This window comes from Cajanus cajan, chromosome 8 (genome assembly GCF_000230855.2).
Source record: "Cajanus cajan strain Asha chromosome 8, NIPB_CcT2T_4, whole genome shotgun sequence".
In the NCBI taxonomy this organism is placed as follows: Eukaryota; Viridiplantae; Streptophyta; class Magnoliopsida; order Fabales; family Fabaceae; genus Cajanus; species Cajanus cajan.
In genome coordinates this window covers 57,175,762-57,293,994 of record NC_138524.1, presented here as the reverse complement: position 1 = coordinate 57,293,994, position 118,233 = coordinate 57,175,762, and the positions used below count along the sequence as shown (strand labels likewise).

The following is a 118,233-nucleotide window of genomic DNA, read 5'->3' as shown; positions in this document are numbered from 1 at the left end:
TGCATTTGACTAGCATTTCAGCCATGTGCACACATGCACATGGTGTGACCTAAATGCAAATCAAATGAGAAGCTAATCACATGCCAAATGACAAGCACATGGGAGGATCCGGACTTGGCTCCCAAAATTTGAATTTGAATTCAAATTTTGGGCGCCTAAGGTTAAGTAACCATACCATGGTTTTACTTAACCTTAGGCTAACCCAAGTAATCCTTTAACCTAATTTTCCCTATATATTTAGATGGCCGAGAGTTTGTAGTTACTTTTGGAAATAATTGAATGAGTTTCTTCTCTCTAGAAAACTCCCTCCGAAAGTCACCTCTCCTAATCTCTACCCTACTTGAGCTCCTCTCTTTGTAGAGTTAGGATTCTCTAATCTTCTCCGGATTTAGCTAGAAGTACTCCTAGGTCACATTGGTTCTTCTTGGAGCTTCCGCCCTTGACATTCTTCCAAGGATCCAAGGAGAATTTGAAGGTGTTCATGAGGATTCACTAGGTGGAACCTCATCAAGTGGTATCAAGAGCTTCGGTCTTCAAGAGATAAGTGCATCATTTTGTCTTTTGAATTTGATCCGTGGTTCATCTTGTTCATTGTGTTCATCTTGAGTTTTTGTCACTTTTGAGTTTACTCCTTCCTAGATCTAATTTTGCCTTAAATTTGATAGATCTAGTTTCTTGTTGCTTGAATGATTCATATATGCGCCTATGTTATATGCTTCCATGAATCATGCTCTCTTCTTGTGCTTAATAGGGATTTTCTGCCTAAGAACGTTTTGGTTTTTCTTGAGTCATATTTGAAATTTTATTCGGTCAATTACATGTTTGAGTCATTTTATTTTGAATCCATGTCTAGTAGTCATGTGTAGTTCATTTCTTGTTAATCATTATTAGCTATGCTTGTTTGAACCTTTTGATTTTGTTTTTTGTGTCTTGAAATAATTTTTTTGTGGATTTGGCCGTGATCCTTATTATATTGGTGTGCTCATAATTTTTGTTTGAATTTGAGTTCATAAACTACTATTAGTTCATTAGTAGTTTTCTTAGAAAAAATTTAGGTTTCCAAAAAAATTCTAAAATGTCTTGAAAATTTCTTAAATCCGTGAGGTTTGATCTTGTATTAGTGGTGTGTGCTGAAATTTGTGTTTTAGTTTCATTTTGAAATTTAAATTTGGAGCCAAAACCGAGCATATGTTAAGCAACCAAACAAGCATCAAAAGCATGTTGCATGTTCATTATATTTTAGCCTAATTTGGTTGATATTTGAAATTCAAATTGAATCCGGTTTTGGTGCTTCAATTAAAGTGTGACCGAGAGTTGTGTGTGTCATTTTGCTTGAAAGAAAAAGGCAACTCCTAAGATAAAAAAATATATATATATATAGAACAAAGTTCAAAAGAATAATGCAAAATAAAATTTGATTAAAAAAAAAAAGGTGCTAAACCTAATTTCCAAAATAAAAAGCCATCAAAGGGAGTTTTGTTTTCAATTTCTTCTTCTCGGTTTGACATTGATCTTTATATACATAATATTTTTCAGCTTACATTTTCCTTGAGTGTTTTGGTTTTGGGAATCAATTCTAGAACCTTTCTTAGGATTGTTCTTCCTTGACCTAGCCTAATCTTGTCTTTTGTCATCTATAGTGTCTTCTCCTACTCTAATCTTGTTTTCTTTTAACTCTTAAATACCTTTGCTGTTTGTATTCATTATGGAACTCAAATGTGACCTATGCTTGACCTAGCCTATCTCCTTAGAAGCTAGTTCTACAAGGGTCATCAAAAGAGGACTAAGAAAAAGAGGAGGAAAGGACAAAGGAGACTCTCGGATTTGGCTATCAAAACAAAGAACAAACACCAAACACTTGTGGCTGGAATTTTGCATTTGCTGGACTTGAATTGCCGAGAAGAATCCTTGGAGTTTCATTTGAAATTGCATTTGAATTTTAAAAAAAAAATACATAAGTATTAGTGACGGATTTTAGAGACCAATTTTCCTTACTAATTTGAAAATTTTGTTGCAAATTTGGTCACTAATCCATCACTAATTCTTGGTGGCTGTTTTTCATACATTACTTTAAGCCACTTGTTCTTGTTGATTAATTTTTGTTTATATTTTGTATTTGGCCATTTCAAGGAGTGTCTTGGGAGTGTCTTTGGTACACAACCATCTCTCCTTAAGTTTACAATTTTCATTAGTACTTGGTGGGAGTGGTCCTTGATTGATCTTTGGTATCTCTCAAGCTCTCACCCTAGGACACGTTTAGGTAGTTTAATTTGTTGCTTAATACTTGTTTTATTTGCTTTCATACGTCTAGTTTATCATAGTTCGCAAAAACATCAAAAACAATTTTCATTGAAAAGAATTTGGTAGAGATTAACTACAAAGGGGATTAGTAATTTTTACTTGAAGAGGCTTGGTTTTTAAGTGGCTCCTAGTAGCTCACCTCCCTCCAAAGTTCAATTTGTATACATAACCCTCTAAGTACTTAGTCTTAACCTTGCATAAAAACAATTGATTTTCAAAGATCATTCTTCAAAAAGCAACTTTCTCCTATAATGGAAGAGTTTTCTACTCCTCAAAGTGATAGTAATTCAAGTGATTACAATGACTTGTCAAAAGTAACACATGAATTAAGATCACTTAAGCTTTGGAAAAGGCAAGAAGCCAAGCAAAAACTAAAAGAAAAACTTGAAAGAGAGGCTCAACTTGCTATCTTAGAGGAAGAGATTCGTTTATTAAAGGAGAAAGAAGAAAAATTACACCACAAGCACCGAAGTAGACATAGCTCCCAACATAGTTCAACCCTAGGAGAGTCAATGAATGATGATAGCCTTGCTTTAGGAGATCATTATCAACCACCTCCTAGAAGGGTGCATAGGACCCCCAAACCAAGGGAATCTAGGATAGATCTCCCTTATTTTCATGGAAAGGATGATGTTGAGGGGTACCTAGATTGGGAAATGAAGGTGGAACAAATCTTCACTTGCCATCAAGTGAGTGAAGAAAGAAAAGTCTCCCTAGCCACTCTAAGTTTTCAAGGTCACGCCATGTATTGGTGGACTTCTCTAGTGAGAGATAGGCGTCTCCATAATGACCCTCCAATTCAATATTGGAATGAATTAAGGAGTGCTTTGAGGAGGAGACATATTCCCTCTTACTACACTAGAGAACTTATCAATAAGCTCCAAAGACTCCATCAAAAAAATATGACTGTGGAAGAGTATAGACAAACGATGGAGTTATACTTAATGAGGGTTGGAATTAGGGAGGAGGAAAACATTACCATTGCTAGGTTTTTAAGTGGTTTGACTTTTGAAATAAGAGATAAAGTAGAGGTTCTCCCTTATAGGGATTTGAATGATTTGGTTCAACTTTGCATCAAGGTTGAACAACAAAATTTGAGAAAAGGTTTTAAAAGCTCATACTCATCATCTTATTCTAAGGTTGACTACAAGAGGGAGGGCAAGAAAAATGATTTTGAAAAAAACACTTTTCCCTCTAAAAACCTAGACAAGGGTAAAGAAAAGGAAAAAGAGAAAAAAACAAACACTTCACACACTAGCACTAAGACTAGTGACATAAAGTGCTTTAAGTGTCTTGGGAGAGGCCACATTGCTTCTCAATGCCCTACTAAGAAAGTTATGATTTTAAGGGGCCAAGACATTTATAGTAGCCAAGATGAAGCTACTGCTTCTTCATCTTCAAGTGAGGATGAAGAAGAAGCAAGTGAAGGAGAATCATGTGAGGTCACTTATCCTTATAATGGGGAACTTCTTATGATGAGAAGGGTCCTCAATAACCAACCTAGTGATACACAATCCCAAAGAGAGAACATCTTTCATACAAGATGTAACATTTCAAACAAAGCTTGTTCTCTCATAGTGGATAGTGGATCTTGGTGCAATTGTTGTAGCACTAGGATGGTTGAAAAGTTGTGTTTGACTACCACTCCCCACCCAAAACCTTATCAACTTCATTGGCTTAATGATGATGGGGATATGGTGGTCAACCAACAAGTGGAAGTAGAGTTTTTTTATAGGGAACTATCAAGATAAAGTTAAATGTGATGTAGTTCCTATGGAGGCTTGTCATATTTTATTGGGTAGACCATGGCAATTTGATAAACAAACTCATCATGATGGTCTAACTAATAAAATAACTTTCACACATAAGGGTAAGAAGTTTGTACTTCATCCTCTATCACCTTCACAAGTGATGGAAGATCAAGTTCAAATGAAGACCAAACGTGAGCAGGAAAACAAAAAAAAAATTAAAAAAAAAAAAGTTCTAAAAAATAGTGGAAAAGAAGATTCTAGAGAGACCAGTGTTCCCTCTCTAGAGATAGTTCAAGAAGAGAGTTTTCAACCAAAACCTTTACACAAAACTTCTCTCTTTATTGAACCATCTTCTCATATCCTCATGTGTAGAGGAACACTAACTTGCACTGCCACATCTTCTTTGGAAACTTCTCTACCTCTTGTGGTTAAAAATCTTTTAAAAGAATTTGATGATATATTTCCCAAGGAAGGACCAATTGGACTTCCTCCTTTTAGGGGAATAGAACATCAAATAGATCTTGTGCCTGGGGCTAGTCTTCCAAATAGACCAGCCTATAGGACTAATCCACAAGAAACCAAGGAGATAGAGAAGCAAGTACAAGAGTTGTTGGAGAAGGGCTGGATTCAAAAGAGTCTAAGTCCTTGTGCTGTACCTGTCATCTTAGTGCCAAAAAAAGATGGAAAATGGAGGATGTGTTGTGACTGTAGAGCCATCAACAACATCACCATAAAATATAGGCACCCAATTCCTAGGCTTGATGACATGCTTGACGAATTGCATGGGTCATCCATATTTTCCAAGGTAGATCTTAAGAGTGGATATCACCAAATTAGAATCAAAGAAGGTGATGAATGGAAAACCGCTTTTAAGACTAAGTTTGGATTATATGAATGGTTAGTAATGCCATTTGGGCTTACTAATGCACCTAGCACATTCATGAGGTTGATGAATCATGCCCTTAGGGATTGCATTGGTAGGTTTGTAGTTGTTTATTTCAATGATATCTTAATCTATAGCAAATGTCTAAGTGATCATGTGGATCACCTAAGGCAAGTCTTTCTTGTCCTTAGAGACAATCACTTGTTTGCCAATGTGGACAAGTGCACTTTTTGTGTAGATAATGTTATTTTTCTAGGGTTTGTGGTAAGTAAAGATGGGGTTCATGTCGACCCCGAGAAAATCAAAGCCATCCAAGAATGGCCTATTCCTACTAATGTAAGTGAAGTTAGGAGCTTCCATGGTTTGGCAAGCTTTTATAGGAGATTTGTTCCTAACTTCTCTACATTAGCTTTACCTCTCAATGAGTTGGTGAAGAAGGATGTGATCTTTGAATGGAAGGAAAAACATAACTTAGCTTTTCAAGATCTAAAGCATAAACTTACTCAAGCACCTGTTCTAGCTTTGCCTGATTTTTCTAAAACCTTTGAGCTAGAATGTGATGCTTCAGGACTTGGCATAGGAGCTGTGTTGTTACAAGGTGGCCACCCCATAGCTTATTTCAGTGAAAAACTTCATGGGGCTGCCTTGAACTACCCTACCTATGACAAAGAGTTATATGCTTTAGTTCGTGCCCTTCAAACTTGGGAACATTATCTTGTGACCAAGGAATTTGTCATACATAGTGATCATGAATCACTTAAATATTTGAAGGGTCAACATAAATTAAATAAGAGGCATGCAAAATGGGTTGAGTATTTAGAACAATTTCCTTATGTCATCAAATATAAAAAAGGCTCTACAAATATAGTAGCTGATGCTTTGTCAAGAAGACATGTTTTATTGAACACCCTAGGTTCTCAAATACTAGGGTTTGATGACATCAAGGAGTTGTATGAGAAAGACCTTGATTTTGCTAAATTTTATTCTTTATGTATTCAAAAACCTTACCAAGGTTACTATATTTCTGAGGGGTTTCTTTTTAAAGAAAACAAACTTTGTATACCCCAAGGATCTATTAGAAAACTTTTGGTTAGGGAGAGCCATGAGGGTGGGCTCATGGGGCATTTTGGAATTGAGAAGACTCTTTCACTTTTGAGAGAGAAATTCTTTTGGCCTCATATGAAGAGAGATGTCCAAAGGTTTTGTAGTAGTTTCATTGCTTGTTTACAAGCAAAGTCTACCACTAAACCTTATGGGCTATATACCCCCTTGCCTATATCCTCTTCTCCTTGGGTAGATATTTCCATGAATTTTATCCTTGGATTGCCTAGAACCCAAAGAGGAAAGGATTCCATATTTGTGGTAGTGGACCGTTTTAGCAAAATGTCACACTTTATTCCATGCCACAAAGTGGATGATGCAAGTCACATTGCTAAATTATTCTTTCAAGAAATTGTGAGACTACATGGGTTACCTAAGACTATAGTCTCAGATAGAGATGTTAAGTTTCTAAGCCACTTTTGGAAAACTCTTTGGGCACGGTTAGGAACTAAACTTCTATTTTCTACCACATGTCATCCCCAAACTGATGGACAAACTGAGGTAGTCAATAGGTCTCTAGGGACTATGTTGAGGGCAATCCTCAAAGGCAATAAAAAGTCATGGGATGACTATCTCCCTCATGTGGAGTTTGCCTATAATAGGGTGGTTCACAAAACCACTAACATGTCTCCTTTTGAGATTGTTTATGGCTTTAATCCTCTTACCCCTTTGGATTTATTAACTCTCCCTGATGTGGCTTCTTTTATTCATAAAGAAGGTACATCTAGGGCTGAGTTTGTTAAGAAGTTACATGAGAGGGTTAGAGATCATATTCAATCCCAAACAGAAAAATACCAAAAATACAATAATAAGGGTAGGAAGGAAGTTATCTTCAAGGAAGGTGACTGGGTTTGGCTACACCTTAGGAAGGATCGGTTTCCTTCCAAAAGAAAGTCAAAGCTTAGTCCTAGAGGAGATGGACCCTTCCAAATCCTTAAGAAAATCAATAACAATGCCTATGTCCTAGATCTCCCTTCTGAGTATGGTGTTAGTTCTAGTTTCAATGTTTCTGATCTCTCTTTGTTTACAGGACTAGCTACCCATGAGGAGGATGCATTGGATTTGAGGACAAATCCTCTTCAAGAGGGAAGGGATGATGGAGGAGGCCCATGGGCTAAGGGCCCAACTACTAGGGCAATGGCAAGAAGGATGCATGAAGAGTGGGCCCAAGCCTAAGAAAGGCCCATCACTTTATTTTGTTGGGCTATAGTTCAATCCCAAGTAGCTTAGGGTAGTATAGGATTTGGGCCTTAGTGCCTTGTATTTTGTTTGGGCCTTGTATTTCCGGCCTTGTAGCATAGGATTTTCATTTAAAGGTCATTAGAATTTAGGGTTAATTAAGGTTGCATGTTCATTGTCATTAGCATGTAATTAGCTTTGCATTTGACTAGCATTTCGGCCATGTGCACACAAGCACATGGTGTGACCTAAATGCAATTCAAATGAGAAGCTAATCACATGCCAAATGACAAGCACATGGGCGGATCCGGACTCGGCTCCCAAAATTTGAATTTGAATTCAAATTTTGGGCGCCTAAGGTTAAGTAACCATACCATGGTTTTACTTAACCTTAGGCTAACCCAAGTAATCCTTTAACCTAATTTTCCCTATATATTTTAGATGGCCGAGAGTTTGTAGTTACTTTTGGAAATAATTGAATGAGTTTCTTCTCTCTAGAAAACTCCCTCCGAAAGTCACCTCTCCTAATCTCTACCCTACTTGAGCTCCTCTCTTTATAGAGTTAGGATTCTCTAATCTTCTCCGGATTTAGCTAGAAGCACTCCTAGGTCACATTGGTTCTTCTTGGAGCTTCCGCCCTTGACATTCTTCCAAGGATCCAAGGAGAATTTGAAGGTGTTCATGAGGATTCACTAGGTGGAACCTCATCAACAACTCAGCCATTATGGCCTACAGCAACTCAACCCTTATGGCCTACAACAACTCAGCCATTATGGCCTACAACAATTCATATCAACATTCAACACAACACAACTTTTACAACTCAACATATCAACTTGCAACACAACACAACTGTACAACTCAACATCAACTTGCAACACAACACAACTTTACAACTCAACATCAACTTGCAATACAACACAACTTTACAACTCAACATCAACTTGCAACACAACACAACTTTACAACTCAACATCAATCAACCAACATCATCTACTAGTCATCACATTTTATTCATCCATTTCAACTCAACTCAGCATAAAACAACATTAACCAGCATATAGTAAAATTTCATCTCCGCGCCCGGCGCCCTCGTGGTTGCGCCCAGCGCGGTACAACCAGAGAGCACCAGGGGGCCAACGCGCCCAACGCAAGCATGCCCGCGCCCAGCGGGACCCAGTCAGAGAGCCCAAGGCTCACTCGCGCCTGGCGCAATACCAATTGCGCTCAGTGCCCACAAGGCAGAGACTCCCAAGGAGTCTCATGCCCAGCGCGACAAGGGCCGCGCTCAGCGCAGCACAACAATATATATATATATATATATATATATATATATATCTATTTACAGCGTAGTATTACATCATTAACAGCATATACAACATACAACATATTCTACACATAATACGGCTCATCCACCTTGTTTACAACTCATCTATCTTGTCAAATTACCCATCCAAACAACACCAATCAACCTAAGCACCTAAAACAATCTTCAACTTAACCAAATCACTAAATGTGAAATGGCAACCTTCACAGAAAATAGCGCATCAGGAGTTACACTACTCCTACTATACTCATCCTTATCTCATATGAAAGATAAGAAGATTTCCTACAATTATCATGAAGACACCAAGACCTAATTCCTTCATCTACCTTGTTAAAAATGATAAAACCCGCAACAGCTATAAACAAAGCTAGCAACTCGACCCCTCTTCACTAAAACAGCCATATCTAGAGTTCTAAAACTCCTTTTTGAGTGATTCCAGCGCCATTGGAAAGCTAAAATCCAAGGCTACAACTTTCACGAAGACTATAAAATCAAATTCTGAAAATAAAATTCACGCCCGGCGCGTAAAACCGCGCCAAGCGCGATTCTCAACCAGAGACCCACAGAGGTCTATTGAGCCCGGCGCAATCAACCTGAGCCCGGCGTGATTCACACAGAGATTCCCCAGTTCGAAAATTTCACCCAAAACCTGAAAAATCAACATCCCAGGCACATGCAATCGGTCCAAAACATCACATTTTCAGCATACAACCCGAAAATACTAGCTTTTTCAACATGCATCCATCAATCATCAAAAACCCCAAATTTTTAATCAAACCCCGAAAACCCATTTTCATCACATACAACCATCAATCTTCAAGGAATCAACCACACCATGAGTTTAAGAACTCATTTCCAACAAAATCTACTAAGAAAACTAGCTTCCCTTACCTCGGTGCGAGAAATCCGAGCTTCGGGAAGAAGAAACGAAGAAGAAGATGAAGAAGAACTCCACACGGCTTCACGAAAGAAGAAGGAGAAGAAGGATCTCCTAGTTGCTCCCGGCTTCAGCTAAAGAGAGAAGGGAATTTGAGAGAGAAAATCAAAGTGAAGGAAGAAAGGAAGTATGAGTTGAGTGATGAGAGGGAGAGAAATGGGAACGGGTCTCAAACGTAACATGCATTAATATAATACTTCATCATGGTCATCACGTGTAGCATGTACACCGTCATTGTCGTCATCTACATTCAACTTAGGCATGCGTGTGGAGAAGGAGGGAGTCTCACAAATGTCAAGTGTTGAATCTTTATGTTCATCAGTATCATGCATGCATGCATGCTTTAAATTTTTTCTTTTTTTTTTTATATAGAACTAACCATTTTTTGTTATCACAATCAGTAGCATAAAACACTTGTTTTGCTTGGTCTGCCATGATGAATGACTGATCTTTAGAACAACTAAGGTGAAACCTAGATCATCGGTCTTGACTCCAGTCTTATGGTAATCGACCAATCATATGCCTTAAATGACACCAAAGTAACATAAAGAGGTTGTAACCAAGTTAGGGTCTTTAAAATTTGGGAAATGTTATGATTCAACACCACCATAACCCCATTATTTTGCATGTTACTTCTTAGATCTTCTTTTTGGGTAAAGAACGTGTAGTTATTAATATCATACCCATTCCAACATATGTCATCAAAGTTATGCTTTGGTGCTAGCTATTTCAATATTTTAGAAGTATTGTCATTCTCAATTTGGTGCTTGAACCACTTTGAGAATGCTATGTTATGCTCATTGATCAACCATTTCTCATACATTTGCAAATGATTGTTTTCCACCAAGTCCCTATGAGCAGTTAGGTAAGGTATAATTTCATCAATGTTATTTAATATATACAAATGTACCTCCAACACTTTTTGTCGTGTGTAACTCACAATCTTTACACTTCTTAAACCCCTACTGGCAAATCTTTTATGTGAATGATATCGGGTTATTGGAATTGAGACACTTTGCATCAAGGACAAAATTAGATAGAGATGTATAGGGGTTACCAATTTTAAACTAAAAAAATAATGTGTATTTGTTATAATTTTTTTTTGTAAAGTATGTATAACATATGCAATTTTTTAAATATATTGCAGGATTAGTTTTTAATGATAATATTGTGTGATAATTTTTTTTATTTGATCTACTAATTTATTTTTTTATTTATAATATTGCATGATAGTTTTTTATATTATAAAGTGAAAATCCAAAACAATAAAAAAATAAAAACAAATTGAGAAATTAATTATTATAACCTCCCTCCCCTTTTCCGCACACAACTCCCATACCACAAATTGCTCTTACTCCCAACCTCTTGCACAGTATTTTCGACATAACTAATATACTAATTATCACGCACAATACTTACATAATTAACGATCAAAACAAAAAAAAAAGTAATTAAAAATTAAATACACATAACGATAAAAAAATTAATTAAAAATAAATATGCATATTATAATATATGTTAAATAAATTTTTTAACTAAATAAAAAATAAGTACTCAAATAACGCAATATAATAGTTAATTTCTCGGTTTGTTTTTCCTATTTTTATTGTTTTGGATTTTCTCTTTATAATATAAAAAACTATCATGCAATATTGTAAATAAAAAATAAATTAGTAGATCAAATAAAAAATTATCACACAATATTATCATTAAAAAATAATCCTGCAATATATCTAAAAAATTTCACATGTTATAGATACTTTTAAAAAAAATTATAACGAATATAAATATTATTTTTTAGCTTAAAAAAATTGATGACATATGCAATTTAGTTACAAAATATTATCCAAAAGATTTCACTGATTACGAGAAGGTTTAATTCACCGAAGGATTCAATTACTACATTATGAACTTGATGTACAAATGCATGTTGAATTTCAAGATATTTTAAAGTTTTTTGATTTATGTAGAAAATTATCATCTTTAAAATATCAACAATTTATCATTTGATAGAGTAATTCGCCTTATATCGACTCTTCTTATTTCAACTACTTCCACAAAACATTCTTTTTCAACAATTTTCAACTACTTCCACAAAATATTCTTTTTCAACAATAAAATTTGTGAAAACAAGTGTTTGTAATAAAATGGAAGACAACCTTCTTGTAAATACTTCAACTATTTATATTGAGAAGGACATTGCAAAGACATTTATTATATAAGAAATTAGAAATGAGTTTTATCAAATTAAGAATAGAAAAATATCATAATCTTGATATCTTGTAAGTTCTTTTTAATGTATTTTTTTAGCATCAAAATTAGTTATATTTACTTTCATGAGATATATAATATTTTATTTTTTATAAAATTAATATTTAATTAGTCAATATTAATTTTATTTATCATGTTATAAAATTTTGCCCTCTAATATTACTTTCTAGTTCTATCCATACTTCGTGTCTTTATGCATTTTATTTAAAAATAATATAAATTAAAAAATAAAAATAATAGAGACTACATAATTTAAATCAAGTAGAATGATATATAATTAGAAAAGAGTAAAATAATCTTAAACAAAATTAGAGGTCAAAAGTATTCTACCCCGAATAATTAAATAAAAGAATATAAATAATTAAGAATTGATCCAACAATAGTGATTCCCGAATCACCTCAATTAGGGAATGTCTATTAAGGTCTATTCAAAGTGGTGTAGCTAGCCATGATAGTCTCTTATTCCTGTTAGATATTTCCCTACCATAACACCCCTAGGCATGGGTAGATGGTCTTTGATATCTCACCTGTATAGATTCACACTATCCAGCGAAACAGAGTTCGGATGTATGGACTCAATACACTCAATACAATATGCATACTCAACTTCTCCAATGTCAGTCCGCAAGACTTATTCATCACATCTCATCATCAATGTTCTCAAAATATACAATAAATCAATTACTCATTTGTCGGTCTGTAGCACTAAACTTATTCATCATATCTCATAGCATTACTTATAGTACTTCAACATATTATACATCTATATAATCTCTAGGGATGAGAATAAGCCAACTTAGACCTGACTTTGAATATATAATCTAAGCTTGTTCTACAAAATTAAAACCTAAACTTGACCTATTATATGTTTTTTTTATAGGTTTGGTCTGACCTTTTTAAAAGTCTAAGTTGACTTATTAGTCTATTTAAAATTCTATTTTTATATTAATAATGTTAGTTAGGTTAATAAAGAATTTTTAAAAAGTCAATAAATTTATTTTTAAATACTATTATTGATAGTTATTTTTTAATTTGCACGCTAAAATATAGTTTACTAAATATTATTAAAATTTAAAATTTAAAATATATACAATGTCATAAAGAGGGAAAAAGTGAATCATTTTCTATTAGTGACAATTTGATAGTCATGTATGTTGGCATACACATACAGACCGTAAGCCTATACATTTATAATGAAAAAGAATAATCATATATATAAAAAATATTTTAAGTATTTGCTACATATAATTTGGTATATTCTAAATAATCGACTTAAATTTTAACAAACTAAAATAGTTATAATAACAATTTACAAACTAAAGAAAAATAATGGTTGTACATGATGTAATCTTAGGGGTACTGAGTACATTTACAATGTTACAAAGAAGGAATAAATGAATTTTTTTTTTGTTAATGGGACAGTTCATGTACATCGATGCTGACATATACTCGCGCACATACTATGATAAAAAGGATATAATCTTATTCAAATAATATATGTATATTAATTTTATTATTATATTATATTATATAGATAAATAGGTTGTCTTATCATACCTAACATACTTTTTATTAGCCTAAACTAGCTCAACCTTTCTAAAAGAATAAACTTTTTGAAAGTCTAAACCTAACATTTTTATTAAATAGGCCAAATCAGACCGATCTTTAAAGAGGCAAAGACACAAATTCTTGTTTAAGGTTTGACTTATTCTCATGTCTAATAACTTCTCATACAACATCTTTACACATCATAACATATATTATACATTATTATTATTATTATTATTATTCATACTATTTATCCACACATATCATAGCATTCATTATCATAACATTTCAATCATAACATAATCATCATCGAACCTCAAACATCATAACATTATACACTATCATTACTCATATCACATATAAGCACTTAAAGAATAAACCAACTCACAAATATAACTCATAAATTATCTCTTCTTATCTTAAGCTTCTATAATGTCCCGTGGTCTAAGTGCTTTATTTAGAAATGTACTTATACTATCAAGTTGATGTTAATTTTATTAAAAAGCTAAGATAATTATATATAACTTGCCTCAAGAGTTAATTTTATCATCTACTACTTTTAAAAATTACAAATCTGTAGTATTTTAGCCTAACTTTGACAGCTTAACCTTTGCTCACTAATTGGATCATAACTTGAGTTCTAAACCTTCTTTTTTGGGTGATTCCAACATAATTGGAAAGCTAATGTAACGACCCGCCAGGTCTCACACTGTCTATAGTGTTTAGATACAAGTATAAAATAAAATTTCACTATTAAACAATTATATATATAACGAGAATACACAACTAAAAATTCCTATAATATATATAACTAAAAGTAGGGAATAATACCCTATACAACAACTAGGTAGTCAAAAGCTACCAATCAACTAAATACAACGTCAGCCCTCCTCCTGAGTCCCAACCAAAAAGAAGCTCACCCAGTCCATCAGAGCACCTAATCCTGATCTGCTCGTATACTAAGGTATGGTCATCGCAGTCCCAACCACATAGGAAAAACATGCTAGGGTAAGCTCACAACAATAATCATAAAAAAATAGCATCAACATATAATAAACAGCAATATAATTCTACTCTCAACTTGCAACTTAAAGAAACAAAACATCTACAACAATAGATATTCAATATCATCTAATAACAACAACATTTTCAACACATCATACGTTATTCAAATTGGCCACTTGTAATCGGTATAGCTAGGCCTGGCCCTTATACCGTGGTCACTTCATACACGTGTGACTCGACCTTGCACACACGGGGGACCAACCAAGTCCTAGAGGAGAACAACACATCATCCACTCCAAGGGACAACATTCCAAGGAGAGTTTTTAAACGAATTGGGCTCTCAGAGTACCACAACTATCTCAATCCACACAATGGGATGAACAACTTTGAAAACTTCTTCTCTAGTCCTAGTGATCAACAACTCATCACAACACAATCACATAGTATTTATCACAATAGCTCAACTATCAACTCATTCATACAACATTATATACAACTTGAATGCAACAACCCATGCAACATCAACTAATGCATCGTCACGCATATACAACTAGGAGATCTCCAACAATTGAGGTTGAGCAGTCTAGGTGGCATAAATCTTACCGAATCCAACGTTTGACCTATCTCAACCAGGTCAGGTATAGGGCATCATTAGTAACTCCGAAGAGAACTAGGTATGGACGACAATAGGCGATTACTCGGGTGTGCCACTTAGACTCGGAGGTCCAGTACTACTGTCAGGATAGAACGGTTTAGGTATGAGCCTACCACGACCTTGGCTAGCATCACCAATCCACATATGGAGTTAGCCCACCCATTATCCTCCAAGTACCACGCACCCTTCAGTACCTAGTCAAAGACTACATCTCTAATTAGATACCTTACTCAAATTGGTCATTCAACCATGACATGGATCGACTACTTCCATGTCGCCCACACAGTACTAAGGGATTCAACTTTAAAACAACTTTCAACTTATCTCCTTAGTACTATGTATCTCAACATAGGACATATATTTTCACCATATGTCCCCAACTTTTCAACTTTACAACAATAGGCAACTTTACAACTTTACGACAATAGACAACTTTGCAACTTTACAACTTTACAACTATAGGCATCATAACAACTTTACAACTATAAGCATCATAACAACTTTACAACAATAGGCATCTTTACAACAATAAGCAACTATAGTCATCAATCTCAACTTTAACAACTTTAAGGTTTCAACTATACAGCAATAGGCATCTTTACTACTTAATTAAACAACTAGAACAACTATAGTCATTACAATATCAACTTAATGCAACTTAACAACTTTAAACAATTTTACAACGATAATCTACTTCAACTTATACATCTCGAATTATTAATAATTCAACAATAGACAACATGTAAACAACTTAGTTTCATCAACCACACAACCTATAAACAACTTAAGCCAACAACTACTCAACTCATCTTCATCAGGCAACTTAACAACTTTACAACTTTATAAACAACTTCAACAATATACAACATATTTGATACAAATTACAAATTAACCAACATATTTAAAGTTCATCTATCATGCCAACTTACACAATGTAAACAACATAAATCAACTTAAGCACCCAACAACTCAACCATTTCAACAAAAAACACAATGCATAAAGCTTCCTTAACCTGAAAATTGGCTCCGAACAACCAAGAATTTGGGAATAAGAAAAAATTTCCTCCGAGCTCGACTCCCAAACTTCAATCCTTCAAAATCAAGCTTCGTAGTGGACCAAAGTCCTTTTCTCTAAACTTCTCTCCCTTCCTTTCCCTCCCTCCTTAACGCCTATTTATAGAGGTCAAGAGTGGCCAGAACGGCCCATTTCGAATAGAAAATGGCTCGTTCTAGGCTCCTTTGTCATGTGTAAAATTCACATGCAGAACGGCCCATTCTAAAACTAGAACGGCCCGTTCTAGCAGTCTAGAATGACCCATTCTTAAACCAGAATGACCCGTTCTGGAGTTGAATTTAACTCACAACAACCACATTTGGAACGACCCGTTCCAGTCTAGGATTTATAGGCTAATTTAGTAGTTTGGAACGATCTGTTTTAGTTTGGAAACAACCCGTTCTAGGCTACTAAATCACCCATGGCCTTCTGAAATACTTACTACATTACAACTAACATCTAAGCCTACAACTCTTATGGTACCACAAAACCTAATTTGGTCATCTAAGGGCCCTCACAATGCTTATAAAGTTTCAAGCATTATATTTTGCCTATAGAATATGAGACCCATCTTATGACTCACATAACTCAATTCTAGACGTTATGTTTCTTTAACATTTTCATATGATTCTTGAGTCTAAACTATAGTTCCAAATGTGTAATTTCTAACCCAACAAATGAAACTCTATTTGGTTAATCATGTAGAAAGAAATTACCTAAATATTGAGATATATTCATACCAGAATTTTCATAATTAAACAAACTATACTAAAAATCTTAAATAATATATAAATCCTACACATCCTTTTATTTCAATTCATCATCCAATCAGTTAATTAAATTATCCACACTCAAATAACAATAATATACTCTCAAATCATGTAACTCATTCAATCCATCAAACTTCTCAAGTTCGTACACAATATATCCTAATCTACAAATACATTAATTTATACCGACATCTCAATCCAACATTAATTAATACTCGAATTCATATAATATAAGAGAATAAAACATCAATTCATTCATAAGCAATCGTATAGATCAAATTCAAAAATCTACGAGACTTAGGGATCATCCCTCTACCCTTATCCCTCATATATGCCCAATAGATTCAACAATCTCATTCCTTCTTATCTGGAGTGACGATCCTGTAGAACAACGCGCTTCCTGTAACTCTGCTTGCTAATCGATGCTTCTTTATGGTCTCCTCTAGATTTTGTCCTACGAGTGCTCTAGGTTTAAGAAAATATGTGCAATAACCTAATCTATTCCTTTTTCTTCTTTTTAATTAACTTTTGGATTGGACCTATAATCTAACTCAAAATCTTCTTTTTAATTATGAATAATCATGTAGTCTTTAATATCTTTATATATATATATATATATATATATGAGGGGGTTATAATTACACCGGTGTAACTTTTACTAAGTATTACACCGCTCAATAACTTTATATTAAATGTGAATTTTTTAAATCCAACCGTTAGATTGAAAGCTCATATCACTTTATGTGTATATCAATTTTTGTTAAAATTGAACAACAATTCGAAGGTGATCAAAGTGTTCATATTTTAGTATATTTTGAAATGAATATATTACGTCAATTTTATTTTATAAAAATGAAGTATCAAATCATCTTAGATTAATATAAAATTTTGTATATATGATCTAAGAGATATAAACTTTCAATCTAATAGTTAGATTTATAAAATTCATATTTAATATAAAGTTATTGAGTGGTGTAATACTTAATAAAAGTTATATATATATATATATATATATATATATATATATATAATTTATTGAGAAGTACTCCTTAATAATTATCACATATTTCGTTGTTACTTTTTTCTTTTTGAATCACATCTCTTCGTTACAAAATATTTTATTATGATTTACTTTTATTACTAAACATGTAAAATAGGATTTTTTTATCAATAAAATTATAATAAAAATACCAAAGTTAGACTCTAACCTTATGCATATTACCTATCTTTCTACTATTAGATTGATCCTAATAAATAATGCATAAAATAGAGTATAAATGCACAAACATATAAATTACTTACATATATTTTATTGTTTTAATTTTATCATAATTTTTTTCTTTTATTAAAATGTTTTTATTTTAATAGTTAAACATCTAAATTTAATTCAAATCGAATTTAACTAGACTCACTATAATATACCATCAATTCAGATATGCAATAAAATTGAATCTAAAGACACAGAAATTTAAAGAAAGAAAACTTCTCTTTCACTTCAACGATTCGAGCGCATAAAAAGACAATTCTCCACTAAGAACACGCACATCATCCAAGACCCAATCTGAATTATTGGAATTAAAAAGAAAAGTCTTATCCTTTGTTTTGCCCTTTCGACAGCTGTGAAAACATAATAAATTTGTGTGAATATATATAATAACAGAAAAACAAAGGACTCCAATAATAATGGTCGCTAACTTCTTCCACAATCATGACAAAATTAGATACTAATGATATAGTTAATAATTTTTTAATAAAATATATAAATAAATAAATAATGAAGTCTTTGATTTGACGTACGTCGAGGCAAACATAGGCCCAACCTGTATATATTTGCCCACTTAAAAGGCTAAGAAAGCACAAGAATGACCAAAAGGAGAGTGTTTAAAACTTTAGTGTAATTTAGTATTTAGTTTATTTTCTAAAAGTAACATAAGAATGCATTTGAATACGTGTTCTCAAACATGTTAGAAAAAGATAATGACAAGAATTATAAATATAAAAAATAAAAATAGAATTTTTTTTTATTGGTGTATTTCAAAGTTTAAATGATAAATTCGTCATATAAAATTCAAACTGTATCTCAATTACAAATTTTAATAATAAATAATTGCTAATTATTAAATAATTATCATCAAATCAATATAAATGAAATTAAATAGATAAATAAAATATAAATATCATCATTTTCTTAAATATAAAAAATTATAATAATTAGTTTAACTTAAAATATAATTTATATTGTTAGTCCTAAGACCAATGTAAGTCTATCATTGGAAGCAAACATGTATTTTGGAGTGTGTTTGGTTTAAAAAGGAAAATAATAAAAAAAGTAAAATTAGAAAATAAGATAATTTTATAAATTGTTTGTCAGGAATAAAAATGAGAAGAAGAAAATTATATACACTTAGAGCATTTTGGTAGCATATGTGACACCCTCTACCTCAACATACATATAGAAAAATTATAAAACATATTTTTGGGTTAAATAATTTTTTTTTAAATTAAAATAACAATTCCAATAACATGAGAGTAGAGAATTCACATTCATCAACTTAAAACATGAGCAAATGCGGAAAAATGAAACATGAGTTCTTCCAACACAAAATACAATAATGAAATCCTAATTACGCCTAGCTATGCCCCAATGTCACATACCCTATCAGAGCATGCCCAACTGAAGCCTAAGCCTCATCACCAACATCCTCATGCTGATGATCACCTGCAACACAATTTTAAACACATACAAAGGATAACAAGGGAGTGAGAAACATCTCACTCGGTTCCAAGTGTAGAAATAACAGTTAGGCAATACACACAAATCATACAAGCACAGTCGTCATAGCTACACATTATTTAAGTACAAATTCCAATTATACATACAATAGTAACACATGCACAGTCATTCATCACGCAATGATCTCATGGACTTGACTCATAAATGCATGTGGCGCCAGTCACGTGTCTCATAATCTCATTTCTAATCATTTCAGCACTGGTGACCCAAGGTACACCTTGTTAGTTTGTTACATCACTTGGTGACATAAGGTACACTTGTTACATCACTTGGTGACACAAGGTACACTTGATTAGCTTGTTACATCACTTGGTGACCAAAAGGTACACCTGATTAGCTTGTTACATCACTTGGTGACCAAAGGTACACCTGATTAGCTTGTTACATCACGTGGTGACCAAAAGGTACACCTGATTAGCTTGTTACATCACTTGGTGACCAAAGGTACACCTGATTAGCTTGTTACATCACGTGGTGACCAAAAGGTACACCTGAATAGCTTGTTACATCACTTGGTGACCAAAAGGTACACCTGATTAGCTTGTTACATCACTTGGTGACAAAGGTACACCTTATTAGCTTGTTACATCACATGGTGACCAAAAGGTACACCTGAATAGCTTGTTACATCACTTGGTGATCAAAGGTACACCTGATTAGCTTGTTACATCACTTGGTGACCAAAAGGTACACCTGAATAGCTTGTTACATCACTTGGTGACCAAAGGTATAACTAATTAGCTTGTTACATCACGTGGTGACCTAAAGGTACACCTGATTAGCTTGTTACATCACTTGGTGACCAAAGGTACACTTGGTTAGCTTGTTACATCACGTGGTGACCCAAGGTACACCTGGTTAGCTCATAAATGCAAATGATGCATGTCATATATTTACGATTTCATTGACTCAACATTTCACATTTCACATCTCATCATATCTCATGTCACATTATTTCACAATGTCATATCACAAATCATATGTTCACCTTTCGCATTCTCATATCATATTCACATAGTCTCATACAAGAAACTTCTCGTAATTGTACACATCAAAATAGTACATAAATCATATCAAGAACTTATCCAAAACATGAAGCCATCATCAACTTTACATATAATGCCTCAAATCATCCACAAATCATATTCCTAATTTTACTTCATAGGGTTTCTCACAAGAATCCATAGAGCACTCTAATTCATATCAAAACTTGTCTATTTTCAAAATTAATCACATATTCATACATCTCATTCAACAAGGAATACAACAAAAGAATTAGAAATCAAAACAGAAAACGTTCATATTTTGTCTATTTCTCATAGGGTTCTCTCAAGAACCTACAAAGCACTCTAATTCATATAAAAACATATTTAATTTTGAAATCAAATACATATTCACACTCTCATCACATAACGAACGCAACAGAACATTCAGAAAGCAAAACAGAAAATATTCATATTTTGCCTATTCCTAGAAGCATGCATCAGGCAAGGGATTGGGGGTCAATTCTACTACCCAACAATTATTCCCACACCCTCGAGCGAGGTTTCTCACTCTCCCCTTACCTAGATAAGCAGAAGACGAAGCTAGAGCGGAATCTGCTTGGTCTCCTTCTCTTGGTTCTCCTAGGTCTTCAAAGAGTGTGTCTAGAAATAGTGCCAGAGTGCTCTATTTATAGATTTCAGGAGTGACCAGAATGACCCGTTTCAAATCCAGAATGACCCTTTTTGGATCCTTTCAGCATGTGTAAACTTGGCATATGGAACGACCCGTTCTAAAACCAAAACGATCCATTCTGGGGTTGTTTTTTAACACACAACGACCATATCTGGAACGGCCTATTTCGAACTAGGGTTATAGGCCATTTTTGTGGTTTGGAACGGTCCGTTCCAGTTTGGGAACGACCCGTTCTGGACTACTAAATATCAAACTTTTTAATAGCTTGAAACGACCCGTTCCAATTTGGGAACGACTCATTCTAGTCTACTAAAACACCCTAAATTAATCTTATGAAAATTATTAAATTACCCTCCATAAAAAGTATGAAAATTGAGGTGTTACAACATATACTTAGTATGAAATCTAAAGAGAAAAAGAAAAAAAAATGAAGTGTTACATAGTATATAGTGGTATGGTGTATTTGGAAAAGGATGAATGTTTCTATATTTAGGAATGAGGTGTTGGGTAAAATAGTTAATCTTTTCTTTTAATTACTCATTTGTGATGAGGTCAATAATTCTTGGAACTTTTTGATTGGATGGAAAAAAGGCATGTTGAAGAGTGTCATTGGTGAGATTTACGTGACCTAAAGACATGCATGTCTTAGTTAGAATTGTTTGTGTAAGTTGATTACTTAGTGATATTTGGTTGATTTGCATATGAATTTTTGGTATCCAAGTACCAATTTAATATATATTGTTATCTTTGTTGTCCAAAATATATATAGATAAACTAAGGAGAGATTCATAATTCAAGAAGTAAGTTTATCTAAACCTACTTCATTCAATAATTTATACTTTACATCAAATTTCAATGATCTAATCGTTGAATTTAAAATTTTTCATATATAGATCGAGTCTACAAATTAATTTTTAAAAAACTTAAAAACTATTTGATATTTCAATATTTCATTAGTTCAAATCAATGTATAAAATATTTTATGATTACTCATTAATTTAAATTAATGAAACGGAATATTAAATAATTTTAAATTTTTTAAAAATTAAATTGCAAATTCGAATCATGCATTAAAAATTTTAAATTTAATGATTGGATTGTTAAAATTTAATATAAAACATAAGTTATTGAATGAAATAAGTCTAGACTTATTATAAATGTCTCTAAAAAAAAACGTAAAGAAAGTTTTTAATTCTTAAGATTAAGAAACACTTTTTTTTTAAATCTAAATTCTCTCTCCCTTTCTCTTCACGTTGGAGAGATTTGTATATATATATGGGTACCATCCACTTTTTGTTCTTTCCTCTCCCATTTAGAAAACAATCAAACAAAGGAAATCTCTTCTGTTCTTTCACTTTTCTAACGTACCAAAGATAACGTTAAGAAAAGAACATATTAGACACCATATGTTAATCTACAGATTAAGAGATGTTCAAATAATAATAGAAAATAATATATATAATAAGATATAACATGAAGAGAGAGAGAGATGTGTGCAAAAGAAAAATATTAATTAAGTATTTATAGGGTTTAAGTGTAAAAAAGATCATTGTATTTTTAAGGAAACCAAAATGTACACGTGAGAATTGAAGTGAGGAGGAAATCTAATATATAAATTACACTGAACATAAAATATCTTCCAATGTTGAGTTATTTTCACATGCATAATATATTTTTAATATTTTACATATTATTAATTTTTTAATAAAATTATTGTAAGAGTTAATAATTTATTGTGCGGGATTTGTAAATAGATAAAATGGTAAAACAATTTTACGTGCACAATTTTTTTTTATCCTAATAGTGAGATGATGAAAATTAGTGGTGCAAAATCAGTCGCCACTACTAGGCTGAACTTGTATTTCAACACCCAATTATGTGAAAATAAAATTTGAAATCATTTTAATTTTTAAATATTCTAGATACATGTCTTATGTTGGAAAAAAAAAATTACTCAGTCATTTAATAATTTGGTTTCTGTTGCAAAACTTCTTTCATTACAATGAACTTTCATTCTTCATTAAAACTTAGAATTTAATTATGATACCAGTTTATACCGTTAACAAATTAAAAAAAAAAATTGGTATAATTTTTAGAGTTCAATATAATACATTTTGAGTGTAAAGTTTTATATATTGCCATTTAATCTGACATATCATATTTGATATAATATTTAAAATAATTATTATAAAAATAAATATATTTCATACATAATGATGATATAATTGCATATATTATTTATTTCAAATTTTAAAGTAATTATTGTAAATATGAATAAATTTACTATTTATTGTAAAAGCATGAATGTAATTGGATAATAGTAATTCCTAAACTAATAAAAAATATAAATTGTAAAACTATTATCCCGATCCCATTTTTTTATCAAAAAAATATAAGGGAAATCGCATTATCTCTTTTGAGATTTATTTAAATAAATGAAATATATTTTTCTCTAATTTTTAAAGTCTCTGTCCCCCTTTAAAATATGGTTACAAGTTAAAGTGAGAGAAGGAGAAAAATAAAAGTTAATTCACATTTTGTTAATTATATACATGTTTATCATTTGTTTTTGAATTATTTTTATAAAATTTATTATTATTATTATTATTATTATTATTTAATGTTAAAATAATAATTTCTTACTCTATTCTTTTCAAATTATTTCTGAAGTTGGTATATTTTTTAAATTATAACACGTCCGATATTTAAAATATAATTTGAGAATTAAAATTGAATAAAGATTAAGTCTTATTTAATTGTTGACACTTATATTAATAATTTGTTTCCTTCTAACAAGTCTAGTCTAAATAATTTTATTTTATATAAAAATTGTATGTATTTTTTAGATAAATAAATATAGAAAATTAATATGCATTTAAAAATTAAAGAAAAGGTGTGTGTGATTTTAGGAGAGATTGGTGTAATTTTTCAAATAAAATTAATACTATATTTTAATCCAAAATTATAAAATATTAAATTAATAAATCTTTCTTATTTATATATTATTACTCAACATATTTAATTTTATTCAAATGAGACTCTCTTTCACACATTAACGGAGAGCATAATAGAGATGATATGAATGACTTGAAGCTAATTTATTTTAAGCGGATAAAACTAAGGAAAATTAAGATAAACAGCTTTAAGACCTTTTTACCAACACAAGAAACCTTAAAGAAACTAAAGCATTGATCATAAATTGCCCTCGTTGTCATAGAGGGACGTTTCCTCGTTTTTCTGTTGATCCATGGTATCAGAAAGAGCCATTCCTATTGTCTCAGGCAAACAGAACAACGCAAAAGTGGAGCAAATTATAACTACTCCAAACACGCCATAAGAGAAAACGTCGTTCTTCCTCCCTGCAGATATCAGAATGTAACAAGTCTCATGTCAGGGAGGTCTCCTCACCAAGGAGTCCTTATAAGGCGGGAGGTTCTCCAACCTCTTGGGCCGGCTTTTGAGGGATGGTTCTCCTCCTTAGTCTTATGCCCATTACAATGGTGCTTTCATTGAGAGCCAGCCAAATCGAGAAGGGCTATCCACGGAGGGTTCCTCCATCGAAGGGTTCTCACTGGCAAGAAGGTCGAGTAAAGTGCCGGTGAGTGAAGTACCGTAGAATGCGTGAGTGAAGTATCGTGGAGTGCGTCCATCGAGGACGCTTATGCTCGTTACATAGAAATGGGCTGAATATGCAACTAAACACCATAGCCTGTTTCGCTAGATAACTTTCTCTTGAAATTTCCCAAGAAATAGGTCACTACGCAAGAGGGTATTTCCATCAAGGCGCTATACACAACGGCCAGGTAAATGTTATAGTCCAAGTTTCCCACTGCTAGTGGCGTGCCATAATACACTAGTCCAATGCCAAAACCAACCACCATAACTCCCACCATTCGTTTAAGAGCCCAACTTGTTTTGAACAACGTTGCTATTGATGAATACAGTTCAGACAATAAAGCCGTTTGTTTAGCAGCTTCCTCTTCTGGTGGAAGGCTTGAAGTTAAATTAGCACCATTTTCTGATAATCCTTTAAGCATTGTCATTGCTTCTTCCACTCGACCTCGTTACCAACAAAAATACAAAAATTAACATATTTATTATCAAAATAATGTAAATAAAACAAAATTTAGTTATTTTTTTATTGTTATAACTTTATCAACTTTATTTTTTAGTTTTTATAATTAAAATTATTTTATTTTAGTTATTAGATATTATTTTTATTTTCATTTATTATCTATAATATCATAAATTTTACTTTTTGTTCTTATAAAAATAGATGATAAAATTTAAAATAAAATATTTTTAATTATAAAGGCTGAGAAAAAATTTATAAAATTATAAAGAGTGAAACAATAATTAAACCTTAAAATAATGAGACTAGTACATAAAAAAGTATGGATTGAAGCATGTAAAGGAGTGTCTTTAGGAAGAAAATATTTACTCTGCTGCTATTTTAATTTGATGGACCATTCTCTCTAAATATATTAATGTGCTACATAAATTATGCAACAAGTCGAACGAAGAGAACACAATTAATGTTCCAAAATAATTTTTGTAGTAGAAGAAAATTCGATAAGTGTTATATTTCTACGTGTATGTTTCTTCAAATAAAAGTAAGATATCTTTGTAACAAACCTTGCATGAGAAGCCACCTTGGAGACTCGGTGACAAAGACATAAGCAATGAGAGAATAACAAATAGCTGGAACCGAGGTCCACACATAAAGATACTTCCATGACAAATGTCTGCTGAGATAAGCTATACCAGGCAAGGACATATATCAATATATAACATATAAACAAATTTCACATTATTATAGTTAAATGCTAAACAAGAATTTATAAGTATATACAAATTTTTTATTAAGATATTGTTATCTAATATTTTTAGGTTCAAATTTTATTTTGTTAAAATAATATTTGACTGATAATAATTATATTTGTAAGTACATATTAATATTTAATTATTAATTTTTTATTATTATATAAATTATATTAATGAATTTTTTTATTAATATATAATTTTTTGGATAATAACTAAAAGTAAGTTGATAAAAATTTAAGTTTAAAATAAATAATATGATATAGATATATAAAGAGTGTGAATTTGCGTATAGTAACATATCATACCCTGACGTGAAGAAGATAAATTTTTTGGCCTAAAATTTTGAGATATGCAAAAACACAATCAATGCTTGGTTTCCATGTCTTTTATTGTAACCCGATAGTTACCCAAACTTCTGGGACTCTACTCTTTGAAAATGAAGGAGTTTTCGAATTTGGCGTGTTGGTATGTTACCCGTCAACCCTCCGTCACCCCCGGCGCCACCGTCACTTTCCATGGCCGCTTTGATGTCCTCTCCCTCTCCGCCACGCTCCTCCTCCATGACTCGCCGGCAATTGCAATCTTTGCCTTCGCCGTCTCGCTTGCCGGCGGCCTACAGGGAAGAAACAGGAAGCCAGAAAGATTCCGAAAAAAAAAAATTTAAAAACGTGAACTTTATATTAACCATTTATTTGACGTGGATGTGAATTTTAAATAATTAAAAAATTATAAATGACTTGGATTTACATGTAGGTGACACATCATCAACAGTATTGGTACCCTTCTTTTATTAAGGTTACCGTAGAAATTCTCGAAGATAAATTCTAGATTCCCCACTGTGAATCTCCACTTTGTGCTCACTTTCTCCGTGATCAACACCAGGACACACGTCGAAATGGAAGAACGGCAAAACCCGATGAGGAATCTCAAGGCCGAGTAGATCCAAACATTGGTGGAGAAGACAATGATCAATGAAATAAGAGACATTGATAAACAAGAGAGAATGGTCATGTTCTTTCTTCCGAGAGATGAATCTGCTAAGGAGGCTAAGAGAAAAGAACCGAGAAGGCAACCAAGGAAGAATGAGGATTGAGGTAAGCCTGTGATGAAGGTGGTGGCGCATTGAAGGCCGAAGTGGGATATGATTGTCTTTGAAGAGGGTTCGTCCCAAGCCCAAGAAGACCTTGAAAGGTTACAGATGTTGGAATTTGTGGTGCATGTGGTGTGGTTGGTGCAGTGCCATGTTGGGTAATCGTCGGTGTAGATGGCTATGAATAATTGCTGTGAATCGAAGTACATTGCCGCTGACACAAGAATGCATTGCAAGAACTGCTTCCACCCAAAATTTCTCAAACCCTTCTCTATCATTTCGTCCCATGATGAAATTATGTCTTCATTAACAGAACTAGATTCTGCTAAATTTTTATCCGAATCTTCCATTTTAATTCTCTGTTTTTTCCTATAAGGGTTTCTAGGATGAGTGTATATTGTCGCCAATCTGTTGTAAATAAGATTTTAAATGAAATTGAGTTAGAGACAATGCTGTATGCTGCTGTATACCACATTTCCACATTTCATATTTTCTCTTTCTTATGTCTCTTTCATATTAATCTTAAAAAAATATATGTATATGCTCAAAGTAATAATTAATATTAATAGAGTATTAGAATTTAATGGTTATTCACTACTTGTATATCCGCAATCAATCACAATATTTATTATTGTTATAACTTTTTTTTTATAATTTTTTTAGTTGTTTATTGTAAAAGACAGTAAACTCATCATATATGATAGTTTTTTTTTATGAATATTATCGTAACCTTAAAAATTTTGATCTTACGGCTAAATCGTTTGGACTTCCGTTTGAAAAATCTCATTAATTAAGGAATGTTCGGATACTAGACTAATCTTTGATTAATAGTTTTGAAAATAGGTTATTGGAGTCGCCACCAATATTTTACTCAAAACATTTGAAAAAGAAAAGGTTTTTAAAAATTCAATAATGGTCTTAACAATCAAAATTAGGTTTGGGGTCCGGTTACGTGTAGGGAACGTATTAAGTACTCTTACAACGCCCTTAATCGGTATCTTATGATAAAGTTAGCATTATAAGAAATAATAATTTAAATATTGAATCCCCTTTTATTGATGACTGTTTACATGCTTAATTTTAAATTTTACCCAATTGATCCTAAGATGTCTACATGATTGCTTTTATTATAACAATATTTATTAAAGATGAGGAGTAAAAGGAAGAGAAGAAAATTGATTGAAATATCTCTTAACAAGCTTTATTAGATCTTTAAATATGAAGACTTTAGGTGCTTGGTGACAATCTTTCACACTAACAAAATCCTCACAGATCTCAAGAAATTCAAGACTTAGGGATCATCCCTCTACCCTTATCCCTCATATATGTCCAATGGATTCAACAATCTCATTCTCTCTTATCTGGAGTGACGATCTTATAGAACAACGCGCTTCGTGTAACTCTGGTGGCTAATTGATATTTCTTGATGGTCTCTTCTAGATTTTGTCATACGAGTACTCTAGGTTTAAAAAAAATATGTGCAATAACCTAATCTCTTCATTTTTCTTCTTTTTAATTAACATTTAGGTTAGAGCTATAATCTAACTCAAAATCTTCTTTTTAATTATGAATAATCATGTAATCTTTAATGTATTTTTCTATTTAATATATATATATATATATTTATTTATTTATTGAGAAGTACTCCCTTAATAATTATAACATATATTTCATTGTTACTTTTTTTTTAATCACATCTCTTTGTTAGAAAAGTTGTTTTTATTATGATCTACTTTTATTACTAAACATGTAAAATAGGATTTTTTTTATCATTAAGATTATAATAAGGATATTAATTATATTATCTATCTTTCTATTACTAGATTGATCGTAATAAATAATGTATAAAATAGGTTACAAATGCATAAACATATAAATCACTTACATATATTTTATTGTTTCAATTTTATCCTAATTTTTTTATTAAAATATTTTTATTTTAATAGTTAAACATCTAAATTTAATTGAAATTGAATTTAACTAAACTCACTATAATATACCATCAATTCAGATATGCAATAAAATTGAATCTAAACTCTAGAATGACTCCAAAAGACATGGAATTTAAAGAAAGAAAACTTCTCTTTCACTTCAACGATTCGAGCGCATATAAAGACAATTCTCCACTAAGAACACGCACATCATCCAAGACGAAATCTGAATTATTGGAATTAAAAAAAAAAAAGTCTTATCCTTTGTTTTGCCCTTTCCACAGCTGTGAAAACATAATAAACTAGTGTGAATATATATAATAACAGAGAAACAAATTGGTTTGGAAGGAGACTCCAATAATAATGGTCGCTAACTTCTTCCACAGTCATGACAAAATTAGATACTAATGATATAGTTAATAATTTTTAATAAAATAAATAAATAAATAATGAAGTCTTTGATTTGACGTACGTCGAGGCAAACATAGGCCCCACCTGTATATATTTGCCCACTTAAAAGCCTAAGAAAGCACAAGAATGACTAAAAGGAGAGTTTTTAAAACTTTTAGTGTAATTTAGTATTTAGTTTATTTTCTAAAAGTAACATAAGAATGCATCTGAATACGTGTTCTCAAACATGTTGGAAAAAGATAATGACAAGAATAATCAATATAAAAAATAAAAATAAATACAATATATAAAAAATAATAATATAAATTTTTTTTATTGGTGTATCTTAAAAGTTTAAATGATAAATTCGTCATATAAAATTCAAACTGTATCTCATTTACAAATTTTAACAATAAATAATTGTTAATTATTAAATAATTATCATCAAATCCATTTTAATGAAATTAAATTGATAAATAAAATATAAATATCATTATTTTCTTAAATATAAAAAATTATAATAATTAGTTTAACTTAAAATATAATTTATATTGTTAGCCCCAAGACCAATGTAGGTTCGTCATTGGAAGCAAACATATATTTTGGAGTGTGTTTGGTTTAAAAAGGAAAATAATAAAAAAAAGTAAAATTAGAAAGTAAGATAATTTTATAAATTGTTTGACAGGAATAAAATTGAGATAGAAGAAAATTATATACACTTAGAGCATTTTTGTAGCATATACTTAGTATGAAATCTGAAGAGAAAAAGAAAAAAAATGAAGTGTTACATAATATATAGTGGTATGGTGTATTTGGAAAAGGATGAATGTTTCTATATTTAGGAATGAGGTGTTGGGTATAATAGTTAATCTTTTCTTTTAATTACTCATTTGTGATGAGGTCAATAATTCTTGGAACTTTTTTATTGGATGGAAAAAAGGCATGTTGAAGAGTGTTATTGGTGAGATTTACGTGACCTAAAGACATGCATGTCTTAATTAGAATTGTTTGTGTAAGTTGATTACTTAGTGATATTTGGTTGATTTGCATATGAATTTTTGGTATCCAAGTACCAATTTAATATATATTATTAATTTTGTTGTCTAAAAGATATATATAAAATGAGGAGGGATCCGTAATTCAAGAAGTAAGTTTATTTATACTTATTTCATTCAATAACTTATATTTTATATCAAATTTCAACAATCCAATCGTTAAATTTAAAATTTTTAATACATAGATCAAGTTTTCAAATTAATTTTTAAAAAATTTAAAAACTATTTGATATTTCATTTTATTAGTTCAAATCAACGTATAAAATATTTTATGATTACCCATTAATTTAAATTAATGAAACAAAGTATTAAATAATTTTTAAATTTTTAAAAATTAATTTACAAATTCGATTTATGCATTAAAAATTTTAAATTCATTAATTAGATTATTAAAATTTGATATAAAATATAAGTTATTAAATAAAATAAGTCTGAGTAAGCTTACTATAAATGTCTCTAAAAAAAAATAAAGAAAGTTTTTAATATTTAAAATTAAGAAACACTTTTTTTTTTAATCTAAATTCTCTCTCCCTTTCTCATGACGTTGGAGAGATTTGTATATACGTGGGTGCCGTCCACTTTTTGTTCTTTCAATATATCTCCCATTGAGAAAACAATCAAACAAAGGAAATCTCTTCCGTTCTTTCACTTTTCTAACGTACCAAAGATAACGTTAAGAAAAGAACATATTAGACACCATATAAGTTAATCTACACATTAAGAGATGTTCAAATAATATATATATATATATATATATATATATATATATATATATATATATATATATATAAAATAAATATATAATATAACATGAAGAGAGAGAGAGATATGTGCAAAAAAAAATATTATAATTAAGTATTTTTAGTGTTTAAGTGTAAAAAAGATCATTATATTTTTTAAGGAAAACAAAATGTATATGTGAGAAGTGAGGAGGAAAATTAATATATCAATTACACCGAACATAAAATATCTTTCAATGTTGAGTTATTTTCACATGCATAATATATTTTTTAATATTTTACATATTATTAACTTTTTAATAAAATTATTGTCAGAGTTAATAATTTATTGTGCGGGATTTGTGTGAGACCCTTTTTCTCTTTTTCTTTTTCTCTCCCCGACACTCCTCTCTCACCCATTCTCTTCCCGCTCTTTCTTTCTTACTCACTTGGCTGATTCTTCTTTTCCCTGGACTGAAGGTGGTGATTCAAGTTAGGTAGAGCTAGCTGATCTGTGTGGAGATTTCTTCCCTCAAGTTTCTTCTTCATCTTCTATTCTCGTTCTTTTCTCGAAGCTCGGAATCTTCTACCGAGGTAAGGGAAGTTAGTAATTTTCTTTCTTTTGTCGTTGTTTTTGGCTGTGGATGAGTTCTAGAAACTCATTAGATGTTTATTGATGGTTGATTCGTGGCTGTGTTGAATGAGAACTTGTTTTTGGGGGGTTTCGGGGTTTTTGAGAAAATTTGGGGAAATCCTTGATTTGTTGTTGCATGTTGAAAAAGGTAGTATTTTTGGGTTCTTGGATGGAAATGTGATAATTTGAACCGATTGCATGTGCTTTGGGAAGTTGATTTTGCAGGTTTTGATGAGATTTTCGAAAGTTTGAGGGTTGCTGCTGGGTAGCACGCCGGACGTAGTTCTTCGCGCCGGGCGCGTGACCATCAGAGACTTCATTTAGGCAAGTATGCCGGGCGCAAATGGTGAATGCGCCGGGCGGGCTTGAGGATGTGAGTCTCTGGATGGCCCTCGTTGGGCGTGGTGGAACCGCGCCGGGCGCGAAATCAGTGGATGACTCAAGTTTTGAGGTTCTGGTGTGGCGCTAGACTTGGCTTTGTCTTGCCGGGCGTGGAGACTCCATGGGAGTCTCTGCCAGAGGTGGCGCTGGGCGCAATTTATATTGCGCTGAGCGTGAGACTTGGAGAAAGTCTCTGCATACCCGGCGCTGGGCGCGGGTTCGCACGCCGGGCGTGTGAGATCTTGTGAGGTCTCTGCCTTCCCTCACGCCGGGCGCAATAGGTATTACGCCGGGCGTGTTGATCCCTGGTGCTCTCTGGTTGTGCTGCGCTGGGCGCAACCACGAGTGCGCCGGGCGCGGAGGTGGAATTTTACTATATGCTAAGTTGAGTTGAAATGAATATGATGGGGTGACTAGTAGATAATGAAGTTGATGATGTTGAGTTGTGTTGTATGTTGACAAGTTAAGTTGTGTTGTATGATGAAGAGTTGAGTTGTGTTGTATGTTGCTGAGTAGTGTTGTGTTGTAAGTTGATATGTTGAGCTGTATTAGTTGTATATTGTTGTAAGTTGATATGCTGAGCTGAACAGTTGTGTTGCACTGTGTGTTGCTTTTGGATGTTGTAGGCCGAAAGGTTGAGGTGTTGTAGGAGATCTCCGAGGTGATATGCGTGATGACGCATTGTGTGCTTATTGCTGATTATACTGTAAAATCGATGAGTTGTATACTGATGATGTGAGATGTTGCTGTTATTGCTGAATGTTGTGGGATTTTAAACTGATTTTGTTAAGTTGATTGATGAGTTGATTTGATGTGTTGATAGGGGTAGCTATTTACTATTCATATATTTATATATATGTATGTTATTTCTTTTCACTAGCTTACCCTTTGTTGTTTCCATGTGGTTTGGACTGCGATGATCATACTATGTATGGGAGCAGAGCAGGGTTAGACTGGTGATAGTGGCAAGTCTGCAGTTGGCAAAGGGAGGAGTCCTGTTTGGCTGATGTCTTGTTGTTGGGCCACTATCTGGCTACTTTGGTTGTATTTTGTTTGTACATTCTAACTCTAGCCGGATTGGGACATTGTATATATTTATATTCTATATCCTATATTTATATACTCGTTCTATTCTGTCTAGTGTTTCGGGTGTGCTGTGGTTGTGAGTGTAGTGACCAGCCGGGTCATTACACTTTAGTGGTATCAGAGCAGGTCGAGTCTAGAGGACACTCTTTGGGGGTGGTCCCTTTAGGCTTTTGTTGTGTTAACTCTGTGTTGTGTGATCCTATTGTGTTGTTTGCTGTGTTGACTGATGTGATGAATTATTGTGTTGTTAATTGTAGTTGGGTTGAATGGTAGTATACTAAAGATGTTGTTCCTTTTTTTTGTAGACGATGACTAGGACCAACGAACAGATAGCCCGTGCCATAGAGATGATGGCTATGGCTATGCAACAGCAAAATGCCTATTTTGCTAGGATGGAGGCTGAGAGAGCTGCAGCTGGTGCAGCAAGACTTACAGGGTCACAGGAAAGCTGGGATCTTGCTGAGTTCCGGAAGTGTAATCCTCCACAGTTTGCAGGAGATGCGGATCCATAGGTAGCTGACCGCTGGATCCGTGAGCTGGAGAAGATCTTTACTGTCCTGGGATGTCCTCCAGAGAGGAGGTTAGCATATGCTGTGTATATGCTTGTGGGAGAGGCCGAGCATTGGTGGGGAAGCACTTATCAGATGCTTGCTACTAGAGGAGTTGCAGTTGACTGGGAGTGCTTCAGGACGGTATTCATGGAGAAGTACTTTTCGGAGAGTGTAAGGCACGCCAAGGAGGCTGAGTTCCTGCGGTTACACCAGAGTGGGTTGTCTGTATCGGAATATGCGATGAGGTTCGAACACTTGGCTTGTTTTTATTCACAGGCTACTTCTGAGGCATGGAAGTGCAGAAGAAATCTTAAAAAAACAAAACATTGATCATAAATAGCCCTCGTTGTCACAGATGGACGTTTCCTTGTTTTTCTGTTGATCCATGGTATCAGAAAGAGCCATTCCTATTGTCTCAGGAAAACAGAACAACACAAAAGTGGAACAAATTATAACGACTCCAAACACGTCATAAGAGAAAACGTGGTTCTTCCTCCCCGCAGATATCAGAAATGGGCTGAATATGCAACCAAACACCATAGCCTGTCTCGCTATCGACATTGCAGTGTTCCTCACACGGGTCGGAAACAGCTCTACAATGTATATAAAAAACACGTTGCGAGCCATGCAAACACAGAAAAACGATGCCACCGCTAACCACACCTTAACAGGTGCCACAACAACACACATTATGCAACACACCCCACTTCCTAGTGAGAGCGCAAAAATGGATAACTTTCTCTTGAAATTTCCCAAGAAATAGGTCACTACGCAAGAGAGTATTTCCATCAAGGCGTTATACACAACGACCAGGTATATGTTACAGTCCAAGTTTCCCACTGCTAGTGGCGTGCCATAATAAACTATTCCAATGCCAAAACCAACCACCATAACTCCCACCATTCGTTTAAGAGCCCAACTTGTTTTGAACAACGTTGCTATTGATGAATACAGTTCAGACAATGAAGCCGTTTGTGTTAGCAGCTTCCACTTCTAGTGGTAGATCACTTGAACATAAATTATCACCATTTTCTGATACTACTTTAAGCATTGTCATTGCTTCTTCCACTCGACCTTGTTAAAAACAAAAATACAAAAATTAATATATTTATTATCAAAATAATGTAAATAAAATCTAAATTAAAACAAAATTTAGTTATTTTTTTTAATCGTTATAACTTTATCAACTTTATTTTTTAATCTTTATAATTAAAAATATTTTATTTTAATCATTATATATTACTTTTATTTTCATTTATTATCTATAATATCATAAATTTTACTTTTTGTTCTTATAAAAATAGATGATAAAAATTAAAAAGGACAAAAAATTGTATTTATTAAAAATTAAAATAAAATATTTTTAATTATAAAGGCTGAGGAAAAATTTATGAAATTATAAAGAGTGAAACAATAATTAAACCTTGAGACTAGTATAAAAAAGTATGGATGGAAGCATGTAAAGGAATGTCTTTAAGAAGAAAAAATTTACCCTGCTGCTATTTTAATTTGATGGACCACTCTCTCTATGTATATTGACGTGCTACATCAATTGTGCAACAAACCGAACGAAGAGAACACAATTTGTAACGACCCTGCTGGTCACTACACTCGGCACAACACACTAGAAACACCACACAGAAAGGAACAAGTGTATACATATAGGGTCTAGAATATATACATATACATGATTCAAATCTGGATAGAGTTAAAGTATACAAAATACATCCAAGGCTACTACACTAAGTAGCTAAAACAACAAAAGATCCTAAAAGACCAGCTCTGTCTGTCAGCTACAGACTCACCATCAGCCACCAACTTATCCCTGTTCTGGTCCCATACATAGTATGATCATTGCAGTCCAAACATCATGGAGACAACAAAGGGTAAGCTAGTGAAAAGAAATCAATATACATATATGGCAATATGATAGAAAACAGCTACAACTATCAGCACACCAGCACAACTTATACTACACCACAGCATTCAACAATATTAGCACTGCTTAGCAGCAATAACAGCACCACAATAGTGGCTAATAACAGCACCGACATAGCGGCTATAACAGCACCACAATAGTGGCTAATAACAACACCGACATAGCAGCTATAACAGCACCGACATAGCGGCTATAACAGCACCACAATAGTGGCTAATAACAGCACCGACATAGCGGCTATAACAGCACCACAATAGTGGCTAATAACAGCACCGACATAACAGCTATAACAGCACCACAATAGTGGCTAATAACAACATCGACATAGCGGCTATAACAGCACCACAATAGTGGCTAATAATCATCATACAGCTTAGCAAACACAGCACAGCAAATCAGCATTTTAAAAATCATCAATTACAGCCCAGCACAGCACAGCAATATACATCTATTTCAGCTTAACATCATATATCAGCATTTTCATCTAAACAGCACAGCATATTCATTGGTTTCAGCTCATCTCAGCATAAAGCAGCATTTTTCAGCAAATTTCAACATATAACACCTCATCCTCATACGCGCTCGGTGCAATTCAGCTTTGCGCCCAGCGCATGTCCAGGCAGAACTCCAAAGAGTCTCACGCGCCCAGCGTGGGTAAGGCAGAGACCTACCAAGGTCTCGCGCCCGACGCAATTCGTATTGCGCCCAGCACCCCTCTGGCAGAGACTCCCAAGGAGCCTCCGCGCCCAGCGAGTCGAAACACGTGCCTAGCGCGGCACCAGAACACCCAAAACATGTCACCATTGATATCGCGCCCGGTGCAGCTCAAGTCACGCCCGGCATGGGCCAACTAGAGGCTCCCATTCTCAAGCTCGCCTGGCGCACACACCCTTACGCCCGGCGGCTTGCCTAAATAGAGCCCCCTGGTGGTCATGCGCCCGACGCGAAGAATAGCGCCCAGCGCGAAGCTCAGCAGCAACTTCCCCAAGTTTGAAAATTTGCCCAAAACCTGCAAAAATCAACAGAAAACCAGCATGCAATCCAGCCAAAAGTCTCCATTTTCATCAAACATCAATAAAAACGTCTCATTTTCAACATGCAAACATAATTCATTAAAAACCCCAAAATTTCTTCAAACCCCAAAATCCCCCAAAATCCCCATTTTCACCAAATCAGCTAAGAACCATCAATCATCAGCAATCACAATGAGATCCTAGACTCATTTCAGCCAAAACGCAGCAAAACTAACTTCCCTTACCTTGGTGAAGAAATCCGAGCTTCCAGGAAGGAGAAATGATGAAGAAGAAGAAGAAGAGAAGCCTTGAAGCAGAAGGAGAAGAACCAGCTCGAGGATTCAGCTTACACCCCACTTGTACCTTCAGTCGCTAAGAATCACCACACGAAAAGGAGGGGAAAAGAGAAGTGAGTGTTTTTAGAGTGAAAGAGAGTTAGAGTAAGTGAGGGAAGGAAAAAAGGGGAAAGGGTTTTACAACCTCCCCAACAATAAGAGTTTTCGTCCCCGAAAACCGACTTACTTGGAAATAGAAACGGAAATTGCTCCCTGCACTGCTGCTCCACCTCCCAAGTAGCCTCACCAGTAGCTGCATCCCACAACACCTTTATTAGAGCAATGGACTTGCCCCTTAACTCCTTCAACTTATGATCGACCACAGCTACTGGCAACTTCTCAAAAGTCAGGTTCTGCTTTACTTGTACATCATCCAGCTCCACCACATGACTCGGGTCATGCACATACTTCCTTAGCTGGGATACATGAAACACATCGTGTAGGTTTGAAAGAGACGGTGGCAAGGCCAACCGGTAAGCAACTGGACCCACACACTATATGATCTGATGGGGACCCACAAACCTCGGTGTCAACTTCCTTGCCTTCAGTGCTCTACCCACACTAGAAGTCGGAGTCACCTTCAGAAATACACGTTCCCCTTCAGCAAACTCCAAAGGCTTACGCCTTTTGTCAGCATATGATTTCTGCCTGCTCTGAGCAGTCTTCATCCTCTCCTGAATCAGCTTCACCTTCTCAGTAGTCTGTAGGACTAACTCCGGTCCCACAACCACTAATTCACCATCTTGATACCAGCATAGAGGAGTCCTACATCTCCTGCCATACAAGGCTTCAAAAGGCGCCATCCCAATACTAGCATGAAAGCTATTATTGTAAGTGAACTCAACCAGCGGTAGGACCTCCTCCTAGCTACCCAAGTGGTCTAACACACAAGCCCTCAGCAAATCCTCCAAGGACTGGATTGTCCTCTCTGACTGACCATCCGTCTGTGGATGATAAGCAGAACTCAGCTTCAGCTTCGTGCCTAGGGCTTGATGTAGACTCTGCCAAAATCTGGAAGTGAACCTCGGATCTCGGTCGAAAATAATACTGGAAGGCACCTCGTGCAACCGTACTATCTCCCTCACATACACCTGTGTCAGCTTCTCCAAGGACCACCTGATGTTGACAGGTAAGAAATGCGCACACTTGGTCAACCGATCAACAATCACCCAGATAGCATCACTATTCCTAGCTGACGTAGGTAACCCCACAATGAAATCCATAGTAATGCTATCCCACTTCAACTCTGGGATCTCCATCTACTGCATCAACTCACTCGACTTATGATGCTCCACCTTCGCCTTCTGACACGTCAGACAGGCCGCCACATATTCAGCTATCTCCCTCTTCATACCTGACCACCAGAAAGTCTTCTTGAGGTCTTGGTACATCTTAGTCATACCTGGATGTATGCTAAGTCTGCTCTTGTGGCCTTCCTCCAATACAGCTCTCTTCAGCTCAGCATCTTGAGGTAGGCAAATTCTGCCCTTGAACCTCAAGATTCCATCTTCTCCCAGCTCAAAACCAACAGCCTTCTCGGTACCTAGCAAACCAAGAAGTTTCACCAGCTCCACATCTTGCAACTGCTTAAGTCCAACCTGCCTCAGGAACTCATTAGTTATGGTAACCATCCCACAACTAATGTGATCCTGAGCTAACTCCACATAGAGGTTCAGATCTCTGAACTCCTCAACCAGCTCCAGCTCCCTCACCATCATACTAGACATGTGGATGGATTTCCTACTCAGCGCATCCGCCACAACATTGGCCTTACCAGGATGATACATCAACTGGAAATCATAATCCTTCAAAAACTCCATCCACCGCCTCTGCCTCATGTTCAGATCCTTCTGATCAAACAAGTACTTCAGACTCTTGTGATCACTGAAGACGCTGAACCGAACACCATACAAGTAATGTCTCTATATCTTCAAGGAAAACACCACAGCTGCCAACTCCAAGTCATGAGTGGGATAATTCCTCTCATGAGTCTTCAATTGCCTTGAAGCATACGCCACCACTTTCCTGTTTTGCATCAGCACGCACCCCAGACCCTGGTGAGAAGCATCGCAGTACACATCAAAGGGCTCACCAGAATCTAGCAACACCAGCACAAGAGAAGTAGTCAACCTCCTCTTCAGCTCATCAAAACTCCGCTCACAGGCATCTGTCCAAATGAACGGCTGCTCCTTCCTCGTCAGTTGGGTTAAAGGCGCCACTATTTTTGAGAATCCCTCTATGAACCTCCTATAGTAACCCGCCAAACCCACAAAACTCCTAATATCAGTGACAGTTCTTGGATGCTCCCACTGCAACACCGACTCCACTTTAGCCGGATCAACAACAATCCCCTCAACTGAGATCACATGCCCCAAGAATTCACCTCGCCCAACCAGAACTCACATTTTGAAAGCTTAGCGTACAGCTGCTTCGCCTTCAAAATCTCCAACACCACCCTCAAGTGCTCTCCATGCTCTTCCCGGGTCCTTGAATAAATCAAGATGTCATCAATGAACACCACAACAAACTTATCCAAGAACGGCCGGAAGATCCTGTTCATGTAATCCATGAACACTGCAGGGGTGTTGGTCACACCAAACGGCATCACAACATACTCGTAGTGACCATACCTAGTCCTGAAAGTAGTCTTCGGTATGTCACCTTCCTTCACCCTAATCTGGTGATAGCCTGACCTCAAGTCAATTTTCGAGAAAACAGATGCTTCCCTCAGTTGATCCATCAAGTCATCTATCCGAGGAAGTGGATATTTATTCTTAATGGTCAACTTGTTCAACTGCCGGTAATCAACACACAGTCGACTACCTCCATCCTTCTTTTTCACCAACAGCACAGGAGCACCCCACGACGATACACTCAGCCGCACAAACTACTTCTCCAGCAGGTCCTCCAATTGACCCTTCAGCTCAACCAGCTCAGCAGGAGCCATCCTATAGGGAGCCACCGACACTAGCCCTGCACCTGGAACCAAGTCAATGCTAAACTCCATCTCCCTAACAGGAGGCAACCCAGGCACCTCATCCGGGAACACCTCAGCAAAATCCCGCACCACATCAATTTCAGCAATGACCTTCTCGGTCTCAACACTCAACGTAGTAAGTAGAAGACAGCACTCTGCTCCATTGCTCAACAATGACTCAACTTGGCCAGCTGAAATCAACAGCTCATCCTCCACCTGAGGAAAAATTAGCCTCCTATTGGCACAATCTATAAGGATGCGATTGGCAGACAACCAATCCATCCCTAAGATTATGTCAATATCCACCAAAGGTAAACAAATCAAGTTCACCTTATACTTCTTCTCATTCACAACAATTGGACAGCCAGCACATAGCTCAGAAGCAACTACCGAAGCAGAAGCGGGCGTCGACACTAACAGTCTCAATCCCAAATCACACACAGGCACACCCAGCATAGCAGCACAAGCATATGATATAAATGAATGAGAAGCACCAGAACATCACATCCTTACCAGTAGCTCTACCCTTCCCCTTCACAAGATCTGAGGAAGTAGAAGCTTCAGCCCCAGTCAAAGCAAAGACTCTACCAGCTGTAGTGGGTCTGTTACCCCTCTGAGTATCACCTCTCTGGGCACCACCCCTCTGAGCATCACCCCTCTCTGGTTTGTCCCTTGCAGGACAGTTGGCCGACTCATGGCCCATCTGATGGCATCGAAAACAACGACTCTCAGTGTGTGGACAATCCCTGACAACGTGGGGTCCAGCACACCTATAACATCTCAGAGTGGCACCTCCACCCTGTCTCCCTCCACCAGCAGCACCAGAAGGTTGTCTAATGACAGGACCCCCTGTTGTGGTTGGGGCCTATCATACGGCTTCCTCTAATTCCTTCCTTTCTTGGACCCAGCTGGTCCTTCAGCAATCTTCACTCCAGGGTTACCACCTTCCAACTGCTCAACAACCTTCGCCTTCTCCACTAAGGCTGGAAACTCAGTGATGGCCATAGGCACCACCACCCTCTTCAGCTCATATTTCAGACCCTCAGCAAACTTCCGGCATTTCCAGGCCTCAACTATACCTTGCGAATAGAAACGAGCCAGGTGCTCGAATCTCATCGCATACTCAGAAACTGTCATCCCTCCTTGGTGTAACCGCATGAACTCAGCTTCCTTGGCATGCCTCACACTCTCAGGGAAATACTTCTCCAAGAACACCCTCCTGAAGCATTCCCAGTCAACAACCACTCCTCTAGCGGTCAGCATGTGATGGGTACCCCTCTACCAATGCTCGGCCTTCCCAACCAGCATGTACACAGCATATGTCAGCCTCCTTTCTTGAGAACATCCCAGCATGATAAAGATTTTCTCCAGCTCACAAATCTAGTGGTCAGCCACTTATGGATCTGCATCTCCCTTGAATTGAGGAGGATGGCACTTCCGGAACTCAGCTAGGTCCCGACTCTCCTGTGACCCCGTGGGCCTTGCTGCACCAGCTGCAGCTCTATCAGCCTCCGCTCTAGCAAAATAGGGATTTTGCTGTTGCATAGCCATAACCATCATCTCCATGGCTCGGGTTATCTGCTCGTTGGTTCTAGTCATTATCTACAAAAGTAACAGCATCTTTAGTATACAATAACTAAACCAAACCACAATCAACAACACAACAAAACATTACAGCAATCAGCATAGCAAACAACACAGCAAGACAACACAACACAGAGCTCAGCACAACAAAGCCTAAAGGAACCACCCCCACAGAGGGTCCACTAGACTCGAACTCACTACAAGAAAAAATGTTATTACCTACGGAATATTACCTACGGAATTTTTTCCGTAGGTAATTTTTAGTTATCTACGGAATATTACCTACGGAAAAAATTCCGTAGGTAATTTTTAATTATCTACAGAGTGTTACCTACGGAATTTTTTCCGTAGGTAAAGTTTCTACGGAAAAAATTCCGTAGGTAACTAAAACAAAAAAAACGCTGCGTTTAACCTACATTGTATTAGGGGTTGCTGAAGACATGAGACGAAACGCTTTGCCAAACGGGTTGCCTACGGTCTTTAGAGGAGCGACGGTCTTTAGAGGAGCGACGGTCCTTGGAGGAGCAACGAAGGTCCTTGGAGGAGCAACAAAACGCACTGGTCCATTCAATCGCTGCAGTGGACGACGCTATATCGGGTTGCGATTTGCCTGCTCCGACGAGACGCACTTTCATATTTCCAGGAGCGACGATTTAGTGGTATCTTCCTCTTTCATACGGCTATCTCTTTTTCTTTTTAGTGGTATCGACGATTTTCGATTTTCTGATTTCTTTTTCTTTTGAGTTGTTCCTTTTGCATCTGTCTTTGTACTGTGATGTTAAGTATACCTACTGAGTGGGCTGTTGAACTGGCTACTGGACCAACTTTGCTGAATGCATTTGCTTCAGCTGTTGCATTTTTTGTGGCTATCTCTTGTTCCAAAACAGCAGCAGCTTGGTCTGACGCAGCAGCAGTTGGAACTACGGCTTTAGTGGCGGCACCGCTTTGTAAATTGTGGCGACACCGCTTGATACATCAGCTGCTACGTGTGCTCCTGTTGCGTGCTTGATGACAGCAGCCTTTTCCACCTCCTCACCGAGTGGAGCAGTAGCTGAAGGCACCTCTTTTGTGCCTTTTCCAGCAACATAATGTTGCTCCTTATTTCCAGCACCAGCTTGTCGTGTCTGATTCAAGACAGCAGCTGTATCCCTCCCTCTTTTTTAATCATTGTTTTTTCTTCATTGATGCGCTTTAATTAATTTTAAAATAAAATAGTAAAATTTTTATTTTAAGTTTTAATGGAGGTGGATTATATAGATATTCAATTTCAGGGGTAGCTACTCGAGCATTATATTTATCCAGGGGAGTGGAGAAACCAAGTGGTCACATATATGGAACACCCTTTTGACTTAAATGAGCATTTGTACCTAGCATGGTCATTCAGATGTAGCTTTCACACAAACATAAATACATAGTGAAAAACTTAGGCCACACCCAACATTTCAATTCTCTTGTAGGCTAAAGAATGGAGATCGCCTTAATGATTTGAAAGGAGGGGCGTATGATATTTCCTATCATAGATTTAAGTGTTCAATTTTCTCTCAATAACTTAAGTACAGTTCTATAGATATGGTTAATGTTATTTTTTTTATTAAAATTAAAGTTTTGTTTTAATAATATATATTTACATATCTCAGTATATATATATTAGTGAGATAAAATTATGATTCTAATTTGAAAATATTGTGAATCGTACATATGAAACTGAAACTAATTTTGCATGTAATTGGGAAGGAAAGAGAATAATTAATATATGTAAGGTAAATGGGGTCCTATATGAGTATAAGAGTGAGGGTCTTAAAGGCAGTTGGTGGGCTTTGTCTTCTTTTGGAGTTGTGAGATGGGTAGGTCTGATATAAGCAGAGAGTAATCAGTGAAGTTTTGGGTTGCAGTGGCAGAAAAACACATGGGCATAAAATGTCGTTTCTCTATTCACTTGAAGGGTTACATAGAATAGGATTATAGAGTGAGTTAGTGAATTAAGGAGGTGATCAAGCTAGCTAGGGATTATTATTCTCCCCTGTTGAGCAATGTTTTTGTGTTAATTTAATGGGAAATCACTATTTTCCAGCAGGTGACTGATTGTAGATTGAAAGGCCTTTGTATTTCACATATATTTAATTGTTATTTTACTCACTGCAGTTTGCAACCTTGGCGCACGGTGGAATTAAGGAAAGCACTGAGCTTGTATTAGCTGGAACTTTATTGGCCGTGTGAGATTCTGCATGCACATGGTAAGCTATTTAATGCAACAAAATATAATATAAATTAAACTATATGAGTTTAATAAGTGTGGTGGCATAGAGCTTTAGACATTCAGTGACTCTTTCATCAATGACATCTCTTATACTGAAGCAAGAAAGCACGTCTCCTTTTGTATGAGGCCACATGGAATTTGCCTTAAAAACACATGCAAATTCTTCATAACCTCATTCATACGGTATTTTGCAAAGAAATTCAATGAAGAACTATTTTAAATATATGTTTGACCTTACATACCAATGGTATTCATAATCAAATCACTATATATAGTCAACCTGCAGAGATCCCCAAATAATTGCGTCAAGCTATTCATAATATATACAGTGCGTATTTGAATTTTTATTTCACATCAAAATGAACGTTACTAGTTATAACTTTTACGTGTTTTACATCAAGAACGTAATTTATTGATTGTTGAAAGTGTTTCCAAACAAAGTAAAGCATAATAGTATTAGCTAATTGATCATAGGAACAATGCATTTTCATTTGTTATATCCTCATTCATTTTGATCATTATATTTAAATGCTGAGTGATAAAGTTGAATTTTATTTTAGGAACTGCATTTAGTCTAGTTGTGTAGGTGGTAGTTATCACTTCAATTGGATTGAAATCACTTGCCACACTCTATCCACATAAATTAAAAATTCACGTGACTTGTTTCCATTCACAGTCCCAATTTTGCTCCTCTCACCTTCCTCCACAACGCCAAGTTACTCAACACCACCACCACCTTAAAAAGATAAAATAAAAATAAAACATAAAACTTAAAAAGCTGGGACGCGAAGTGAATCACGGCCGTGACTGAGAATCACGACCGTGATCTTCTCTGGAGCATATCTATGAAGGGTCAGTGGCGTTCACGGGTGTGATTGGGAATCACGGCCGTGATTTTCTCTGGTGAATCACGGGCGTGATTTAGAATCACGGGCGTGATTTAGAATCACGGCCGTGATTTTCCCTGTAGCTCAGCATTTCCTCTTTAATTCTTAAATATCCAGAAGATGAATTCCATTCCAACACCTTTGTCTCTCCATGTTCTAATATATTTGTTATAAATACACAGAACATGAATTCTATTCCAGCAAGTCGTCGATGGATGTATGATAGAATGTATACAGGGAGAAGAGGTTTAAAGGAATCTTTTGTACACGGGGTTGAAGAGTTTATAACAATAGCTTGTCAACAACAAAGCTATGTTAATGAAGGGAAACTTAGATGTCCATGTGCTAAATGTCAGTCCACAAAGATTGATGGTGTTCATACTGTGAGGCTTCACCTTTTCAAGTATGGGTTCATGTCGAACTACTACATTTGGACTGATCATGGTGAAGAAATGGCGAATGTTGACAACAATCTCATAGGTGGTTCAAGTATTGGTATAAATGCGACTGAATGTGAAACCTCTAACTCAATGCATGATATGGTGTGTGATGCTCTTAGGCAACATGGGGCATTTGACATACTGGAAAATAGTAACGTGGAAGAGCCTCCGAATGAAGAAGCACAAAGATTTTACAATCTTTTATCTGAGGCAAATTGTCCATTGTATGAGGGATCATCAGAGTCTAAGTTATCAATGTGTGTAAGACTTTTAGCATGCAAGTCTAATTGGAATGTTCCTGATGAATGCGTCGATTTTATAACAAAAATGTTGTTGGATGTGACTCCTATGAATAGATGTTTGCCCAAAAATTACTATGACGCTAAAAGATTAGTGTCAAAATTGGGACTGAGTGCTAGAAGGATAGATTGTTGTGTACAAGGTTGCATGTTGTTTTATGACAATGATTATGGAAAAAATGATGGTGCATTATTACAGTGCAAGTTTTGTCATATGCCAAGATATCATGATCGCAACACTGGATCAAGCACAAAGGCAAAATGCTGCAACCATACCTCCTAACACCCAAATTGATACATCCCCATTACCCCAAAGGCAAAATGCTGAACCCATATGCTCCCAACAACAAAATCAATTACCTTCTTCTAGAGCTTCACACTGTGAACCTAGCAACAATGCATCACCAACATCAGTACCCTCCAGGCATGTTGAAATTCCTACTGGAGATGAAGAGCAAGTGTCCAACAATGATACATCACCATTCAACAATGAAGATCCACCAGTTGGGTCTGTTCTTCCAATGATTAAGCCTTGTAATGATGGGTAAAACTTATAATTTTTGCTTTCTAAATCCTATTTTTTCTTCCCCATCATTGAATTGATTTAACAATTTTGTTTTTCCAATTTAATTAGGTTTTATCCAAGCAGAGTAGCATCTAAAGCAATCACATTGACTATCAAGCAACAATTTGTTGAGCCATGGATGACTTGGGGTGCAATGACGGAAGAACAAAAAGATATCTTCTTTCAGCGTTTTAAGGTACACTTTTACATGGATGAAGAGACCACTATATAATATAATTAATTTAGTTTATTGTGTTCAATTGTTGCACTTGGTTTGCTTTAACTACTTGGTTTGCTTTAACTACTTCCTTATTTTGTTCATGCAGAAAAAAGTTTCATGGAGACCTGAACATGAAGAGAAGATAAAAAAGATATTTCACACAAAAGCATCTCATAGGCTTTCTGAAATGTTCAAGGATGCTCGTAAAATAAATAAGAAGCCTGATTGGATGTTTGATACAGTTTGGCAAAGTTTGATTGCCCAGTGGATGGCCCCAGAATTTAAAACAAAGAGTATCCAAGCTCAAAAAAATAGAGCATCTGAGAAAGGTGGAAGTCTGCACACAGGTGGCTCCATCACCCCTCACGAGCATGCTATCCGGATGGTAATTACATTAAACAACTATTATATTTTATTCAACATAATTTTAAAAATATGATGATTAATTAACTATTTATACAATTATAGTCACAAGAGTTGGGTCGCCTTCCACATGTTGATGAGTTGTTCCACCAAACTCATGTACGGAAGGATACAGGCGATTTTGTCGACCACAGATCTAAGCGAACATATGTGAGTTATGTTTTTTGTATTATTGCTTTATTCTTTTTTACTTTTAATCATCTTTGATAAATGTCACTTCTAAACATCTTTATTTATGAAACAGGATCAATTTGAAACTATATTTAATCAAGCTAGGTCTGAGGCCGCATCTTGTACAGGAGGTTCTGAAACGTCTCCTATGGACTCAGTTGAGGAAGAAAGACTCCGCAATAAGAGTTGGATTGCTGCTGCAGGTGGGATTACAGAAAAAAGACGAATTTACGGGGTTGGAAAAGTCACTTCTCCATTGACGGATGTGGATACCTTGATAAATATATCTTCTGGGCGTGCTACTGAAGAGTCAGAGAAAATTATTCAATTGGAAGAGCAAGTCCGTAAGTCTAGGGAGGAGGCTCGTCAATCTAGGGAACAAAATGAACGCTTGCAACGCCAGTTTCAATCCCTGTTCAATGCTGTTCTACCTCTCCTACCTTCTGATACACAACATATTTTGCAACAACAGGTGGATCAACAATCTCATGACAACCACGATGACCAACAACCACCGCCTACTGGACACTATGGGGATGACTATTAGTTTTTTTTATATACATTATGGATCATTTTTATTGATATTTTATTATGTACAATTTTAAAATTATCTTATTTTACACAATGACATGGAAACTAATTATGCATAATTGCTATGGGTATTTTGATCTTAAAGATGTTTTATTTCATATTGTGGTATATTGTGGTTAATTGAATTTGCTTAACTGAAGCATATATATAAGTCTGAAAAGTGATTTTATTTATATTTTTGAGCAGGAATAATGATTGGTATGGAACAATCAATATGCTATAAATCTGTTGAAGATAGTTACCTACGGAAATTTCCGTAGGTAAGTTACCTACGGAAATTTCCGTAGGTAAGTTACCTGCGGAAATTTCTGTAGGTAACTTACCTACGGAAATTTCCGTAGGTAAGTTACCTACAAAAATTTCTGTAGGTAAGTTACCTACGGAAATTTCTGTAGGTAAGTCATCCGTAGGTAACGTTATCTACGACCTTATTACCTACGGATTTTTTTCCGTAGGTAATCCGTAGGTAATTAACAGTTACCTACGGATTTTTAGCATTATCTACGGATTTCTTCCGTAGATAATGCTGATTTTTCTTGTAGTGACTGCTCTGATACCACTAAAGTGTAACGACCCAGCTGGTCACTACACCCGGCACAGCATACTAGAAACACCACACAGAAAGGAACAAGTGTATACATATAGGGACTAGAATATATACATATACATGATCCAAATCTGGATAGAGTTAAAATGTACAAAATACATCCAAGGCTACTACACTAAGTAGCTAAAACAGCAAAAGATCCTAAAAGACCAGCTCCGTTTGTCAGCTACAGACTCACCATCAGCCACCAACCTATCCCTGCTCTGCTCCCATACATAGTATGATCATTGCAGTCCAAACATCATGGAGACAACAAAGGGTAAGCTAGTGAAAAGAAATCAATATACATATATGGCAATATGATAGAAAACAGCTACAGCTATCAGCACACCAGCACAACTTATACTACACAACATCATTCAACAATATCAGCACTGCTTGGCAGCAATAACAACACCACAATAGTGGCTAATAACAGCACCGACATAGCGGCTATAACAGCACCACAATAGTGGCTAATAACAGCACCGACATAGCGACTATAACAGCACCACAATAGTGGCTAATAACAGCACCGACATAGCGACTATAACAGCACCACAATAGTGGCTAATAATCATCATACAGCTCAGCAAACACAGCTCACAACACAGCACAGCAAATCAGCATTTTAAAAATCATCAATTACAGCCCAGCTCAGCACAACAATATACATCTATTTCAGCTTAACATCATATATCAGTATTTTCATCTAAACAGCACAACATATTCATTGGTTTCAGCTCATCTCAGCATAAAGCAACATTTTCAACAAATTTCAGCATATAACACCTCATCCTCATACGCGCTCGGCGCACTCATGGTCGTGCCCGGCGTGGCACGACCAGAGAGCACCAGGGGCCAGCGCGCCCGGCGCAAGAGTGCTCGCGCCCGGCATGACCTAGCCAGAGAGCCCAAGGCTCTCATGCGCCTGGCGCAATTCAGCTTTGCGCCCAGCGCACGTCCAGGCAGAGACTCCAAAAAGTCTCACGCGCCCAGCGTGGCCTAACCCGCGCCCAGCGTGGGTAAGGCAGAGACCTACCAAGGTCTCGCGCCCGGTGCAATTCGTGTTGCGCCCAGCGCCCCTCTGGCAGAGACTCCCAAGGAGCCTCCGCGCCCAGCGAGTCCAAACGCGCGCCTAGCGCGGCACTAGAACACCCAAAACATGTCACCATTGATATCGCGTCCGGCGCAGCTCAAGTCACGCCCGGCATGGGCCAACCAGAGGCTCCCATTCTCAAGCTCGCCCGGCGGGCTTGCCTAAACAGAGCCCCCTGGTGGTCACGCGCCCGGCGCGAAGAACAGCGCCCAGCGCGAAGCTCAGCAGCAACTTCCCCAAGTTTGAAATTTTGCCCAAAACCTGCAAAAATCAATAGAAAACCAGCATGCAATCCAGCCAAAAGTCTCCATTTTCATCAAACATCAATAAAAACGTCTCATTTTCAACATGCAAACACAATTCATTAAAACCCCCAAAATTTCTTCAAACCCCGAAATTCCCTAAAAACCCCATGTTCACCAAATCAACCAAGAACCATCAATCATCAGCAATCACAATGAGATCCTAGACTCATTTCAGCCAAAACGCAGCAAAACTAACTTTCCTTACCTCGGTGAAGAAATCCGAGCTTCCGGGAAGGAGAAATGATGAAGAAGAAGAAGAAGAGAAGCCTTGAAGCGGAAGGAGAAGAACCAGCTCGAGGATTCAGCTTACACCCCACTTGTTCCTTCAGTCGCCAAGAATCACCACACGAAAATGAGGGGAAAAGAGAAGTGAGTGTTTTTAGAGTGAAAGAGAGTTAGAGTAAGTGAGGGAAGAAAAAGAGGGGAAAGGGTTTTACACAATTAATGTTCCAAAATAATTTTTGTAGTAGCAGAAAATTTGGTAAGTGCTATATTTCTACGTGTATGTTTCTTCAAATAAAAATAAGATATCTTTGTAACAAACCTTGCATGAGAAGCCACATTGGAGACCCGGTGACAAAGACATAAGCAATGAGAGGATAACAAATAGCTGGAACCGAGGTCCACACATAAAGATACTTCCATGACAAATGTCTGTTGAGATAAGCTATACCAGGCAACGACATGTAACTATAACATATAAACAAAGTTCCATTATTATAGTTGAGTGCTAAACAAGAATTTATAAGTATATACAAAGTTTTTATTGGGATGTTGATCTAATATTTTTAGATCCGATTCTTGTTTTGTTAAAATAATATTTGATTGATAATAATCACATTTGTAAGTACATATTAATATTTAGTTATTATTATTTTATTATTATATACTTTATATTATATAAATTTTATTTTATCAAAAATTAAATTTTTTTTAAAAATTAATTCATCATTAATGAGTATTCTTTATTATATATAATAATTAATCTCATTTGAAAGTTTGATAAATATTAAATAAATGAACAATTCTTTTAAATTTATATTTTATACATATGATAATTTAAATATATATGTTTATTTTATTATAATATAATTTTTATTTTTAAAAATATATTATTTTTTTGGATATATATATATATATATATATATATATATATATATATATATATATGTGTGTGTGTGCACGTGCGTGTGTAAAATGGTAGTTTAAACATGTGCTCCCACTCTTTTTTGCATGGATCCAATCCTTGCACTTAGGGACTTTTTTTTAATATATTTTTTAATTACAATTATTTGAAAAAAATTAATTTTTTATCTTTGTGCGAGATATTTTTAAGAACTATTTTTTGATGAAAACATTTTAATTTTTTTAACTTTTTATTAATTTAATTTTTTATTTATAAATTAAATTTAATATATTTTTTTAAAATAAACTCTTCTATATACATTAACTATGAATGTCTACCATGTTTAAGAAGTAAGAACATTGAAATTATTTCTTATATATTTAAAGATTTTTACAACTTCTTTTATAATTTATTTTTTTATTTATTTATGAATTAAATTTTAAAATTTTAAAATATATTATCAATAATTAAAAATAGACTTATGTCATAGTATAAATTATTTATTTGAAATATAAGGAAAATTATTTATCTGAAATATAAAATATAATATCAATGTTGAAAAATATCTTTGGACTTTAATTTTAGATATAATTTATATATTCAATATAATATTTATTTATATATAATTTATTATAAATTTTATTTATATATAATGGACATTTGGTCTATAAAATAAACATACTAAAATACCAGTTAAAAGTAAAGATACGTATTTTTAATAAAAAAATAAAAAGTTAAAATGATACAAAATTATAACAAAAATGGAAAGTAGCCGCATAATACATGTGGTAGTATTTTTTATTAAAAATTAATTCCAATATTCTGCTTATTCATTGTGAACCAAAATTTTGTTTGCTAAAGTATTTTAATGGCAAAGCTTCTAACTATTTTTTAAAATTATTTTTTCATTTTTTGAGTGATCGAAGTATGATCTATAAACAAAGATTATTTAAAAATGAATTTTAATATAATTATAGTAATTATTTCAATTACTTTTTTTTATTAAATTTTATTATTAATCTCGATTTATTATGACACTACATCTAATAATAAAGAAAAGATGAAAGAAACGGCATAATACATGTAACCGTATTTATAGCAACACACTCTTTGATATACCTCACTCACATTAATTATATAATTCATTAAAATCTATAAAATTAAGAGAAAAAACGTTAACTACCGTAAGATCCAAAATTTATATTTTACAATAAATTTTAATTAATTATAAAGAATATTTAAAAGAGTGTAAAAATTATGTTGTTGGCAATTTTTTTTTTTAATTATTTGTAGGTGTATAATGAAGACAATAATTTTCTAAAGGAGATATTTCCTACTCCAACTCTACCAATAAACGATTCTATTGTCCTAAAGTATAGAAATATCTCTACGGAGGGTCAAGGTCATAACAATGGCAAGGTCAGTAAGGTCACTATTTTGGGTCCCTTCAATTTCTTTTATATATTATTTTAAAAAATTATTTTTATATAAATTATTAATGCTACTTTTATATATTAAATTTATTTATTTATTTATATAATTAACTTATTTAAATAAATATCAAAATATGAAATCGATTTAAATTTTTTACATCAATCTTAATAAATGAAAATTTAAAAGAAAAATAAATTGAAAAATAAAATATTATATTATATTAATTTAAAATAAATTTAAGTTTTAGTGAGCATTAATTTAGTATTAGTGATATTGATTTGTTTTTAAATTGAAAATATTAAAATAAATACTAAAAAACAAATTAATGCCTTATTTAAAAAATGAAACTATATTAAAATACTTTTTTTTTTTACATGCATGCAATGGTTATAAAATAAGTATTAGAAATATTTGAAATTATAATCATTTTGTCAAAATAACTTTTTAAAATTGAATTAAGATAAAATATATATTTTACAATATAATGACCAAATGAATTATCATTAAATAAACTGTTAAAATTATTTGATTATTAAATCTTAATTTCTAAATTTATATTGTTTAAAAAGTTAGAAAAATAAAATAAATATGATAAATTATATTAAAACATGACTCAGAGTAAAATTAACAAAATGTCACATGATTAATATATAATTTTGTCTCTTAAATATGTGATTAAAAGTTTGATCTTCGATCAATATGTATAAAAAATATTTATTAACAGATATTAATTTCTTAAATGAATTTAGTACCTAGGAGAATTATTCCTCAGCTTTAACTGATAGATATGTCTTTATTTTTTAAAAAAATAACTCGTAAATTTTGCTTATTTCAAATATTTTTTAAACACGCCCTAGTTAGGGTAAGCTATATATACTTGCCAATTTTCAAGTATTCGTGCATCAGAAATGTTATTGATTAGTAGAAATGAGAAAATGTATCCAACAGGATGGCAACCCAATATCAAACCCTATGCATTTTTAATGAAAAAAAAAATGAAAAGACAGGTATAAGATACTTCTTACTTCTGACCTAAACTATTTTAGGTACATAAGCTAAATTTAGAATACTTGAAAGATCCATTCAGGGTATTATATGTTACAATAATTGAGTTAATTCAAATGTGCCATCAAAGCTGTAGATCCTCGAATGAAGACATTTCTTGTTGAAGTATTATCAATCAATGCAGATTGCTGCACATACTCTGGAGGCTTCAACTGAGTTGAAAGTAGCAAGTCTGCCATTATATCTGGATTTCATCAAAGTGATTATCAACTTGATGCACCTGTTCAATTTGAAGTTTGAATGAAAAATCAAGTAATGTTCCCTTTCTAGTTTCATTAATGAGCCCGAAGACAGATAAATAAAAAGAGGGGTAATTATAATAGAAGCGAGAAATCAACTTAACTACACTATTTTGCTTTAGTTTAAAAAGATTTATAAAAACTAAAAAAGAAAGTATTTGGAAACAATCTTAGGAAATATCAATGCCCAACTTCCTCGAAATCTTAAATTGTTAGGTGAAAGCTTATGAATGATTTTATGTCTCTTACACACTACCTCATTATACAAACGTTTGGAGTTGGGCTCATTATACAAACGTTTGGAGTTGGGCTTGGAATCGTGGATCACACTCAAGTTTACTCTACTTTATGATGAAACTTGGAGCCTGTTTCATTTGAAAAACTATTTATATTATTATTTTTTGATTTTACAAATAATTACAAAAATAACACTTTTTTTCCTATTCCAAAGACACACACCAATATAAAATAATTCATTGTTTCCTGAACAAATATTTGAATACAGAAAATGAAATATACAAGAAGTGTCATTTTTATAATTATTTGTGAACAAAATATTTTATCAAACCAAATAAGCCCTTAACTTCTCTCTTAGGGGAAAAAGGCAGAAGAATGTGTGCACTTAGAATTGAACTCCTGACTTGGCCATAAAAGCTATGATATCATGTCAATAGTAACATCCATAAATGTGAACTTAGTGTTAGGATAGAGGGCGTTTGATAACGAAAACTTGTTAGTATCTTGAGAATCTGACGTCAAGAATAATCATTTTATGTGTTTGATTTGTTATTTAAAAAATAATATTCTTGAAAAATATTTTTTTTGGGAATGATTTTTGCACAAGTTTGTTTAATGGGAAGGTGAGAAACTAACTTTTCCAAGGTTAAAATAAATTTTTTAATGTGATAAAAACGTCATGTTACTTTTATTTAATTTTTTTTTTTTTGAAGCAATTTATTTACTTATTTAATACAATAAACATCCTTGATTCTCATGTAACATTTATAAACATACCAACCAAATGGATTTTCATTAATCCTGAGAATTGTGATTTTTAGAATTTACGATTCTCATGAATGATGATTTCTAGGTATGAAAAAGTTTACCTGTGTACCAAAAGCCTTCTAAGAAGACATAAGTTTGATTCTCGTTACCACAATCTATTCTACTGATACAAAAAATAATAATAACATCCCATAAACTTAAGCCATTAAGTGAAGGGCTATAAATGATTTAATATCTCTAACAAATTTTTTTAAGGAATTCAAACTTTGCAGCGATACCACTAATTTTATGTAAATAGAAACCTCATTAGGATGTGTTTTAGTACACAGTTTAATTACATAATCAATAAACTCTTATAAAATGAGAGCTTATTATAAACTTGACTATGAAGCTTATTCAAAAAAGTTAAAAAAAAAAAAAAAAAAAAAACTTATTTTGATATTCTTTTTCATGATGCTTACTTAAAATAAGTTGATAACAGCTTACAGGAAGGTCATAAGCTACTTTTATAAGATAAATTTTGTACTAGCTGTTCAATAACCAAATCTCCCTTTCGATAAAAATAAATAAATTTCTGCTATGAAAAGTAGACAACAGCTTTTTAAGGCAATAGTTAATAATAAAAAAGAAAGAACAAGATTTACCAGAAAGAGTCTCTCATGTCATCATGCTCTTATTCATCGTTTCGCACATTTTGCCCTTCAACATCAGTGCATTGAACACTGATAGAAACTTCTCCAGAGACATTTTGATGGACAGTGGTTTCAAGTTGCCTAGTAGATCTAGACTCAGAGAACGCCATGGCTTGTGTTTCTTCATTGCTCTGTGGCTGTTTCAGTTGTCAGTATGTGTCGTGCATGATCAATGATCATTGATCAATGATCTAAAGAGTACAGTGCTAAATTTAATTATTGAGAATAACACCATATCTAATGTCATCAAATCCTAAACCTTTGAATGGTCGTGTGTCTGAATTTGTGCAATTTGGTGCTTCTCACATTCGTACTAAATAGGATAGTTATTAATCAATTACATGCCTATGTTTAAATACTATGTATGACACATGAGTAGTAGCTTGCAAACGCTCCTTCACCAACAGTTATCAACTAAGTAATTGTAAATTCATTGTATGTCAGAATTCAATAAATTCATTGTAGATAAAACTAAAAGACCTATAAAAAATTAAAGTTACTAAGATGTACCTGTATATATGGTGTCTGTGTTGAAGATTTAGCAGTGGTTAGTAGGGAGAAGCGGCAGAGAGGGCAGGTGGTGTGGGTGGCAAGCCAAAGATCAATGCAGCTCATATGAAACGTATGGCCACATGCAGGTATCTGTTGCAGCCTATCCTCTGCTTGGTACTCCAAAAGGCACACTGAGCATCTGCAAAAAACCATCTCATACATTAACAAAACCAAAGAGAACACAGTTTTCCAGTCGAACAAATGAAGCACAAAATTATAACAAAGCAAGTTCTAAAGCAGTATTTGGGGAAAAAAAATAAAAATTAACACAGTTGACAGTTCCTGACATCAGCTGCAATCAACTCCAGAACACAGCAACTTTGTCCTGTCCTAAATCAAGTATTTACTCTATAACATTAACAATATCAGAGCCGTTAACAATACCAGAGCCAATAATGGTGTGACTAAAATAGTATATATAAGGGAATAATTCACCCATGAATTAGCTTTTAAGGTTAAATTAAGACCAAAATTCTAAGATAATATCAAATCCTATTTTAATAATTGCTATTGGCCTTGTTAGGCCACCAAAAGATTTCAAATCCTTAGTGTAAGAGGATTTGGACTAAAATAAAATAGTGTATTCAAGTGGGAGTTGATGAGTTAGCTTTTGGTGGGCTCAAATATAAATTCGAAGATAATACTTGTATAGTTAGGTTTATGGAACTAGCCATTATCAAATCAACAGTATATATTTAGCCCTCAAAACTAAATGGAATGGGTTACAAACCTCACATTATCTAGTGATAAAAAATTATTAAGTATACAAATTGACAGCCTTTTAGTACATGAATTTATTAACTTCTATGTACTGTATTAAAAAAAAAAATTATATACATCACACTATTAGATATTGTAAAAATAAAAATAAAAAATAGGTATTGATAATATGATTATTAGGTTTTTGGATGAATATAATATCTAACAGTGGAATGTATATATTTTTAAACTTTTGTAACTCTTGAAAAACACATAGAAGGTAATGTATTTATGTACTAAAGGCCATAAAAGAGAATTGAAAAGAGAATTGCAAGTAACCCACTCTAACACATTCTCTGGTTAATAATAAAAATTTATTAAAAATAGAAAATTTTGTAATTCTTAGTTCTTATTTAATGAACTGCATTTATAAATTTCAATGAATAATCGAGAGTATGTTGTAAGTGTGAAAGAGATTGTATAACTAGCCTTGTTTTAGCTCAGATAATGTGTATAACGAGGAAGCTCCTTCTTCTGAAAAGTTAGCTTTGGGGAGTGATTGAGTTAATCTAAAAAAAGGGGACCATAAGATGAAGATTGTTTTTGTAAAAAATGATAAGATGGATTGTCAAGAGTTGTGGAAAGTCGATGTGGGATTTGTGAGAAAAGGAAAAGAAGCGAGTGAGGAAGAATAAAAGAAATAAAGAGAACTCACTGAGTATCTTTGACAGAGAAGCTTTCCTTGAAGACAATAACGGGGAGCATCTCCCTGAGATCTTTGTGCAAGCCAGTGGAGATGGCATTAGCATTGTGGTTGTGTGTGACCCAATGGAGCCTTCGGGGTCGGAGGTAGAAGAGGTAGAAGAGAAAGAGGAGAATGAGAGTGAAGAAGATTGGAACGCAGAAGATGAAGGCTCTGTACAGCTTCAGTTCAGCTGTGCCTGAGGCCTCAGATCTACACCCACACGAAGCTTCTGACTCCCAACACGAACACGGATACCCTTCCGACATCACTAATCACTATTCACTATTCACTATTCACTTCACTATAACATTCCACACCCACACCCAATCCAACTCATAACACAAACTCACACTTTAATCAATGTACCGCACAAAATTCTATTGCATCTATAAAATAAACGGATAATATAAATCATCGCAAATAATTCTTTTTTTTTCGCCCTTTTGCTTTTCTTTTTATTTTGCCACTTTAAGTATGCGCAGTGACGTGACTAGTCACAATTATGCGGAAACCATTTACGATAAAAGTAAAAGATAAATTCTTATATAGAAAAACAAAAACAAAAATGTAAAGAAAAATTCATCTGCTAGACATTTTTTTTAAAAAAATTCTCTTTCCTAATAAGCAAGTTATGTGGATAATGTGAGTAAAAAAATTGAAAAAACTTTAACCCAAAAACCAAATAAAACACGTAGCATTTCGAAAAGCAAGGGAGATGTGTGGGGCTTCCAAAAAGAACTCTTTTTGAGAAGAGTTGATGGCCCAATCTTAGATGGAGGCCTTGTGACTATTACTGAAAATGGAAATGGAGGTGAAAGATGATGAAAAGTTACCATTCTTGGACTCCGTAACATTGGAAATGCGGAGTAGGCATAAGCGAAGTGATAACATGGATTCCAACTTAGGTCAAGACCACGAAATCATGGCTAAACGACTAATTTGGTGTAGTTTTACAAACTATTTACTAAAATGGGGTTGTTTTAAAACATATTACATCTTTGGGGTTATTTTCTTGGGTGTCGTTATGGGCCATAGCGACACCCATGACACGTGGTTTTTTTTTTTTTTTGTCTTGGTTGGGCTGGGATGAGCTACATGAGTGTCGCTATAGGCTGAACCACCAATGTTGATGGACTAAGAAAAATAATGTTGCCCATAGCGACACTCTCTAAAGAAAAAAAAAACGAGAATAATAGAAATGTAGAATAAAAATAATAAACTGAAGTATTGATTATATATTTATAAAAAGAAAATTAAGATTTATAAAAATGTAATTTTAAATTAAATTATAAGGAATTTTTTTAGAGAGGCGCTATAGGCCATAGCGCCTCAGTCGCGCTATGGGCCATAGCGCCTCAGTCGCGCTATGGGCCATAGCGCCTCAGTCGCGCTATGGGCCATAGCGCCCCAGGTTTTTTTTTTTTTTCGTTTTTAAAATATTTTCACATTATATTACTAAATTTTTAAAAATTAAATTTTTTCTTATTTCAATTCTTTTTTTCACTTTTATCCGAAATTTTTTTATAAATTATTTAACAAATTTTATATTTAAAAAATATTAGATATAATTTTAAAACAGGAGCTATGGCCCATAGCGCCTCAGTGGAGCTATGGCCCATAGCGCCTCAGTGGAGCTATGGCCCATAGCGCCTCAGTGGAGCTATGGCCCATAGCGCCTCAGTGGAGCTATGGCCCATAGCGCCTCAGTGGAGCTATGGACCATAGCGCCCCAGGTATTTTTTTTTTTTTCGTTTTTAAAATATTTTGCACATTATATTACTAAATTTTTAAAAATTAAATTTTTTCTTATTTCAATTCTTTTTTTCGCTTTTATCCGAAATTTTTTTATAAATTATTTAACAAATTTTATATTTAAAAAATATTATATATAATTTTAGGACAGGCCCTATGGCCCATAGCGCCTCAGTGGAGCTATGGGCCATAGCGCCTCAGTGGAGCTATGGGCCATAGCGCCCCAGGTATTTTTTTTTTCGTTTTTAAAATATTTTGCACATTATATTACTAAATTTTTATAAATTAAATTTTTTCTTATTTCAATTCTTTTTTTCGATTTTATCCGAAATTTTTTTATAAATTATTTAACAAATTTTATATTTAAAAAAAAATTTAAAAAAAATTTAAAAAAAGGCTCCATGGCCCATAGCGACTTCAATTTTTTAAAAATTTTATTAAATAATTTATGTAGATGTTGCTATAGGTGATGGAGACTCTTGTAGTATATATCCCCCCCTCCGTTATGGTAAATCACATTGATATCTGAAGTGCAATTGTTGTTTTTGTTATTGTATTTGTTATTTATCCACTAAGTCAGTCTGGTTGGTTCTTTGTTCCTGTTAATATGAGTTTTAGATTCTTATTTATGATTGTTATTTTTTGTAGTTTAAATAAGTTCTATGTATTTGTACTAATATTTTAATTTTTCTGCAGATATTATGGATCAAATTATAGCTTATATTTACATTGGAAGGATGTATGAAAGTCTAGAAGGTGTAACATTTGATGGACCAAAAAAAGGGATGTATATTAAACGAGGTTTAACTTTGGATATATTAAAGAGAAGGATTCACAACAAATTTCATCTTAAGTCAAATCAAGTTATATTATCTGTAACTTACAGATTTGTTGTTTCACAGCATGATGAGAACATATATTCTTCATTGGAATTGAGTGACGATGATGATGTACAATGCATGATAGAAGCTTTTATGAGTCAGAATGTGATGCCAATAATGGAATTACATGCTGAAATAGGTAACTTAGAATCTTCAACAATTTCGTTAGAAAATTTGTCAATTGAACGATCACCGGTGATGACAAGAGACGAAGATGAAGATGACGAAGATGACGAAGACTATCATGTTTCATTGTCATATGAAAGCATTGATGAATCAAATGAAGATGAAATAGATAATTGTGAAGCATCTGATAGTGACGTGGAGTCAGATGCTATTGTTCAAAGTCCAATGGTTGAACCAATTTCAATGTATCCATCTACTGAAGGTAACATTTGAAAATTAAATTTGTCAATAATTTGTGTTGTTCGTTTAAAAAATTTTGTTTAAATTTACATTATTGAATTTAAAATATTTACTATGATTAAATTAGGTGGAAGTCAATTTTGGGGTAATTTACCTCACTACACTAATATCAATTGGAGTCATCCAGATGAAGAAGATATCCCAGGGATGGATGTGGCTAATAATTGGTCTATTGGCCAAGATTTATATGTTGGATTGGAGTTTGAGAATAAAGATGCAGTAAAAAATGTAGTAAAGCAAAATGCAATGAGAATGCATCAGAGTTTTTATGTGGTTGAATCGAAAAAGACAAAGTGGGTTGTTAGATGTCCAAATGCACATGATGGATGTGGATGGTACATGAGAGTTATTGAGTCAAAGAAATCTGACAAGTGGAAAGTGACTCAATGGGGTGGACGTCATACATGTTTGAACATGTCTTTGTCACAAGATCATAATAAGTTAGATTCTGAGCTAATTGCATCATTTATACAAGGTAAGTTCTGCAACTGCAACTTATAATATTATATTAATAATAATTTATATCACTGATTTTGAATATTTAATATGTAGGAATGGTTAACCAAGATCCAGCAATCAAGATTAGCCTTATCCAAGAGAGAATAACATCTCAAACTGGGTTTAAGATATCTTATAGGAAGGCTTGAATAGCTAAACAAAAAGCAATTGTTAAAATATTTGGTGATTGGGAAGAATCTTATGCTTTTTTACCCCGGTGGCTTAAATACATGAAGGAAATTGCGCCAGGATCCTTTTATGATCTGTGTCATGATGAGTTTTTTGTTGGTGATCGTTGTGATCGTGGTTACCGTCAGTTTCACAGGTTATTTTGGACATTCAAGCCGTGTTGTGATGCATTTGATTATTGTAAACCCCTGATACAAGTTGATGGCACTCATCTGTATGGCAAGTATCGAGGCACATTGCTCATTGCCACAACACAGGATGGTAATAACAATGTTCTTCCTCTGGCATTTGCTGTGGTGGAAGGAGAAACATTACTTGCGTGGTCGTGGTTTTTGGCTCATTTGCGGCTACATGTTACAAATAAACAAGGAATATGCTTAATTTCTGATCGACATCGTAGCATTAAATCGGCCATTGACAACGAGGCACTTGGTTGGAGACCGCCAAATGCATATCACAAGTACTGCATTAGGCACATTGCAAGTAATTTTAATACTCGATTCAAGGATGCCAAACTAAAACAACAACTTGTGAAGTTAGGTAAGGAAAATTATTTACAAATTTTTCGTAATTTCATTTTTCTAATTGTGCATCATTCATAATTTGTATGCAGGGTATACACCATGTAAACACATTTTTGATCGTAATCTGGAAAAGTTTTGTCAATCTAGCCCTGATGTTCAAAGGTGGATAGGAGGAGTATCAAAAGAAAAATGGAGCATGTCCAAATATGGCCATCATTTCTGACGAGATGAAGGGCTCGGGTGATGCTGTGGGCGTATCCTCTAAACCAAGTGACTGACAAATATTTGTCGTGGTCATCGGAACCGATGTCACGAAACCTGGTGGGCGTGGTGGATGGTACCAATATGTAGTCTGGGATAGGGAAGGATAACTGAGATCATGTGAAGGAACATAATACATCCCTTCCGGTCTGTCTGGCACTGCAGGGTATGTGTGCTCCATAGCCTCAACTGGCGTTCTTCGTCGTGATAATCCTGCAGCCTCCCTAGAGTATGGAGGAACATTGAATGTCCCCATCTCATATGCCCCAGAAGGAGGGGGTGTTTCCTCAGTTGGCTCAATGACACGTGCTAGATAGTCATCAGATATCGATAATAATCGATTAGTTTGCTCTGTGACTACCTCCACCGAAAACTCTTCTCTACCAGGAGGGGAAGTCAAGTATGCCAAACACTCAGCTACATCTCCCTACATATACAACAAATGTCATAAATAATTAACAACTTTATATTTAGACAAAATAGTGTATTAAAATATAATTACTAAAGTGCACATACCAGAACTGACTCTTTAACTTCATCGGGATCAATGTACAGCTTCCCTTTCCTCCGGTACCATCTCATGTATTCTGAATTCGGACCTAATAGTCCGACCCGTGGAGGAGTAGGTGTAAAGTGATATTCATAGCGATGACCCCAATGCTCTAATGTTGAACTTAATATTGTAGCCCAGTCATCTTCAACCTTACCTCGTAAGGTCAATGCATGCACATTTGCAGGAGTCATTGGAGGATTTGGAATTGGTTGTTGGCAACCAAATTGCCTCATCACCCTATCCGGCTGATGCCATTCACAAATATAGAGACAAAGTAAGGGGATTACAAAACCCCAAATATGCATCCCCTGTGTGCAGTCACCGGGCATCTGTTCAACAGGGGGATATGGTTGCCAAATAATCTGTAAAATATAATTTTTAATTAATAAATATTATAATACAAATAATTTACATAAATTTTTTTTAAAACTACAAAACGTTAATTACTTACAGATTTCCTAGTAGTACGATCAAAGTATTTGCGATAAAATTTTATATCATCGCTCATACTTATTTTGGTGGCTGTGTTTGACCACCTGAAAAAACAAATTGTAAACAATTAAATAATGTTTAATTAACTGATTAATTGTCAAAATGTAAAGTTTAAAATTTGCTCGTACCTTAAACCAATTGGACTGCCTGGAGGAATAGGTGGCAATGGTGAAGACAGAATGGTTGGGAATCGTTCCCATGCCCATAACTGTAATAAAAGGGTAAATCCACCGCAGGTTGGGGTTTTGTAATCGGTTGAGGTGCATAAATTCCGATACAAACATCCAAGCACAGCTGCACCCCATGCATAAGTCCTACTAATATCAAAGTCGCGCAAAAACACCAACCACCGTAAGGACACATACGACGAAGATCTATCGGGAACAAGCACTCCTCCTAGATAACGTAATATCCAGGCTCTAGCATAACGAGCCAACACATGTACATCATCTATGTCATCAACAATGTCCCCAAAGATTGCTGCCAGCCAAGATAGCTTCACGCGATGTCCTTTAATTTCAGACTGCGGTGGAACAACCCCTAACAACTCCTCAGCTGCATAAAATCAAACAAAAAAATTAACTATTATTAATATAAAAAATATACTATAAATTTACAAATAAGTTAAAGTCAAGTTATAATTACCTAATCCGAATATATTTGGAATGCCTCGAGATAATATCGGTTCACCGTCAACCGGAAGACCAACAGGCATGCCAACGTCTTGAAGAGTAATTGTGCACTCTCCGAATGGCATGTGAAATGTGTGTGTCTCTGGTCTCCATCGCTCTACCAAAGCCGTTAGCAAACCAGGACTAACTTTGATATAATTAAGACGCGCTATCCATCTGAAACCAGCTTGATCTAGTAACGAAATTATTTGCTGTGGAACTCTCGCAATTCCAGTGCGCGTGGGAGCAGCACGTCGTGCTATTAGTCTCCTGTCTTCTTCTCTGTTCTAAACATGTTGTGACACATGTATATTTTGCAACGATAATAAATCATCGTCGACGGGTTCACATGTGACACGCATACCCCTAGAAGATGATGATGATGCCATCTATAACAAAATCTAATAAAATTAATTATTTTTGAACACATAATTTATTTTTTTAATTTAATTAACATGATATAACCTATACGAAAATAACACACTAACAACCTTAAAAAATATATGTATATACATCAATAAATTACACATAATCAAAATATAGAATTTAAAAATAACAGATAAAATTATTAATTTAAAAATAAATAAAATTTAAAAATTAAATAATATAACAGATAAATAAAATAATTTAACAGATAATTAATATTGCATAAATAACACAGAATCCAAATAAATTATTTAAGTATAAAATAAATTTATTAATTCAAATAAACTAAATAAATTACACATAATTAAATTAAATGAATTTTAAAATTTAATCAAATTGTTTTGTATTTACATTTTTTAAATACAATTATTTGTTAAATTAATTTATAACAACTTCAAAATCATTACAGAAAATTAAAAACATTATATAAATATAACTAAATTATACACAATTAAATTAAAAAATAAACAATTTATATTAATTTATATTTTAAATTAATAAATTAAAATGATATATCCGTATGCCAAGTTTACAATGATGGAAAAAAAATATATAAATATACGTAAATAAATTACATATAATTAAATTAAATCAATTTTATATTTAAATCAAATTCTTTTTTAAATTCTTTTTTTAAATACAATTATTTGTTAAATTAATTTATATTGACTTTAAAATGATGACAGAAAATTAAAAACATTTATTGTTAAATAAAATACTTTTTAAAATCAATATAAATTATACAAAATTAAATTAAATCAATTTAAAATTAAAATATATTTTAAATAAATATAAATTACAAACAATTAAAATAAATCAATTTAAAATTAAAAAAAAATTTATTTGTTACAGAATCAAATTAAATCAATTTTAAATTTATATTAATTTATTTTTAAATTCAATTTTTTAAATACAATTATTTGTTAAATTAATTTATAACCACTTTAAAATCATTACAGAAAATTTAAAATATTATATAAATATAACTAAATTATACAGAATCAATTTAAAATATTTACAATTTAAATAAATTTATTTTTTTAAAATAAATTATTATCAATGGTTTAGGCTATAGCGACTCCACAATCATTACAGAAAAAAAATATACTTATACAAATAATTACACACAAACAAAATATAAACTCTAAAATTTAAATAAAATTATACATAATTTATTTAAAATAATATATAGCCCATAACGACTTTAAAATAATTACAGAAAAAAAATTAATTTAATTACAGAAACTACAAAATAAATATAACAAATTAAATTACAGAAACTAAATAAATAAAAAATACCTCTGTAACACAAAATATCTCTGGCTCTGCGTATATTAAATAAATACAAATAACCTGAAATAATAATAATAATCCCTAAACGTTACAAAAAATAAAAAATTAAATAAATAATTTAAATTAAATTAAAAACAGAAATGAAAATGCTTACCTGAAATGGGATGAGAGGTGAAGGAGACGAGTGAAATCCACGAAATGGGACTCCAGTAGGTAAAAACTCTCTTATATACAAGTTATTTTATTTATTTTTTACTATTTTGGGCCACGTGTCAAATTACTATTGGTTCAAATCACGGTAATTTGACACGTGGTCACGGGGTCATAAATTTTTTCAACTGCCACCAGTGTCGTTATGGGTCATAGCGCCCCAATTTTTTTTTTTTTCATTTTTAAAATTTTTTCACATTATATTACTAAATTTTTGAAAATTATATTTTTTCTTATTTCAATTCTTTTTTTCGCTTTTATCTGAAATTTTTTTATAAATTATTTATCATATTATATATTTATAAAATAATATATATAATTTTAAAAACAGCGCTATGGGCCATAGCGCCTCAGTGCCGCTATGGGCCATAGCGCCCCACTTTTTGTTTTTTTTCTTTTTTAAATTTTTTCATATTATATTACTAATTTTTTTAAAATTATATTTTTTCTTATTTCAATTCTTTTTTTCACTTTTATCTGAAATTTTTTTATAAATTATTTATCATATTATATATTTATAAAATAATATATATAATTTTAAAAACGGCGCTATGGACCATAGCGCCTCAGTGCCGCTATGGGCCATAGCGCCCCACTTTTTTTTTTTTTTCCTTTTTAAAATATTTTCACGTTATATTACTAATTTTTTTAAAATTATATTTTTCTTATTTTACATTATTAAGTTAGTTTTATTCGTTTTTCCTTCACATAATTTTTTATATTTTAAAATTTATATTAATATATTTATTATATTTTTTATATAAATGTTGTGTTATAGGCTATAACGACTTCAGTTTTAGCCGCATTGAGTCGCTATAGCCTATAGCGACTTCTTTTGAGACTCCAGCAGCTACAACGACTCTACTAATATGACGTTCATGGCTTATAATCAAACCCAAAAACGCCACGTGTTACTGGTGTCGCTATGGGCCATAGTGACACCGTAGAAAACAACCCCAAAGGTGTAATATGTTTCAAAACAACCCCACTTTGGTAAATAGTTTCTAAAAGTGCTCTAAAATGATCGTTTAGCCCGAAATCATGATCAAAGATGATAGCGGTGATAAGAGTGACGAAAATTGATTATTGAAGGACTGTTTAAGGTTAGAGATCCGTAGGTAAGAGATATGTGAATGGAGCCAATGATGATTTCAGGAATTTTAGATATGGAAAATAATACTCATATGTAAATTTGCAGTAATAAAAATATAATTTCATATTTTTAAGAATATAAATATATATTATAATTATTTTTTACGAGATTTTATATTTTAAAAATATTAAATAAATTTTTTATTTTTAATATTTTTAATTTTTTTTCTTTATATAAATAATTAAACAATCATTTAATTATTTATTTATTTTTATTAAAATTTTATTTTTTTAAAAAAATTATAATATGAATTTGACTAATTCATCATCTATTGATTAAATTTACTTAATTTTAATTAACATTATATATATATATATATATATATATATATATATGAGTATGCTAATTTATATTTATTTTATTTTTTAAAATAAGTTGACAAGTTATATCTAGATACATTTTAAAAGATATTTAGTTATAATTAACTAATAAATTCCTTTTCAAAAAGAAGTTGATCTATATTAGCAAATTTCACAAACGTTTGATAATTTACACTCGCTTATTTTGAAAAAATAAGTTAATAAGTTATACTCATGTGTGTTTTTTTAAAAAATATACTTTTTAAATAGTATATTAATTTTGACTCTTTTACAACATAAAACACAAAAGAAAAATAATGGAGGCATTTAATTTTTAATATAGTAAGTGGTATATTTTATTATATATATATATATATATATATATATATATATATATATATATATATATATATATATGGGGAATGCTAATATACTCCCACCTATTTTTTAGTGGGAGTATGTTAGCAACCTACACTAAAATTTTAGGACTCATTTCTTTTGATTTGGTTAATTCGTACAAATGATATTATAGTAATTTAATTTAATTTTAAATAAGAATAAAATATTTTCTCTCTCTTATTAATTTCATTCTCCAATTTATTTATTTATTTTATTAATTAATTTTTATTTGTTCAGAGAGAGGGGGGAGACATCATGAAAGATGAAAGAGAAATGAGTTAAAGAAGAAATTTAATAAGAGAGAGATAAATAAGTTAGAGAAAGAATTTAATAAGAAAGATAAATAAGTTTGAGAAAGAATTTAATAGGAGAGGGAAATGAATTAGAGAATGAAGTTAATAAGAGAGAAAAAATATTTTATTTTCATTTAAAATTAAATTAAATTACTATAATATCCTTTATACAAATTAACCAAATCAAAAGAAATGAGTGATTTTTTTGTCCTAAAATTTTGGTGTAGGTTGCTAACATAGTTCCACTAAAAAATATGTGGGAATATATTAACATTTCCTATATATATATATATATATATATATATATAGGGAGCGTATCAAGTGAGAAGTTTTTATTGTGAGAAGGTGAGAAAGTGGAAATATAACCCTTAGATTAATTTTCTTTCACTTGATTAAATCCCAAATTTTCTCTCACTTGATTAATCTAAGGGTTATATTTCCACCTTCTCACCTTCTCACAATAAAAATTTCTCACTTGATAAGCTCCCTATATATATATAATTAACATTAAAAAAAAAATTTAGTATGGACCCGGCATTTGTCCCCTCAATCATCAAGATGGAACCATCCTTGAGTAGGCGTATGCGGAGGAGATACAAAGACAGTAAGAGAGTCTTTTTGTGGTGACAATACAAAATCCAAAAATTAGTGTTGGTCACAATGTTGAGTTTGAAAATGGAAGTCGAAATTATTTGATAAAACTTGACGTGAAGGTAAGAAACACATAAATATTAGGTTGTTTTATTTGGTGTGTTGAAATGATTGTTGCTTGTTGCTTTATTGTGAAATTTTGATGTGTTAAATATAAGATATTTTGGATGTGGTGATGGTTGCTTTACTTTTTATATGTTAACCGAGAGTTGGAAAAAAAAAAAAAAAGAATATGTGACCAAGAAAGAAAATGGTTGCTTATAGAAGGTAAGACATGAAAGATAAACAAAGGCATAGAAAAAAAAAAGAGGGAGAGTTGTAATTAGAGGAAATGGTTACACTCTTCTCAGATATGAACTTGGTTTGTTTCTTTTATTTAAGGCATGAACTTGTTTTTTTCTCTTTTATTCAATGTATGACTTTATTGGATTGTTTTGTATGATTCTAAGAAGGGAGATGGTGACAGAAGAAGAGAGAAAAAAGTAGAGATAGAAGAAAGGAGAATGAAGACAAAGAAAAAAGATGATTGATTCGCAAATAGAATTGAAAATTTTGAAGATATATTATAGAGTAATTAAAAGCAAGTTAACTTTATTAGAATGAGTGGTTAACTTTGTTATATGATTGGTTAATATGATAACTCTGTTAGTTGACACAACAACTCTATTAGTTGGTTAACTTAGTTAGTGGGTTTGGTTAATTTAGTTGGGTAAAAGGTTACATAGTTTGTATCTGAAATAGGTGTCTACAAGTTTGATCTCCACCAAAGTGTCCATAAGTTCATTGTAATAAGGTTGCTTGGTCAAGTGCAATAGGAATTCCTACGACCGAAGTAATAGAAAGAATGATTTTTGAAGTCCAATATTTTTGTGGCAGTTCCAAGATTTTTGTGGCAGTTCCAAGATCCGTAGCTAGACCTGGACATGAGAGTTCTTATTTTTGGGATAAATTTCTTAAGCCAAATATAAATTTTTCATTAATTAATATTAAGAACAGTTATGTCAGATTACAGAGTTAAGGCTAGTAACACATATTTGTATCTATTGACGTTGACTAGAGGTTGCAGCGGAATAACTTTTGGTGCAATGATCTTCTTCAGCCAAATCAGTGGATTCCTTAACGGGACTTGATGTTCCTCTTCTGATGGAAAGATAAAGAGACATGTGTTTCTAATTTGGCATATAGGGGACCATGACCATCTTTACAATTTTAAATCTATTAGAGTTCTCATTAACCCGTAACGGGTTAAATCTGGTTTTCACTTATTTGGGCCTATATTAGTTTTACTATTGACAATTTAAAGCTCACTAAAATTAGATCACGTTTATTGAGTCCAACTAAATACGAATAGCTAATATAAATACTACAAATAATATATGTAGCGCACAATAATTATTAGAAATAAAATTTTTAACAATTTCCCACTTGGACTTCATATTCATTTAAGCATTTATATCACAAAATTCTTTCTCATTAAGCATGGGGATACAATTAATTTGAGCAAACAAGTTAACAACATTAGCAACAACAACTATAAAAGAACATAGATACAAATTTTTTTAATTACATAATGCTCACAAAGTAAAATAAAATAAAAATATGCATATTATTTACATAATAGACCCATTACAAGATACCGAACACAACATTAATTCTTTGTATTTGGACATACAAATTAATTTGTAAGTGGTACTCTTAATGCAACGATCAAATATTGACAATTAATTTTGTTAAATAATAGCCTTTGGATCAACTATTATTCACATGACTGTAACTTTATAATTGTCACATATTTATCATCACAAGCATGTTATTATTTGGCCAAATTGTATCTTCCTTTGGGATGAACATAAATTGCATAAATAATATCATACTAACATCTATTGTAAGTTTGATTAAATTAATTTTTATAATAGGGTTTGCTTTGACATTATATTACATCAAGTAATTTAATTAAAAATATTACTAGAGAAATTAATAAATAAAGAAGGTTTATAATCAGCCAAAAATCATACTAAAATTTGATAGAAAAAAATTGATTTTTTTTAGTTTGAACATGAGTACATAAACATGCAACATTTACGAATTTCAAAAATGATCAATTCAAATTTGAGCAAAATATCAATGACTGAGAGATATAATAATTAGAATAAAAAAATGTAATAATTAAAATAATCCTTTTATTCAATCCTGTTAATATAAATAAAAAAAATCAATTTTTAATCGATCCTGTATCCATACAACCAATTAAACCAAATTGGATCTATTATACGACCAACATATTTAAATACACGTACTGTCAATGAAACAAAATAAAAAAATAGAAAAAATTATATCCGATATATGAATCAAATCATTTAAACAAAGCACAAATCAAAGATTGTATCATTCAATTTCTATCACAAAAAAAAATTATAATGATACGCTTTAGAACCCCATAACCTAACGACAACGGCGACTTTGATATCACTTGTTGGGATAAATTTCTTAAGCCAAATAGAAATTTTCTATTAAGCAATATTAAGAACCATTGTGTCAGATTACAGAGTTAAGGTTAGTAATACATATCTGTATCCATTGACGTTGACTGGAGGTTGCAACGGAATAGCTTTTGGTGCAATGATCTTCCTCAGCCAAATCGTTGGATTCTTTAACGGGACTTGATGCTCCTCTTCTGATGGGGTGACAGAGAGACGTGTGTTTCTGATTTGGCATATAGGGGACCATGACCATCTTTACAATTTTAAATCTGTTAGGATTCTCATTAACCCCTTATCGGGCCAAATCTAGTTTTCACTTATTTGGGCCCATATTAGTTTTACTATTGGCAATCTAAAGGCTCATTAAAATTAGATCACTTTTATTGAGTCCAACTAAATGTAATATTTAATATAAATACTATAAATAATATATGTAGTCTACAATAATTATTACAAATAAAACTTCTAACACTTGTGGCTTCTTGGGTTGAAATCGGGTTAATTTCCAAAGAGAAAGCCTTAGAAAACCAAGTTCCAGGTTCCAAAAGTCAGCCGCAAGAACCTTTCCAAGGTCCATATTTATTTGGAATTCAAACTCAAAATAACCTCTAGCGAGGGGGATGAAGTTCTAGACAACAATATGGCCCCACAATAGAGACGATTTAGCCTTCAAATCTACAAAGCGAAAAGGTTTTTGTCCCTTTGCCATGGAGATTCTTGGAGTAGCGAGCAAGACCCTCTTGATATGCGTCTTCGGGAACAGGACTTAGGAAGGGAAATCAAACTAGGAACAATTGAGGAAGAAGAAACAATATTAGCAAATGAAGGTCTAAGAGATGTAATTTCTATGATTTTCTGATACATCAGTTATAGAAAATTAAAAGGATCTTTGAAATTCATGACACTTACATAATAATAAGAAATAGTATGTACCTTTCTTCATAATGGAAATATTCTTTGATCCTTAGAGTACTTTGATCTTCTTGAGAAGAGAACCAAGATTTCACTCCCTCTGACTCCTTTTTCTATTCTCTCTATCTTCCGTGGTGGCTAGGGTTTGAGAGAATATTTTTTGTTAGGGGTGTGGATCTTGTTTCACATTAGTGGATATTTATAATCCCTAAAAATTGTTATTCTCATCAAATAACAATTATTCTCAAAACTGTTCCATTAAGCTCATTTATGATTTAGTCTCTAACTATTTGATTATTTATTTATTAGTCCCTTCATACATCACATGTTTCTCACGTGAGACATAGTTATCTTACATTCTCCCACTTGACTCATGTGACATTTCTCATAATGGACAAATAAAAAAATAAATTAAATTAACATAATGCGCATTAAAATGACTAAATCATTTTATACACTGGGTTCATCGTAATTTCATAATTAAAAATATGAACTAATTTGAGTCATGGCGGTTGTACATCAATTTAATTGACATAGTCCCTTCCATGTACTACAAACAAGTCTTCTTCTTAATATGATCAATAATAAGGAGCACATAATTGGTCCAACATTATATCTTTATTCAAGATAACACTTGTTTATATTACTCTAACACAAATATGCATAAACCATAGAGAACAAGTACTCAGAAACATATCATTAATGAGCCCAAAATGTCAATCATTAGTAACAATATATAATGCCCATATTTTTAAAATGCTTAATAAATGTTTTGGGCGGTAATCCCTTTGTTAAAGGGTCAACTATCATAAGGTTTGTACTAATATGTTCTGTTGACACTCTTTGCTTCTGAACTTCTTCCTTCATGACAAAGTACTTAAATTTCATGTGCTTAGCACCCTTAGAGTACTTGTTGTTCTTAAAATAAAATATTCCTACAGAATTGTCACAATACATTTTCATCGGCTTGGCAATAGTGTTGACAATTCCAAGCCCTGAAATAAAGTTCCACAACCAATTATCCTGAATTGTAGCCTCAAAACATGCTACAAATTCAGCTTTCATAGTCGATGAAGCAACAAATGTTTGTTTTGCACTTTTCCATGACATTGCGCCTCTAGCTAAAAGAAATACATAGCTAATAGTGGATTTTCTTGAATCCACACATCCAGAAAAATCAAAGTATGAATATCCAATCACCTTAAGGTGATTAGACCTCCTATATGTAAGCATGTGACACTTTGTTCTCTTATAAGTATCTTAGAACTTTCTTTGTAGCTTTCCAATGTTCCATTCTTGGATTACTTTGGTATCTTCCTAACATTCCAACTGCAAAGCCTATACTTGGTTTAGTACAGATCTGAGCATAAAGATACTCCTAATAATTGATGCATACGGAATTGCTTCCATTTGTTTTCATTCCAAGTCCTTTTTAAGACATGGAGTGAGACTAAACTTATCTCTTTTTTGAATTGGAACGGGCGATGGTGAACACTTTTCCATTCTGAATCTCTCTAGTACTTTATTAATATATGCTTTCAAAGATAAGACTAATAGTCCTTGTGATCTATCTCAGAATATTTCTATTCCTATCACATAACTTGCCTCGCCCATATCTTTCATTTCAAAGTTACTAGAAAGAAACTTCTTAGTCTCATGAAGAAGACCGAGATCATTAGTTGCAAGTAAGATATCATCAACATATAGAATTAAAAATATAACTTTACCACTAACCTTCAAATATATGCATCGATCAATAATGTTTACTTTAAATCCAAAGGAAATAATGGTATCATTAAACTTTAAATATCATTGGTGGGAAGCTTGCTTAAATCCGTATATTGATTTCTTTAATTTGTACACCATGTGTTCCTTTCCTTCAACCGAGAACCCCATTGGTTGGTCCATGTAAACATTTTCCTCCAAATTTCCATTTAGAAAAACGGTTTTCACATCCATTTGATGTAGCTCCAAGTCATAGTGGGCTACTAATGTCATGATAATTCTAAAGGGATCCTTTCGTGAGATAGGTGAAAAAGTGTCTTTGTAATTAATGCCATCCTTTTGAGTAAAACCCTTAGCAATAAATCTAGTCTTGTATCGTTCAAGGTTGCCATCAGAGTCGCGTTTAGTCTTAAAGACCCACTTACATCCAACTCTCTTGCAACCTTCTGGAAATTCTACAAGGTCCCAAACATCATTTTGTTCCATGGATTTTAATTCTTCTTTCATGGCATTTAACCACTTTCCAGAATTATCACAACTTACAGCTTGTGAAAATAAAACTGGATCATTTTCATTAATGTTTGAGTCAGTTTCTAACTCATGTAGATATACCATATAGTCATTCGAAATAGTTGGTCTACTTTCACTTTGTGACCTCTTTAATGTTATTTCTCATGGTTGTTCTACAATAGGTTCATTCTGAATCATGGGTTCATTATTGTGTTGCTCTTCTTCATTGTTATTTGACCCAACAGTTAGATGAACACTTTATTGCCAAATGCATAAGTTAAAGGAACTTGCACTCTAGCTTCTTTGACTTCCACTTTTTGTGGAATTGTACTCCCACTGACTTCACCATTTTCAATGAACCTTGCATTTCTAGTTTCAACAATTCTCATACTATGATTAGGACAATAAAACATATACCCCTTTAATTTTTTTGGATAACCAATGAAATATCCACTAATTATTCTTGCATCCAATTTCTTTTCTTGTGGATTATAAATCCTTATTTCTGTCTGACAAACCCAAACATGTAGGTGCCTTAAACTAGGTGTCCTACCAGTCCACAGTTCAAAGGTGTCTTTGAAACTCCCTTTCTAGGAATCCTGTTTAACAAATACATGGCAGTTTTTAAGGCATACATCCACAAATATATGGGTAAAGTTGAATTGCTCAACATACTCCTAACCATATCCATTAATGTTCTGTTATGCATTTCTGATACACCATTTTGTTGTGGTGTTCCTGACATTGTATATTGAGCATAAATGTCACGTTTTTGAAGGAGTTTAGCAAATGGACTGGTTTGTTGCTCAGTTTCATCATATCTTCCATAATACTCACCACCTCTAGTGGATCTTACAACTTTCACCCTTTTGTCTAATTGCCTTCTACTTCATTCAAGTAAACTTCTAAGGCATCTACTGCTTGAGATTTCTCATGCAATAGATAGACATAACCATAACGTGAATAGTCATCTATAAAGGTAATAAAGTAATTTTTTCCCGAAATAATTAACATCAAAAGGACCACATATATCGGTACGCATAATTTTAAGAGGCTGAGTACTTCTTGTAGCTCATTTCTTTGTATGTTTTGTTTCTTTTCCTTTAATAAAATCCACACAAATATTTAGATCCGTAAAATCTAGATTTAGAAGAATTTCATTTTTTTTTATTAATCTTTCCATTCTTTCTCTAGAAATGTGACCTAAATGTTTATGCCACAAGAAAATAAAACATTCCCAAGGAAGTTCTCATTCACAACCATTCCAAAGGACTTAAGTCTTGTTGTAATATTTTTGTCATCTCAATGACATGCTCATGCATAGTACGTGAATCATCAAACTTCATGGTGGTCAGTGTCTTCATTAGTGTCCCAGCAAGAGACTTATCAATTTTTTAAGAGCGCTCTCCCACAAAACCCATAAAGTCTTTAGTACTTTCAATTTTGGGAAGAGTTTTCTTAATACTATCAGCAACAGTCATTCTCATGAACATTAGGTAGAGTTTGTTAAACTCTTTCCAAGCTTTATAATAGGCTTTCTCTTCATCACTACTAGAATCAATAATAACGACAAGTTTCTCTTCTAATATAGCAAGGTCTAAATCTAATATACCGAGGTGAAATTGGACTTGCTCATTCTAATCAAAGAAGTTAAGCCTATTAAAAATTGGAACAGACGCTACAAGAAAATTCAGTGAATTGGGAACATATACTTTATAATAAAAATTTCACATGAGTGTTTTGAGACATAAAGTACATGCTACACATAATATATTCAAACATCATTCAATAGTATATTGATGCTCTCCTTTGGGTGATACATCAACACACAACATACAAACATAATGATGCTAATAAATTTAATCATTATTTTATAACTAAACATGCACCAATTAAAATTATCTAATACCTTTGGGTATATAAATAATTTAATAACACACATAAGTCATACACAATTATATTCATTAATTATGAGAACAACTAATCAACCTCCTAAAACCCCAGAGTTAGGCGGATACATTACACTTTTGAATGCTCTAGCTTTGAGGCTTGACCTAGGAAGAAACCCTAGTCAACCCTTTGGCCGGAACATTTTGGCACCCATCGTGGGGCTACGGAACATTTTGACATCGAACAATGACTCACAACACCCCACCATGGAGGAGATGATGGCCATGATCAATGGTCTGAGGGAGGAAAATGCGCGATCCAGGGAGAGAGAGGAGGCCATCCAACGTGAGAACGAAGAGATCAGGAGGCGAGCGGACGAGATGCAGGCCAGAATAGTAGCCAGTACCAAGACGGTGGAGGAGGATGTCATGCTGGAAGTCCCTAGGGATTTTTGACCCTTCTCGGAAGCCATAGAGGCCGAGATTATCCCCAGGGACCATCGGATACCCCAAGTCGAGCCTTTTGATGGAACACAGGATCCCAGTCAGCATTTGACGGATTTCCGAGCTCAAATATTGATCTGTGGAGGGAGCATGGAGGTCCGCTGCAAATTGTTCATGGGCACACTCAAGAAGGCAGCGCTTGATTGGTTTAGTGGTCTTTCTGACCGATCAATCACCGACTTTGATGTCTTCAGTCGGCTCTTCATGGCGCAATTCGCCGCTAACAAGAAGAAACCACCGATCACGTCGGACTTGTTCGACCTCAAGCAGCAACGCGAGGAGTCGCTGAAAGATTTCCTACAAAGGTTCAACGAGGTCGCCTTGAGGATAGCGTCGTTGCACGAGAGGATGGAAGTCATTGCATTCTAGAAGGGTTTAATGTTCGGAGCTTTCGACATTGCGCTCGAAAAAGCGAACTGTCAAACGATGTCGGAGGTGAGGGCTTTCGCCTTGAGTCACATCAAGACGGAGGAAAACCAGATTATTAAAAGAGCAGCTGAAAGCCGAGAGGCAGGGGGCAGTAATAAGGAAGGCAACAAGCACCTCCGGGTACGCTCAGACTGGAATAAGCGACGTAATCACTACGATGCCAAGGAGGGGAATCACAGGCAGGCGGACTATGGCGGTCGGGCGAAGGGCGAGTGGACACGAAGCAACGAACAGGAAAAATTCACCCCACTCAACGTTCCCAGGAGGCACATACTCCATGACGTCAACAACGCGTCGCTTTTCGAGTTTCTGGCGGCGACTGACCGCCAGTTAGGTCCCTACAAGACCGACTGGTGTGAGTTTCGTCGCACCCATGGACACACTACGGAGAATTGCTTTGTTCTCGGTAGGCAGATTGAGCGTCTTATCAAGGAAGGTTGCTTGAAGAAGTTCATCGCAGGTAAGCATGAGGAAGGCTCGTTGGACAGACGACGCAGACATGAGGGGGAAGATGCGAGGGGAGGAAGACGCAAAGGGAGGTCTCCTCTGAGAGATGTCCCGGAGAAGAGTTCAGAGACCCACCAACAGGCTGTTCATGGGGACTTTAACACCGTAGCGGAGGGATTTGCCGGAAGAGGTCCAACATCGTCAGCACGGAAGAGATATTCTCGCTCGGTGTCGTCGATCTCGGATTGGGTGAAACCATCTCGGCCAGCCATCACGTTCTCGGATGCCGATTTCGAAGGGGTGTCTCCCCATGAGGATGACCCCGTAGTCATTTCAGCAATCGTCATGGGCTACAACGTGAAACAAGTGTTGGTGGACCAAGGCAGCTCGGCGGACATAATGTTCTGGGAAGCTTTTGTCGAGATGAAAATTCTGACTGATCGTCTTATTCCTTATGCAGGTACATTAGTTGGTTTTGTAGGTGATCAGGTAACGGCCAGAGGATATGCCGACTTGGAGACAACTTTCGGCCAGGGAGACCACATGAAGACTATCACTGTCCGATACCTGGTGGTGAACGCTCAGTCGTCCTACAACATATTAGTCGGTCGACCTACACTGAATAAGTTGGTAGCGGTCGTCTCCACACCCCACTTAAAGCTGAAGTATCCTTTGCCCAGCGGAAAGGTCGGGGTCCTCTGTGTCGATCAAGAAGTCGCGAGGAAATGCTATGAGGACAGTTTGAGGGCTAGGAGACACCTATATGTGACGCAGGTTGATCGGGGTGTTCAGTCAATTGAGTTGGATCCGAGGGTGAGTCATTTTGATACCCGACCAGCCCCAGCGGAGGACGTGAAGGAGGTTAGCTTGGCCGAAGGAAGAACGGTCAAGATTGGTGTGTCTCTGACCAAAGAAGACGAGGAAGGTTTGGTGACTGTGTTGAAGAGCAACATATTGGCTTTTGCGTGGAGTGCCAACGATATGCCGGGTATTAATCTCGATTTCTTATGTCACCATCTCATGGTCGACCCCAAGGCGAAGCCAGTGATTCAAAAAAGGCGAAAGTTTGGAGAGGATAAAAGGAAGGCTATAGTTGAGGAGACAAAGAAGTTGATGGCAGCCGGTCACATTCGGGAAATCCAATACCCGACGTGGCTGGCGAATGTGGTAATGGTACGAAAGAGCAATGGAAACTGGAGGATGTGCACAGACTTTACTGACCTAAACAAAGCTTGCCCGAAAGACTCATACCCACTGCCCAACATAGATTGCCTGGTCGACAGTGCCTCGGGGTATGAGTTGCTAAGCTTCATGGACGCCTACTCAGGTTACAATCAAATTAGAATGCATCTTGCCGATGAGGACAAAACGGCTTTCATAGCCGATCAGGCCACTTGCTGTTACAAGGTCATGCCTTTCGGCCTGAAGAACGCGGGAGCGACGTACCAGCGGCTCATGGACAAGGTTCTGGCAGGACAGCTTGGAAGGAACGTCGAGGCATATGTAGACGACATGGTGGTAAATTCGGACAGCGTCTCTCGGCATTTCGCCGACTTGCAAGAGTCATTCGACACTTTGGCGCATTATCAACTCAAGTTGAATCCTACTAAGTGTTCTTTCGGCGTTCAAGCAGGAAAGTTTCTCGGTTTCCTATTAACTCATCGTGGCATTGAAGTGAATCCTGACAAATGCTCTGCGATAATCAGTATGAGAAGTCCAGCGACAGTAAAAGAGGTCCAACAGTTGGCAGGGAGGATGGCTTCTCTTTCTCGGTTCCTCTCGAAAGTGGCGGACAAGTCGTTACCCTTATTCCAATGTTTAAGGAAGAATGATCGCTTTGCGTGGACTGACGAATGTGAAAGGGCATTCGGCGAACTCAAGCAGGCTCTTACCTCACCGCCAATCCTCACTAAACCACAAACCGACTCCCCTCTGTTGGTATACTTGTCGGTGTCCGACAGCGCCGTCAGCGCGGTCTTAGTGCAAGAAAAAGGTAACTCCCAACTGCCTATTAATTTTGTTAGCAGGGTATTGCAAGGGGCTGAGGTTCGCTATCAAAAAATTGAGAAACTGGAATTTACCATATTGGTGACAGCGCGAAAGCTCAAACACTATTTTCAGAGCTATGAAATGGTAATCCGGACAGACTACCCTATCAGGCAGGTTTTGCAAAAGCCCGATCTTGCAGGCAGAATGATGAAGTGGTCAATCAAGTTGTCAAAATTTGCAATCAAGTACGAACCGAGAGGAGCCATTAAAGCTCAAGCATTGGCCAACTTCCTAGTATAATTGATCCCACCTGCCGAGGATGACTCTTCTGGAGAAAGCGAGTGGATCCTTTCTGTCGATGGGGCTTCGAACTTAGGCGGTAGCGGAGCCAGGATCGTCCTCGAGGGTCCCGGAGGCATACTCTTGGAACAATCACTACGGTTTGAGTTTCGGGCGAGCAATAATCAGGCAGAGTATGAAACGCTGTTGGCAGGGATGACCTTGGCAAAGGAGATGGGCGCGACAAGCCTGTCGGCTAGGAGCGACTCAAAACTTGTGACGGGGCAGGTAGCAGGAACGTTCTAGGTGAAGGATCCTCAACTAGCTCAGTACCTGCAAAAAGTAAAGGTCATGTCGGCCGACTTCACCAAGTTTTCATTGAACCATGTTCCGAGGGAGCAAAATTCACGAGCAGATCTCCTCTCAAAACTAGCAAGCACGAAGAGACCGGGAGCTACACGCTCGGTCATCCAAGAAGTCCTGTCCCAACCAAGCATCAATGGTTCTACCGCCGAGGTGTTCGCTATTGAAGAAGAGGAGGAATCTTGGATGACACCGTACATCTTGTATCTGACACAAGGATCAATTCCTGAAGATAAGCATGAAGCATCACTGGTCATGAGGGAGTCGGCGAGGTTCGTGATCTTATCGGGGACACTGTACCGAAGGGCATTCAGTGCCCCACTATTGAGGTGCTTAACAGCGGCGCAGGCCCAACGAGTAATGGAGATCATGGGGGGATGTGTGGAAGCCATATTGGAGGTCGATCTCTTGTGTACAAAGTAACCCGAGCAGGATACTTTTGGCCGACTCTACGAAAAGACTGCACCAATTGGGTTCGCAAATGCGACGAATGCGAAAGACACGCGGTCCAGCATCATTCACCTGCCGAAAGACTCCACTCACTCATATCTCCGTGGCCTTTCAACAAGTGGGGGATTGACATCTTAGGTCCCTTTCCCATGGTTGTACGCCAATTAAAATTCTTACTCGTCGCGGTGGATTACTTTAGCAAATGGATTGAGGTGGAACTAGTAGCGACCATCTCGGCCGAAAGGGTGAGAACTTTCTTTTGGAAGAACATTATATGTCGATACGGTATCCCACAAGTGCTGGTATCGGATAACGGAACACAATTCACAAGTGAAAGAGTTTAGAGCTTTTGCAAGGAGATCAGAATCCGGATGATGTTCACCTCTGTAGAGCACCCCCAGTCCAACGGCCAAGCAGAGTCGGTGAACAAGGTCATACTCTATGGAATCAGGAAGAGGGTTGAAAATTCAGGCTTGTCATGGGTGGACAAACTCCCCAGAGTACTGTGGTCATATCACACGACTATTCACTCATCCACCCAAGACACCCCATTTAACTTGGTGTACGGAACAGACGCCATGATACCAGTTGAGCTAAAGGAACCATCCATGCGCGCAACATGCTTCACCGAGGAGGAATCCGACAAAGGAAGACGAGTTGATCTTGACTTGATTGCCGAAACAAGAGACAGAGCTCGAATAAATCAGGTAGCGGCACAACGACAAGCGGCATTCAAATACAACTCAAAGGTCGTCCCACGGAGCTTTGTTGAAGGAGACCTTGTCTTGAAACGTGCACAGCTGACCCAACTCAAGAACAAGTTGTCCCCCAAATGGGTCGGCCTGTACCGCATCGAGGAGGTAGTCGGCAAGGGAGCTTACCGATTGAAGACGCTTGATGGCGGAAAGATACCGAGAACATGGAACGCGGCAAATTTACGTTTCTATTACAGTTAGTCTATTCATTTGTAGAAGGTGCACTCTTTTCCTAACTCAGTATTTTTCCCCATAAAAGTGAGAGGGGTTTTTGCTGAGAAGGTTTTTAACGAGGCACCACAATCCAATAATTTCTCCATTTAATGAATACCACTATTTCTTATTTCCTCATGATTTTTGACATTTTTAGACAGAAGTTACAAACTCGTGATTGTCGGTAAAAATCTGACTGGGCGAGTATAAATAACTCGAAGACAAACTCGTGATTGTCGGCCAAAGTCCGACTGGGCGAGTATAAATAACTTGAAGACAAACTTGTGATTGTCGGCCAAAGTCCGACTAGGTGAGTATAAATAACTCGAAGACAAACTCGTGATTGTCGGCCAAAGTCTAATTGGGCGAGTATAAATAACTCGAAGACAACCTCGTGATTTTCGGCCAAAGTCCGACTGGGCGAGTATAAATAACTCGAAGACAACCTCGTGATTGTCGGCCAAAGTTCGACTGGGCGAGTATAAATAACTCGAAGACAAACTCGTGATTGTTGGTAAAAATCCGACTGGGCGAGTATAAATAACTCGAAAACATACTCGTGATTGTCGGTAAAAGTCCGACTGGGCGAGTATAAATAACTCGAAGACAAACTCGTGATTGTCGGCCAAAGTCCGACTGGGCGAGTATGTAACTCGCAGACACTCATGACTGTTGGACAAAGTTCGATTATGTGACCAAAGGAGATTGGGACGGCAACCGACCGACTAACCCATCGGAGGCTTCTTAATTTGATAGAAAATTTATGCCTTTCGCGTCTAGATTTAGGCGATCCAAGGAGCATGAATCGTAATACGACCGAATCCTTTTATATGATGACTTTCTAACCAGGTGAATTTCTCACCACATCAACTCGGAATTTGGGCAATCATCCTAGTTAAATTTCATCTTAGCTCGGCAATCTTTCTATTCACCATACAACAAGTCGGATTTTGACCGACTGTGTTCATGAAATCTCACCTTTAACGTAGAAAATTTTCTATTGTCAAATGAGTCAGATTTTGACCGACTGTGTTCATGAAATCCTGCCTGTAACTTAGAAAATTTTCTATTTTTCCAAATGAGTAGGATTTTGACTGACTTGGTTCATGAAATCTCACTTTTAACTTGGAAAATTTTCTATTTTGCCAAATGAGTCGGATTTTGCCCGACTTGGTTCATGAAATCTCACTTTTAACTTGGAAAATCTTCTATTTTGTCAAATGAGTCGGATTTTGACCGACTTGGTTCATGAAATCTCACTTTTAACTTGGAAAATTTTCTATTTTGCCAAATGAGTCGGATTTTGATCGACTTGGATCATGAAATCTCACTTTTAACTTGGAAAATTTTCTATTTTGTCAAATGAGTCAGATTTTGACCGACTTGGTTCATGAAATCTCACTTTTAACTTGGAAAATTTTCTATTTTGCCAAATGAGTCGGATTTTGACCGACTTGGTTCATGAAATCTCACTTTTAACTTGGAAAATCTTCTATTTTGTCAAATGAGTCGGATTTTGACCGACTTGGTTCATGAAATCTCACTTTTAACTTGGAAAATTTTCTATTTTGCAAAATGAGTCGGATTTTGACCAACTTGGGTCATGAAATCTCACTTTTAACTTGGAAGATTTTCTATTTTGTCAAATGAGTCGGATTTTGACCGACTTGGTTCATGAAATCTCACTTTTAACTTGGAAAATTTTCTATTTTGCCAAATGAGTCGGATTTTGACCGACTTGGGTCATGAAATCTCACTTTTAACTTGGAAGATTTTCTATTTTGTCAAATGAGTCGGATTTTGACCGACTCGGTTCATGAAATCTCACTTTTAACTTGGAAAGTTTTATATTGTCAAATGAGTCAGACTTTTACCGAGTTGGTTCATGAAATCTTGCTTGTAACTTAGAAAATTTTCTATTTATTTAAATGAATCGGAATTCGACTGACTTGGGTCATGAAATTTCACTTTTAACTTAGAAAGTTTTATATGAGTCGGACTTTTACCGAGTTGGTTCATGAAATCTCGCTTGTAACAGAAAATTTTCTATTTATTTAAATGAATCGGAATTCGACTGACTTGGGTCATGAAATTTCACTTTTAACTTAGAAAGTTTTATACTTTGTCAAATGAGTCGGAATTTTACCGGTTAGTTTCGTGTAATTACCTCACAAACAACGAGTCAATGAACTTGCATAAACGGCAACACATAAACTTCATATAGAATTCAAAACAAAAGGAAAGACCACCATAGTTCTAAAGAGCAACTGACAACAACACGAAGACTTAACAAAAAATACGAAATTCTAAGGTAAAAAGCTTATTCATCTTCGGGGGGATCCACGAGCTGGCTGTCCATGATCTCTTTGAAGTAGCCAAGGCTTCCAAGATCAATGTCAGCATGCAGAAACTTCACTTGGCTTGTAGCAGCATCAAAACCTTGCACAAATTTCTTCAACGAGTCCATTTTGGCCGCGTGGAGATCAACTTGCAATTTTTCAACCTCCGACTTCACTGAAGCTAAATCACTTTCAAACACTTGCGCCGCATCAGCACTTTTGTCTCGGGCAAGCTTCATTTCCTCAAGCTCCTTCTCGAGGGTTGACCTCTCGGCAGCCTAAGTCTTCTTCTCCTCGTCAAAGGTACGCCGACCTTCAAGTAATTTGTCCCGCTCGTTAACCATCCACTTGAGATCCGCTTTACCTTTGCTTACAATTTCTTCAAGAGAACTGATCTTCTTCCCTTGGAGTTTGATCTCGCGCGCCATCCCACGAATTTTGTCCTCATTGACGAGAGACAAAGCAGATAGACGATTGGTCAAAGATTCCACCCCTTTCGCAATGGAAAAGGCACTCATCTTCTCCAAGTCATCTTTATCGCCATCAAGCAGATCTGTGCGGCGAATGTGAGACGAATGGTTGAATTTCTCGTCCCAAAAAGACATGGTTTTGCTTTCGCCGACCCCATGGTCGATGGGCTCCCAGTTATCACCAATACACACGCTCAAGGTTCTCTCAGCCGATTGAACCTTAGCATCCTTCTTGGCCTCCTCTCCACCGATCTCAGTCTCTAAATTTACGAGAGTAACAGGAGTCTCGGTCTCCCGCCGCCGCTTGTGGGGGGTCACGCCGACCACACCTTTCGGGATGGCAGTTCCCACGTCGCTTGCCTTCTCGCCGACTGCATCCATCCCGACAGCTGTGGAAGCTTCCCACAACTTCCTCATCTCGCGATTACTCAAACTTGCCATTTTATCTGCATGAGAATCAAACACATGTTACCATCACAAAGAAACGCAGAAATTGCATGAAAAACAACATTAAAGGTTATCGGCGAGAGACCGACTACCTATATAGATTCTCAATTCACTTGGCCTATTTTCTAAGTCTAGAAGCCTAGTGGTGTTGAAAACCGTTTGGAGCTCCTCGAGTTTTTTAACGTCCTCTCGGTCTTCCTCAGAGACTTTCTCGAATGACAGACCACCATAGGACACCGTCCTTCGGTTCCAATACAAAGGGTACCCTTCGAGCAAACTTTCATTACCAGGTGTACAACGAAGGCGAAAGTATGACTTCTTAAAGTCCTTATAGGACGACAGGAACAATGTCAAAAGCCCTCGCCTGTTAACTCCACCAACGGACACCCAACTGCTACGCTTACTCACTCGGGATTCAAAAAAGTAGAAAAATTTATCTAAAGTCGGACTAATACCTAACCCTGTACATAAAATTTCAAACCCTCGGACAAACGCCCAACCGTTTGGGTGAAGTTGTGTGGGGGCTACATTCAGCGCCTTGAGAACCCCTTTTTCACACTCGGAGAGAGGCCACCTCACCCTAAGCTTTGAAATCAAGGTAGTATAACAAAAGGTGAACCTCTCAGGGGAAGCCCCTTCAACACACACGGGCTCCTTATCAACACAGGGCTCACAAATAATCAGATTTTCCCCCCCTTCACAAACCACATGCTCACTACAAAAACTATCTATGGCGGCCCAAGAATTTATTAATGACTCACACCAGAACACATCATCTCTAACACAGTTATACATTTCTCCATAATTTAAGGCTGCCATTTGAACAAACACTCTTAACTTTTCCAACTTCAGGGGGAACCAAATTTTCTCTATAAACAGAAAAGGCCAAATAGGATAGATAGGCGTACCTAAAGCCACACAATAACTCTTTCTCACTCAACCAAGGCCACATGAACGCCATACACCACCGTGCACCACCGTAGCTCTAAAACGGAACAGTAAGGGCCGCCGGAGAAGAAGAGTGCAAGAAAAGAAAAGACAAATGAGTTAAGGGAAGTGAAGTCCACCCCAATTTATAGAACACCAAGGGTTGCGCGTGGAGGGGGAGACTCAAAGGTTGCAACGCGCGTGAGACATTGCAACCCTTAACCCAAGGAAAGGGTAGGGGGCCCCACATCATTAACTCTGGTAACAGGTGCCACCACGTGGCACAATCATAGGCTACATCCCTTGCGACCCCGTCTTCACAATAAATGCATGTCCCTTCTTGGGTAAGAGGAAGAGACATGTCTTGTCTGGCCTCGGGAAGCCACGACTCTGCATCAGGACGTGATCCTCGGCCTACCACCGATGACAAACCAAGTGACCGTTGCCTTAGTCTCAGTCGGATTCCGACCTGTGTCACCCAATGATCCCAGACCGACTAGGACCTCGACGGACCATCCCTGCAAAAGTCAATCGGTTATTTGTCGACTTAGCCTCTTCGCGCAAAATCTGGTCGGCTATATGCCGACCTGGGTTTACCACAGACATAACTAAGCCCTCTTGCCTTCTAGGCTCAGGGCTGGAAGGCAAGTGTACCCGGGCGGGTTGAACACCGAACTGTGTCCCCTAAAGGTGCCAAGCCGACTGCGACCTTGACTGACCCTCTGGTTGGTTCTATTCTGACTTGGGTACATCCCGCACATAGCCAAGCCCTTGCACCTTCAAGGCTTAGGGCTGGAAGGCAAGTGTACTGTCCCAGTCAGATTCCGACTGGATCCTTCCCGTGTCCGACTTAGGCCCACACGTGATCAAGAACTCGACTTCAAGCCCTATCGCCTTCTAGGCTCAGAGCTGGAAGGCAAGTGGACCGTCCCGGTCGGTATCCGATTGGTCAACGTGATCCGACTCGACCTCACCACATATGGCAGACTGATTAGAATGTAGACCGACCCTCTTTTAGAGGTACTCGGTCTATATCCGACTGAAGCCCCCCGCATGAGCCTGGCTGGCCCTATACCGACCCCGCTTGCCTAAGAACCTACTCGGCCAATAACCGACTAGGACCACTAAACGACCCTAGTCGGTCGGGAACCGAGCCCGACTCCCTATATTAACACCATCCCATAGTAAGGGTAAGGCCTCACCCTTGCTCATCGAGTATCTTACAGATAAAAACGGTTAAGAAAATCACTACATTCTCGGGGCCCATGAGGCCCATAAACAAGAAACTATATAACCTAAAACCCTAGAGTTAGGCGGACACATTATACTTTTGAATGCTTTGGCTTTGAGGCTTGACCTAGGAAGAAACCCTAGTCCACCCTTTGGCCGGAACAAATATAAAATTTGGTCACTTTGGTGACTAACAAATTTATCATACAATTAATTCTGAGTTAATAAAAAAAACTTGACTAGTCCCAATTTACAATCATTCATGAATTTCATAAAATAAAATAAAATAAAACTTCATGTTTTAGAAATTGAGAACATTGAAATTCTATGTTGAAATACATGAATGTAGCATGCAGAGTCACAAATTCCAAAATTTGATTAAAAAGGAAAAATCAATTCTTTTCAATTTGAAATACAAATTTCTACGTTGAAATACATAAGGGTAGAGTACGCAGTCACGAATTCCAAAATTGATTAAAAAGAAAAAATCAATTATTTCCAATTTGAAATACAAATTTAGGCATTTCAAAAAAAAGGAAACTTTCTTTCAAGCACTTAATTTCAAGAAAATAATTCTTATGCAAATGCCACTAGGATTTTGATAATGTGAAATTTAATATATTGATCATAATTCAAAATTAAGAATTATATTCATGATCCAAAAAAAAAACATGCAACGGAAAATTAAATCATAATTCCTAATTTATAAAATTAGGGTTCATATGAATTGGCCGGGATATATATATATATATATAATTATCTCAAATATCATTTAATATGAAACAATGACCTTGACAAAATTATTCCACTTCTAGTGGTACTCAAAAGACGAAACATAACATTTATGTCATATTTGTTTCTTTATCTATCCTTTTCCTTTTCACTTTTCATATTATATTTCTCACTTCTTGTGAGAAAAATATTCTTTTATTTTCATTGTTGTACAATTATCTCACTTCTGGTGAGAAAATATTCTTTTATTTTTATTGTTACACAATTATCTCACTTCTGGTGAGAAAAAAAATGCTTAAAAATTTCTTCATTTGACAATGTCTTCTAGATTATTGCAAAATTTTTAAATATGTATATATATAACATTCATGAAAAATTATACAATTTCACAACACATATCATTCATGGAGAATCATTCAATTTCAAAAACCTTGCTCTGATACCACATGTAAGTTCTATGATTTTCTAATACATCAATTATAGAAAATTAAAAGGATCTTTAAAATTCATGATACTCACATAATAATAAGAAATATTATATATCTTTCTCCATAATGGAAATCTCCTTTGATCCTTAGAGCTTGAGAAGAGAACTAAGATTTCACTTCCTTTGACTCCTTTTTCTATTCTCTCTATCTTCCGTGATGACTAGCTAGGGTTTGAGAGAATACTTTCTGTCAAGGGTGTGGACTTTGTTTCACATGAGTGAATATTTATAATTAATCCTTAAAGATTATTATTCCAATCAAATAATAATTATTCTCAAAACTATTCCATTAAGCCCATTTATGATTTAGTCCCTAACTATTTGATTATTTATTTATTAGTCCCTTTATGCATTGCATGTTTCTTACATGAGACATAATTATCTTACATGAGATTGTTTGGGAGAACCTAATGGAGAAGGCATGGACAAAAAAATTTGTCCACCATGCCTTTACATTAAGGGCCGAGCAAGATCAAAAGAAAGAAGAATCTTATAGCAATCTTGGAGAAAAACTCCTCTTTCATTCAAGTAGATGCCTTTTTTTCTCTCTCTTTATTTATAAATTAAATTATCAATAATTAAAATAATTTTATGTCACTATATAAATCATTTATCATAAATCTAAAATAAAATTATTTATTTAAAATATTTATTTTTAAAAATTTGAAATATATTTTATATATGAAAATATAATATTTAATTGTACATGCAATTTATTATAAATTTGAGTTATATATAATAAATATTTAGAGTCTTCAATTATCATTTTATGTTTAATTTATTTATTGCAATCATTTTTCATGTGTTTTAAAATCACAAATAATTTAAAATTTTAATTCATTGAAAATATGTTATAAAAAAAGTCCAACTAAAATAAGTGAATTCAAATTTTAAAACAAATGTGAAGGGGAAAATATCCAAAGTGCTTGATAATTGATTTACAAACTTAATGCGGATAGAAGATACTTCATCTAAATACTGTTTTCTATTTCACTTATGTCGCTCAACTCATGCTGCAACCAAAAGTTAATAATCAGTTAAAGCGAAGAAATTCCATATTAGTTTAGTTACATACAGTTCGTTATAAGTACCAAATTAAATAGAGACTTTCGCTACATTACATGCGGATTTTTTTGCTTCTTTTGCTTCTTTTTTTCAACAAATTTGCAGGAAATGCATTTACGACATATTTTCTTATGAATTTTAATTCGCAAGTAATTACAAATTTTAAATTCCTAAGAGATTTCCTTCATTCTTTTTTGCAGGTTTTTTTCGCTGGAAAAATTATTTGCAATATCTTTTTGCTGGAATGTTTTTAGTGAATGTAAAATTTGTAGAAAATTTGAAAATAAATTTCCTGCAAATTTTAAATCCACAATAAGTTCCACAAGTAATTTTCTTGTGATTTTAAAATTTTAGAATTATTTTTACAAATTTTAAAATTCACAAGTAAGTTTTTTGAGAATTTAAAATCCGTAAAATTTTCGCACGTAATTATCCTATGAATTTTAATATATATATATATATATATATATATAATTTTTAAATTTACTGATATATTCATATAAATTTTATAATTTACTCACTCTAGAAATATATATAATTTTTTGAATTTACCAATATATTATTTATAATTTTAATAATATTTATTTATTTATTTATTTATGAAATATTAATAAAATATATATTATATTTCTTATAATATATTGTATTCATGAATCAGTAACTTATATTATCTTCGTACGAATAAATATAGCAAACCTAAACGTTCACGATTTAGCTAATAAACTTACTAGAATTACTGAAAGCTCGTACCAGAATAAGAATTTGCTAATGTAAATAACTTTAGTGGCCAACTTCCCTACTCCTTCCAAAATATATTGCAAGGTAAAATCGCATTCCAAGGGAATTGGTGCGTTGGTTTGGCAATGTAACAAAGATTTGCATTATTTCAAGCTGCAAAACGCATTATCTAGTGTCGATGGTAAACTCCTGAAAGATTATTCCTGCTTGTATCACATACTAAAAGCTCAGAAAGCCCTGCACAGTGGCCAATTTCATTTCCTACACATCTTCTAGCTCTATTGTCTTTCATGCATCTTAATTCATAGTACGCCAACAATCTAGAATTTATATATAAACGGGAATATTTTGCTAAAGTAGTTTAAGATTATCAATATTTTTTGAATTTGTACCAATAAAATTTTACTTTAAATTGATATGACTTGATTAGAAGATAAATAAAATCTTGTTAATAATTATTTTTTGTTAAAGATTGAATTCAGACATTATTCGAATTATTTCACTTTGAATTCAGTTAACTTTTTAGTTAAGGATTACCGATATGATTTGGTCATTAACTAATCAACCTAGATAATATTTAAAACATATAAAGTTATTTTATTCAAAATTCGGAATACAAAGCACCTTTTTTTTTTTTTTTGGGTTTACATTCACACATCCACGATATATAAACAAAACAAAGGAGCCAAAGAGTAACGGCTACCAGAATTTGTAAAGTATATGCATCCAGTGCATCAAAATGATAGTAGCTACACCTCTTATTGAACACATACTTAATACACCTCTTAACATACTTCAGAATCAGAAACGAGTATCATCTGTTGGAGGGTACTTTGGGTGAGGTGGCTTACCATATGGTGGTTTCTCAAATGGTGGCTTCTCATGTGGTGGTTTCTCATGTGGTGGCTTCCCATGTGGTGGTTTCTCATGTGGTGGCTTATCATATTGAGTCTCATGCATAGGTGGTTTACCATACGGTGGTTTTTCATGTGGTGGCTTCTCAAATGGCGGCTCTTCATGTGGTGGCTTATCATGTGGTGGTTTCTCATATGGTGGTTTTTCATGTGGTGGCTTCTCAAATGGTGGCTTCTCATGTGGCGGTTTCTCAACTGGTGGTTTCTCATGTGGTGGCTTCTCAAGTGGTGGTTTCTCATATTGAGATTCATGCAAAGGTGGTTTTCCATATGGGGGCTTGTGAACAGGTGGAGGTTTCTTGTGAATAGGTGGTTTCTTGACTGGGGGCTTGGCATAGTCAGCAAGCCCTTGAGGGGATAGACTCAGTGTCAGTGCTGCAAGGAGCAACACTAGGAAGCTCAAGGAAGCCATGTTATTGTTACTCATCATTTTTTAGTTGGTGATGAATGACACAACCAATGCTCCTTTTTTATACTGCTTGGAGGGCCATACTCATAGTTGCATGCTACAATCTAATATTCCTTTATGACGCGGTACCGCTTCTGTTAAGGGTCCACCATTGGTGTGGATTTTTAATTATTGTGTTTGTGATTTTGTCTTCTTATGGTTGCAAAGTTGGAAAGTAAATGTGAAACAGACAAGTCCTCGAGGGCGAAATTTTAACAGCACCCACGTCCTATCTCTTTCGGAAAGGTGATAAAGTTTGAGCCATGTGACATATCATTCAATCTCTGTGGGCTCCATTCCAGCATGGGAGAGTACGAACTACCATAATATACTCACTAGAACATTCAGGTTTTGAATCCCGGTTGCTAACTAAAATGTAAACAAGCTAAGTGACGCTTTTTATAGCAGAGTATAAGCAAATTTTACTACCATGTCTAGGAATCATTATACAAACAAGACACTATAAGAATCTTTGATAACATACTATAATCATGTTTTGTAGTTTCAATGAGAGGGTTTAAGAACTCATACGAATCCATATTGAATCTTTAAATCTTTTTTCTTCTCTTACTCCATTTAATGGCGTTTTTGATGGTATGAAAAAACCCATAGAGCACCTCCAGTGGGGGTTGCTTATGGTGTAATTTAAAAATAAGAACCGGTGTTTACAAGAAACTCCTAATGGAGTCATCCTACGTGACAAGAGGAGTTCTTAATTTTTTGGCAAAGTTTCTTGAAGAAGGAACGGAGCTTAACACTATGAAGTGTAAAAATGAAGACTTTTGATTGGTTCTTCTAGAAAAAAAAGATTCAGGAAAAAAAACCTCTACTTCTCCCTCCGTCAGCCACGCGATTCTCCGGCCGACCAGGCGTGCGGCGCGCGGACCTCCGATCTGACACGCGCAGGCCTTCGAGCCGCGTGTTCTCCTTCGTCGCACTCGCGGACGTTCGGGCCGAGCGACCTCTGACCAGCCACGCGTTCTCTTCTGCCGCGCGTGTAGACGTTCGGGCCGAGCGACCTCTGACCAGCCACGCGTTCTCTTCCGCCGCGCGTGCAGACGTTCGGGCCGAGCGACCTTCGGCCAGCCGCGTGCAGCAACCTCTGGCCAGCCGTGCACACCTCTGGCCAATTGCACATTGAAGGTGAGGGTGACAGAGAGGGGAAGAGCAAGTGAGAGACCTTTTGTGAGAGGAGAGATTCAGAGAAAGTGAGACGTGAGAAGAGAGAATGAATATTTATAATAATTAATTTTATAAAAATTTATCATAAAGTGTAATATGAGGTGTCAAAAAGTATAGTATGAGTTGTAAAAAAGTAGGGGTGCTTATAAGTAATTTTCATTGGAGAAAAAATTGTAAAAATATAATATGATAAGTTGCTTATGAGTGACGTGAAACAGTGAGACCCATTTAAAGTGGTTGGGAGTTGCTTATAAGCAACTCCCATTATAAATGCTCTTAGTGTGTTTGGTCACTTCTCTTTATAAAACTGTACGCAAAAGAAGTTGGGCTCCTAGAATTTAACTCTTCTAATGTTGTCAAAAGTGAAAACAACATCCTTCAAATGATTTTATGTAAGGCAATTAATTAGTATGAGAACATAATTCAACTCATAATGAGAATATTACCGTTGAGTAGTTATTGTGATATTTTGGTTATTATTTATACCCTGATATTTGTAATGATATGTAGGAGTGTTTTGAGGGATTTTATTGAGTTGTAAATGTGTATATAATAGAGGATATACATCAAGCTACGACACATTAGTCTAGCCTTTCCTATCCTATTATTCTTTCATGGTACCTAGAGTGTAATTGGCTTACGCCCGATCCTCGCAAAATTTTGTCTTCCATTGCTACCTTCATTCCCCCAAATAATCTCCAACAAGATGTTTTAGTGAGGCTTGGAAGGACCTGCTTATTATATTTATAGAGCTGTCAAAGTGGGCTCAGTCTGGTGAGCCAACCCGGCCCACCACGGGTTCGAGCCAGGTTGGGCCAAAAACAATTTGAAAATTTTAGTACGGGCCAATTTTGAACCCGACTCACTAACAACCCGACTCACCCGAGTTGAACCCGTGGTGAGCTGGGCTAACCCACCAACCCGTAAAAAAAAAAAACCTATACTTATTGGGCCAATGCAGCCCATTAGGGTTTCATTTTTCAATTTGAACTTTAGAAATCTATAGCTGCACAGCCTGCACTCTCACACCCTCAATCCGCACCGCACAGCCACCATAGTTGCTGCCACCACACCGCATCAGCCACCATAACTGCCACACCACACCGCACCAGCCACCATAGCTGCCACCACACTGCACCGCATAGCTGCCATCGCACCGCACAGCAAGGCACCATGCTCACCAAGCACCGTGAGCCGCCGCACGCATCGTGAGCCACCGCGAGCCACCGCAAGCCACCGTGCGCACCGTGAGTTTCCGCACACATCATGAGCCCATCGCGAGAAGTTTGCCAATTTGGTTTGTTTTTAGTTTAGGGTTTAGGGTTTTACATTTTTTTTAAATTAGGTGAGCCAACCCGTTTAACCCACCAACCCGTGGTGGGCCGGGCCGGGTTCAATTTTTTTGAGCTCACTAATAAATGAGCCGGGTTGGGTTAGCCCACCAAATGCTCAACCCGTAGTGGGCCGGGCTGGGCCGGGCCGGGTTACCCGTTTTGACAGCTCTAATTATTTAAATTAGTCATCTCAAATTGAAGATACCCTTAGTATTCACGATCTTTTGGCTGTGTGGATGATATAGAACTGTGCCCAAATGAATTTCTACCTGTTACTAAAGGTAGGACTGTAGACCCCTAAAATTGTCCGGGTCGGAAATAAGACTCGAAGACTCTCGAAGATCAAAGGAAAGTCAGCCAGAAGGACTCCCAGAAGACCATAGGATGACTATCTGTAGGTTTAGAGGTCCTAGAGTAGCCAAAAATAAGAAAGTGGGAGGTTTGGAGCTCAATACGGCCTCCTTGGAGTTCAGTACGGCCGTACTGCACATTTTGTACTACAATACGGCCGTACTGAAACCAATACGGCCGTATTGAAGTTTCTGTATTTCAATACGGCCGTACTGAATTCAATACGGCCGTATTGAAGTACAAAAACTCAATACGGGCCGTATTGAACCCAGGGGCCGTACTGCGCCTCATCCCTATAAATAGGACGTCATTTGGACGTCATTCCACACTTTTTCCAGCTATTCTGGACCCCCTGGCTGAGTATTCTTGGGTTTTTGAGCAGTGCTCTGCCCTAGAAATCTCTCTGAAAGCCAATCCGACGAAGTTCTTGAATCATAAGCCATTTGCTTGAGATTCGAACGAGTCGAAGGGAAATCTATTTGATTTCCATAGTAAAAATTTTATTTTAGGGAAAGGAGAAAGCGAGCGTGTAGTGTGAAGGAGCGCCAAAAAGCCTCCTAGTTCTTTTAAATATATAAAAGCACGCTTCAAGAGGTTTTCTTCCAAAACTCGTCTTTTATTGCTTTCTTTATCGCTTTCTGATTGTTGCATTGCATGTTTAAAGCTTTCATCATGTAGATAATTCACTTAATATCGTTCTAATAAATAGGGGTAATTTAATAATTTTAAGCTATTATTCATGAAATAATCTGTCATAGGGAACCCGAAAGGGGCGTTGTGGGGTGCTAACACCTTCCCCGCACGTAACCGACTCCCTTACCCAACTCTGGTTGTAATGGCCTAAGTTGATTTGCGAAATCAATTGCCTTAACTCTTTTTCCAATGTTTTGAGTAAAACATTGGTGGCGACTCCAAGAACCCTTTTTGCGAAAACCACTAATCCATGGAGGGTCCCGCTTGGGGTTAACATGGATTGGTGAACCATTTTAATAAAATTGTTAGTTCGACAAGGCCTCAGTTTGAGAATAAGTCGTTCTAACAATCCATCATTTTTCAAACTCTTAAAAAGAGTCCGACCATCGTCGCGAATGCCAAGGTCCGTTTCGGCGGGTGGCGACAGATGGCGACTCCACTGGGGAAGCCTCGAGAGTCAGTCCCATTTAGTGATGGATTATTTCAAAATAATAGTTTAAAATTACTTTATTACCCCTCACTTGTATGATAACATGTTTATCTATTTGGCTTTAATAACTGTTGTATTTTTAAATTTACGCAATTGTTTGAAATACAAACTGTACACGAACCTTTGCACACAACAGTTCCCTCTATACCCGGGGGCATGAGTGGTAATCCATAGGGAGTGGATGTTAGTACGGCCGGTTGTCGAATGGGTCTATAGGTGCCCGTAGACCGTTGTCGGAAAACATCACTCAAGGTGATAACCATGAACTCAAGTCCGACAGTGCGTTGGAACTTTCCATCGGCTTACGACGAGAGGAATTGGGTCCCTATAATGGGGGTACCTTGGGGGCCTCAGACCGGTGAGAACAGTTAGAACCACCTTGAATATGCACTTTTCTGCAGGATACCCCTACCTCGTGATTCGCTCGTGACTGTTCGTGGATGAGTGAATTGTTTGTGCATTGATTATGTGAAATTGTTTGAGCATACATTGCATTCTTTAAACATACAACATTCCTTTTTAAAATAAGAATAAATAGGAATAAAAAATCTTCCATTACATGGTGTTAACATCTACCTTCATCACATTCATATAGGTAGTTTCCCTTTTCACCCAAAAAAAAATACAAAAAAATATACCCAAAAGAAAAATAAAGAAAAATATTATTTATCCAAACCAAGCAATATCATGCATCATCTTAGGAACATTCCAAAAACATGATAATGCTTAGTTAAATAAACACTATGCATGCATATTCACCACCATCATCTCATATCATGCATTTTATTGTAGATTATGGAGGGATCTAGGGTAATGCAAGGGCAGTTGAAGAAAGTGGACTTCTTGTTGTACCGTGCCGAGAGGTTGGATCACCTCTGTTCCTTGATGCCACGAGAGGCTCGTTTGGAGTTTGAAAAATCTTATGGACGAGTTCTCGATTTGATGAAGATATGTGTGGATCCAGCTTTTCTGAGAGCCTTGGTCCATTTTTGGAGTCTTGATCTGCATTGTTTCGAGTTCCCCCAGTTTGACTTAGTTCCTACTCTCGAGGAGTATGAGCTCATGCTACGATGGCCCAAATCAGCAGGGGTCTATATCTTCCATGGAAATCATGTGGCCGTAGAGAGGGTCGCAACTCAAGTCAAACTGCCATCACGATCATCCGCTTTAGTGGGGAACGGCAGTATCAGGGGTTGGAAACTTGCTATGATTGAAGACCACCTTTCTTCCTTGGCTGATGAGGGAGATTGGTTAGCTTTCAACAAGACTCTAGCGTTAGCCGTGTTTGGGACGATCTTATTCCCCTTTCACGCTAACACAGTGGACCATGCTGCTATGGTCGCTTTCTTCGCTTGGGACGTACACATGAAGAGTCCCGTGCCTGCCATTCTTGCCGACACCTTGCTTTCTGTTAACCTATCTCAGCAGAAGCAAGGGAAGACTATCCGATGTTGTACCTCCTTGTTGTATGTATGGGGCATCACACACTTTTATGCCTCTAGTCACCTGGGGACCTTGCCCGATCCTTTGAGAAGTTTTTCGAAGATCCCCGTACGCCGCCGATATGCTTCTGAATGGAAGGAAGAGATGGAACAGTGGAGTATTGAGCACTTCACGTGGGTTTGCCCTTGGTTCCGTCCGAGCAATGTATTGACAAGATGCGGTAGTTATCCAAGCATACCATTGATGGGCCTCAGAGGTTGCATAGCCTACTCACCTAGATTGGTTATGAGACAACTTATGAGGACTTAGATTGTTCCTGTTCAAGAGGAGCTTGGAGGGTTGTGTTTCTCCTTTGATTCCGAACATCAGAGGGATATGCACGCTGTCATTAGAGCGTGGGAGAAACCAATCTATGAGGGAGATCGAGAGCTTGGAAAGCCTCGGGTATCCGCCTCCACCGACTACGAGATATGGAGGAGCGAGAGAGGGGTGTCCCAACCATCCACCTCTTGCGCAACCACAACTACAAGGAGGTTAATACAAGAACAAGTCGACGCCTTGACCAAGAAACTGGAAATCATGGGAGCTCAGATGAGAGTTCTTGAAGAGAAAAATGAAGAATCCAGTCTCATCATTGATGGTCTACAAAGGCAATGCAAGAAGAAAGACCACGAGATAGAGCGGCTCAAGGATGAATGTGCTAACCTCAATGAGGAGGCTACTCGGGCATCCAAAATGCCAAAGGTTGAACCGAGTAGTCAACTCCAAGAAGTCAACGCAAAGATAGCACGCCTTGAAGCCGAGCATGCAAGGCAGGCACAGTTGATCAAGGACATGCAAGACGATCTGCTCTTGACTCGATCCGACACACAACAATGGCGGGAAGTTGCTCAACAACAAACCGCAAGCCTTTCCAACTTCCGCAAGAGGGAAAGGGAAGGACTAGCACAAATGGCTAGACTCCGAGAGGAGAAGGATCGAGCCGAAGACGAGTTCAATGAGCTGCAGGCCATGATCAACTATCACATTCAAAAAGCGAAGGACGCTCAGAAGATCAGTGATGATATGAGCCAAGCGGTCCATACGCAAGTTGAAGCAATGGCACGCCATGTAGAGGAAGCCAAAAACGAATGGAGAAGAAATATGAACCCGCCTGTGGGTTTTTACCGGCTTTTCTCATATTGTAAAACATTGCTTCAAAGCATTGTATGATAAGTTGTACACTTTCTATGATCAATGAAATCAAGTTTTTGATTTATAAAATCTCTCAATTGCCTTTGCATTTCATAGTCATTCATTTGCATACATCTCTCCAAGTAATTTAATAATAAACATTAATAAAAAGAAAGAATTAATCGATGCGTATGTTCAGAATGGATCGCACGCCATTTGTTATTAAATGCAAGCCAACAACCGCGCCAAGCGAGCGCACATCAACTCCGTTGTTGGTAATCAAGACGAATAAAGGGGAAGGTCCGATACCATTAAGGATCACTGCTCCAAGACCTTTTCCCTACGAATCGAATAAGGCTGTGCCATGGATATACGACATCCATTCTTCTGCCGACAGCGATATCTCTAACATCGCTGGACTTGGGGGCATGACTAGGAGTGGCAGGATCTACACTCCCGAAGATCTTCATGACAAAGCTCCCAAGAATAAAGGGAAAGAAAAAGAAGAAAAAACCGAGGAAAATAAAGAATCCGAGGAGGAGACTGATGAGCTGTTAAAATATATCCGACAGAGCGAGTACTCCATCGTGGATCAACTTCATAAGACGCCAGCAAAGATTACGCTGTTGTCTTTGATCCTATGCTCCGAACCGCATCGGCAAGCTCTGTTGAAAGTCTTGAACGAGGCATACGTGTCGCACACTATCTCCCAAGACAAGTTTGAGGGGATTGTTAGTCACATCACGGCTAATGATCACCTCACTTTCACCGATGAAGAGATCCCCGCTGAGGGACCAAATCACAACAAGCCCTTGCACATCTCTGTAAAGTGCAAGGAATATCACATCGCAAAAGTCTTGGTGGATAATGGATCTTCCTTGAATGTGATGCCTAAAAGAACTCTTGATCAAGTGGCAATCAAGGGAGTCCAAATGTGCTCGAGCAACATGATCGTCCGAGCTTTCGATGGTTCTAAAAGAGAAGTGATGGGAGAAATCACTCTTCCAATCCAAATTGGACCCACCATCTTCAACGTCGAATTTCAAGTGATGGACATTACTCCCGCATACAGCTGTCTCCTCGGCCGACCTTGGATTCATGATGCAAGAGCTGTTCCTTCTACGCTCCACCAGAAAGTCAAGTTCATAGTGGGTGACAAGCTGGTGACTGTACAAGCTGAAGATGACATACTCATCAGCAAGCCATCCACCATACCTTACGTGGATGCAGCAGAGGAAGCTCTAGAAACCGCCTTCCAAGCATTGGAGATTGCCAATGTTGAAACGTTTCCCCGAGAAATGAAGAAGGTAGCCTCCATGCTCACCAAAAACGGATACTTGCCGGGACAAGGACTTGGCAAGGATTCCCAAGGAATTCCCGAGCTACTCATCATCAAGGATAATCCGGGGAAACAAGGGTTAGGATACAACCCTAATAAAGATCAAAGGACGAAGAGGAACCAAGATCCTTCTCAACGTTCTTTAAGCCAGATCTTTAGGAAGGCCGGTTCACAAGCGTCAAGGCCGGTCGTCGTCATCAAGTGCTTTTCTCCTTCTGATAGGGATGTATAGACCTGATGACTATTAGAGATTACTCCTCGGGGACAGCCCGACCCCCGAGCCTCGATAGGGCACATGTTTCCATTATGATTATAATAAAATCATTCTTTATCATTTCTTACTGCTTCTCTTCTTGCTTACAATAAACTTCTAGGCCGCATTATTTAACCCTGTTTGAATAAGCATAAATGAGGTTAAAATTGTCTTAATAATAATAAACCCGCATCATTTTTATGTGGAAATGTGCGACAACTTAGAGCACCTTTCCTTGGCCTCGACAAATGCCATCATGGATAAAAAAGGAAATCCTAAAAACAAAAAGCTCGGCAGGAAACCCAAAAGAGGGACTGCGCAAAAATAAGAGCAAAGAACCCGCTAGGAATCCCACAAAAGGGTGACCTAGGCAAAAATTAGGGTTGCAAAAATAAACAAAAACAAAGGTCCGCTGAGACGCCACAAAAAAGGCGTTTTAGGCAAAAATAAGGACAATCAAAAAACGAAAATAAATCCATGATGGTACCATGAGCCGAATTCAAAAAAGGTTCAAGGGAAGCTATCTAAGTTGTCAAATCACAACGTCAATAACAAGATTTTCTTAACTTCATAAGTGTTTAATCAAACAAGCCTAAACACATAAGCCTACCTTGGCCAACCATTCTTACAAAAACCATTTTTGAAAAATAAATCCCCTCTAAAACACAAACTTCAGAACAAAAATATCTTTCCTTTCTTTTCTCTCTTGTCCCAAACGATTTTAGGATAATCTAGTGGAAACATGGAGATATAGTGGTCAATAGGAGGGTTGACACGTCTTCTAAAGGAAGGGGAGGATCACTGGGTTGATGACGCCCATCTCGATATCTCACGCATCATTCCTCGGTTACAGAAATCGGCAGCGCACAGCCCGTCTAGAGGAATGGCAAGATCCAAACAAAGAAACGCATCGGTTAATTCTTTTGAAAAAATAAATCAAATAGAATTAGGTGCATCATACCGCATACATGCATACAGATGATAGGTGTACTGGAAGATCACTTATTCTCTGTTTATTGAAAAAACAAAAAAAAAAAAAAAAAAAAAAACAATGCGCCCGTACCATGTTCAGTACACCCGTACTAAAATCAGGGTTATGAACAAATTTTCAACTCAATACGAGCGTACTGAAATGGATACGGCCGTATTGGCCATAAAGAAATTTTCAAAGACCTCATCATGAGGCAATCGCATAAAATAGAAAAAATAGGAAAAATTGCTTGTGTATGACAGCAGAAAAATCGACGAAAAGGCAATCTGTACAGAAAAAGCCAAAAAACGACAAAAAAGGCAAAAATACAGAAAAAGTCAAAATTCGACAAAAAAGGCAAAGATCCCACATCATACAGAATAACTGAGCCTGGAGAGGCTTGCCGAAATAATACTCGTACAGAATAACTGAGCCTGGAGAGGCTTGCCGAAATAATACTCATACAGAATAATTGAGCCTGGAGAGGCTTGCCGAAATAATACTCATACAAAATAACTGAGCCTGGAGAGGCTCGCCGAAATAATACTCTCTCAGGATAATTGAGCCTGGAGAGGCTTGCCGAAACAATACTCCCTCTTAGAATAATTGAGCCTGGAGAGGCTCGCCGAAATAATACTCTCTCAGAATAACTGAGCCTGGAGAGGCTCGCAGAAATAATACTCCCCAGAGAAACCTCAGCTTAAGCTCATGGAACAAATCCCCAGCGAGAGCTATCAAAGCAAGATCGTCAAAATCCCCAATGGAAGCGCGATCATCCAAGCAAAATATTCAGTCAAAGGACTTGAAACTTCCTCAGTGGAAGATAGCTCTCTGACTCAAGCGCTGAGTGAGGCTAAGCCTGCAGAGGCTTCCTAAATAATACTCTGGGATACATAAGATCCCCAAATCCCCAGTCGCCTACTCAAGAGGCACCCCTACAAAAGGAGAAAAATAAAAAATATATATCAATAAATATTCCCCAAGCGGAATTCGGCATCCAGCCAAACACCGAACATCAAGATGATTTGCCTAACAGAAGAGGTCAGTCAAGAATTGAATGACAGAATCCCCCAGCGGATGATAGCCTACACAGAGGCAACAAGATCAGAAAACCAAAAAAGAGTCACCCGAATAAGGATAACCGGGATACTCCACCAACGTCGAAAGGACGTCAGCCAATCATAAGGCATCGCTCACCTCAGGAAGAGCATCTTTGTGTCTGCATCCCCACGGAATCAGAATTTCCCAGTGGGCACCAACTACGCAATGGAAAGTTGGGACACAAGAACCTATGAGTAACTGCACATCCCCTAGACGGATCCCTGCGTTATCCAGCCCTCAGTGGCACAAAAATCAAAAAACAACCGTCGAAGCAGCATCGTGGACTGTGGAGACAAAATCATCACAACAGAATCCCCCAGTGGATAACAGCCTACACAGAGGCAATAAAACCAGAAAATCAAAAAGAGTCACCCGAATAAGGATAACCGGGATACTCCACCATCGTCGAAAGGACGTCAGCCAATCATAAGGCATCGCTCACATCAGAAAGAGCATCTTCGTGTCTACACCCCAAGGAAACAGAAATTCCTCAATGGGCACCAACTACGCAAAGGAAAGTTGGGACACGAGAACCTATGAATAACTGCACATCCCCTAGACGGATCCCTGCGTTATCCAGCCCTCAGCGGCATCAATATCAAAGACAAACTGTCGAAGCAGCATCGTGGACTGTGGAGACAAAACCATCACAGATCCCTGGAGAGGGCAAACTCACACTGCCAGTGAGGTTGTCAAGAACACTCTGGTATAGCCTGGAGAGGCGGTACTCGGCTACCCCGAGGTTGTCAAGAACACGAAGGTATGCAACTGCCAGTGAGGTTGTCAAGAACACTCTGGTATAGCCTGGAGAGGCGGTACTCGGCTACCCCGAGGTTGTCAAGAACACGGAGGTATGCAACTGCCAGTGAGGTTGTCAAGAACACTCTGGTATAGCCTGGAGAGGCGGTACTCGGCTACCCCGAGGTTGTCAAGAACACGGAGGTATGCAACTGCCAGTGAGGTTGTCAAGAACACTCTAGTATAGCCTGGAGAGGCGGTACTCGGCTACCCCGAGGTTGTCAAGAACACGGAGGTATGCAACTGCCAGTGAGGTTGTCAAGAACACTCTGGTATAGCCTGGAGAGGCGGTACTCGGCTACCCCGAGGTTGTCAAGAACACGGAGGTATGCAACTGCCAGTGAGGTTGTCAAGAACACTCTGGTATAGCCTGGAGAGGCGACGACTAATACTCAACCTGGAGAGGCTACTCAACAATTTTCCACCGGAAGACACTACAAGTCGGAAGGATGGCTTATTCCCCGGACAATTGGGTCAACTCCTTTACTTGTCAACCGGTATACTAAAAAGCCGTTTGACTAAGTAAAGGGGGGGCAGCTGTAGACCCCTAAAATTGTCCGGGTCGGAAATAAGACTCGAAGACTCTCGAAGATCAAAGGAAAGTCAGCCAGAAGGACTCCCAGAAGACCATAGGATGACTATCTGTAGGTTTAGAGGTCCTAGAGTAGCCAAAAATAAGAAAGTGGGAGGTTTGGAGCTCAATACGGCCTCCTTGGAGTTCAGTACGGCCGTACTGCACATTTTGTACTACAATACGGCCGTACTGAAACCAATACGGCCGTATTGAAGTTTCTGTATTTCAATACGGCCGTACTGAATTCAATACGGCCGTATTGAAGTACAAAAACTCAATACGGGCCGTATTGAACCCAGGGGCCGTACTGCGCCTCATCCCTATAAATAGGACGTCATTTGGACGTCATTCCACACTTTTTCCAGCTATTCTGGACCCCCTGGCTGAGTATTCTTGGGTTTTTGAGCAGTGCTCTGCCCTAGAAATCTCTCTGAAAGCCAATCCGACGAAGTTCTTGAATCATAAGCCATTTGCTTGAGATTCGAACGAGTCGAAGGGAAATCTATTTGATTTCCATAGTAAAAATTTTATTTTAGGGAAAGGAGAAAGCGAGCGTGTAGTGTGAAGGAGCGCCAAAAAGCCTCCTAGTTCTTTTAAATATATAAAAGCACGCTTCAAGAGGTTTTCTTCCAAAACTCGTCTTTTATTGCTTTCTTTATCGCTTTCTGATTGTTGCATTGCATGTTTAAAGCTTTCATCATGTAGATAATTCACTTAATATCGTTCTAATAAATAGGGGTAATTTAATAATTTTAAGCTATTATTCATGAAATAATCTGTCATAGGGAACCCGAAAGGGGCGTTGTGGGGTGCTAACACCTTCCCCGCACGTAACCGACTCCCTTACCCAACTCTGGTTGTAATGGCCTAAGTTGATTTGCGAAATCAATTGCCTTAACTCTTTTTCCAATGTTTTGAGTAAAACATTGGTGGCGACTCCAAGAACCCTTTTTGCGAAAACCACTAATCCATGGAGGGTCCCGCTTGGGGTTAACATGGATTGGTGAACCATTTTAATAAAATTGTTAGTTCGACAAGGCCTCAGTTTGAGAATAAGTCGTTCTAACAATCCATCATTTTTCAAACTCTTAAAAAGAGTCCGACCATCGTCGCGAATGCCAAGGTCCGTTTCGGCGGGTGGCGACAAGGACCAGTCGTGAAACCAATCCTAATTTCACTTTATGGAATCGTAGGAACTAGTTTGTCTTGATTTGGATGAAATCTACCCTATTGGAGAAGGTGCTATCTATGGTCTATGGTCTGAAGACTGCTTGACCTGCGTGTGTTGCTTTAGCACAATGCTTTGCATCTCTTTCAGTATCCAATGTCAATCAATTAAATGGCATATGCAAAATTTGCAACAAGAAGGGAAAAAATGCTCCGATTTCATTGAACAAGCCAAAGCCCTTGTCGATCAATTAGTGGCAATAGAAAGGCTTGTGACTGAAGAAGATTTAATTTCTCATATCCTTGGAGGACTCAACACTGCCTACACTCCATTCATCTCAAATTGCTATTTTTCCTAGAGGGAGAAATCTTTATCCTTATATGATTTCCAATCTGAATTATTTGCTTTTGAAGCCCTCCTCGAAAATCAAAATCATAGTGTGCAACCTGATCTTAATGGTTTTGCAACGGTTGCCAATAAACTTGGAGGGAGGGGAGGACGAAATTAGCAGAAAAATAAAAATTGGCAACAACAACATTTTACTCCACCCCCTAAACTCAGAAACCTATTCAAGGCAATAAAAGTGGGAATAATGTCGTCTCTACCAAAACTGGGCACATACTCAACAATATTGGGCGTGCACCTACGTCGACAAGCGATCCGTCCTTTGATCCATGTTCTTGTCAAATATGTGGCAAGAAAACCACATGGCACTTGACTACTTCCATAGGTATGATTATAACTATCAAGGGCATATTGGAAAAAATTCAAGTCCCACATTGACTAGAGATTAGACAATTAAATAGTATATAAGTGAAAAATAACCCTCACCTTACAAGGCGATTTTATAGGGTTGAGTTAGGCTTAATCCACTATTCTAAGATGATATAAGAGCTATCCTAGATTCTTAAAAAATGGGCCACCCACCATTCATTGATATATGCACCATGGGCATGAGGGGGTGTATTCAAGTCCCGCCATTAAAAAAGGGTCACCTACCATTCGTTGATACATGCACCATGGGCATGAGGGAGGTGTATTCAAGACTTGCTAATCCTAGATCATTAAAAAAACTAGATCATTAAAAAAGGGCCACCTACCATTTATCCACGTACCAAGCCCAATAGTGCTAGACGTGAGGGGGGTGTATTGGGAAAAACCCAAGTCCCACATCGACTAGAGATTAGGAAATTAAATAGTATACAAGTGGAAAACAACCTTCACCTTACAAGCCAGTTTTGTAGGGTTGAGTTAGGCTTAATCCACTGTTTTAAGAGACATCGACCTCAATAATTAGCATCCATGGTTGCACATTCTAATTCTCTTCATAATGAGGATACATGGTATGTTGATAATGGTGGAAACCAACATGTCACTACTGATATTGGTAATCTCCACTTGGTTGAACCCTACATAGGGGATGACAAAGTAGTTGTTGGTAACGATAATGGTTTACAAATTAAGCATGCTGGTAAACTTACCTTACATGCATCTAAATCCACTTTCAATATGAAACATATTCTTCATTGTCCGTAAGTAGTAGTAAATCTTTTGTCTATTAATCGTCTTTGTCTAGACAATGATTGCTACTTTATTCTTATCGGTTCTAATTTCTTTGTGAAGGACAACCTCATGGGATGCACGTTGCTAACAGGCAAGAGTGAAGGTGGACTATACACTATTCAGGTTGATCGGGAATCAGTAAATAAATTTGGATCAAATGTTGCTCTTATAGGAATTCGCACTACTTTTGATGTTTGGCATGCTAGATTAGGCCATCCATCCTCACATATCACCAAAAGTGTTAAGTCTTTTGATTTTCCTATTTTTAGCTCCTCCAATTTGAATTCTGTGTGTCAACCATATTTAATGGGAAAATCTAAGCAATTGACATTTAAGGATTCCTCATGTGTGGTATTGTCTGTCTTGGATCTTATTCATTCTGATATTTGGGTTTCACCTACTGTTTCTCCTGAGGCTCATTGATATTATGTTATCTTCATAGACAACTACTCATGTTTTACATGGTTATACCCTATCCATAATAAATATGATGTTTTTATCTTGTTTTGTGAACTTTAAATCCTTGGTTGAAAATCAATTTTCCTAAAAATTTAAACAACTTCAATGTGACAATGGCGGTGAGTACATTTCTCATGAGTTCCGAAATTTTTTGTCAAAATGGAATTTAGCAGCGATTATCTTGGCCTTACGCACCTCTCAAAAAAATGGTTTAGCTGAGAGAAAACATAGACATATTATGGAAGTTGGACTATCATTGTTGGCACAATCACATTTGCCTACAAAGTATTAGGTTGAAGCTTTTACGACTGTCATTTATCTTATCAATCGCATCCCCACACTTGTTCTTGGTCATATATCCCCATACTTTAAATTGTTTACTCAAGCACCTAATTACTCTTTTTTATGCACCTTCGGTTGTGCTTGCTATCCAGACCTTTTACGAAAAACAAACTACCTTTTCATAGTAAACAATGCATATTTCTTGGGTATTCTTCTTAGCATCATGGCTACCGTTGTCTAGATCCCGTGTCTCAAAAGATTTATATCTCTCATAATGTTGTTTTTGATGAACTTAATTTTCCAACTAAGGTATGGTCCGCCTCCATCTCTACTATTGTTGCGGGTGATTCCCTACAAGGTATGTCCTTTGATCTCACTCCTTTTTATTCTCAACTTAAGTAAAAAAAAAATGTGCCAATATATGATACTTCTATACATGATACTACCAAGTCTCCCTCCCTAGCCATAATATCCTCAAGCCTTAGACAACAACCTCTAAGTCCAATATATGAAGCACCTCAAAATCCAATATATGAAGCACCTCAAAATCCAATACAACCACCACAAAGTTTCATCCTTGAACCACCTCAAAGTCTTCATATTCAACCAACCCCAAGTCCAATGCAACCACCTCATAGTCCAACACCTAGGCCATCATCACCTAATGTAGACTTACCTTCACCATCTCCTTCTATACATCCTTCTTCACCACACACTATAAGAAAAATGGAAATTATCGGCGGATAATTTCTGACGGATACAAATCCATCGAAAAATTTATATTTTCGACAGAAAAAAAATCATAGAAAAAGTTATATTACCGACGGCTAATTTTTGGCGAATACAAATCTGTCAGAAAATTTATATTTTCGACAGATACAAATCTGTCAAAAAAAATTTATTTTCACGAATATATCCATCGGTAATTTCCGATGGATTTATCCGTCGGTAATTTTTGACAGATATAAATCTGTCAGAAAATTTATATTTCTGATGGAAAAAAAAACTCGTAGGAAAAATATATTACTGATGGAATATTTCTGAAAAATTTATATTTATCAAAAATGTTAGAATTTTTGACTAAATTGACAATCATATATTAAAAAAGATTATCGATAAAATTTTAAATATATATATATATATATATATATATATATATATATATATAGAGAGAGAGAGAGAGAGAGAGAGAGAGAGAGGAGGAATCAAATAACTCACAAAGTAACTCTTAGTAAAGTTACTCCGCTCAATAACTCATGGTGTATCTTGAATTTCATCGATCCAATTATTAAATTAAAAGTTATTAAATTTTACTAATAATTAATATAGAAAAAATTGATTAGCTTTGGAATAAATTATTTGCAAACAATATAGTTGAAAAATTAATTATTTTAAATTATTTAACTAAAATCTTATTGAGAATTTACTATATGATCTTGACATTTTTGTATAACTAATATCTGGTTTTAAATTTGATATGAAAATATTATGATATAATTAGATAAGATTTTAAATTAATATTTTATTAATGATTGATAATTAGAAAATTAAACAAGGATAAATACATTTTTTGAATTTTATATCTTAGATTTAAGATGAATAAATATATTAAGTTAATTAGTAATTTATTTAAAATGTTAAAATTTAATTTATAAAAATAATATTTTAAAAGAGAAGGGTTATAATAATACCGGTGTAACTTTTACTAAGTATTACACCGCTCAATAACTTTATATTAAATGTGAATTTTATAAATTCAATCATTTGATTGAAAGTTTTTTACTCTTATATCATATATACAAAATTTTATATTAATTTAAGATAATTTGATACTTCATTCTTGTAAAACAAAATTTGATTATCTTCAAGTTGTTATTCAATTTTAACAAAATTTGATATAAATATATAAAGTGATATGAACTTTCAATCTAACTGTTGGATTTACAAAATTCACATTTAATATAAAGTTATTGAGCAGTGTAATACTTAGTAAAAGTTACACCGGTGTTATTATAATCCTTCTCATTTTAAAATATATAAATTATTATTTAAAATTTTAAATTTTTAATAAATAATTTAAATTGTATCATAATATTAAGTTTAAATAGAAATAAGTAGATTGTTAATTATAAAAGTAATTATATATATAAATAAAGATTAATTAAATATAATATAATTATTATTGTTGGTAATATAATTATTATATATATTATTATATTTTTATAACGGTCCGAACACACCGAAATGAGAGCGATCCAAAGATAGTATAAGTATGAGATTGTATAGTTGAGGGTGACTTAAATGAATTAATTTGTAATACCTATACTGATAACATGCATTTTTTTTGTAGCTTAGCTCATCAGAACTCCCTAGTTAAGCATGCTTGACTTGGAGTAATATAGAGATAGGTGACCTTCTGGGAAGTTTTTGATTGATTAAATTGTTTCCGACGGATTTTTTTTCGACGCCCCTTTTTCTGAAAGATTTGCATCCGTCGAAAATCTTTCAAAAATAGAGAATTTTCGACAGATATTCCTTTTTCGAAAATTTGCATTTTTCTTGAAGTGGTAATATGGTGACACATTCACGAACTGGGAATCTTAAGCCAAAACAGTTTCCAAATTTTCATCTTTTCTATGTAGGTGGAGTATGATGCACTTATAGCTAATGACACATGGGACCTTGTTCCACAATCTGTTAACCAGAATATTATTCCAACCAAATGGGTTTATAAGGTTAAACAAAAGGTAGATGGTAGCATCAACCATTATAAGGTGAGACTAGTTGCACATGGTTTTCAACAGGAGGATGGTATTGATTTTATAGAGACATGTAGTCCAATTATTAAACCAGCTACTGTGAGAGTGGTGTTATCACTTTCTGTGTACTTGGATTGGCCCATTTTGCAATTTGATGTTTCGAATGCCTTTTTGCATGGAACACTTGAAGAAGAGCTTTCTATTGAACAACCTCGTGGTTTTATTGACCCTGCATATCTTAATCATGTTTTTTGCCTTAAAAATGCCCTTTATGGCCTCAAGCAAGCAGCACAAGCATGGTTCCTTTATCTCTCCAATAACTTACTTGATCTTGGTTTTGTTGGCTCCTCGATTGATACTTCATTGTTTACTTTTTCATAATGACAAAGTTCATGTCTTTGTTGTCATTTATGTAGATGATTTACTTATCATAGGATCATGTCTTCACTTTATCCAAACTCTTGTTGCCTATCTAAAGAAGGAATTTGCCTTGAAGGCCCTTGGTGATCTAGGATATTTCTTGGGCATTGAAGCATCATGTGACGTTATTGGGTTACATCTTCGACAAAGAAAATACATCCTTGATGTTCTTCATCTTGCTTGAATGGTGGGTGCAAAACCATATCCATCACCTTGCATTTCTAACAACAAACTTTCTAGTGTACTTAATGAACTTTCCCACGATGCCACTAGTTATAGGCAGATTGTTGGGGCTCTTCAGTATTGTACTCTAACTCGTCTTAAAATTTCCTATATAGTAAATTAATTATGTCAACATCTCCATTCCCCTACTGCTATTAATTTGATGGAATCATGCTTTGGAATGCAAGAGGTGACATACTCAAAGATCCAAGAGGAGTGGGCTAGACATGAAGGTATTGGGCCAGTCAAGGCCCAAAGGGCCCAATGGGCTTGGAAGGCCCAAGTCAAGCTTCTCATGGGCCTATCTTGATATGACCATTCTTCTTATGTTTTAGTAGTATAGTTTTCATTTATTTTTGGTCTTGTATTTTGGAACACAGAGTAGCATTTTTGGGTTTTAGGCTTGTTGGGCCTAGTTTTGGGCTTCATGGGCCTTTGGGCTTTTGGTACCCAATATTGGGCTCATTTTCATTCCTGTAATTTTTCCTTTCCATTGTAATTGATTGGCCATTGTATTTATGCCATTAGATTAGGATTATACAATGATTACTTAAATAGGCAAATTAGACTAAACTAGGTTTAATTTGGAAGTCATTTAAGTTACATTTGAGTCACATGTTTAACACCATGGGTGGCTGAACATGTGCCACTCAAATTAACCCTAAATGACACTCCAAATTCAACTTAGATGAACCTTAGTACCTAAATTTTTGGCCAAGCACATGGGAGCCAAAATTTTAATTCAAATTTCAAATTTGAATTCAAATTTTGGGCGCCACATGTAAGCTTTGATTTAGGCGCCCAAATAGTGCATATCCAGATGCCTATTTAGATGATTCTTTTACTCTTTGTATTCACTTTTGGGATATATGAAATTTGAGAGCTTATTCAGCCAAATTTCTCTTGAGAGTCACCGAAAAGAAACTTCACCTTCTAGGAACCCTAGCTAGGTTTTCCTACCTTTTGAAGTGAGCTTTCTTTTGCTCCTTAGGCTTGGATGCTTCCATCCTTGGCTTAGTCCTTCATTCATCCGAGAATCCTCCATTCAAGACTCCATTTCATTTGGTTCAAGTCTCCTTGAAGAAGATCCGTGACTAGGTGAAGCTAAGGAGAGGAACTTCATTCACTTCTCCTTCCTTTGCCATCATTTTTGGTATCAAGAGCAAGGTTCTTCAAGGAGATAAGTGTTCTTCAATTTTTTTGTTCGTTTGTTTTGGTTGTCTTTGTGTTCTTGTTGTCTTGCTTGAGTTTCTATTCGGATCTATTTGATTTGAATTAATTTTTGTTCCATAGATCCATTGTTTGGTTGTATTTGAATTTCTTCCACAATCAACATGTTTAGGACCTATTTGCTTGTGCTTATTTTTGTATTTGTTTGAGTCTCTCATCTCCTTGCATGTGTCCGTGATTGGACTTCATACATTTGCATTAGATTTTTGTTTTGAATCCTTGTTTTGTCTTAGTAAGTTTGTGTAGCTCTTATATGTTACAAATTCCTTGAATAACATTGTTTAACCTAGTTTTCTTTTGTGTTGTTGTCTATTTTGGTCTCGGTTTTGTTATAATCCTTGTGCCTACCTATATGTGCTTTTTATTTTACCTTATTGAGTTCATAATTTGCTATTAGTTCTAGCAAATTTCTTAGAGTTAGGTTTCCATTGTGTACTTAAGTTTTCAAATCACTTTCTATAAAAATTCTTGAAACAATTTGTGATACATAAAATTTCAAGTGATTCATCCTACTTCTAGTGCACTATTTCTTTTGGATTCAAATTTTAAAAAAAGCGTAATGGCTGGAAAACAGAGAAAAATACAGAGCATATTGTTTCAAAATAGTTTTAAAAAAAAAGTGAACAAAAGAATCCAATCAAAAACCTAAAAACTAGTGCACTAGTTCCACCATTTTTCACTTGAAATTTGACAAAATTGTAGTCTCGGTTTCTATATAATGGAATTGTGAAAAATTTGAAAACAAAAAGCAAATGTCTTCTCTGGAATCTTAATTTGAATTCAGAAAAAGAAAGAATAAAAAAAAATATATAAAGCATTTTTAAGAGTAAAAGCCGAGAAGAGCAAAAACACGAAAAATACACTTGATTCCATATTTTCTTTGGACTACTATTTTGTGTGTACTTGTTCAAATTCCTTCAATTTTTTTTTTGTTTTGTAAATCTACTCTAGTGCCTATCTAGGAGCTTTCCTTACTGTGTGCTAGCTTTCATTGGAGTCTTATTTTTCATCTTTCTTTGTTGAATATCTTTGAGTCTTGTCATAAACACTATACTCTTCACTTTTTGGTATAAGCTTTATAAATTGTGCTTTTGTTGCTTGTCTTGTTTTCTTTGACTAAACATTCTGTGATGGAAGTGGCCTCAAATCCTTGCTTAAGGGTCAAACATTGACTCAACAAAAAGTAGGAAAAGACTTGGACATTAAGACTACAAAATTTGACCTAATTTAGTGACCAAACTTTTCCTAAACTACCTTCACAAGAGTGATCATTCCTTTAACCTTGTGAGCAGCCTACATTAACCATTTTGTTGTGTTCATTGTGCAGGGTCCAGGAGCAACTTGATTCAAGGGTTAGTGGCGGATTGAAACACTTAAACAAGTGTTAAAAAATTGGACAACAAATCCGTCACTATTTTGGTCACTAAAGCCGCCATTTATTGTTTTCTAGGCTAGTTTAAATTTTTGCAATCTCTCTTGTATTTTAAACCAATTTGTAAAGCTTGGAGGGGAGTATTAAGAAGCTGGTCAGGTATATCTAACCCTTGGTAGCCTACTGACGTGTAGTACTAGTGGAAGTGGCTTGGAAATTTCATATGTTTCAAGCTTCCACTTAGGGCAAACCGACTAGTTGCTTACCTTTGCTTCCTTTAAGTTGTTTGATCTTAATTGTGTTTACTTTGCTACCTTGTTTCGTCTAGACTTGTGTAGATTTTATTGTTCACGCTTAGATAGCTTCAAAAACAAATTGTGAAAAGCATACAACATAAATTTTTTTTGTGAAAATCTTTGTGGAATTGAAAATACCACAAGGGAGTTTAGTGATTTCCACTTGAAAAGGCTTGGTTATTAAGTGGCTCTTAGTAGCTCACCTCCCTTGATAGTGCAACTTGTACACTTAGACTTCCAAGTGCTATTTTTGTTCCTAGAAAATACCAAAAATATTTTATTTTTTGCATAGCATATAAAATTCTTATTGCTTAATCATGAGTCATATTTCTCAAAGTGATAGTGATCTTGAATCTCCTAAAAGTTTTTCTAGAATTGTTAAGGAGGTTGAAGCACTAAAACTTTGGAAGCAACAAGAGGTACTTCAAAAAGAAAGAGAAAAGATTGAAAGAGAAGTACAACTTATTGCTCTTGAGGAAGAGATAAACAAGATTAACAAACAAGAAGAAAAACTTTTAAAAAAACTTAACAAAAGAAAAAGTCAAAAGAGTTCCACTAAGAGTTCCAATGACTCTTCAAGTCAAGGGGATATGGATAGTTTGAAAATAGATGAATATTATCAACCCAAGCCTAGAAGAGTCATTAAAGAACCCAAAGTGAGGGAATCAAGGGTTGATATCCCTTACTTTCATGGAAAGGAGGATGTTGATTCCTACTTGGATTGGGAAATGAAAGTGGAGCAAATCTTCACTTGTCACCAAGTAGGTGAAGAAAGAAAAGTTCCCTTAGCCACCCTAGCTTTCCAAGGACAAGCTATGTATTGGTGGACATCCTTGGAGAGAGAGAGAAGACTTCACAATGACCCTCCTATTACTTATTGGAATGAATTGAGGAGTGCTATGAGAAGAAGGCCCATACCTTTTTATTATAGTAGGGAGCTTATGGATAAGCTCCAAAGACTCCAACAAAAGAACATGAGTGTGGAGGAGTATAGACAAAAAATGGAGTTGTATCTCATGAGGGCTGGGATAAGGGAAGAGGAAAGATTGACCATTGTTAGATTTCTAAGTGGTCTTAATTTTGATATAAGAGATAGGGTTGAGTTACTCCCTTATAGGGACCTTGATGATTTGGTCCAACTTTGTATAAGGGTGGAACAACAAAATTTGAGGAAAAATTCTTTCAAAGGCAAAACTCAAACTAGCTCTTATATCAAGAAGGATGACAAGAGGGAGGGTCAATATGACTCTTCTAAAAACTCTAGTAAGGGTCAAGAAAAAGAAACAAAAAAAGAAAAAGATAAAAATAAAAGTGTTGTCACTTCTAGTAGTAAAACTAGTGACATCAAATGCTTTAAATTTAAATGTCTTGGGAGAGGCCATATAGCTTCTCAATGTCCAACTAAAAAGGTCATGATTTTGAGAGGACAAGACATTTATAGTAGTCTTGATGAATCTAGTTCTACCACTTCAAGTGATAGTGAGACTAGTGAGGAAGATCATCAAATCGAAAAGCTATATCTTGTTGATGGTGATCTTCTTATGGTCAAAAGACTTCTTGGAAGTCAACCTTGTCCCACTTCACTATCACAAAGAGAGAACATCTTTCACACAAGATGTTTAGTTTCCAAAAGAACTTGTTCTCTCATTGTTGATAGTGGATCATGCTCTAATTGTTGTAGTACAAGGTTGGTTAACAAGTTAGCCCTTACCACTATTCCTCACACTCAACCTTATAAACTTCATTGGCTCAATGAAGGTGAGGAATTGGAGGTAAATCAACAAGTGAAGGTCAAGTTTTCTATAGGGGACTATAAAGACAAAGTTTTATGTGATGTGATCCCTATGGAAGCTTGTCATATTTTGCTTGGTAGGCCATGGCAATTTGATAAACATACTATACATGATGGCCTTACTAAAAAAATATCCTTCACTCATAAAAATAAAGAAATTGTTTTTAATCCTTTAACACCACCCCAAGTGTTTGAAGATCAAAAACAAATGAAAAGAAAAAGAAATAAAGAAAGAAAAGAAAGTAACTTAGGAAAGAGTGTGGATGAAGGGGAATCCACTAAGGCCTTTGTGACCAAGGAGAGTTATTTTATTACCAAACAAGCCTTGAAAAGAACTCTCTTTATTCATAAAAGTCTTGACTCTTATCCTAATGCTGCCACTAATATTAAAGTTGAGAATGAGGAGAAAAATAAAATTCAAGCAAAGAATTTTCAACTTCAAGATATAGTGAAGAAGGAGTGGACTACCTCTAGTTTTACTCCTTATACTACTTCCTTAGAGGTGCACAAGGAAGGAAGTATTTCTGTGGTTTTCAAGCACCCAATTTTTGGGTTATATTGTTTGTTGGATACCAATTATAGTGTTTTATATTCTATGTTTGATCTTAGGGGAAGTCCATATTTCATTAAACTTAATTTGATTCCTTCCCTACAAGGCAAAAATAGTTTATATAATCATGAATATCTAACAAACAATCAAATTCAAAATTGTTTAGGACGTTTTCTAGTAGTGTTTTCTTTATATTTTAGGAAAAGCCTAGGTTACCATTTAGGGTACTTTAGGCAAGATGTTGTAGTTTTTAAGAATCATTTTTATTGTCTTAGTCATAGTGTCACTACATTTTTAGGATTTCATTCTAGGTTATACTTAGATGAGGATCTTATTTCTTCTTTTAGGGAGTCTAAATTTTATAGTTTATTTTTTAGGTTAGATACAAGGACTCCTCTTAGGATCCATAATCCATTTTCTTATCATGAAAATTTCATTTCTTACACATTGCATGTGGTACATGTAGGTGTTGATTTTTCTTCCATGCATCCTCGAGATTTGAGGATAATTCCTTTTCAAGAGGGAGGGGATGATGGAATCATGCTTTGGTATGCAAGAGGTGACATACTCAAAGATCCAAGAGGAGTGGGCTAGACATGAAGGTATTGGGCCAGTCAAGGCCCAAAGGGCCCAATGGGCTTGGAAGGCCCAAGTCAAGCTTCTCATGGGCCTATCTTGATATGACCATTCTTCTTATGTTTTAGTAGTATAGTTTTCATTTATTTTTGGTCTTGTATTTTGGACCACATAGAGTAGCATTTTTGGGTTTTAGGCTTGTTGGACCTAGTTTTGGGCTTCATGGGCCTTTGGGCTTTTGGTACCCAATATTGGGCTCATTTTCATTCTTGTAATTTTTCCTTTCCATTGTAATTGATTGGCCATTGTATTTAGGCCATTAGATTAGGATTATACAAGGATTACTTAAATAGGCAAATTAGACTAAACTAGGTTTAATTTGGAAGTCATTTAAGTTACATTTGAGTCACATGTTTAACACCATGGGTGGCTGAACATGTGCCACTCAAATTAACCCTAAATGACACTCCACATTCAACTTAGATGCACCTTAGTACCTAAATTTTCGGCCAAGCACATGGGAGCCAACATTTGAATTCAAATTTCAAATTTGAATTCAAATTTTGGGCGCCACATGTAGGCTTTGATTTAGGCGCCCAAAGAGTGCATATCCGGATGCCTATTTAGATGATTCTTCTACTCTTTGTATTCAATTTTGAGATATATGAAATTTGAGAGCTTATTCAGCCAAATTTCTCTTGAGAGTCACCGAAAAGAAACTTAACCTTCTAGGAACCCTAGCTAGGTTTTCCTACCTTTTGAAGTGAGCTTTCTTTTGCTCCTTAAGCTTGGATGCTTCCATCCTTGGCTTAGTCCTTCATTCATCCGAGAATCCTCCATTCAAGACTCCATTTCATTCGGTTCAAGTCTCCTTGAAGAAGATCCGTGACTAGGTGAAGCTTAGGAGAGGAACTTCATTCACTTCTCCTTCCTTTGCCATCATAATTGAAAGTCTGCAAAGCGTGTTTTACGATATCTTAAAGGAACCATTGATCATGGTTTGTCCATCACAAAAGGTTCACTTAGCCTTCATGCTTATTGTGATTCTGATTGGGTAGGGGTCTTGCTGATAGGCGGTCCACAACTGGGTATGGAATTTTTTTGGGTCGAAGTCTAGTTTCTTGGTGTGCAAAAAACCAAAACGTTGTCTCTCGCTCAAACATAGAGGTTGAATATCGAGCATTAGCTATGGTTGTTGTTGAATTATACTGGATTCATATGTTACTTAAGGACCTACATGTGCCTCTCTTTCCCCCCTATGATTTGGTGTGATAATCAAAGTGCAATTGCACTTGCTGCTAATCCTGTTTACCATGCTCGCACCAAACATATCAAAGTTGACTATCATTTTATTCGAGAGAAGGTGATTAACAAAGATGTTGGAATTCATTATATCCCTACCTTGGATCAAGTTGCAGATATTTTTACCAAATGTTTAACATCTTCTAGGTTTCAATTCTTGAGAGACACGTTCATGGTGTGTGACCTCCCTATTCATTTGCGAGGGAATGTAAGGCAATCAATATCAAAACATAGTCCAGCTCATAATGAAAATATTACCGTTGAGTAGTTGTTGTGATATTTTGGCTATTATTTATATGCTAATATTTATAATGATATGTAGAAGTGTTTTGAGGGATTTTGTTGAGTTGTAAATGTGTATATAATAGAGAATATACATTAGGCTACGACACATTGGTCTAACCCTTCCTCTCTTATTATTCTTTCACTTTCTTATATCACATTTAAGTTTTATCATTTCTTAAATATGAAACTACCCTTAATGAAGAAGATAACTTATTTTAATAATTATAAAGTTGTTGGATTGAGCGTTTACCACTAGGTCAAAAGCTATAATTGTTAGGACGTAACTCTTTCTACTTAACCGTAATAGTTCAAGCTCCACCACGTGTCGATTATGACTTGACCCACCTAGACCTTCGTCACGGGACAATTGATGTCACTCAATAAACAATCTCCTAGAGTTCAAGTGTGAAGTAAAGTTCCATATCGGTGAGAGTTGAACATGTTTAGTAGTATATAAGTGAGAAAGATCCACCTATCTAATAGGTTATGTTGTGGTGGCAAATTTACTTTGGTGGTCTATTCACTACCTGAGATGCAGAATGCTCTCAAGTGTAAAACTCTCAAGTAGAAGGCAATATTAAATTAAAATAATCTAACATTCTTTCACATGACTCATGTAATGACTTGAAGATCCATTATTAAACTATACACATGCACCATACATTCAAATTATAAAGTTAACATCTTTAATACTAAACATCCCCTGGTAAGAGCTAATTTGTAATTGAAAGAATACAAATTACATCAAACATGCAAGATATCAATACATCCAAAACATCACATTGGTGGATGCTAAAAATCATCCTACTCCATACAACTTGGTCACATACAAACTAGACCAATAACCATATGAACTTAATTGGTGAAATTCATTCCTTGATTGAGTTACACCTCCCAACGTCTATTTGCTACCTCCAACATGCAGTCCTTTGTGTTTACCAACCATTGTAGAAGGAACACGCAAAAGTTGGCATCCATATTTTTAACCATGTCCATGTATAAAATATTGCATCATCTCTTGTCTTTACAAGATTAAAACATTGTCCTCTAAAAATAGAAGCATTCGTTGAGTTCCAAATGCTCCAAACAGTTGCACACCAAACAAATTTCCACACTTCATCTTGTTTTGTTCCTCCTAACAAGTCATGTTGCCAAAAATTGTCCTCTGCAGATGTTGGTAAAACTAGTTGACATTCCACTCATGCATAACATTGTTGCCATTCCTGCATAGTTTTTGAATAGGTAAAAAGGGATGAGATGTGGTTTCCTCTTATTATAGTAAATACGACATCAACAATCACCACTCTCCACTTCAATGTTTCTCTTATTTATATTAATTTTGGTAGTTACCTTGTCCAGCAATAATCTCCAAATGAAGTAG

General features: G+C 35.6%; 6 protein-coding genes and 1 long non-coding RNA gene across 10 annotated transcripts; 2 read left to right on the top strand and 5 right to left on the bottom strand.

The window, feature by feature from the left end:
- Window positions 1-24,445: 24,445 nt before the first annotated feature.
- On the bottom strand, window positions 24,446-27,517 carry LOC145950585 (organic cation/carnitine transporter 2-like). The gene is made up of 4 exons (XM_083061690.1): window positions 26,890-27,517; window positions 25,889-26,035; window positions 24,957-25,313; window positions 24,446-24,612 (listed from the first exon to the last, which is right to left on the bottom strand). Exons 1-4 carry the CDS (start codon window positions 27,515-27,517, stop codon window positions 24,446-24,448), a joined length of 1,299 nt encoding a protein of 432 aa, XP_082917816.1.
- A 6,727-nt stretch (window positions 27,518-34,244) lies between these two features.
- LOC109788725 (organic cation/carnitine transporter 3) lies at window positions 34,245-50,491 on the bottom strand. Its single transcript, XM_083061689.1, is given in 3 exon segments — window positions 34,245-34,889; window positions 34,891-34,988; window positions 50,150-50,491. Coding segments are annotated over 3 exon segments (885 nt in total). The 5' UTR covers window positions 50,292-50,491.
- On the top strand, window positions 45,092-47,674 carry LOC145950729 (uncharacterized). Its single transcript, XM_083062407.1, has 6 exons — window positions 45,092-45,675; window positions 45,845-46,189; window positions 46,280-46,406; window positions 46,537-46,815; window positions 46,899-47,003; window positions 47,098-47,674. The coding sequence occupies exons 1-6, from the start codon at window positions 45,092-45,094 to the stop codon at window positions 47,569-47,571; spliced, it is 1,914 nt and encodes a 637-aa protein (XP_082918533.1). The 3' UTR covers window positions 47,572-47,674.
- LOC145950794 (uncharacterized) lies at window positions 48,252-50,061 on the bottom strand. Its single transcript, XR_014428641.1, has 2 exons — window positions 49,811-50,061; window positions 48,252-48,425 (listed from the first exon to the last, which is right to left on the bottom strand). It is a non-coding gene; the product is annotated as an uncharacterized LOC145950794 (long non-coding RNA).
- Window positions 50,492-53,057: 2,566 nt separating the features above from the next.
- On the bottom strand, window positions 53,058-57,532 carry LOC109788726 (RING-H2 finger protein ATL7). Of its 4 annotated transcripts, none has more exons than XM_083062586.1 (4): window positions 57,133-57,527; window positions 55,677-55,857; window positions 55,119-55,303; window positions 53,058-53,414 (listed from the first exon to the last, which is right to left on the bottom strand). In XM_083062586.1, exons 1-3 carry the CDS (start codon window positions 57,426-57,428, stop codon window positions 55,148-55,150), a joined length of 633 nt encoding a protein of 210 aa, XP_082918712.1. In that variant the 5' UTR covers window positions 57,429-57,527; the 3' UTR covers window positions 53,058-53,414; window positions 55,119-55,147. The 4 variants fall into 4 exon arrangements, with proteins under 4 accessions (XP_082918712.1, XP_020203122.2, XP_082918713.1 ...); XM_020347533.3 differs by having other exon boundaries at window positions 53,058-53,450; window positions 57,133-57,525; XM_083062587.1 differs by lacking the exon at window positions 55,119-55,303 and having other exon boundaries at window positions 53,058-53,450; window positions 57,133-57,530.
- A 3,417-nt stretch (window positions 57,533-60,949) lies between these two features.
- On the top strand, window positions 60,950-61,602 carry LOC145950584 (uncharacterized). Its single transcript, XM_083061688.1, has 2 exons — window positions 60,950-61,448; window positions 61,580-61,602. Exons 1-2 carry the CDS (start codon window positions 60,950-60,952, stop codon window positions 61,600-61,602), a joined length of 522 nt encoding a protein of 173 aa, XP_082917814.1.
- A 28,487-nt stretch (window positions 61,603-90,089) lies between these two features.
- On the bottom strand, window positions 90,090-90,882 carry LOC109788728 (uncharacterized). The gene has a single exon (XM_020347536.3). It carries the CDS (start codon window positions 90,855-90,857, stop codon window positions 90,315-90,317), a length of 543 nt encoding a protein of 180 aa, XP_020203125.2. The 5' UTR covers window positions 90,858-90,882; the 3' UTR covers window positions 90,090-90,314.
- Between the last annotated feature and the right edge of the window lie 27,351 nt (window positions 90,883-118,233).

What these genes read in the sequence shown, in the direction of transcription:
- LOC145950585 (XM_083061690.1), bottom strand. Translation starts at nt 27,517, where the DNA reads ATGGAAGATTCGGATAAAAATTTAGCAGAATCTAGTTCTGTTAATGAA. An exon ending in AAGGTGGCTTCTCATGCAAG is followed by an intron (nt 25,314 to 25,888) that starts GTTTGTTACAAA and finishes GTTGGTAACGAG; the next exon opens with GTCGAGTGGAAGAAGCAATG. An exon ending in ATCTAGCGAAACAGGCTATG is followed by an intron (nt 24,613 to 24,956) that starts GTGTTTAGTTGC and finishes TGATATCTGCAG; the next exon opens with GGAGGAAGAACGACGTTTTC.
- LOC145950584 (XM_083061688.1), top strand. Translation starts at nt 60,950, where the DNA reads ATGAAGGAAATTGCGCCAGGATCCTTTTATGATCTGTGTCATGATGAG. An exon ending in ACAACAACTTGTGAAGTTAG is followed by an intron (nt 61,449 to 61,579) that starts GTAAGGAAAATT and finishes TTGTCAATCTAG; the next exon opens with CCCTGATGTTCAAAGGTGGA.
- LOC145950729 (XM_083062407.1), top strand. Translation starts at nt 45,092, where the DNA reads ATGAATTCTATTCCAGCAAGTCGTCGATGGATGTATGATAGAATGTAT. An exon ending in ATTAAGCCTTGTAATGATGG is followed by an intron (nt 46,190 to 46,279) that starts GTAAAACTTATA and finishes CAATTTAATTAG; the next exon opens with GTTTTATCCAAGCAGAGTAG. An exon ending in ACGAGCATGCTATCCGGATG is followed by an intron (nt 46,816 to 46,898) that starts GTAATTACATTA and finishes ATACAATTATAG; the next exon opens with TCACAAGAGTTGGGTCGCCT.
- LOC109788728 (XM_020347536.3), bottom strand. Translation starts at nt 90,857, where the DNA reads ATGATGAGTAACAATAACATGGCTTCCTTGAGCTTCCTAGTGTTGCTC.
- LOC109788726 (XM_083062586.1), bottom strand. Translation starts at nt 57,428, where the DNA reads ATGTCGGAAGGGTATCCGTGTTCGTGTTGGGAGTCAGAAGCTTCGTGT. An exon ending in TTCTCTGTCAAAGATACTCA is followed by an intron (nt 55,858 to 57,132) that starts GTGAGTTCTCTT and finishes GGTTTTTTGCAG; the next exon opens with ATGCTCAGTGTGCCTTTTGG. An exon ending in CACAGACACCATATATACAG is followed by an intron (nt 55,304 to 55,676) that starts GTACATCTTAGT and finishes CAACTGAAACAG; the next exon opens with CCACAGAGCAATGAAGAAAC.